The sequence below is a fragment of the Drosophila navojoa genome, chromosome X (genome assembly GCF_054131105.1).
Source record: "Drosophila navojoa isolate 15081-1374.11 chromosome X, UAZ_NAV_1.0, whole genome shotgun sequence".
Taxonomy (NCBI): Eukaryota; Metazoa; Arthropoda; class Insecta; order Diptera; family Drosophilidae; genus Drosophila; species Drosophila navojoa.
The window spans coordinates 28,364,464-28,472,314 of NC_142895.1; the positions used below are offsets into that span (position 1 = coordinate 28,364,464).

General features: G+C 40.7%; 14 protein-coding genes across 30 annotated transcripts; 5 read left to right on the forward strand and 9 right to left on the reverse strand.

Annotated features, from left to right (window-relative positions):
* Window positions 1–2,788: 2,788 nt before the first annotated feature.
* On the forward strand, window positions 2,789–4,457 carry Yp1 (Yolk protein 1). The gene is made up of 3 exons (XM_018108699.3): window positions 2,789–3,095; window positions 3,166–3,548; window positions 3,628–4,457. Exons 1-3 carry the CDS (start codon window positions 2,873–2,875, stop codon window positions 4,318–4,320), a joined length of 1,299 nt encoding a protein of 432 aa, XP_017964188.1. The 5' UTR covers window positions 2,789–2,872; the 3' UTR covers window positions 4,321–4,457.
* Window positions 4,458–7,652: 3,195 nt separating this feature from the next.
* LOC108656560 (uncharacterized) lies at window positions 7,653–15,197 on the forward strand. Of its 2 annotated transcripts, XM_089264414.1 has the most exons (4): window positions 7,653–8,163; window positions 9,654–9,811; window positions 10,497–10,689; window positions 10,752–15,197. In XM_089264414.1, exons 1-4 carry the CDS (start codon window positions 8,092–8,094, stop codon window positions 12,213–12,215), a joined length of 1,887 nt encoding a protein of 628 aa, XP_089120540.1. In that variant the 5' UTR covers window positions 7,653–8,091; the 3' UTR covers window positions 12,216–15,197. The 2 variants fall into 2 exon arrangements, with proteins under 2 accessions (XP_089120540.1, XP_089120541.1); XM_089264415.1 differs by lacking the exons at window positions 7,653–8,163; window positions 9,654–9,811 and adding an exon at window positions 9,837–10,423.
* On the reverse strand, window positions 14,658–20,492 carry GstT4 (Glutathione S transferase T4). The gene is made up of 4 exons (XM_018108710.3): window positions 20,076–20,492; window positions 16,532–16,818; window positions 15,559–15,694; window positions 14,658–15,493 (listed from the first exon to the last, which is right to left on the reverse strand). The coding sequence occupies exons 1-4, from the start codon at window positions 20,188–20,190 to the stop codon at window positions 15,318–15,320; spliced, it is 714 nt and encodes a 237-aa protein (XP_017964199.1). The 5' UTR covers window positions 20,191–20,492; the 3' UTR covers window positions 14,658–15,317.
* Window positions 20,493–26,110: 5,618 nt separating this feature from the next.
* On the reverse strand, window positions 26,111–32,131 carry nod (no distributive disjunction). Its single transcript, XM_018107754.2, has 8 exons — window positions 31,407–32,131; window positions 31,122–31,310; window positions 30,501–31,050; window positions 29,280–29,432; window positions 27,851–27,873; window positions 27,238–27,446; window positions 26,441–27,166; window positions 26,111–26,366 (listed from the first exon to the last, which is right to left on the reverse strand). Exons 1-8 carry the CDS (start codon window positions 31,527–31,529, stop codon window positions 26,255–26,257), a joined length of 2,085 nt encoding a protein of 694 aa, XP_017963243.2. The 5' UTR covers window positions 31,530–32,131; the 3' UTR covers window positions 26,111–26,254.
* Window positions 27,921–29,262, forward strand: pkm (Pinkman). The gene is made up of 2 exons (XM_018108701.3): window positions 27,921–28,904; window positions 28,974–29,262. The coding sequence occupies exons 1-2, from the start codon at window positions 27,952–27,954 to the stop codon at window positions 29,251–29,253; spliced, it is 1,233 nt and encodes a 410-aa protein (XP_017964190.1). The 5' UTR covers window positions 27,921–27,951; the 3' UTR covers window positions 29,254–29,262.
* Window positions 32,132–32,275: 144 nt separating the features above from the next.
* On the reverse strand, window positions 32,276–43,625 carry LOC108656568 (uncharacterized). 7 transcript variants are annotated; one of them, XM_089264844.1, is made up of 4 exons: window positions 43,480–43,625; window positions 41,338–41,746; window positions 34,152–34,456; window positions 32,276–34,090 (listed from the first exon to the last, which is right to left on the reverse strand). In XM_089264844.1, the coding sequence occupies exons 2-4, from the start codon at window positions 41,415–41,417 to the stop codon at window positions 33,321–33,323; spliced, it is 1,155 nt and encodes a 384-aa protein (XP_089120970.1). In that variant the 5' UTR covers window positions 41,418–41,746; window positions 43,480–43,625; the 3' UTR covers window positions 32,276–33,320. The 7 variants fall into 7 exon arrangements, with proteins under 7 accessions (XP_089120970.1, XP_030242644.2, XP_089120975.1 ...); XM_030386784.2 differs by having other exon boundaries at window positions 41,338–41,524; window positions 43,480–43,624; XM_089264849.1 differs by having other exon boundaries at window positions 41,338–41,722; window positions 43,480–43,624.
* A 135-nt stretch (window positions 43,626–43,760) lies between these two features.
* Window positions 43,761–47,579, forward strand: Cp110 (Centriolar coiled coil protein 110kDa). Of its 3 annotated transcripts, XM_018108713.3 has the most exons (5): window positions 43,761–44,169; window positions 44,243–44,417; window positions 44,478–46,382; window positions 46,837–47,076; window positions 47,148–47,579. In XM_018108713.3, exons 1-5 carry the CDS (start codon window positions 44,150–44,152, stop codon window positions 47,280–47,282), a joined length of 2,475 nt encoding a protein of 824 aa, XP_017964202.1. In that variant the 5' UTR covers window positions 43,761–44,149; the 3' UTR covers window positions 47,283–47,579. The 3 variants fall into 3 exon arrangements, with proteins under 3 accessions (XP_017964202.1, XP_089120963.1, XP_089120964.1); XM_089264837.1 differs by lacking the exons at window positions 46,837–47,076; window positions 47,148–47,579 and adding an exon at window positions 46,501–46,704; XM_089264838.1 differs by lacking the exons at window positions 46,837–47,076; window positions 47,148–47,579 and adding an exon at window positions 46,504–46,704.
* A 561-nt stretch (window positions 47,580–48,140) lies between these two features.
* Window positions 48,141–49,853, reverse strand: Ykt6 (YKT6 v-SNARE homolog). Its single transcript, XM_018108711.3, has 2 exons — window positions 49,482–49,853; window positions 48,141–49,367 (listed from the first exon to the last, which is right to left on the reverse strand). The coding sequence occupies exons 1-2, from the start codon at window positions 49,604–49,606 to the stop codon at window positions 48,893–48,895; spliced, it is 600 nt and encodes a 199-aa protein (XP_017964200.1). The 5' UTR covers window positions 49,607–49,853; the 3' UTR covers window positions 48,141–48,892.
* A 198-nt stretch (window positions 49,854–50,051) lies between these two features.
* Window positions 50,052–51,240, reverse strand: LOC108656569 (NFU1 iron-sulfur cluster scaffold homolog, mitochondrial). The gene is made up of 3 exons (XM_018108708.3): window positions 51,079–51,240; window positions 50,740–51,020; window positions 50,052–50,684 (listed from the first exon to the last, which is right to left on the reverse strand). The coding sequence occupies exons 1-3, from the start codon at window positions 51,144–51,146 to the stop codon at window positions 50,149–50,151; spliced, it is 885 nt and encodes a 294-aa protein (XP_017964197.1). The 5' UTR covers window positions 51,147–51,240; the 3' UTR covers window positions 50,052–50,148.
* Window positions 51,241–51,354: 114 nt separating this feature from the next.
* On the reverse strand, window positions 51,355–55,197 carry DIP1 (DISCO Interacting Protein 1). 5 transcript variants are annotated; one of them, XM_089264840.1, is made up of 5 exons: window positions 55,034–55,166; window positions 53,703–54,377; window positions 52,802–53,054; window positions 52,124–52,737; window positions 51,355–52,054 (listed from the first exon to the last, which is right to left on the reverse strand). In XM_089264840.1, exons 2-5 carry the CDS (start codon window positions 53,775–53,777, stop codon window positions 51,860–51,862), a joined length of 1,137 nt encoding a protein of 378 aa, XP_089120966.1. In that variant the 5' UTR covers window positions 53,778–54,377; window positions 55,034–55,166; the 3' UTR covers window positions 51,355–51,859. The 5 variants fall into 5 exon arrangements, with proteins under 5 accessions (XP_089120966.1, XP_017964194.1, XP_089120968.1 ...); XM_018108705.3 differs by having other exon boundaries at window positions 53,679–54,377; XM_089264842.1 differs by having other exon boundaries at window positions 53,564–54,377.
* A 205-nt stretch (window positions 55,198–55,402) lies between these two features.
* On the reverse strand, window positions 55,403–56,391 carry LOC108655933 (fatty acid hydroxylase domain-containing protein 2). Its single transcript, XM_018107755.3, has 2 exons — window positions 55,658–56,391; window positions 55,403–55,598 (listed from the first exon to the last, which is right to left on the reverse strand). The coding sequence occupies exons 1-2, from the start codon at window positions 56,389–56,391 to the stop codon at window positions 55,472–55,474; spliced, it is 861 nt and encodes a 286-aa protein (XP_017963244.1). The 3' UTR covers window positions 55,403–55,471.
* An 834-nt stretch (window positions 56,392–57,225) lies between these two features.
* LOC108656566 (fatty acid hydroxylase domain-containing protein 2) lies at window positions 57,226–62,500 on the reverse strand. Its single transcript, XM_018108702.3, has 5 exons — window positions 61,857–62,500; window positions 60,690–60,763; window positions 58,901–59,076; window positions 58,340–58,794; window positions 57,226–57,789 (listed from the first exon to the last, which is right to left on the reverse strand). The coding sequence occupies exons 1-5, from the start codon at window positions 62,159–62,161 to the stop codon at window positions 57,639–57,641; spliced, it is 1,161 nt and encodes a 386-aa protein (XP_017964191.1). The 5' UTR covers window positions 62,162–62,500; the 3' UTR covers window positions 57,226–57,638.
* A 128-nt stretch (window positions 62,501–62,628) lies between these two features.
* On the forward strand, window positions 62,629–107,070 carry Nrg (Neuroglian). 4 transcript variants are annotated; one of them, XR_003980400.2, is made up of 9 exons: window positions 62,678–62,799; window positions 81,631–82,086; window positions 83,248–83,377; window positions 97,628–100,435; window positions 100,501–100,665; window positions 100,783–101,160; window positions 101,232–101,335; window positions 101,543–101,869; window positions 103,292–105,078. XR_003980400.2 is itself a non-coding variant. In XM_030386787.2 (8 exons), exons 2-8 carry the CDS (start codon window positions 82,017–82,019, stop codon window positions 105,559–105,561), a joined length of 3,888 nt encoding a protein of 1,295 aa, XP_030242647.1. In that variant the 5' UTR covers window positions 62,629–62,743; window positions 81,631–82,016; the 3' UTR covers window positions 105,562–107,070. The 4 variants fall into 4 exon arrangements, 3 of the variants coding, with proteins under 3 accessions (XP_030242647.1, XP_017964183.1, XP_030242646.1); XM_030386787.2 differs by lacking the exons at window positions 101,543–101,869; window positions 103,292–105,078 and adding an exon at window positions 105,329–107,070 and having other exon boundaries at window positions 62,629–62,743; XM_018108694.3 differs by lacking the exon at window positions 101,543–101,869 and having other exon boundaries at window positions 62,673–62,799.
* Window positions 74,957–79,716, reverse strand: PIP82 (photoreceptor-related protein PIP82). The gene is made up of 3 exons (XM_018108695.3): window positions 79,374–79,716; window positions 75,399–78,452; window positions 74,957–75,299 (listed from the first exon to the last, which is right to left on the reverse strand). The coding sequence occupies exons 1-3, from the start codon at window positions 79,495–79,497 to the stop codon at window positions 75,241–75,243; spliced, it is 3,237 nt and encodes a 1,078-aa protein (XP_017964184.1). The 5' UTR covers window positions 79,498–79,716; the 3' UTR covers window positions 74,957–75,240.
* Window positions 107,071–107,851: the final 781 nt, after the last annotated feature.

Consider the following 107,851-nt stretch of genomic DNA (forward strand, 5'->3'; position numbering starts at 1 on the left):
AGACTAATATTAGTAAAATGCTCAAGGCTTACTTTAAAATATATATCAATTGGTAAAAACAGAATATTGAATGTCGAATTTTCAAAATATATTGCTATCATATTCAGGTTACCTTAATATTATATATTTTTATTTATCTTATTAGCGCTAGACGTAAAGCGCTTGTTTCCTTAAAATATATGTAATCGCAAAAGTAAATGAAGAACTCCCATCATAACTCAACTAACGCACATGCTTATGTATTTAATTTAATTTGATTTATATTATTATGTATTACATTATTATAATGCATCGTGAATTGTAACGAACACACGAATTACATACATATCTCATGTGGTAATTCTAAAGATAATTTGTGATATTGGGGAACGATAATATAAGGTAACATAGCACTGAGAACTACAATTCTAAAGGAGGTGGCTTTTGCTTGCTTTGTAGTTAGTTTATAGGACATTTGGCTATATCTGATTACATTGGTGAACCATAAAACGCTGCGGCTTGAAAAATAGATCTAAACAAAAACATATTTGTATACATATGTATATGTATATGAACCTATATGTACATATATAACATTTATCATTTTAGCATGTGGTTATTGTCGAGTTTAACATTTAAAGGGCTTTGGGAATGAAATAATTTATACTCATTTGAATGAAATTATATATCGTTTCTTTTTTTTGCAATTTCTCACAATCTGTCAGAATATTCGTCCGTCTATATGAACAGCGTTTTCGTATTGCAACGTCCAGTTTGAAATATAAAATATACAATTGTGGGTAATATGAGCATTTGTGGGGCGTGCCAAATCCGGGGTCCAACTTGTAGAGCTCAAATTTTAAAAATAATTTGTTTTGATCTGTTTCTCTCTAATACATGTATATAAGTATTTTTATAATTCATATTGAATATATGTAAGTATTTTTCGTATAGAATATATTCTGTTTTAGACATTGAATAATAATTGAGATTTAAAAAATATATTAAACATGTATATAGCAGAAGAGCAGCATAAGCAAATATAAGTACAGAATATATATATGTATATATATATATACATATATATACATATATATAAGAGCGGTGTCAATTTTGTATTGCATGCTCGTTACCTGTAACTCCGTCGGAAATGAGTAGCCTGTCCGCTCGATTGATTACTTGGCCAAAAAAACATATGAATAAACAAAACAAAAAAAAAAAAAAAACAGCGGTCGACTACGAAAGTTCTAGGCTCTTACATAACTTTCTCGTAAATCGAATATTTCAAACAAGAACGAGCATAGCCGACTGCACAAGACTCGTTCAGAATTATGGCGCAGTTATAAAGTCTAAAGTCAATATATGTATGTAATTCGAGTTTCCACACCTTCGTCTACTTATGCATATTAATATACATTTATGTATATAAAGTTAACTTTCTACAGCCGTAAGAGATTTTTATTTATGCATGTTGACAATTCTAAAGAGCTGGATATTAACACATACGTATGTACATCTAGCAAAAATACATATAACATAAACAACTGAGAAAGCTCTAGTGGAGACTGCTCGAGTCTCGAGTCCGATTTGCCACGCCCCTAAAAGGCGTAGACCTATAATTTTTTCATCATAACAATCTTTATAGTATCATAACATTAAATTTCAAAATTTCAACGTTCTAGCTTTAAAATTCTATGAGATACAGTTTTATCTGATTTGCCACGCCCCAATGGACGTAGATATATCCGCCATAGCTCGTGATCTTGGATGGTCGATGCGGATCTACATTCCGAATTTCAGTTTTCTAGTTCTTCAACTAATATGATTTCAGGCATAGCGGAAAAAGCATTTTCGGATTTGTCACGCTCTAGTGGGCGGATCCGGAGAATTTCAACACTTTATGAATCGGAGATATATGTATACGAGTATGTGTTCCAAATTTAAAGTCTTTAGCTTCAATTACGCCGCAATGAGCTGCGATCATACGGACAGACGGACTGTCGGGCAGACGGTCAGACGGACGGACAGCAAGACGGACAGCACAAACTCAATATACTCATTTCCCTTTCGTGAATGAGTACAAAAATTCAATAAACATATATATTCATATATATATTTAGCTAAAAAGTAATTTCACATTTCCTCACTTTCATATAGGTTCGATGAATTAGGTTCTCGCATTGAGTGTCTGCCTAAAGTCTCCATCCTTCCTAGCTAGTCTTAACTTGTTTGTATCAAGAATTTCCATCTTCTAATCTCCCTTTTTCATAGAATAAAACCGAAACTAAATATGTTATTGTATTCAATTAAAACAAAACACAAACTACAGACATAAGAGATAATTTCGTCATATGAGCTTTGTAAGGGAATGAAGTTTGACGCAGGTTAGCATCATCATTGTTAGCCTAGATTCGAAATTCCTATGGGACTCATCTAACGGTAGTTGAGAGCAGCTTAAGTACATTCATTGCATCTATATTAGTTATTTTATAGTCTATATATGCATAGCCTTATCGTATAGTCTTACAATGTATTTGCGTAGCTTGTGCGGCTATTACAAAATTTTGCCCATTCAAGCAGTTTGCTATCATCAGGCAGCTTAGTTTGTTGCAGGCCCTTAGGAGACGAGGCGGGCTGAGGGGGATCCGTGAGGTATCAAGCAAACGTAGGCACCTATCAGCTGTCAAACTCTACATATGTATATGTATTTGTACATATTTAGAAACTGCAACGCTGCATTTGTGGCTTGAGCTCTCTCTGACAGTGCAAAATGCGAATGGGCTTGGGTGCTATAAAATGTGTAGCTCGCCGCTGTGGAAGACAGTTCAACTCATAGCAACATTGAGAGCTCAGTGAAGTTCCTGCAGTAGTTGAAGCCCTGGTCTAGAACACGATGAATCCGATGCGAGTGCTTAGCCTCTTGGCTTGCCTGGTCGTTGCGGCCATGGCCGGCCCAGCCCCCCGTATGGGCGGCAATAGCGTCAACCAGGCGCTGAAGCCATCCCAGTGGCTGTCCGTGCAGGAGTTGGAGTCGATTCCCGCCGTGGATGAGCTGACGCTGGAGCGTCTGGAGAGCATGCCCCTCGAGAAGGGCGCCGAGCTGCTGCAGCAAGTGTGTAAGTATTTGGACAGAAATTGCCCAGTAGTTGGCCCTTGGCTAATGGTCGTCCTTGCTCCTCGATCCAGATCACTTGTCGCAGATCAATCACGATGTGGAGCCCAGCTTTGTGCCCAGCAACGTTCAAGTCTATGTGCCCAGGCCCAACGGCGATAAGATTGTGGCGCCCATCAACGAGATGATCCACCGCCTGAAGCAGAAGCAGAACTTCGGACAGGACGAGGTCACCATCATTGTCACCGGCTTGCCCCAGACCAGCGAGACTGTGAAGAAGGCCAACCGCAAGCTCATCCAGGCCTACATGCAGCGCTACAACCTGCAGCAGCAGCAGCAGCAGGCCCAGAAGTACAGCAGCAACGTCGACGAGGACAACAAGCAGCCGCGCACATCCAGCGAGGAGGACTACAGCGAGCAGGCCAAGACTGCCAACACCAACACTGGCGACATTATCGTGAGTAGCAGCGCGAGGGCAGGGAGCGCGTCAAGTGAGAGCTCCACTTATGCATCCATTTGTAATACCCTCGCCACAGGTGATCGACTTGGGCTCCACCCTGACCACCTACAAGCGCTACGCCATGCTGGACATCGAGAAGACCGGCACCAAGCTCGGCAAGTGGATCGCCCAGCTGACCAGCGAGCTGCAGTTGCCCTATGAGACCATCCACGTGATTGGCGAAAATGTTGGCGCTCACGTTGCCGGCGCTGCTGCCAACGAGTTCACCCGCCTCACTGGCCACAAGCTGCGCCGCGTCACCGGCCTGGACCCCAGCCACATTGTCGCCAAGAACCGCAACACCCTGACCGGACTGGCTCGCGGCGATGCCGAGTTCGTTGATGTCATCCACACGTCCGTCTACGGCATGGGCACACCCGCCCGCAACGGCGACGTCGACTTCTATCCCAACGGCCCGTCCACCGGTGTTCCCGGCGCTGAGAACGTCATTGAGGCCACCATGCGCGCCACCCGCTTCTTCGCCGAGTCCGTGCGCCCAGGCTACGAGCGCAGCTTCCCCGCCGTGCCCGCCAACTCCCTTAAGCAGTACAAGCAGAACGACGGCTACGGCAAGCGCGCCTACATGGGCATCGATGCCGCCTACGACATCAAGGGCGACTACATCCTCCAGGTGAACCCCAGCAGCCCCTTCGGCCGCAACGCCCCTGCCCAGAGGCAGAACAGCTACCACGGCGTGCACACCGCCTGGGAGAGCAACAAGGAGTTCTAGACGCCCAATCGACGAACAAGGCAAACAGCAAACAAAGCAATCGAGTCTTATGTTGCGCTTAGAGTTAAGGACCCAACAATTGGCTATTTCTCCCACTAAATACTTTACAAGCAAAATTGATGGCAAATAAACCAGCAGACTCTATTCCAGAGAGTACAACTGTGTAAAAAAAAATACTTTTCAAAATTTGTTCTTTATTTCGATGACTATGAATACCTCTAATATTTCAGATAACTCAAGCCAGTCGTGAATATATATATCTTTTTTTCAAAGCTATTCGAATTTGAGCCATACACAATATATACGAACTTTATTCTAAAACAAGCCCTAGAATTGAATCAAAAGAGGTAATTCAAGGTTTGATAGTCTGACCCGAAAAGTGTGATACAGGATAACTCCATTACAGGCTCAAAAAATATATACATATATATACTAGCTGACCCGGCAACCGTTGCTTTGCCATATCCATTATTTCTACGAAATATTTTGTACTTAAATACAAAATAAGTACTAATTTACTATAAGTATGTGGGGATGCAGTTATTGTCAAAGGCGTTGTAAGCAACCGAAGTATGCTTTATCCCGAATGGCTTATTATACTCTGAACCCATTGAAAATGGGAAACCAGGGTATAATGGTTTTGTGAAAAGTATGTAACAGGCAGAAGGAATCATCGCAGACCCCATAAAAATATATGTATTCTTGATCAGCACGACGATCTGAGTAGATATAGCCCTGTCCGTCCGTCTGCTTGATTGCGTCGATCTCAGCGGATTGGAATGCATACTCATGTATACCATACGCAGTACGAGTTTATCTTATTTTGTACATAAATCATCCGATAATTTTTTAACGAGAATAATCGAAATACGATTTTGTTTTTTCAGCCTCATTTGAGCACTATTAGACCTGGAAACTTCAGATTTACTGTGTATATTCATATGATGAATACAAACATTTTGTAATCAACAGATTTTCGATACCACGCCCCCTTTGCCCCCAATTTTTAAACCACGCATTTCAAATACTAGAAACTTGTGCTTTGGGATGTACATACATTTGAACATTACGTTCTGAAAGTTTCAATAAGATTGTACATCTAGAAATAAAATTATTCAACAAATAAATTATCATAAACCTGCCCACACCGCAGCGCCGTCCAAGCGCAGTCGCTGCTTACTGCGCTGTTCGCAGAGCGCGTTTTTATACATGCGTGCGGATGCATGTGAATGTATGTATAAAGAAGTATAAAGAAGTACAGAATCATTAGAATGGACTGGAGCCTTCTTACTTGTTATACCCTGATCCCATTGAAAATGGGAAATCATGGTGCCAGATCGCCACAAGGAAAAATGTAATAGTAGACATAAGTCAGTTTAGGGCAATATATAATAAAATAGTTTAGGCTATGCCCGTCTACAGGGCAAGGCCTCAAGGCAAAAGCAAAACAAAAACTTACACATTCTTCTCAGACTGCGCACACGCATATTCAACTCCATTGCAGTTATCGGTTCTGAAAGCTTACGATTCTCAAAATTTGGAGAAAACATAAACTGTCTTCTCTCTTGGCCTCTGGTGGGTAATTGACTCATTGAATCGATTGCTTCGACTTTCGTCTTCCCACTTGGTGCCCTCAGCGATGAAGAGTGCATTGCCTACAGCCAAGATTGACCAAATAACACTTGGCTTAATCTAAGTTGCTTATTATCTTCGACAATCATGGCCAAAAGATCAATCCAGCTAATTCAAGTCAGCAAATTCTGAATGAACCACGTCCTCTGGCCAATACTAATGAGAATTTCGCCCCGAGATATTCGCTACTATTCCAACCAAACGCAAAAAAGCCAAAGCAATCCACTGCTTTGCTGCCAATTCAACAAGGCTTGTACCCACGCTGTCTGTTTCTACCTACGACTCTGAAACAGACGAGACACTCAATTTGCTAATTGATCAGTGTAATGATAAATCAATATAATTAAAACCTAGTTAAACAGAAAACTTAAACAAACTTCCAAATTTAAAAAACTTAAGGCCACTCAGTCAACAAATAAAAACATATAGAAATAACTTTGCACGAAATAACATAGACAAGTACCTAATATGAATTTACACGCTAGATATGTACGCTCCCAACATTTCGAAATGTTTTATTTTACCCGTATTATTCTACATCTTAACCAGCTTTTAAGACAAAGGTATTCCCAATTTCTAGTATCTAACATCGCACAAAAGCGCTATACACTACGTGCTTGATTTTGTAATTTGGACATGATGAACGTATAAAAAGTTTCCTTTAAAGAAATCGGAACATTTTACTTTAATTCAATTCAAGCAAATCGTAAACCCTGCCTCTGGTATTGATTTGCGTGAGACGGCGAAAGCTTCAGAGCCCAACACTCAAAACTGAGTTTATTTTTAACGCCCAAAAATATACACATGTATGTATATACATCCATATGTATTGTGTAAGTTGATTCATACAAATGCAAATGCATATACATATACATACACAGCTTTGTTTATTGCTTAGCTTTGCAAGCTCGCCCAAAGCTCTGCAGTCAGCTGTAAGGGTTGGCAGCGTCTGGCAAAGCGAAGAGAGCTTTTCTAGCACAGCAGCAGGCGCGGCCCCAGTTGCCTTGGCAAGCCTGTCGCTTGCTGCTTCTAATATTTGTTAGAGACCTTTCCAGTTGTTATTGTACGCTCGTGGCACGCTTGGCTTTGTGCTCTTTGTACGGCACGCGCTATCTGCAGTTTGAACTCTAGCTGAGCTTGAGCGACAGCCAGCCGTTGGCTCCTCGGTGGGCAGCAACAACATTTTCGTATTCTGTAATTGTTTACTGCCTGCCTGCCTGCCTGCCAACAACAACAACAGCAACAACAGCAACAGCAGCAACTGACAAATGTGGAGGAGCAGAGAGCACAACAACTGTTAAGGCACGCGAAGAAAGAGCATAAAGAAAACCGTTGGCAAAGTGCTGTTACACGAAAACAGTGTGTTTTTTTTTTTGTGTCTGTGTGAGTGCTTGGAGTACCTAGAGGAACACAATCGACCGAGAAAAAATATTACAATAAATATTTGACGCTAAAAGAGTATAGAAACTAAATAAATAACACGTTTGGCTTTAGCTGTATAAGCGCGCGTGCGTGTGTGTGTGCGTGTGTTAGTGTCGTTATGCTGTCATCTATTTGCATAGCTACATACATGCACAGACATGCGTAAATTGTTTGCGTTTTCAAAGTTTATCGACTAACGCTGCAGTAAACACTGAAAAGGCACTTAGTTGCTGCATCTCAGAAACAACAACACAACAACAACAACAACAAACACAAGAGAGGCAACTGAGGCAGCTCGTTTGGCAACCAGCACAAAAGTATGCAGCGAAAAATTGCATTGTCTGTCAAGGACAAAACAAAACACCCTGCCATGTAGCGACTGGCGTCTAGTCTGCCTGTGTGCGTGCGTGCGTGCGTTCGTGCGTGTATATTTGTGTGCGTGTGTAAGTGTGCGTGTGTGTGTGTGTGCCTATTGTAAGCGAAAGGGTATCAAAAATCATCGAGACACGAAACTAGCTCAAACATTCAAGAGCACCAAAAACGGAAAAACAGAATCACACGAATAACAACAACAACAACAACAGCAACACAGCCTGCAGCTAAACAACAGAAACAACAGCAGCAGCAGCAGCAGCAGCAGCAAGAACATCCCCAGACAGGGCAAGTCGATCCACCCCAATCGACATTTGGCGCCAGTTGGACAACATCGTGGCCACCATGTGGTTTCATGCTTCAACAATGCTCCGTCTATTTCCAATACTTTTCGCTCTGCTGCGGCTGCCCGTTCAAGTAAGTTTCCTTAGCCCCCAGCACGCAGCGCCCAGTCCCTGCCCCACATAAATGTTGCAAGCTCAAATTACATTTGCCAAAATTACATAGAGGCAGCACAACATTTAGGCAGATACCCTGGATTAACTGGGGTGTTTTCCTTAGATTACATACATATATGCAAATAATTAAGAAATTCTTGTGCAATTCTGTTCTTGTTTATTCAAATTGAAACTGAAGACATTCTTAATATTCATAGTTTGGATGCATTATGCGAGAATAATATAATGTGAATCTTTGAATAAAGCCATAGCAACCCTCTTATAGACATAATAACAGCTCTAGCATTTTCTTACTTTAAAGCTTTAAATAGTTTGCTCTTCAATTCGGTTTCGGGCTTACGCTCGATAACTTTACTGATATACTCATGTGCTTTTATATTGTGATCCTTTATTACTGTAACATTATTGAACATCAATATTGTTATACTGTTATATTGTTATCTTGCTATTCTTAAATGCTGTAATATTGGGATACTACAATTAAACAGTTAACTGATACCTACAGTTAAATTGCTTTACTTTTATATATTGTTATACTGGTGTGCTGTTAAACGGTACATTCTTATACTGTTATTCCGTTAAATACTGATTTTCTATTAATCTGTTATAATTTGATACTGGTATAATGTTATACGGTTATATTGTATTGATATTATATTATTATTCTGGTATACTGATGTACTGTTATACTGGTATAATGTTATACGGTTATATTGTATTGATGTACTATCATTATTCTGATATACTGATGTACTGTTATACTGGTATAATGTTATACGGTTATATTGTATTGATGTACTATTATTATTCTGGTATACTGATGTACTGTTATACTGGCATAATGTTATACGGCTATATTGTATTGATGTTATATTATTATTCTGGTATACTGATGTACTGTTATACTGGTATTATGTTATACTGTTATACCCGATACTATTATTCTGTTATACTTACTGTTCAACTGAAATATTCATATACTATCATACTTTAAGATTGGTGTATTGTTATACGAGTATACTCTAATGATATTATAGTGTTATACTGTTAAGCAGTTATACCGTTACTCTGTTTAACTGAAATACTGTTATATTCGTTTACCCTTATACTGTTATACTACTATACTTTTATGCACATCATTTTCCTAATTATAGTCATAACATTCATATCTACTGCAGCTAGTTGTAGTCGTTGTTCCGATTTTGGTATAGAACTGCTCCTCATTGTTTTGTTGACTTTGTTAGCTGATTGTTTTACTTTGTTTCGTTTCACCTGCCTGTTTGCCTGTCTGTCTGTCCATCTGTCTGGCTGTGTAACATTTATTCAAATTGTTTGCTCTAGCAATTAATTTGCTGGAGCATACTCCTCTCGCTTATTAATATGCTTAATTGTTCGTAGCGATGTCTTGACTGCAGCTGATGTCTCTTTGCGTTCCATTTCGATTCGCAGGTCAAGGCACGATTCTGCGAGGGCGGGCACATCTGTTCACTGCCCCGGGAATGCTGCACCCAAGGCTGCTGTCCGCCGTATCAGAGCGGGCCTAGGCAGCTGCCACCACCGTCGGAGCACGTACTGAACCTGTTCTTTATCAGTCACTGGTTCTTTTGGTAAGTAGCGGACCATTTAGAAAATGATATATATCTAGTGTGCATGCATTGTGGCTGCAGTCGTCGTCCCCCGGGACGGGGGGCGCTGCACAGCGTTCAAGGTCGGGGCTGGGCCGGGGCTGATTGGCATTGTGTGGGGCCTAGCAGATACAGTCAGGCAGTATTAGTGCGAGTATGAGTATTATTATTGGCAGCAAGTTGGCCCCTGACTGAGTTGCGTCAAGTCAAGACAAGGCCTTATGCAAGTCGGGCCGGGCCGGCCCCGGATCCCCAGACGAGACAGAAAGCGCCAAATGGCATTGCCAACTAATGAGACACTGGCTCTTTTCACTGTCACTGTCCCAACCGCAGTGCCACCCATAGTGGTGCGGGGCATGGGGGCATGGGGGTAGAGGGGTAGAGGGGTCTTACCCTCTTACCCCCTTCGGTTCGCTCACATAATCAAATCTCACGTCGCCAAAAAGCCAAGCGAATAGGCAGCCCATTTAGTTGGCATTCGATTACGAACGCAGCCAGCCGCAGTCTCTACTCGACTCGAGTCTGCCTGCGGTGCGTCCACTGGGCTTCTTCCATGGGCTTCTTCATACAGACGCGCCAACTGCAAACGGAGCAGTAAGAGATCCTCGCACAGACTCCGAGCGCAATCCTTACTGATTCGCTGTCTTACTTTTGTCTCCCCCCGCAGGTGCGTCGTGGTGGCCGTCATTTTGGCCATCCTCTGTGCCTACTCGCTTTGGAAGAAGCGTCGCACACTGTGCGGCTGGGGCTTCACGGAGCATCACACCCAATCCGAGGGCGACTCCGCCGGCTCGTGCTATGCACCGCCGCAGTACAGTCGCTGCAACTCGTTCCATCATCCGCCGCCGCCCTACACGGAGGTGAGTTGATCTGCTAATTTAAGTGACTGAGCTCAGGCTAAGGATTTATCTGATTTCGACAGGTCACCTCGAAGCCGGATCTCTATCCGCTCGTCTTCACGTGCAACAACGAAAACAGCAAAGGCAACGCCGGCTCCAGCTATCTGATGGTGCAATACTTTCGCAACTATATTGTGCGTCCGGCGGGCTCGCTGAGCGCCGCCAGCACCGTGGACTCGCTCAGCTCCAGCTTCATTTGCAACATCAACGAGGCCAACACGCTGGTGCCGCCGCCCTACTCCCGTGCAGCCAGCCCCGAGCTCGGCCTGCACTACGGGGCCAACCGAGAGCCGCCGCCCAACGGCCAGCTGGCGGCACCGCAGTACGGCCTGCCTCGCTCCGCATCGCAGCTGGTGGAGCCGGAGTACCAGCCGCGCGCGCACTACGCCACCGTCGCCCTGGACAGGAATGTGGGCCTGGGCTCGGGCACGGCCCACTACAGCACGCGACTGCACAACTCGCACAGCGGCCACTTCTCGCCCGACGAGTCGGCCATGGACTCCGCCGGGCTGGTGCATGTGGGCGGCGTGAGCGGCGGGTTCCTGCAGTCGCAGAGCGACCAGCACTTCCGCTACATGGCGAACAGTCGCAGCAGCCTCAGTGATATCTTCGTGAACAACAGCTGCGTGGCGGGCTTCGGTGCGCCGGCAGCGGGGACGGCAGCGGCGGCCAACGAGGCCGGCGGCATGGCCAGCGGCGTCGCCACGCAAGCGACGTCCCTCTGCAGCCTGGCGCTGGCGGCCGGCGGCACGCCTGTGATGTACAACAACGGCTGCATCCAGTCGAATCCGCTGCACAGCCTCGAGAACTGCTGCCAGCTGGTGTCGGCTGTGGAGGCGGCAGCGGCGGCGGCGGCCGCGGCGCCGACCACAGGCAGCACAGTGTCGGGCGTGAGCAGCCTCTCGAACATAGGCACACCCGGCTCGCCGCCACAGGCGACCAGTCCGACGGGCGAGGTGCGCGAGATTCTCGACCAGATTAGCAAGCTGCAGGCCGACGTCAGCTACGAGCAGCTGCTGCTAGCCAAGCCGCAGTTGCCGCAGTTGCCGCAGTTGCCGCAGTTCCCGCAAGCTGCGCTGGCCAAGCCGTTGGCGCGCCCGGCCTCCTTGCAGCACCAGCAGTCCACATCGAGCCCGACCGCGACCACGCCCACAGCGGCAACGCCCAGCAGAGCCAAGAAGTTCTACGCCTCGAAGCCGCCCAACAAGGCGCTCTACATACCAATGGCCGTGGTGACGCCGCCGGCGGCCCAGCGCTGCGTGCTCAAGAGTCCCATCAGCAGCGTGGTCAGCGGCGCCAACTTCTTCGTGAATCGCGGGCGGGTCGCCCGCAAAGGCTGGATCTCGCGCTCGGCACCCACGACGCCGGGCAGCGGGCTGCCGCCCAATCGGCTGGGCGACGACAGTCCCCTGCTCAACGAGCACGACGAGCAGGACGAGGACGCCATCGAGGACGAAGACCAAAGCCAAGACGATCAGCTCGAATAGACAGCAGCAGCTCAAGCGTCACCTAGATGTAAGCTTTTAATCAAAACGCAACTTAGTAGGCGGTCAAAGGACATCAGAGTGCCAAAAAATACCAAAAAAAATTAATGAAATCAACTTTTACTACTGCTAGAAAAAGTTTTAAGTGTAAAGCCAACGAGTGTTTCAAATAAAATCAAATTTGCTTTTAGCCACAGCTCTTAAAGCCGCAAACCATCCGTTTTGGATGCCTAACTATACCAATGTATAGAGCAGTATTAGGGATATTCCCTTAGCAGTAATTCGAGTTGTTTTCGTTTTAGCTTTATTTTCTCATTTTCTTTTGCTTTTTGGTATTTTTCGGCACACTGAGAACAATGCACAATTGAGAATGGTTAATGAATCCACTCGGTTCATGTATGTATATTTAGATAGACAATTCAACAGCAACAAAATATTGGCTAATAACTGTAATTAATCAGGCTTCGATCTGGTCTTGGTCGCCCGACGCTTCCAATGGCCGAGCGTGTTCCTATTGCACAAAGACAACAACAACAACAACAACAACAACAACAAATACATATAAACATTTATAACATGTTTGCTGTTTCTCTTAAGTAATCAGTGTATGTATGTATGTATGGACATATGTATATTTGTGTATGTCAGACTTGAGAAAATTAATTTTTTCAATGTGCTTCAAAATGTATTGTAAATGTTTCAAGTTTTGATGTGTAAAGCTTTAGCTGTAAAGGACTTGCAAAGAGGAAATACAAATGCAAATACAAATAGTTATTGTATATACATATATGTATGTGTATATTTTACATACATGTACATATATATATTTCTTTTTTAGGACTATGTATGTGTAATGAGAACAACGTAGATAATACTGTATGGGCGCTAAAACAAAATCACATTAATGCACAAATACATAAGGAAATGCAGAAATCAATAATTAAAAATAAAAAAAAAATTTAAAAATAAATAAAAAGAAAAGACATACTTTTTTAAGTACGTGTAAAGAGAGAGGGCGAATCGCAAAGCCCAGAGAACAATGCGCTAGAATGCAGCAGTGCCTTTTGACTAAACAAAAACAAAATGAAAGAATGACAAAAACAAAAACTAAATCAAAGAAAACTAACATTACCGCGCACAAGCCACATGTATGTATGTACATATACATGCATATTGTATATGGATATGTACTCAAACAGAATAGCAATTAGACAGACTAGCTCGTTAGAAACAATGCAAACTAATAACAGAACAACACTCCGTGTGTATCGAAACAAAAACTAAATATCGATAAGTTGCGAATCCCAGCCGCAAACACGACCAGTAGGCGGCTCGGTTTATATGCACAAACGAAGACCACATGGCTTTGCTAGTTAAGTTTAAGATCGAAAGCTTCCAATTTTTAGTTCAACTTCAAAAAGTGCCAAAGAAAAGTATTTCCCAAACTCATTTCCTGCCGTATTGGCTGAGATGAAATCGGTTTCAGATTCGTTCAGATTCACTTAAAATTACTTTTGTTCGTTAAATTCAAACATGCCGCAGAATTTACTCCGTCTCTGGTACTAAACTTATGCTCAGCTTTCGACGCTCTCCATGAGAGAACGACCGAAGCCTTCCATTATATGCGATAGCCAATAAGAACGAAACGCACTGTGACTTCCTTCACACTCACACTCACACACCAACACAAACATGTATCTTCCATTAGAGTTGAATGCAAAAGCAAATGTTAGAGCGAGATGGTGTAAGCTCTGTTCGGGCAACATGCATACGAAGCGAGAGCGGGATAGCCTACGGCTCTGCTCTAACAACTTCTTTTGAACATTTTTGCGTATTGCTTTATCTATAACTGTGGAACATATGTATGTGCACAAATACCTATTAAGTGAGAGCGAGATGGCACAAGCTTAAAGCTATAAAAACTGTGGAACGTGTGTATTGATGCATGTGTGCGTTCACAATTAAAATCCGATGTATGTAATTGTAATTGTCACTCTAGCTAGCTTACCATAAACGCATACATACATATATACATGTATTTATTATTTATAAATATGAAAAAACGAACTGTTAAAGCTTTCTCTGACAAGAGCAGATGTACATATAAGTAAGCATTGGAAGCATATACTATGTAGCGGTAATACGGACAGTCGGCCATACGAACGAGCCTTGCACAAAACAAAACCAAAAAAAAAAAAAAAAAAAACACAATACACTCGCTTTCACAGAGTAAAATCAATATGTTTGACTAGATCTACTACACTTAAGAAAACAACCAAAACAAAACCAGCAACCGGCTTAAAATGCAAATTTTCTTTCAAATTCAAATTCAAATTTTAGTAAATATATATACATATATATATTATTTTTAGATGCAGGTCATTAAATACAATAACTTTCAAGGTATTTTAGTATAAACATAAAACAAACAAGCAAGAACAAAAATAAAAACAAAACCAATTTATTAAAGTCGTACATTTCAACAAGTGAGAACTGCGCAGTCGGTTACACTCGACTGCCGAATACTCTCATCACAGTGGAATAGATGCGGGAACAGGTAGGCAAATATCTTTAAGGTACATATATGTAGATCGTTTCACATAAAAGTCTGTAGAAAACATCGATTTTTAACAATACATCAGAGCGGCTTTACAATGTAGATCGAACTAGCCTAAAACTCGGGGTTTTCTTTCGGTACAATATTTTAACATAGCTCTCTTAAAATATACACACAGTTTAATACGTAATAGCTACATACATACGGTTCACAAAAAAAAAAAAAAAAGTACTAAATAAACAGTTATCTTCGGTTACCGAATATATCGTATTTTTAACCCTGTAGACATTGGGTAGACTGAAGTGATGCGATTTAAGACTAATGAAAAATTAAAGTTCGAATTTCCGATATGAAAAAGTTAATTCTAAAGGCTATGATAGATATTTGAACTAGATCGATCCTGAAACGACCTTAAAATGATAAACAAACTGAGAAACAGACAAAAATAGGTGAGCATCCAACGACACCCTTCCTCCAATGTGTACAGGGTATATATACATACATATATAGACATTTATATAAACAAAAGCTGTTGCGACCCGAACTGATCATTGCTTGACTGCCTGCGCCTGCTTCTCGCCCTGCGCAGCATCATTGGTCAGCTTCAGCTTGGCCTCGAACTCCTTCTGGACGTCGGTGTAGTAGGGGCCCAGCTCCTCGCGCACAGCTTCGTACCAGCGGGCCAGCTTATTTCGGTTCTTGAAGGTATTGTAGCCAATGCTCTCTGCAAATATTATCGATATAGTTAATATTATTATCGAAATGGAATTTGCCCAAATATTTTCTTACTCGGCTGGTCTATTTCGCAGATGGCACTGAGGTCCGCATACGAAATGTTCTCCCCCAGCATAAATTTACGGGAATTCAGGAACAGCTCCTCGAAGTCATTAAGTGTGTGCTCCAGCTGCTTGCTAGCTGAATTCACCTGTATCAATTATTTTCGAATTTTGTACTTTAATATAAATTAAAAATTACAATGGCTATGTGAGAATGGAAATTCGGCAGTAAAAAGGGACGTGGAAGACCCCATAAAGTATATACTATTCGTGCACCCTTCGGCATCTATCAGTCCGTCTTTCCCTCCTTGCATTCTAATACTCTTCTTTCCGTACTGTTGCAACAAACTAAAAAATTACATATGCTCGAGACTTATACTTTTAGTATAGGTATCTTTTCGATAACTCAATTTAATCGATAACTCTATTACATTTTTAAGGTACCAAAACTATATATTTTAGACTGACTGTGCAGGCTCTTCAAATAATGAATTAGATACACATACATATGTATGTGTATTTGATAAATATGGGACTTTGGAAATCAGAATAGCAAGACTGCGCTGACTGCAATCGGTTAGTTTTGATGAAAGCTAAATAATTCTCATTTTCTCAATTGGAACACTAAAGTGCTTTAGTTTACTGAAAGTTCGAAGAGTATATACTTAATGCCAAAGTTAAGTTCATTTCTTAAGCAGCTGCAGTACTGCTTTGGAATCCAGGTAACTATAAAAAACTAGTTTTAGAACTGCAATAAAATCAATGATTTGTGTTTACTTTCAACATATAAGATGAAGTCCGGAATGATTACGATCAGTCTAGATCGGATCGGTGGGTTCTAGTGTAAGGAACCAAATATCCTACGCATATCCATTTATAATATATACATAGTAGTAATATAGTCTTTACATTTATGGTTTGTAGTCTATATAATCTACATAAATATTGTCTATATTCTTAGGTCGGTGAAATATTTTCGCACTTACCGCATTATCGGAGGGTCGCGTCTTCTGGAGGTAGGGCACCAGCCACTTTTGCTGGAAGTAGTCGGTGCACGCCACATCCATGTTGGTCTGCTGCCAGGCGAGATACTCGTCGACACGACTGCGGCCCAGGTGACGGTGCGGATACCAGTGCTCCGGCACTAGCTTCTCGCGTGCCAGATGGCGGAATATGGCCACGCTCTCGGACAGCGGATAGCCGTGATCGGTGATCGCGGGCAGCTTGCGGAAACGATTGACTTTGTCCCGAAACTCTCCCGTCAAATGCTCACCTATGGAAGGGAATGAGTCAATAGATCTTACAGTCTATTATTAAAAACTGTCTAACGCTGAGTCATAGGTCATGAGATCTTACACAACGATTATCTAAACTGCAAGCGATGTCTACTGCTGACACCTAAGTTAGTTCAAACTAGCATTGTTTGTTCACTTGAAGAATATATGTATGTATATTATATAAATTTATATACATATATGTTTTTTTTTTTTTTTTTTTTTTTTTTGTAACAGCTCTGTTTGTAGAGTTTCGGGCCTCGATTAGTTTAACGACCATTAATCTGTTCAAGGCAGTCCGCTCTATGGACAAACGTGAGTTGGCCAGATCTCGACTGCAGCTTGGCCGGGCTCAATGCACTGGCTCGGGGCCAGTGGCCAGTCGGCCGAATGCGAGATGTCGCTCGCACGCTTACACTATTGAGCAAAAGTCGTTTGCATTTCGATTTCGTACGCTCCAAAGTCCACTCAGGTTCAAGTTTTACTGCACTTGCCGCTGCGCCAACTGGCGGAAGCCGGTGAGTTAATCCGCAATTTGCATACAGCTGATGCGGATACGTGTACATACATATGTATATGCATGCATCTATAGATCGGGAAGTTCGAAATAGCTGACTACAACAATAACTCTATTATATAAATGCATCTATGCACATATGTATACACCCAGGTATATGATATGTACGTAGATGTGTGTGTGTCTCAGCTCTAATATTTCACTTAACAAGTCGACAGCATTCAACCTTGACCAAGTCAATAGCTTCAACTGCGGCTTCTGCTGTGTTTGGCTTGTTTTTCGCAAAGACGAAAACACACACTGCGCAACACAGTTACAGTTATGGCAAAGAGTTATGATATGCATATTACAATTTCCTGATAACCATGCATATTTCGATTAACAGATTCGTTGGACGAGTTTTAGCTCATGTTTTCAGATAGATTCCACGTGCTTCTCTTTCTTTCAGTGCAAACACGACTGTACTTTCTGCTCCTTTGCTAGCCATCAATTCCAATGATCGATTATTATTTGTTTGCTGATAACGATACCCAATTGGCGTACAAACTAATCGAAATCGATTTGCTAATCAATATTCAAACTGTGCATTTTTGGTATTTATATAACCAAATGTGGGCGTGGGATGTCATTAGACGAGAACTTATTTGGTAGTCAACCATCTGATAACACACAGATTGATATTGGCCGTATCAGTCATACTCTAGAACATGCCCTACGTACTGAACTACTGCAATGATCTGGCCCATAAAAAGAATTAAGTCTAAAACATGTCGAAAACAAGCTCAGTTTTATTGCTATCAATTTGCTTAAAAGAGATTGCAAACAAACAACAAGCGAGACAAATATTGAATATCCATTGGAAGAGCTATAACCCTCTCTTCATCAGGCAATTTTGCTAAACAGTGTAAACAGCACGCGCCCGCTAATAAACAAATACATTTGATTCTCTTCTGCCCTCTGCCCTCTATACCCTGTACCCTAGCTGCACAATGTAAATATGGGCTTTGGAGTCAGAATGTTACGATAATATCCAACCATCAGATCTAAACTAGAGAGAAAGAGATCTAAATGAAAGGAATGAAATGTTTATTATGAAAAGATGCCATGCATATCAGCTTAATGCCAACTACAGGGTATATTCTAGTCGGGGGCGGCTTTGCTTTGAGCGGCCCAAACTTGTTTTCTTGTTTATCATTTAAATATTTTTTCAAATATTGCTGATTCTATTTTCATGCCTCGGCCACAAAAGCAAACCTTGCAGCTGCGTGCGAAAAGTTCGTTGTAGATCTACGATTTGACCATATTAACACCGATATTGCCGATATCTATACATACATACATACATACATATATACATACATACATACTTGCATATAGACTGCGCAAAAAAGGTAATTACTGCAAAATTAAACTAAAACAATTAGCGCATATCTATTTATATAAGCATTGGGCCATCTATACGAGCCATGCATGTATTTGAAGTAATTTCCTTCTTCTAGTTTGCCGATTCGACCATATAGATAGTGAATATACATACATACATACACATATTGCAGTATATGATGATACGAACGAACTGTAAGACATCTTCGACCCCATTAAGCTCATACTAGCTACATACATACATATGTATATGTATGTATACCTATATCTGTGTATACATAAGTTAGTCGGCATTTGATTCTTTATCAGTATCAAGCGACGAGTCATTATAGACTTGTCATTCCTGCCTGTTCTTAGCAACGCTTATCACCATCGGATAACTATGCCATAGGAACAATCTATGGAGACTAAATATAGAAAGAAATTCATTTGTTTTCCTTGACTTATCAAAATAAAAATATCTCATTAGTTTCTGAGTCCTACATATACTTATATCATGTTTATTAAATTGAATTGATGATTAACAATCTAATTTAATGACTAAGGCAAATCGAAATTCTCATGTTTTTATATTTATTTTGTTTTTACTTTGTTATTCATAATGGTTTTCTGTAACTGCACTTTAATAAATATGTAACTACTTGCAAAATAATTGAAATGTCACGTTTTAGCGTTTGTGAAAGACAGAAATTATATCAAATATTTTGAGGGATTTCAAATCTGATTTCTAATTATATGTATATAAACATAGTTCAAGTTTGAAGTATTCCAAATCTGATTTCTAATTGTATTAAAAATATACATGTTTATTATTGATATATAATTTATTTGATATATTAATTTATTATTATACATACATATATAGTTGTACATAAGTCCGAATTTATATTCAATATTTTGGAGTATTTCAAATCCAATTTCGAACTATTCAATGAACTATTTCCAAGAACTAAAATAATCTGTCTGATTTACAAAATTATTTTTATTACTTTTATTTATTTTTATTATGATCTCATTAATATTATTATTATAATATGTGGTACATATTGTTTTTATAGAAGCCTATCTATCAGATATTACCATACATATGCATTTATTTACACACGTATTGCACTTTCCCCTTCGATAACTTGATTAGCTGAATTTTAAACAAGTGGAAAATTTTTGGAAACGCTCAAAAAAAAAAATTTTATATTTGAAAGAGATAGAAATAGACTTGAGTGCATAGACACATGCAATACATGCATGCATCTGCATATGTGTGTAGTTGTTTGGGCTGTATGTGTGTATGTGTGTGTGAATGTGGAAACAACCTTTGGGCTTCTGCGCGAGCTTTTGAGCACGTACTCAACTTACCTTTGACCATTGATATGGGTATCGCCTCGAATGGAATCTTGGATGCCTCCAGTAGTATGTAAAGTGATCGGCTAGCCTGATTAAGGAAATCGAAATAGAACTTTACCGGCGTCATTGTGTTGTTGGTCTTGTTGCTGTTCGTTCTATGATTTCTTTTTGTCTATGACTCGACTTTTGCTTTGATCGGTTTCACTAAAGCGCGTCCACCAAGAAGGTCAATTTCAATTTCGAATACGAATAATCAAAACAACTTGAATCGGAGCGGAGCACAAGAACGAACAAGCGCCTAGTGACTGACTAAATGTTTGTTTGACTGACTGACTGACTGACTGACTGTCTATTTGACTAGTGTGTGTGCGCAGCAGGGCAGCAGCTGACTGGTCAATCGCTCTAACTGCCGTTTTTAGACTGAGCTCAAAGCGTCGGCGAATGCGACATTTTAAACGCGTCGCAGCGCATTGGCCGTAGTAGCAAAGAAGCCAGCGCCAACGGCAACGCCAACGTCGCTGCAATCACATAGCCGCTGTCCCCGCCTTTGCGGCGGGCGGGCTGCGCCTGCGCTGCCAACGGCCGCATTCGCATGTGTGTGAGTGTCGCTGCGCATGTATTGAGAGAGGCAGCGGTGAAGCTATTGAATGAACACATGCGTGGCGCAGCTGCTGAGGCGCAGTCGTGTCTCTCTCTCTATGAATATGTGTGTGTGTGTATAGCTGTAAAGCACGAAAGAAGAGAAGCCGGTCGTCGCTTGCTTGCTTTGCCTGCTTTATGTGCCCTGCACGCCAAAAGAGCGCCAAGCGGGTATGCTTGACTATGTTTGCCCATAGCTGAGTTGTGTATTATAGAAAATGATCACGAACTATGTCCAGAGCGTTTACATTGCACTGTAACGTATAAAAGAAAAACTCTATTTTATCTATTACTTTTATAGCTGCTGCAGCCCACTACATGTGTGTGTGTATGTGTGCTTGCTCGCCACACAGGGTATCTAGCCGGTCATATTCGATAGCTCAGACCACTTTTACTTGTTTGTTTTCGTTTGGCATTTTGTTGTGTTCGCTGCTGTTGTTTTCTGTTTCTGTTTTATTATTAATTGTTGTTGTTGGCGGTGGTGTAGCGGTTGAAGCTTTTTTTACAATTTATGTACTTGTCTTGATTTTGCGGCGCAGTTAATATACGGCGCTGTGCACCCTACGCCGATTGACGGCCAGCATGATTGACAGTCATTCATAGACTGCAGAAAAAGGTGTGGTGCGTACAAATGTCGTCATATGCACACATACACACATACACATGTATGCACATATATATATATGTATATGGGCTTAGGAAAATAAGTGCTATGACACAATCCCAAAAAAAAAAAATTGATTGCAACAATATTTCATTTTATGTTATACAAATATTAAAATTGAAATTACAAACAAATATTTATATAATTTTATAATAACACCCATTTTCTCACCACACTTGGACTTGCATTTTCACTCGCTATTATTTGTCAATTTCTTAATTAGTTAAATTTAAATACCTCTCAATTAGTTTGGTTCGCACACAAAACACACGATCGAGCGTCGATTAGAATTGGTGACATCACAACTAATTATTATATTTTTTATTGTTTCATTATCAGATAGAGCACTTAAATTTCACAGCACTGGACAGCATTTTGTAGCGTGATTTGATTTTTAATACCTAAGCGGAGGATTGCATGTACATACATACAAAATGCGATTAAAAGAATATTTGTTTTGAATCTGAATACTAGATAAATATAATATTGCATGTCTGTATACATACATTTATTCATATGTACATATGTATATAAGGGTTTCTCTCCCCATGAGCTCCCTTACAGATCGAAACAAAACTGTTCTCAGCCATACAAACCTACTAGAGGTCAGAATTTGAAAGTCATTCTAAAATATTTTTGCCTAACTAAATCGAATAGCTTAATTGACATTGTGTATGTGTACGTATGGGTGCATGTGTATACTCTGGAGGGAGCAAAATGCGACAAACAACGCTGTTATATATGTACATACTTATACCCTGTATATTTTGAAGTGAACAAACTTGCATATAGAATTGAACATGATTTAACAGCTAATGGAGGCGATGTTAACAAACATTGTTAACATTACGTAATATGTGTTGCAAAACGTAGCATTATTGATCTCTTAAGTTTCTCTGAATTTGTTTATACTTGAGTGCAATTTATATGAGATATGTACATATGTATATGCATAATAATACGAAAATATATGTATGTATTAGACAGCTACATTTAAGCTTTTCCTATACCTACCTATCATTCTAGACAGCTTGATACTAATAGCTGTTCAATAATAATTATGTTTTTTAAGACATGCGTGAAAATAACGAAGAGGTCTGTTAAGATTAACTTATACTTTGCTGGATATCTTTCACGTTAAGCAAGTACAGAGTATTTGTTAGTCGAACCTTTTCTGCTTTGGTTTCCATCCTTGTTTTCTTTTTGGCCCGATCTTTGACTATCTACGATAAGACTTTGCACTTGGCACAAACTGCCATTGGCAGTGCGATTTCGTCTGCTTTAGCCAGTTCTTCAATTAATGCGTTATCATTTTTAAGCGATTTGCACTTGCAAATGCCTCAATATACGTGTATATATGTACATATACATACGTAGATATGTATATGTATGTATGTATGCAATATTTGTTATTATTTTAAAACGTTTGTGTATTCATTTGCTGCCCGTTATCTTGTTTACCAATAACCAAACACAATTTAAACAAAAACCTTAACAGCAGACAAAGGTAAGCTGAAGTTTCTTCGGCTGATAACGGGACAAGAGACTAGAGAAATGCATGCACGCACACACAGACACGTGCGCACTGGAATGAACTCATGCATATACATACATACATATGTATGTATGTATGCATATATGTATGGATCTCAAAGCTTGCGAAAATTGAACATAAAGTGAACCAAACATAGCAGCAATAGAAAACCGAGTTGCACAAATATGCAGACATACATATATACATACATACATGTATATCTGTATGTATGTACAAGTATGCACAGACTATGTAACTATGAAACCGTAATCCGTTACATTAGAATTTACATAACAGTAGATAAATAGCAAAAGTCAGTCCCCTTCAAGCAATGAGTAGCTAACATATGTACATATGTATGTATGTATATAACATATACATACATATATGTATACATATTTACACCAATTGAAATACTATATGTATATATTAATTTGATTTGGTATCAATACAACAAATATCATTGGGAAATATTTAGAGGTAAGATTTGCATTTTTCTTTACAGAGGAAAAGAATTACAAACAAGTAAGAAAGCTCTAGTCGAGACTGCTCGACTAGGAGATCCCCTGAACCCTTCGAGCAACTGATATTTCAATAATAATTCGCACATACACACGCACACACACATACGCAAACAAACAAACACAAGCACACACACACACGCGCACATATACAGGCGATTGCGCTTGGGTTGCGCTGCAGTGTTGGCAATATAATCAGAACTTATTTGTTGAATAATTTAACTTCTAGACGTACGATCGTAATGAAACTTTCAGAACATAATCATAATGTGTAAATGTATGAGTATACCAAAGCACAAGTCTCTAGTATTTGATATACGAGTTTTAAAAAGATGAGGGTGAGGGGATGGATATAAGGGTGGGGGGTAAATTTTAATAAAAACCGAAATTGTATAAAATGCGTCTTAATATATATTTAAAATTTCGACACTCTGGCTTTAAAGATGTGGGAGATATAATTTTTTAACTGATCTTCGATAAGGTTTTTTATCGATAAAAAAATATCGGAATAAGTTATCGTTTTTTAGTGATAAACTCGATATGCGCGCGATATATACGGACATTTTAAAAAAAAGTTTAAGTCTCTAGCTCTTATATCTTCTGAGATCGACGCGTTCATACATACGGACAGACGGACGGACGGACGGACGGACGGACGGACAGACAGACGGACAGGGCCAAATCGACTCAACTCGTCGCCCTGATCAAGAATATATATACTTTGTGGGGTCTGCCACGCCTCCTTCTGCCTGTTACATACATTTTAACAAAACCATTATACCCTGATTTCCCATTTTCAATGGGTTCAGGGTATAAAAAAAAAAGCTCTAGTCGAGACTGCTCGACTACGAGATCCCCTGAACCCTTTAAGCAACACACACACACACACACAAGCGACCGCGCTTGAGTTGCGCTGCAATGTTGGCAATATTATGAGAATTTATTTTGATGAATAATTTCATTTCTAGACTTACAATCTTAATGAAAGTTGCAGAACGTAAACATAATCTTTAAATGTATGTACATTCCAAAGCACAAGTCTCTAGTACTTGAAATACGCGCTTTACAAATATGAAGGCGAGGGGGAAATTTTAACAAAAATCGAAATAGTATAAAATGCATCTTAATATACAATATTAATTTGGAGACTCTCGCTTTAAAGATGTGGGAGATATAATTATACCCTGAACCCATTGAAAATGGGAAATCAGGATAATGTTTTTGTGTAAAAGTATGTAACAGGCAGAAGGAATCATCGCAGACCCCACAAAGTATATATATTCTTGATCAGCACGATGAGCTGAGTCGATATAGCCCTGTCCGTCTGTCCGTCCGTCCGTCCGTCCGTCTGTCCGTATGAACGCCGAGATCTCAGAAGATATAAGAGCTAGAGAGCTGAAATTTTGTGTGCATACTCGTGTATACCATACGCAGTACGAGTTTGCTTTATTTTTTCGATAACTCATCCGATAACTTTTTTATCGAGAATAATCGAAAAATTGATTTTGTTTTTTGAGCCTCATTGGAATACTATTAGACATAGAGACTTCAGATTTACTATGTATATATAAATGATGAATACAAACATTTTGTAATCAACAGATTTTGGATACCACGCCCCCGTCGCCCCCGTATTTCAAGTACTAGAGACTTGTGCTTTGGAATGTACACACATTTTGACCATATAATTACGCCCTGAAAATTTCATTAAGATCGTATGTTTACAAAAGAAGTTATTCACCAAGTAAATTCTCATACCATTGCCCACACTGCAGCGCAGCCCAAGCGCAGTCGCTGCTTACTGCGCAGTTAGCAGAGCGCGGGCGCGTGAGGGTGGATGCATGTGTATGTATGTGTGCGTGCATAAAAGAAGTGCAGAATGATAAGAATATCAGCTTGGAGGGTTCAGGGTATCTCCTAGTCGAGCAGTCTCGACTAGAGTCTTCTTACTTGTTTTCAATGGGTTCAGGGTATAAAAAACATTCCGTTACTTTCGGTTAGATTTAATATGTTCACGATATATGACAAAACAAACATCTCAAATTGTATGTATATTTTCTAATAAATATTTATTTGAAATTGTCTTAAAAGTATAAATTTCATTGTCGAGCACTTACTGCTCGGTAGCACCATTATTTACATGAACATGCGTACATACATATATGCTATGTAATATGATATAGAATATATGTCCATCCATCAATTGAGCTAAGCTAATCACAGATTTCTTCTTAAATTCGGATTAGTTCAAGAAATTTATCTACATATATGTATATGAACCATGGCATATCCAGCCGATGGTGTTGTTAAAGGCATAATCTAAAGATCAGTCATTCCAGGCCCCTTAAAGAGATTCAAGTCCAAGACTTTATCACGACCTTGCTGTTTACTCATAAGGCAGCATTCTTAAGTTCATATAATATAAGTAATACGTGTAACATACATATGTTCAATAAATGTTAACTGCAAATATTTTGGAAGTTCTTAGTGTATGTCAAATTATGTTTTGTTATTTAAATTTTAGTACTTAAACTACGTTTATATAAGGAACTTGTGAGATCGTAATTATATGACTGTTAATCAATACTAAATATGCCAGCACAAAGTACAAAGCACAAATAAATAAAAAACAGTATAAGCAGAAACAAAGTAAAAATAAAACCCCAACTAAGTGGTAAGCTAAACACAATTTTCTGTTATCTAAATATAAAGATTATATTAGATTTAATTATTTTGAAAAGTCATGCAATCCAAGTTGGTGCTCCTCTATGTGAGATGTTTAGATTCATATTGCCTGGAAAGCTAAATACAAATTTGGAAAGAAAGAAATGGATTATTGCTCAATCTCAATGCAAACTGCCTTGGCGAAACGAGACCAGCTGACGTCCTTCCAAATGGGCAGCTTCTCCACTTGCTTCCAGTCCTCGAACTCACCCAACACCGAGCTGCGAATAGAGAAAATGTAAGCATATGTGCTTAAATTCAAATCTAAGGCAAGCGAAGCGGGCTTCGTAGTTACCGGTGCATGACCAATGCCATTGCAGTTTTCGGGCCAATTAGAGGCAAAGTCTGCAAATCCTTAACGCTAGCCGTATTCAGCAAGGATAATAGCTCGGCGCGATGCTTGAGCAAGCGCTCATTTTGGGATCCCACGGTACTATCAGCGGCAGCCGCTGACGTGGCACGTGTTTGGGATGTCCCTTCAGTGCTAGCAGCTCCTTCGTTAGATTCAGTTGGCGGCCCTCCCGATTGACCGGCAATACGGGAGCTGCGGCGCAGAGGCCTTTGATCCTGGCCATTACTGGTATCCTGAATAACGTGAACACGACGATTCGAACGGATTATAAGATGTGCAGCTATTGGGCCCAATGTGGAGCCAACTGCCTCTGGGGCCGATGTTGCAGTGGCTGAAGATTGGCCGCTCATTGGAGTCGAATTGGCATTCTGATTGCTGTGAATATTAGGGCTGCTGGTAAAAATACGGAAAGTTGGCCGAGGGGTTGCATTGTCCTCCTCGGCGATGGAAGATAGATCCGAGGTAAACTCAGATGGACGCTCAGCGGCAAACGGCGGCTGCTCTGCCTGGGCTTCTACCTTGACCCTCTGCTCTAGTATCCCGCGCTGCAGTTCCTCGAACTCCTTCTTGAGCTTCAGAAAGTCAGATACAGTTGGCATAGTCACGTTTGCCCTATTGGTATCGTTCTCGTCCGACAAGGGCAATACGGCATTTTGGCCCTGGCAAGCACTGTCAGTAAGCAGAAATCATGGTCAATATTCATCTTCCTTTTTTCTTAACAAATGACATATTCTATTTACCATCTAATGGACCTTGCTGCCAAGCATACATTGGTATGAGAATGTGGCAATGATTGCACTGTCTGTGCCCTCCTGAAGGAGTTGCTGGTGCTGCTGCGTGAAACTGGATTGGCGTTGAGCGGTGGTCGGCGCCTGATATTGACGGAGCTTGGCAGCAGACGTCCCAGGTATTGCCTAGTCTCTTGAGAGGCCATCGGCTCGGCGGCGCGCTGCAATCAGTAAAATTTATATTTGATATGACATGTGAGAGCGACCGACTAGTAGATCCCCTCAAGGAAATGAATAAGTACAATAAATGCAAGGGAAAGATGGGCAGTTAACGGAGTTACCGGAGCGACTGTGCTTGGACTGGACTACATACTGGACTGGACTGTATATCTCCACACTTTGAATTTTTCAATTTAGCTATATGCTTAATCCGGAGAGTCTAGCTCTAAAGATGTATGAGATATAATTCTATAGCAAATTGTTTACACAAATAAAGAATATTTCTTCAATTTTTTAAAATAACTCGATAAGCGAGTGATATGGGAGAGGAATAGACAGACAGACCGGCGGACACGTCTTGATGGATTCGTAACGAAACCAGTATACCTCGACTTGTCATTTTTACTGAGTTTGAGTGCAGCTCGAGTTCTGCGGTTGCGCTTGCGGTTTATATATGCGTGCTATAAAAGCAATCAAAGGCTTCGCACCGGCCTCAGTAGACGGGCAATGGAGCAACAGGAGGATCTGCCCAATGCCAGCGTGCGGCAGACTCTTGAGAAAGTGCTTGGGCGCAGCGACTACACGCTCGAGCTGGCCTGCGCTAAGGGCAACAACTACCTGGGCATTGTGTGGCGCATTCGAGTCCCGCCGGAGCAGAGTCTAGTCCTGAAGCTGCCGCCCCAGAATGCCGTCAGACGCAAGCAATTCTTTGCCCGGCCGTGCTTCAAGCGCGAGGCACTGGCCTACGAGCAGTTCCTGCCGCTCGCCAACAGATTTCAGACAGAGCGTAAGCTCGAGGAGGCGCAACAGTTTCGCCACTACGCGCACCACTTGGCCACGCGCCAGGACGAGCCCAACGAGTGCATTGTGCTGGAGGACTTGTGCCGCGCTGGCTACCAGATGCACGATCGGTTCGCCGAGCTGACGCCCGCGCACGTCTCTCTGGTCATGAGCGCCTATGCCAAGCTGCATGCGGTTTCTCTGGCCATGAAGCAGCGACAGCCGCAGCAGCTGCTGCCGTTCCAGCAGATGCTGGACATATTTGAGCAGCGGCGCTCCGACGAAGGCCTGGCTGCCTACTTCGAGCAGCTGAAGCAGAGCGCACTGGACGCCCTCTGTCCGCAGACCGACTGCAGTTACATAGAGCGCCTGCGAGAGTATTTCGGGCGGGGCAGTTACTTTTCGATGCTCACATCGCTGCTCAGCGGCTCCAACTGCGAGCCATTTGCAGTGGTCTGCCACGGCGTCAGCTGGAACAACAATTTCCTGTACAGATGCCAGCCGGGCAGCGAGGAGCCAGCGGAGGTCTGCCTCATAGACTGGCAGCTAATGCGCTACGCCTCGCCCGTCACCGACGTGGCCTACTTCCTGTTCAGCTGCACCACGCGCGACTTTCGACGGCAGCACTACGAGTCAATGCTCGAGCTGTACTACGAAGCGCTGCGACAGCAATTGATCAGGTAAGCTGAGCTCCTCTCTGAGCAACTTCTCCTGCTCTACACTTTTTCTGCAATCTTCAATCCTGAAAGATTGGGCGAACGGCCAGATGTCGTATTCCCACTGTCGGCGTTCAAGCAGCAGCTGCATGAGAAGGGCGCCGTGGGCCTGCTGCTGGCCATGATGGTGTTGCCCATTGTGACCATTCGCAGCGAGGATGCGCCCGACCTGCAGGCCATCAGCGACCTGGTCGAAGGCGGCGCCGCAACCAATTTACGAAAAGTCGGCTTCTTGGGCGACGGCAACGAGCTGCTCTACAAGCAACGCATGCGTGGCGTCATTTTGGACTGTATAGATTATAATTACATATAATTGTTGTATACGTGCATTACTTACACTATTCTCAAGCAACTGCAGCGAAAGTTGTGGATTAATCTTCATCTGCTTGGCACTCTGGGCAAAGCGAATCGTAGACAGAGTCTCGTTGAGGTCACAGGCATGTGGACTGAGGCAGACCAACAGTGCTAGACTGCACCTTGGATTCAAAGAATCTAAAAAAAAAAAAAAAAAAAAAACATTGTTAATTTACTCAACTAGGCAAGTAGTCGAGTAGTCCATGAGTTACTCCGAGTCCTGAATTATCTAGGTTCTGAAAGCGAACATAAAACAATTCAAAATTATTTTAGTTCTCAAGCTTGTAGCTTCAGAATCAAATACCATGTGTAATAAAAACAACAAAATGAAACAAGTAAGAACGTTGCAGTCGGGCGTTACCGACTGCGTAATACTCATGCATACCCCATCAGCAATTTAGTAGATAAGTTTGGATCCTATACTGTAAAAAAATCATTTCTCATTTCATTTTTCTCGATTTGTCACGCCCCTACGGCAACCTAACTGCAAAATTCGGATGCTTACTTTCCAAAAATTAGAAAATTACAGGGTATTTTTCGATATGCCATGCCCCTAGAAAGGTAGAGGCGGCTACTAGTAACCCAACTATCTAAATTTGAAGCTTCTAGCTTTTATACTTTAGGAGATGTAAGCTTTTGCGATTTGCCACGCCCCCTATTCGCGGACAAATATCCGCCAGAGCTTTTTCGTCTTAAGAGGTCAGTCCGATTATATACACCAAATTTCAGGTTTCTAGCATCAATAGTGTCCAAAATTTACCAGAATTTAAAATATCATCACTACATCTTTGGGTCTGATTTGCCACGCCCGAAAGGGTGTAGACATACATATATAATTTGTTCATTATTCTTTATAGATATAGACATTAGCTCACGTGCAAAATGTTGACGCTCTAAATTCTAAATCTCAGTTTACTAGCTCTTTAACTATATATTTTAGCACTTTATAAATTTGTAGGTCTAGGCATGCACAGAAATTTTGACCTTGCTGCCAATGCGTTTTCTAATTGGCCAAATATTCCGTTAAATGCCTTCTGTGTGACTCAACGGTCTTTCATGAAATTTTCAACATATGATCTGCCCTATCAAATATTTGTCAGGTAATTTGTAGCCCCCATCCAAAATATTACAAGGCAAGGCACATAGACACATACATATACACATTATAGTACAAATACGCTTAAAAATAAATGACAATTTACATACCCTGCAGAACAGTTGTTAGAATGGACTCACGATAGGGTACCAGTGAGTTGCCAACGGATATGGATTCCATCACTCTACTGATGCTCATGAGTCCCATATTGATGTAAACACCTTCGGTGCGAGCCATGCCCTCGTTGCCAGTGCGACGCACACTCTCGGAACCGGCCAAATCGACGATGTTGAGGCGCGAACGTTGAAGCCCCTTATGAATATGTATACTCACAATGGCATGAGAGCGAGAGCTGCTGCCGTTCATGTTGGTGGCACGCACGTGACGGTTCCTGGTGCCCTTCAACAAAATGTGCATCATATCCTTCTGACTCTTCACGGCCAACAAGGTGCAGCCAGCAAAACGCTGGCCGCGCGAGGAAATCGGCTTATTTGCGTCGAGCGCAAGCAGATCGTAGGCCTTCTCATTATATACTTCTATAAATGAAGCAAAAACCTCTCCGATTGCAGCGTGGTTCTCATTTTGGTCATTAATAGACAAATTGGTCAAGAAATCTTTCAGGCAACGAGGCACAATGCCGGCACGCTCCTCTGACATTTTCTACAGAGTTAATCAGATGCTCAATCAGCTCGAGCTGCTCAAGAATACATATGTATGTGTGGAGCACTCACCTCAGCAGTTATGCCCATGGAATAGCTTTTGCCAGTTCCTGTCTGGCCATAGGCCAATGCAGTGCAGTTATAGCCGTTCAATACCTTCATCACCATGGGGTGCATTAAAGCTGAGTAGATTTCAGCCTGCGAGGCTTTCGAGTCGAAGCTATAATCAAAACTGAACACGGAGCCATTGACAACCACTGCCTATATGAAGAAGCCATATTTAATTTCAATTGACAGGTTAAATTACCATTGAACATGAGCATGACAGATGCAATTTTTATTGCACGTCATATTTACCTTGGGATATTCCCTGGCGATACTTATAACGCTTTTTTCACCGATGTTAACGCCATTAATGAGCAATTGACGGGGGGGAGCTTCTCGCACCGCAACAATCACGGAATCGGTGTGAACTTCCATCTTTCTTACCTTTACTTTTTAGTTATATGTGTTTAATTAATGATGTTGCGCGATAAATCGTTTGAAAAATTATCTTCAAATACTGCAGAACTGGTAGTTCTTAACTTTGAAATGTCTGAAGAATTTATTCTTTTCACTAAATCTTACAGAATTTTTTTATGTCGGAAATTGACAATTTAAAGTTAACGATAACACTCTCGCGGCACGATTGCAAAGACCGGCAGCATCGATGTCAGTCTCTACGATGACTTTCTGTTCGATGTGCAGGAATGCCAACTTATTCCATAATGAAATAACAGCCGTGCACCACTGTTAAAAAAGCGCAAACGCAAAAATCAGCACCGATACTTCTAGTGTTAATTAACTGTTCTGTTAGTGAAGCTATATGTAAACCATGTGCTCTGTTAATCTATTTGAAGTTCGGCGCGGCCCAATTCAGGAAGAAGACCAAACACGCATGAAATATTGGTGAATCTTAGAGAAGTCAGTGCCATCACGATATTACAATTACTATTACCAATCGATACATTCAAAATAAAAGTCATATTTCTGCATTGGACTTGTAAAAACAGAAAGTCTAGTACTTTCTTTTCAAGTGTCAAACTAAAGTCGATAATGAAAGTAAAACATACATATATTTTGTAGTGTTATAATGTATTTTATTTAGAAACTAATGAATTTTCTTTGATACAATGAAGACAGACTTCTAACGGTCACAATAGAGTTGATACTAAGAAAGCACCGACTATTGAAATAAACTGATTTTATTTCGAATCATCAGTGAGTAGCATTATTTATACACAGTTTAATCAAATTGTTTTCAAGCAATTTTGTTTGTTTATTTTTATATTTATATTTATTTTTCTTTAAATATGGTTTATAGCACCGCATCAGGTTTATATAGAGTTAATATGTATGTATGTGTGTTTGCCCAATTCTTCGTTTGGTTTTACGTTTTCGTATTATTTTTTAGGGTTTTAGATTAAGTAGCTCAACATTTGCATGAGTATCCGTATGTGTGTATGTATGTATGAATATTAATATATTTACATTTTTTGCATACAGCTAATAGAAATCGTAAACGAAACTCAAGTCAAAATTTCAATTTGCGTCTTTAGTAACTTAACCGCTGCTCCAAAGCACAATGATAATAAAACAAACATCCAATTACAATTAAAAATAAAAAAAAAATAGAAAATTACAATAAAAATTATAATTAGTAATATACAGAGCACAAGCAGCAGAGAGAATGAAAGAGAAAGAGAACTCAAATATGGATGCGAGAAATCTACATTTACACATAAATACGCCAAACATACATATGTATGTATGTATATTGGAGCTATAATTTATCAACATATACAATACACATGCCTATATCAAATTAAAGACTGTTTGCTCATATGGCATGCAAAATTCTACCAAATCCGAGCTCCCTCGCTTTCGCTCTCTTTCCCTCTCCCTCTCTCTCTCTATCTCTCTCGCTCTCTCTCTATCTCTCTCTGTGCATCTGTGATTTCTACAGGCGTACGTATGCAATATGTGTATAAATATATATCTTTCATATATATATATATATATATATAGATATATATATATATATATATATATATAGATATATATATATATATATATATATATATATATATATATATATATATATATATATATATATATATATATATATATATATATATATATATATATATATATGTATATATGTATGTATAGAGAGAGAGAGATGGATAGATATTAGTTGGTAATACTATACGCCGCGCTGCGTACAGCAGTTTACTTAAAATCGTCCGTTTCGAGTATCTCAAAGTCGCTCTCATCGGACGAGTCCAGGGCCGTCACCTGGCGCCGCTTGGCGGTGCTATCCAGCTCGCTGGCACCCCACTGCACCAGGTTGGAGACGAGGCTAGGCAGCAGCGCCTGCGCCTGCGTTTTGACAGCCAACGTCAATAGCGTGCTACTGCTCGCAGCATCAGCGCCAGTGGGCGGGGCGGTCAGCTGGCGCAGCGAGGGGCCGCCAGCATCGACGCTGGTGTGATCGGGAAACTGCAGGCCCTTGGACAGGCTCTCCTCCGACGACGACGAGGTGGTGGACAGCGAGGAGTCACGCTTGAAGTGACCCCGGCGGAAATCCATTGTCTTGTCCGCTGTGGAGCCACTGTCGTTTGCCTGTCGGCTCTGTTCGTATTGCTGCTGTTGTTGTTGCTGCTGCTGCTGCTGCTGCTGCTGCTGCTGCTGCTGCTGCTGCTGTGCTTCCGCAGCTTGCTTGGACTGTGAGAGGGGCACCAGCTCATCGTCCTCGTCCGTTGAATGCTCATCGATCTCTGGTATGCAATCGGGTATCAGCAGCTCGGAGGGCACGTCGTCGCTGCGATCGTCATCGTCGCCATCGCCAAGGCCGTCCGCGTCGGTGGGTGAGCTAATGGTGGCCACATCGCTGGCCCGTTCCAGCACAAACAGATTCGATTCGTTGACGTCGGGCAGGAACTCATCCTCCAGCTCGGACACGGCATTATTGTAGTTGATGCGCTCCGACCACTGGAAATCTGCAAGCGCAATTGATTAAAATGTGGCAAATAACGAAAATAGGCTCGGGACTGCACTCACCTCTGCGTTCGATATGTACAAGCTTAAAGTTGTATTTGGTGGAGACGACGGCGGAGACGACCAGCAGGGTCATCACCAGCACGGAGCCGGACAACAGGTGGCCCAAAACGGCGATTGTGGCCAGGCAGCCGGCGCTGACCAGGCAGAACATGCTGGGCGAGTTGTGGCGCCAGTCGACGGCGCGATGCAGCCAGGACTCGAGCTTTTCGCGCAGCTGCGGCGTGAGCACCACTCTATAGCTGCACCGTGTCCAATAGAGCCAATAGCTGAACAGGCCCAGGAACAGGACACCCAAAGGACGCACGCTGCAAGACAGACGGAGATGGGGAGATGGGGATGAGCAATCCGACCAGGAAGAGCGATCACAGACCACAGTGCAATCAACTCAGACTCAAAGTCACAATGAACCGCAGCTGGCGACGCGTCTAGCCTTAATGTGGCCTTAGCCAACTAATTGCCTAACCACTCACTCACTGGCCAAAATCGAAAAAACAGCAATAACAAAATCGAATATGTATTAGAAACCAAATAAAAGCCGAGCCAACGTCCAATCTGGCTCGAAAACATGTTCTAGCAGGAAGCGCTTGGTTCGCTTCTACGCCATGTGAAAGCTGGTTTTCGCCGCAGACTCCTCTCAGCTGATCTCTGTTTTGTTTGCCTTGTCTCCCCTTCCTCGTGCCCCCCTCTTGCTATGGCGATTTGGCTGAGTTTAGCTTTTGGCTAAAAATATGACTTGACTGATTTACAGGTTATGCAAAAGTTCCCTCTCTCTCTCTCTCTCTCTCTGTCTTTTGCTCACACTCACTGTCTCACTCTCTCGCTCTCGCTTTTAATAGCGACAATCAATCGGAAACTTGCTTAAATTATAAATTCTAGCTGTCTTTTTGGTTAATTAATGAATAACTTCAACATCTTAGATATTTTTTTTTTAGCGAATTTCTTAATTGTTGTTGGTGGCATTTTTTTTTGTACCCTGCGATCAGGAAACATAACAGAAAATAAAAGACACAACATATTTATACAATCTTTTATTCATTATGATCAATATTATTTCATGTCTAAATCCGAAACGTGTAGCAATTATTTCATTTTCATTTACCGAAGCTGTCTTAGAGTATTACAAAGTCTGACTAAAGTCATAGATCTCAAAATGAATGTAAACTGAATCAAACTACATCGGATTTGAACATTCATTCAAATTTTATATACAAATTCAAAATAAATATGTATGTATTACATATTGTGGTAAATGTTGCACAATAAAATTGAGCGATAAACATAATATTCAAAACGAATATCATTTATTAATACATTTATAATTAGACATACATATACATACATATTGTATTCATATATTTCATCTTTCATTCATATATTTCCGTAATCTTTCATTTTCTTAACATATATCCCACGTGCAGTGGTACAGGGTATCTCCTAGTCATACACTTCATTTGCATTTAGTGCGATTTCCAGAAACAAAGATTTCACATACTCAATGAGCCGAGAATTTTGATAAATTCTTATCGAATCGGCTATTATTTATTGCACAGTGAGTAAAGAATCTAATAACTGAGCCACTCACTCATTGGGCAGCTTATCCCCATATTAATATTGATATGATGGGGCTGACATCATATATAGAATGCGCAAGATTAGATAGCTTTATGTAGGCCAAATAGCGCACGTTATCATTTGCCTATATAGTCGGTTCTAATCTGGGAGATATCATTAAACGAAATCTGAATGAAACAACAAATTTGCTATATTTATCGCAAAATCTATACTTTAGAGTGTATTCTTATTTTTTTCGGGATGATACAGAACATAACGAAATATCGTATTACTAATTTTTGCATATAGTTCTTACGATAGCAATATCTTTCATAGGATATCCTGGATTCCTATATGTTAGTTGATGATCATATTAGTCCGCGTCGACCATAAAAAAAAAACCCTGTAATTTTTTTAATTTTTTGAGCGTAAGCAAAAAAATTTTACATTTAAGTTACCGTTGACTTTTTCTATGAGCTGGCCAAAAATGAAGTGTCTACGCCCAGTAGGGGCGTGGAAAATCGAGAAAATCAAAGTTTTTTACAGTATTAGACCTAAACTTAGCTACTAAATTGTTGATGGGGCGTGAATGAGTATTCCGCTATCGGTAACGCCCGACTGCAACGTTTTTACTGTTTATTTTCTATTTGTATTTTGTATTTATTTATTTTTCTCTTTTTTCGCATTTAGAACTGTCTATCATTATCGTATTATCGCGTTGTTTACCTCCCATAGCGCTTACTTTTTATTTAACTTTCGGATTGCTGTTGCTTAAAAATTGTTACAGCAAATAAGCAAATACCAGAGAGCGATCAAGCTGACAGTCGAATCGGTTAAAGAATACTACTAAGTGGACAATTCCAGAAGAGACAAGAAAACAGTCAACTAAATTATTGATACCGTTATATAATGTAAAGCATTTAGATATTCCTATCACAGCTGCCAGTGTTTAGACATATTTTAGCTTCATGTTATACAATTTGAATATTATTGTAAATATACGCACTTCTATTTACATGAATGACAAAAGATTTGGTAATTTTTCTTTCTCAATCTCGGAAACTCACATGATTCTAGGTTTGTAACAAGCAAACAGCTAAATTTATAGAAGAAAATATAAAAAGAATATTTTGTGTATCACTAAATGCGGTTGCCCAAAATATAGTGCTCAGTCGCAATACTATTTTTATGAACAGAGTTGAATGTATGCATATCAAGTCATGCATACCCGTTTTGAATACCTCCAGGGTGTATATCAGAACAAAAACAAATCAATATATGGCGTAAGTCGCTTTGAACAAGTTCAGAGTCAAATGGAAATTAATATGGGATATATAATGAATACATTTATTTATGTATATGTATATATAAACCATAGACAATGTATTTACTGGATATACATATGTATATGTATGTAAATAGTTTGTAAACCTGAAGTATTATCTACAGAATAAATATACTTATATACATACATATATCAATGTGCTATATTACTTTATATATTTGAATCTATGTATATGTACATAAAACATATACATACACATACATACATACTGATGTAATTCGCTTTATTTATTTGCTCATTCACAACTTGATTAGTCTAGTCGTATATCTATGTATGTATGTATGTATATGTACATATGTGTGCAGTGCTTCACAGCTTATTTCAACCAGCTGATTTTAGTTTTTAATGGTCATGAGATGTTTTAAAAATATTTCCAAAATAAATGAGCTCACTTTTTATTGCAAATTAAAACATGAACTGCTTAAATTTAGATTTAATAGATGCCCAGACTTTTAGGTGCAGATCGGAATAAGCTGTAAATCGCATATACATACTTCTCTTTGTTTAGTGAACGAGTAAACAAAACAAAAACAAACAAAACAACAAACGTAGTAGGCTTTCATTGAAAACGTGGCCGTCTGGCGATTATTTATTGGCCGCAAAAACCTATCGAGATTGCTGTGATGGCTTTGGCAGATACCAAGTAATAGTTGTTTTCGACTTTGTTGTTATTTGCATTTGCTGGCGTCCGTTGGCTGACAAACAACCGCTAGCTACATAACAATTGCAATTGTTGTTATTTAGCGAGTCTATTTATTTACTTTACTTTTTTTTTGCACTGATAGTCGAACGATAAACAAAGTAATACAACACACAAATGACAAGTGCATTCGCTCTACTCTTTGAACAGAATCACACACACATGCACATAATTATACATAGAAATGTGCGCACATACACATACATGCTATCTACGTACATATGTACATATGCATGTACATATGTATTATCTGACAAAGTGTGCCTGAGGCTGCGTCTGAATCATTTGTGCTGCATTTCGCTTTGGTTAATTGCGCACACAAACACCAGCACAGGTCAGTATATATGCACGCACACATGCATGCAAGAGTCTATATATATATATGTATGTATGTATGTGCAGGTACGTAAGTACATAAAAAAGGCCAGCAAGAAAAACAACGCATTTGACCGCTAGCCGAATTCTTATATATGTACATACAGACATGCATATACATATGTACATATGCCTGTATGTACATACATGTGTCCCCACATGCACGCGCCAGCAGCACAGAAAGAAAGGCACGGCTAACGGTAGGGAGTGGGGGCTTGTCGGGCCAGCAGATAGCCAAAATGAAGGTGTAAGCACGTACATACATACATACATACATATGCATATATTAATACATATGCAGGCGCGCTCCTACATGCATACATACATGTGCATGCATGTATAGACTATGCCCAAAATAAAATATTGCAACTTTTAACTATAAGGAAGTTGTTTACGAGAAGTCGACAAAAAAAATACCCTTTCAGGCATTTAATAAAATAGCATACTAGGTCATAATTATGTATGTATGTATGTATGTACATATAATAAATTTCCGCAGGAAACTTTTTCCATTCAAGTACTGTATACTTTTGTAGGTGGCAATTCACTTTTTAAAATAACATATAAAAAGTAAAAAGATACATATATACAAAATATTTTTATATCGATATACATATGCGCGTATTTAAGTATACAAATACAGCGTATCGTGTCAATTGAGTAGTTCTGTTGTTCATCTCTAGTTCTAATATCTTCGGTAAGGGTATAGGCGCTGGCCACGCGACGCTTAATCAGCCGTTATGCCGCTCTCGCTTTCCTTGTGCTCGTGCGCTCTTTTTCATTATACCCTGAACCCATTGAAAATGGGAAATCAGGGTATAATGGTTTTGTTAAAATGTATGTAACAGGCAGAAGGAGGCGTGGCAGACCCCAAAAAGTATATATATTCTTGATCAGGGCGACGAGCTGAGTCGATTTAGCCCTGTCCGTCTGTCTGTCCGTCCGTCCGTCCGTCCGTCCGTCCGTATGTTTGAACGCGTCGATTTCAGAAGATATAAGAGCTAGAGACTTCAACTTTTTTTTAAAATGTCCGTAAAAACAGCGCGCATATCGAGTTTTTCACTAAAAAACGATAACTCATTCCGATAGTTTTTTATCGATAAAAAACCTTATCGAAGATCACTTAAATAATTATATCTCCTACATCTTTCAAGCTAGAGTCTCCAAATTTAAAATGTATATTAAGATGTATTTTATACAATTTCGGTTTTTGTTAAAATTTACCCCCCCACCCCTAAATCCACCCCCTCGCCCTCATCTTTGTAAAAGTCGTATATCAAATACTAGAGACTTGTGCTTCGGTATGCACATACATTTAAACATCATGATTACGTTCTGTAAGTTTCATTACGATCGTACGTCTAGAAATTAAATTATTCAACAAATAAGTTCTCATAATATTGCCAACACTGCAGCGCAACCCAAGCGCAATAGGTTATAAATTTATAACTCCTACATTTTTAGAGCTATAGTCTCCAAATTTTAAAAGTATATTCCAATGCATTTTATACAATTTCGGTTTTTGTTATATTTTGGATACCGGCTCCAAATTCACCAGAATCCCCAGTGAAGGTCAGATTCTAGTATAGCTAATTGTGAATGATTTGATTTGATGTTTTCTTTTAAATGCCAATTATTCAATAGAATATGTAGATCATATGCTGAAAGTTTCATTAAATTCGGTTTAGTCAATCGACGTTAAAAAATAACAAAATGTTTGGCCAATTAACAAACGCACGTGCTGCAGCAACAGCAGTTTTCCAATACGTGTGCACACATACATTCAAACATCTTCTAGCACATTCTTTGAATCACATCAGCAGTTAGTTTCGTTTAGTTCTGCTAGATGGCGTTGCATCAGTGAATCTATTTCAGTTTTGACATTGCAAATGAGAACAGAGGAGTGGCGTCATGGTAGAGGGCGCGGCGCTCGATCGCGAGGTCCCCGGTTCAAATCCTGCTGGGCGTATGTAGATTTCTTTTAATTGCTTCAAAACTTTTATATATTTGTGATTAAATTTCTCTTATATTTTTTCAAAAATCGAAATTGAAATTTTAACATTTTTATTAGTTTGGTTGTTCTTGCACATTCTTAAAGTCACATCAGCAGTTAGTTTGACTTAGATTTGGTAGATGGCGCTGTAGCAGTGAATCTATTTCAGTTTTGACATTGAGTGTTAAAACAGAAGGGTGGCGTCAAGGTAGAAAGCGCGGTGGCTTGATCACAAGGTCTCGGGCTCAAACCCGGAGCGTGTCGGAATTATCTTTTTTAATTGTTTCAAAATTTTTATTTATTTAATTAAATGAGTTTTCTATTTAATTTATATTTTTAAATACATCGAAATTGAAATTTGAACCATACTAAATGTGCTTTTCTATTATTTTGGTTCAGGGTAGTATCTAGTCGAGCACTCTCGACTAGAGTTTTCTTACTTGTTTTCAATCAATTTTGGTTCATTTCGCTCTTTCTTCATGTCGCTCTTCCTGTCAAGCTTTCATTTGAAAATGCAGCGTCGTGGATGTCGTTTATTTTTGTTTTGCTTACTTTGGATTGGGGTTTGAAATGGGACCGGGCATGGGAAAAGGAATGGCGGTATGGGGAATAGGGAATGAGAATTGGAATGGGAATGGGAATGCGCGAGACATGCGAATTCGAATGGGAATGCAAATGCAAATGCAAATCGAAATGCATTTGGTTTGTGACCCAAATCGAGAGGCGTGACTACACCTAAAAGTTTAAATAATTAACGGAATGCGTGCGATGGCGTGCTTTATTTACGAGCACGCTAGCAGGTGTTCACAGCCATTACCCAGGCTCATTGAATTTACTCATGTCCACATACATATGTACATATGTATATGAATGAATTTGTGAATGTACATACATACATACATATGTATATGTAAATATGCATATGCATATTAATCAAAAACCTCTCAACTAAAATACCGATATAATTAAAATACTATTTTTATTGCAATAAATTTATTAGCTCTTTATTGCAACAAATATGTGAAATAGTATGTTTTAGTTAATTTCTGTTTATATTAAGTTTCTTTATAGTTACATATTGTAAATAAATAAAATGAATGAATGAAATTTGATTTTCTACCCCATGTTAACTGCTGTCTAAAAATATACCTTTGGAATTAGTCACATACATATACATATACATACATACATATGTACATTCATATGTATTCTCTGTACTTACCAGGATATTAACATCACCATGCCAAGCGCAATGACTGCGCCGAGCAGTGTTGCCCGCGTTGGTCGTGGAATTTGAAACATATTTTTTGTTGCGTTTGGTTTTGTTTTTGTTTTTTTTTTATCGTTACACGTTTTATTTTTATTCGTAGTTTTTTATCTATGCAGAGGATAGTGTTTTTGTTTTGAAGCTGTATTGTCGTTAAGTTAGGTTAGTTTCAGTCGATTCTTAATCGATCAGCTGTGCGCGCATGAGCGCCGTTACAAACTGCGCATCTGCACTTTACCACTGAATGCGCAACCACACAATATGTCAATTCGCAACGGGGCACTGAGCCAACTTGCTTTTCCTTCTGCTGCTTCTGCTGCTGCCGCTTCTGCCGCCGTTGCTGCTGCGTAGAAATGAAATATTGCTGCATGAAAACAAAAATATGGCATTTTACCAAAAATAAATGCAAACGAAAAGTCCAAAAATGAAAAAACAATCTTGCTGTTCATATTATTATTATTATTATTATTATACCCTTTCAGAGCATATTATAAATCTGTCACGGAATTCAGAGCATTTGTCAAGAGAATTTTCAGTACTTTGGCGCAGCGAAAACATTTTTGTTTTTGTTATTATTATTGTTATTATCGTTGTACATTCCGACAAAAACAACCATGTTTATAATATAGGGCATTGGCAGATGGTATTTGCGTTCACTAAAGTCGCAAACATGGAAATAATCGCAATAGTTCTTGTTTATCGACTACACAATACCCTGTATTTTAGTTTCGCTTTCCAACTTGAACTCAAGAAGAAAAAAAAGTTACATATGATTGTCAATTTAAGATTTTATATTTATTTAAATTTTAGCTTTATTATGACACAAAAATGGTCCACACTTTTTTTCTTTTAGCGACCAGTGTAGCGAAAGAGAACAAAGAAAGTAAAATTGCGTTGTTGTTTACAGCCTATGCATATGCAATGGTGTTCATATGTGTGTGTGGGTGTGTGTGTATGTATGTGCATGCGGCTATTGCGACTTTCTTAAAATCCTTTTACATCGTTGACTTTATGTGAAGCTCGCTTTGAGCTCCGCTTTTTTAGCAGCTCTGTGAGTAGCTGCGTTGGCGTTTTGGCATTCGCCTCGTCGCCGGCAGCGTTTAAGCGGAAGAGCAAGTGAGCGCGCGCTAACGTAGGCTGGCTACAAAGTGTGAGAACTATGAGAAGTGTGACTGAAGTTGCGATAATAACAAAAAAAATAAACAGCTACAGAAAAGCGAAAAACGAAGACGAAAACAAAAACGGCAAAGTTGTTTGGCCTTCGATGTCTTTTCAATTGCGTCGCAGAATATACATATGTACATATCCATGTACATACATACATATGTGTATACATACATATGTGTATTTTTATGCGTATACCGTCTCTGTGTGTGCCTCTGTATGCGTAATTGAGTGGTGTTGTCATTCTTGTACTCTAAATTGTTCTACTTCTTACAAAGTAATTAAATACAAATTACACATTTATACACATACATAAAATCTTTATATGTATATGTTTTGAGTAAGCAATGCAAAAATAACGCAAACGGTCGGTCAAGTAGCAAGACACTAGTGTTCGCCCCTCTTTTCGTAAGAGCCCTTAAACAAAAGGCCAAGATTGCAAGAACGAAAAGAAAGCAAAACAAAAATGAAGAGAAAGAAAATGACACAGGTTGAAACGCGCCCCCCTTTGTTACAGTTAAACTAAACTAAAACGCAGTTATTTGCAGTAACAACCCAAGACTCCCAAGCCCACACACAAAGGGCAGCAGCGCTGGATAACAAACACCCACACACACACACATACATGCATGCAGCACAAGGCTACATAATTTACGCGCACATGTAATTTCTGTGTTTCAATAATACATATGATTTCAAAACGCAGAAATTCGTTTCTATGTTTTTATATTTATTTGGCTGTAGTTCTTAAATTAATTAATTTTGTAATTCGCACACAAAACGCAACGAATTTCCTGAATCCGCCAGCGCGCAACAGCACAAACAAAAACAGCAAATAATGTTAGGGCGGTTGAGATTGATTCTTAAAGGGGAGGCACATACGACGTACGTTCTTCTGTTAGACGCTTAATTTTTAGCAATCACGAGACAAACTTTTAGATTTATTATAGCGGTTTGAGAGTCGTCACTGATGTCTGCCTGTTTGCTTCGTTTTTTAACGGCACAATAAACAAAAACAAAAAGTGATAATAACAACGAATCAGCGACGAAACGCGCTGCACGATATCAAATGCTATGTTTGCGCTAATGTTAATATCATGGTCCCCCGATGATGCACCGAGCTATCGATAGTTTCTCTTAATTCAACATGAATATCGATAGCATTCACGATGGCTGAACACCGTATGCTAATGTTAACATGCAGCAATCGAGCGCGCAGCCTACTGGCACTGTCAACTTGTTGCAATGAAAATTAAATTTGAAAACGAAAGCAATCTGGCAGGCTCGCAAGGAAAAGTCGTACGACTCAAAAGCAATTTGTTAACTCTGTAGTGCTAACTTCATATTTTTTGTTTGTTTTTTTTTTTTTTTTAATATATTTTGTTTTGATGTTAGCATAGATGGAACAGCAACAACGTGTGCAGTTGCCCTTGAAATCGTCATAGCAACGGACGCACAACAAATGAATTGTTAGCTTTTGGCTATTTTGCTTTTGGCTTGCGTTTCTCGCGCAACAGCAGACGGCACGCTAGCCGAACGCTTGGCATTCTTTAACAGAACATTCCAAATTCAAAGTGCACACAGACATAACAATACACCAACTATGGCTATGGATAATGCAAGGTAGGTCAAATCGAAATTGGGTGAATTTCTTGTTCGCCCTCTATTAAATTGTTTGTTTGTGTAAATGGTTTAGCTTGGCAATGGAATTGCTGCGAGCCGCCACAGAACAAAATGAGGCCACCACACCCAGTGCCGAACCCATTTCCAACAGCAATTCGAATACCCATTCGGATGCCAACATCTCCAACAAATTGCCAGAATACGTGTCCAGGTTCCGCATCGATGGGCAGCCCATCTTGCCGCCATTGGTGAGTAGTTAGAGCAATAGTTATAGTGGGCGTGCCATCACTGAAGCATATCCAACCTAGATGACAGCAGAAAAGCGACAACTGATGCGAGAGCTGCGCGAACGCGCTATGCAGCTGGAGGCCAAGTACAAGCAGGCGCAGGCCGTCAGATTGGCTCCAGACGTTGCTAACAACACCAAAGGCGCCAGCAACTTGAAGAGCAAAAGTTACGACAAAAGCAGCAGTAGCAGTAGCAGTAGCAGCAGCAACAGCAGCAGCAACTTGAGCAACAGCACCATGGAGAACCCACATAGAATGCCGCAGCTGCAACAAACGGAAACTTTTATCTATGACAGCACACGACGTTTTCAACCGCAATCGCAGCCCGTAATGGATCGTCCCCAGACGCTGGACATTGAGCCAAAGAGAGCATCGGCAGTGAATGTAATTCCAACCATTTGCGTGAATCCACCGACACCGCTCTGCGAACAGCCCCAACCGCAGCCACAGTCACAGCCACAGCCAAAGCCAAAGCCTCAACCACAGCCGAAGCCCACAGCTGCGGCATCTCCCGAGTCCAAGGGCAGCCTATGCTCGCTCAGCACCCATCATCGCAAGCTGAACAACATAACCACGCGCATATTGCAGTTTGAGCGCACGGGATTGGGCAAGATGACGCCGCTGAAGCCGCAGCCAGCCCAACTGCTCTGGCAGAATGAGACGATCCTGATATCGGACAAGCGTATGCTGCGCTCCAGCACCAGTCCCTCACTAAGCGCTGCCCAAGGGAACGATGGGCAGTTGCATCGCTCTCGCTCCTTTACGCTCGAGGAGCCGTCGCAGGCGCTCGTGGAGCACATGAAACGCGAGGGCAAGGGGCCGCTGATACCGCCACCACCACCGCTGCAGAGGACATCCGCGTCACCAGCCACGACTGCCAGTGCTCCCACAGTCGCCCCGCTCACGCCTCCGCGCTGCCGCTTAGCGGGTAACGTCTCGTGCTGCTCGTCGGCGCACAGCTTGGCGCACCTGCGACGCGACACCATCGAGTCGAAGGCCAAGCAGGTGCAGCGCAGCGTGAGCAGCAGCCTCGTCGATACGCTGAAGTCCCAATCGGCTCCAGCTGCTGCAGGCAGGCGCCGTGGCGGGGTCTCCGCGCGCCAGCAGCAGCAGCAGGCGCAGCTAGAGGAGCTGTTGCAGCGGGCACTGCACGAGACCCACGCCGCTGCAGCGGAGAAGCAGCACCTGGCGCTGGCCAAGAAGCAAATGTTCAAGGACATCAAGAGCGCGCATCGCGATCGCTTCCAGCAGTTGGTGCAGTACCAGCACGAGGAGCAGCGCCGCATGCAGGAGGAGTTCGATCGCCAGCAAAAGTTCCTCATCGAGCAGATCTGCACGGAGATCAACGTCTCCGCCTACGCCCACGAGTCGCTGTCGGGCGGGCGCAGTCCGAGCGGCGTCTCCGAGTACACTAGCACCGATGACCTGCCGACGCCGTCCCAAGTCTCGCCCAGTGACACGATCACGCCCATGAATCTCACCATGGACATATCAGAGCTGGACGCGCTATTAAGCGATGACAAGGACAAGAATTCGGCAGCGACTACGGCACGCAAGCGACTCTTTGACATGGGCAGCGAGTCCGAGGGGCCCATGGAGCTGCTACAGAGCGCCGTCAGCTCACCCAAAGCCATGCCGTTGCGCAGCCGGAATGCCAATACGAGCCCCAAAGCGAAGGTCAACAAGAAGACCGTGCAGCGCAGCCATTCCAAGCCGCCGGCCTCGAAGAGCAGTTTCAGTCCAGTGCTGTTGGTCAGATCGCCGCCGGCTCGCAGAGTGGCCAACAAGACGTCGACGCCAGCATCGCCGGCAGCCAAAGGCAATCCCCGGAACCAACAGCAGCAGCCGCAGCCGCAGCAGCAGCAGCAGCAGCAGCAGCTAACAGTAACCAAGAGCCGACGCAGCAGCTCGCCGAGCCGTTCGACTGTAAGTAGTAGCTTGGCAGTGCGCCCAGAGTTGGGCAATAATGCTAACAAGAATATTTCTTCCTCTCTTCTGTCCTAATCCCGAATTTGCTTACCATGTTGCACTGTGGCCATGCCAGCAGCGTTTTGTGGCCAAGAAGTAATATGAGTGATTGAACATATCGAAGCCAAGCAAGTGCCTTAGCCCAAACGTTGGGCAATCTTTTGGAAACAATATACACAAATATATATATTTATATATATACCTATATTAGCTAAGCCTTTGACACGTTTCCATATCGATTGTTCAATAAAAAAGCAACGAGAGCTAACTAACCAATAAACCTTTCTCAATACGATCCACACAATTTCCGAAACGCAGCAAGAGCCAGCTGATCGACTAACTAACTAATCATTGCCTTTCTCAATACGATCCACACAATATTGTTATTAACTCGCCCTCTGATCCCCACCAGCGACTGGCAGCGTGCCATCTGGAGGTGGACAGACGCCATCAGGCTGCCACAATTCTGAATGCTGCGACGCGCGGCTTCCTGGTGCGCCGCCTCTTCCGCACGGAGCAGGTGCAACGCATCGTGCAGACCATACGGGACACGCTCATCTTTGTGCTCAACCTGCACATGGAGACGTGCGGCAAGAGTCTGGATCAGGAGGAGCCGGCCAACATACGTCTGAAGGCGCGCCTCCTCCAGCAGGTAAGTTGCCCTGAATTCCACATTCCAATTTGCTCATTTCTAATCATGATTATTTACATATGCCTCGACAGCTCTGCTCGGCCAGCCGTACCCTGCACCTGATCTTCTTCCAGACGAGCATCAAGGAGCGCATGGAGATTATTGCACGCGATCGAAAACGCATTAAGACAAAGCTTTCGACCTCGCAAGCCAAGCATCGAAACTAACCAACATTACTCAGGGAAGGAGGGGGCGTTCCCTACTCCCAATGACCACATCCACATTTGGGTGTTGTCAGCTCCTTCAATCACTCTCTCTGTCTCTCTCTCACACACACACAACTTTTTCACTTGCATACCACACGAAGACTACGTTGCCTTAAAGACTAATTTTAATTCTACTCTATATAGAATCGCAGATTCGAAATCTGCATTGACCAATCTAACATGAAGTTAGGATTTTATTTATAACGAATGCACTTGCAGATGAACTGCTCTAAGTTAAACTATGTTTGCTTTAAGATTCTTTGGGCAGCAAAGAGTTTGGAGCTAAAAAAAAAATGTATATATATATATATAAATAACGAAAAGTATATAAATAAACCAAAATAAAATAATAAATACTAAAAAAAATAAAAAAATTAATAAATCAAATAATAACTTATACAAGTCAAATAAAAATATGAAATATTAACGAATAATAACAAATAAATACAGGCAAATAAAAATGAATAGAAAGAAAATATAATGGAAATAAAATGTAATAATGAATATAAAAAAAGAAATAATAAACAATAATTATATGTTAATATAAAACAGAATGTAAAGTGTTAATATACAAGGAAAGTAATAAATATAAATAATTTTCTATTTGAACACAAAGTTTGGAAATGTTTTAATTGCTTTAAATTAACAAAAGAAAATTGTAATTAAGTATTTAGCATTTGCATGACACTAATCAGCTGGAATATTATTGCCCAATGTTTACTATGCGATAAGGCCGCAAAGCTGATAAGAAGCAGATGGCGTTTGCAACAAAGAGGTACGACAGGGACGAGAGCAAAAGGGAATCTAAAACATTTCAGGTTTGGCTTAACAATTTGTTTATTCTTTTTGTTTGTTTTGTTTGGGTATCTGTTGAGTATTCGGCAGTTAGGGGTCGCTTAGGCCGTCTAAAACTTAGTGCAACCTTAAATATATACAGGCCCAGCGAGCCTAATTAAATCGGCGACGGGGACTGACTGGGGCGGCAGACACGACAGAAGCTGTTAAAATAAAAAGCGACGAGAGCACATAATCGAAGGAGATAGACACATAATCCTATATTGCATACAAGATACTCATATACACACTCCTGTATACATATTTTCTGCATGTATGCATATATATGGGTGTATATGTGCACATAGGCATGCGTATATGTATGTATATCATAATTGTATTGGTATAATTGCATATGTATATATATATATATATAACATTTTCTGTAGCATTATACCTAGACATGCAGACACAACAAGAGGACAAGTTGAACATTAAACACACGCACGCACACACACAAACACACACACACACACACACACACTGTGGCCGTACAGACACACACACGAGTGTGTGTTTGCGCATTTGCACATTGAACATACGTATAAATACTTAATGTGTGTATAGTACATATAGTATAGTATAATAAAAAATTAACTAATTATTTTATATAAAAAGCATACAAATTCTAAGCCCGTTTGCAATATGCCCATCCTCTTCTGGTTGGTGTTTGTTTGTGGTGTTTCGGTTTCAGTTTCTTTTTCTGCTTCTGATTCGTTCTCTGAGCCTGCTGTGGCTTAGGTGAAGCTGCAGCAGGAATTGGTCTTTTTCGCAGTTTTGTAGAAGGCCTTGCTCTGCATGGATAGTTGCTCGGATTTGGTGACCATGTCCTCTAATTTCTCGCCGCGCTCCAGCACCGATTCAATTGTGCTCTTTAAAATGATTTTCGTTTCGTCCAGGTCGGTTTGCATTTTCGTCAGCGGATCCGCTTCTTTGGGATCCTGGTATTTGACTAGAAACGCAGGCAGCGAATCGAAAGCAATGCTCGATTCGGTCCCGGTCTGCCATTGGTCGGCCGACACCGTAGCCGAGAAATCATCTAATATCTTTGTGATTAACGTGTGAGCTACACGATGCGGATACTCGTGATCGGCGATAAGAACGCCAGCCAAGTTGTCCGCCCGCACATAGACATGGCACATGTAGGCGTCCTGTTTGACGGACTGTCGCAGTGCCGGCTGGGTGCGTTCCACAATAGTCTTCGACGCGAAGCTGCGAGGTGCACAAGCATATGTGATAAATGGGCCAAATTATAGGTCAGCGACGGGGCTAATTGCGCCGTCGCCGTAAAAAGCCGAGCCAAAACTCGAATTCTTGAATACTCACGTCATGAACTCATTGACTGTGCCACGTTGAAAAAACGAGAAGGACTGCAAGTCCGAGGTTGTCTTTAATAGGCGCGCTTCGCTGGCACCCTTATAAAATACACTCAGTGTGAAAAGCCTAACCATATTTTACGATTTGTATGCGAGCTGAAAAATTCTCGTCCAATTGGTTACACTTGACTCGAAGTACAGCGCTGTTAATGTCTGCGAATGTTTGGTTGATTTCAATTCGATTGCGAAGGTGGGCTTCAGTTCAGTTCTATATGTTTTGTTACTGATAAAATTTTCGAATTCTATTAATTTGTTTAATGCGCGTCTTCGTTTACTGTGTGAGTACGCACAGCTAGTTTAACATATACATATGTCTATACATATATCGATAGCAATGTTTATCAAAAAAGTAAACGACGACGTGTAATCAAAGCGATACTTTGATATCGATATAAGTTGGCACTGTTGCGCTCGTTAAACTACTATGATTTGTGGGTTAAACTGCCCAATATAATTCGCAAATAAAGACAGAAAAATGGGTTACCTTTTACAATACGCAATCACAACAGGACAATCAATGTATTCAGGAAGCTGTACATTTTTTAAACTTTATAAGCAAATATTTATGTAAACATATTTGGTTCTAAGCCTACTAAAGATAGTAACAATCAAGACTATTAATTTGGTGTACCACCAATGCTGACGGGTGCATTAGTTGACTCTTTTTGCTTTAAACTCTTTTCAAAGCGCTCGAATTCCTTGTTTGCCATTTTGTCAGCTTCGTCAAACACCTGCTCAACGGACTCGACTTCGGGTATATAGAATTGAAGCATGTTTTGAACGCCATTCTTGAGAGTTACGATCGAGCTCGGGCAGGATGAGCACGATCCCTGCATTTTCAGCTTTACAACGCCGTTCTCGTAGCCCATAAAGACAATATCGCCGCCATCCTCCTGCACTGTTGGTCGGATGCGCGTGTCGAGCAGCTCTTTAATCATCATAACCGTCTCATCGTCGTCCTCCAGAATCTCGGTATCTGCATTGGCCCGTGCCTCGTGCAGTATGGGCAAGCCGCTGGCAAAGAAATCCATGATGATTGCAAAAACTTCAGGCTTTATAAGGCCCCATTCTCCAGATTCTTCCTTGGATATGGTAATAAAGTCGCCGCCAAAAAATACAGCACGGACACCTTCCACACGGAACAGTAGCTTAGCTGCAAGCAGCTGGTTTTAACGATGTTGAGCAATAATATATTAACCAAAGCTCACCCAACGGACTACAATGAGCTGCCGCGGCACTGGGAAAATCGTACGTATTTCCTTTTCCCAGCACTTCCACACCGGGCAAGAACTTCAAGCTGTCCGGATTCGGTGTATCCTGGGTCTGAATAAACATGCTGCGCTTTACCATGTGGCCCAGCACCGGAACTGCAACTCCAGCTGGCCGGAGCACCGGCTGATTGGTTGGCCCGACGGCCAGAGTCGAATATGAGTTACGTGCGGCTGTCGATGCGCCCATCTGAACGAGATCCCGGGCTACATGCTGACAACTAAATACGATATTGTGAGCTTCTTTTGTGAATTCGATAAAACAATATTCGTACGTACATTGGGTTAGCAACAAGGCGCGTATTACGCATAGTGTGCTTGGTAGCGTATGAAATTAATTTCGACATTGCGTACTAATTTATTTGTTATAATTTCTATAGATGAGCCTGCTCTCTTATGTACTAACAATGATCAGCTGTTGGGCTCAATGTTGCCAGATAGCTGAATATGTAACTCGATAGTTGAACCATTGTTAACTACTATCGATTACATTAATTCTTGGACTAACGTATTCAATCCGATTAGTAATAATTCAAGTAACGTAGACAAATTGAGTTTTTCTTTTTTTTTATTTATTTAGTGTTAAGAAAAAAATAATGATAAAACTACATACATCTGTATTAATGCTATATTTATAAACTCCCCACGCGGTGCGTCCAATGTGAGCACATTTTTTTACGATAATGTCGAATTGTTGAAGTATAATTTAAACAATTAACAATTAAGAGCGTTACGATCGGATCCAACCGAGCTCGAAAACATACTGATAGACATACTGATTTTGTTTCTCTTGATATTCTAAAACTTCCCTAACTCTGGCTCTAGAAATCTCTAAATTTGGTTGGTTCTACAAAACTGTTGTATTTTGCCGAGTCTGCTGTCCTCAACATTCATCGAACTATGATTATCCCGGATGGACAGACAGCAAGAAATACAGATTACAGGAAAACAATATAACTTTAAAAATATAAATATGTAGTAGCGACATATTAAATAATTACACTTCTAAGACTCGGCTAAGATACATATGCATATAAATACCTATATATGCATACACTGTCTAGTACTCCTCATATATGAAATTTGTGTTGAACAAAGAGTTGCATACATTGACAGCCACATTCCGCCGTGCAATCTTCTTGGATCGCCCGGTAGCTGTGAACTCCTGATTGTCCACGATGACTCCCAGCCGCTGCAGCACATTTGGCTTCTCACCGATAGAGCCGTAGTCCAAATACGATAGTCCCGGACGCATCTGTGGATGATAATTACAAGGTATGTGAAAAACCAGCTTTTGAAATCGCATGCGGATTAGGCCACTTACCACGCATAACAATGTGGCTGGATGCATGCTCTCCCAGTTGAGGGGCAATTCGGTACGAACGGGAGGCTTCTTGGGCTCCTTTGGGGTGACGACCACTGCCGCAGCATTCTGCGAGCTGGCATCGGCTTGCGGTGCCGATGAGTTTGTGGATGACGGATGCATCTCGGGCACAATGTAGCCTTCGCGCTCCCACTCGGCGAACAGCTTGTAGATGGCAAAGGAGGCCAGGTTTAACATCGGCACTTCATCCTCTGGCGGATTGTCATTGCTCTCCGTGTCCATGGGCTCATTTTCGCCCTCGCTCTTCACGTCCTGCTCCGCACCCGTCTTTGTCGCTGGTTTCTTCGGCTTTGGCGTCATTTTGGCAATGATGTAATCGCGCAAGGCCTTCTCACACGCCAAGTTCTTGGCGGCCATCTTCGAGGGGCCCTTACCCTCGTACTGCCTGGTGTTCACCGTGACAATGGCCGTGAAGCCGCCATCCGGATTGCTGTTGATGGTAAAGTCACTAATATTAATGCCCTTCACCTCATTGAGGGCCATCAGCGCGTTCTTGGGCAACATGGACTTGCGCAGCTGCCGATTTTGCCGCAATTTCTTATCGCGAGTGCGTTCTACAAATAAATCAATTAAATTCAATTCACTTAGGCTGGTTTGATGTGCGATTTCAACTCCTACCCGATGACTTCTTGCGCTTTTGGAATATTTTCTTAAATGGTATTTTGCCACCATTGTCGGATTCCATGGCGCTGTTTTCGTTGGTGGAGCTCATCTCGATGGCGTCGTTGCCATCGTTGACATTAGCCATGGGCTCCTCCTTGATTGGCATTGGCACGCTCATCGCCTCTGGAATCTCTGGCGGCTGCGGCTGGGGCTTGGCTGGCATAGCAGCCATCATGGGCGTCTGTTGAGCGGCGGAAACATTTGGATTCTAAACGAAAAGGTCTATTATTATTGAGCGAACAGCAGTGCAGGATACATTTTTTCTTTCTTTTTTTTTCTTCTTTATCCATTTAATATAACATATTTGCAATTTTCCCTAAGCTAGCATATACTTATTTTAATTACTCTTAGAAAAAAAAAAAAAAAAAAATTGTAATTTCTTTTTAGTCTTTTAATTTGTGCGTTAATTCATAGAATTTATATATATATTGCTTTGATAATTTATATCGCGTAAATGCATATTTGTGTTCTTTGAATTAATGAAAGACTAAATATTTTAATGCCAAATTGTTTGCTTGATTTTTAGACGAATTTACAATAACTATAGCATTTTATTTTTAGATACTTTTAGATATTTACTGATTTTTTTTTTTTTTTTTTTTTTTTTTTGCAATTTCGAAATAATTTGTTGTATTTATATATATAAAAATATGAATAGAAGAAATTTAAATGAAAAAAATAAGGAAAAGAAATAAAAATTAGAATTATAGAGATTACGGTTATGGAGTGCCACGCCTATGGCTCAAGCTTAAAAGCAAAGGCCCGACAACTGTGTCGCTCCTTTGCGAACTATTTATGTATGTATGTATACCAATGTCTTGAAATGTCTTACATGCCATTCAAGGGATCTACAAACTGCGTGGGCGCTGGCTTGAATCGCAGCAGGTGTACCGGCGGATTCTACTAAAAACCATAGTTCAGGAATAGCCATGACCACTCCTACAACCCAAAGTGCCCAAACGAATCATGCAGACGCGCTGCACCAACGAAACCATGAGCCAACCCAATCGATGGTTTGCGTCAATCACATAATCACATCTAATCAAACCCCTGGCGCCTGGCAGCAGCTGACCCAGCTGACCGCCGTCAGCCTGGCAAACTAGCCAGGCCAGGCCAGGCTTTGATCATCTCGAATAGGCGTTCTTGTGCTTCGTTTGGGTACTCAAGTGAAGTAAATGAGCATCGCTATCTAACGCAAAACTAATAATTTTAGTTACAATTTTGGATGAATTGATTTTCAGCAGCAACAAAAGTAACAAAAATAGCAAGTCCAGCTGTTTTCTCTCTCTCTCTTCCTCGCTTTCCCTCACTCTGTCCTTTTCTTTTCCATACATAATCCAACACTCAGTCTCTCTATGAGTGTGTGTGTCTGTCCCGGTATGTGTTGTATTTAGTTTTAACAATAAAAAATAAAATAAATAAACTTTCAGGGCTGGACAAAAACTCTTGGCACTTGCTATTAAAGAAACTTTTATTGGCTACTGCAAATGAATTCACAATTGGATTGAGACACACATTTTCAATTTGTGCGCTGTAAATTATATAAATAAAAATAGAATTACTATTATTGCAGAAATCGTATTTTGAATATGAAAACAGAAGTGAAAAGAACTAAACATAAACGCAAATGAATGCGAATGCATACACACACATGTACTTGGGGACATGCATGCATATATGTATATACGCGCGAATACATCATATACACATGCACACACACTACGCATTCACAAAACACCAGTGTGCGTGTGTATGCATATCTATGAGATGAGCAATTTTGTAACTGTGCAAATGAATGTATGTATGTATGTATACCAGTATCGATTAGAACTACCTTTGCATGAATGTATGCGCCCTGTAGAAGCACACATGCATACAAATGTAGGTATGTATGTATGGATGGAATAAGGTAAAATGGGAAAATAAAACCTTGGTGTGCCGCAATATTTTTTTTTTATAAATGCATAGGTATAACGTACATATCGCACATATTGATCTTAGAGATGTACTGATGCTCTGTTATATATGCAAAAGTACGCAAATACGCAAACATTTTTCATTTGAGACAGCATGAAATTAAATAGACGCTGGTGAGTAAATAATCGATCATGAAATACATTTCAATACATATTAATGTGTGTTTGAATGTATATACACAATTATAGAAACGTTACTATTTCAACTTACATAAACGCCACCCGAAACAAATTGTTTATTTACCACGTTCCTGCGACTGCGATTCATTTTAACTGTTTGACTTTTAATTTAACACTCCGGCAGACTACTACGACTTAAGGGAAACTCTTCCTTTTTGGTAAACCTAGAAGAGATACTTATATCGATTGTGGACAGCTGATATCTGGTCATCGGCATAAGTTGCCGATGGGTCACATCTCTCATAAATTTATCGTTCAGCATGTGCGTAATCGGAGATTTCAAATTCCTCCATAATTATCGATAGCAATCCCTGATTGGTTGCGATGTAAACAAGTTGAAAACAAAAATACCTTAATAATAATTGTATTTATTTGGCAATTTAATCTTTCATTCTGAAACTGAGAACAAATTACTACTGTACAGTACTCTGGTACACAAATGCAAGAACTTGTGTGAAATGTATATAGTTTATTTTGTTTTGCGCTTGCTCTTACTGGCCTTCGACTTTGCTTGCGGCTTGTTTTGTTCATGGGTGGCTCTATAAGTTCCATGTAATTTATCCAGCCAGCCCGTAACGCCATAATTGTAATTGAATCTATGAGAGAGTACAATGAAGATGATTACAATGAACTTATGCAGTAAAATTGACCTTACTTGGCATGATGATAGTCGTGGAAACGAACAGATCCGCCTGACCAGGGAAAACTGTAGCCGGTATGATCGCTCATCGAGTTTATGACTGCCAGGGATATAATGCCCCAGGCAACGACGACGTGAGTGCCCAGCAGAGAGACGGATATGCCCACTGGGAGCAGATTAGCTACCACGTGCTCAATGGGGTGTGCATAGAGGGTCATAGCAGCCACGGGCGCCGTCCATTCGTGATGCTTCTTGTGCACGTATTTGTAGACGGATCTGTGATGCATCAGGCGATGCACGTAGTAAAACATCGTCTCTTCCATGATCACAAAGATGACAAAGTCGCGTATGATGCGTCCAAAACTTGGCAACTGTCGGATATCGGTGATGTTGTTGTGCCTGAGCGACACTTCGTAGAGCAGCCAGGTGGTAAAGAAGTTCACCACAGTTAGGTTAAATGCGACCACCTTGACGGCCTTCCATAGACGGCCAAGATCGACCGGCTCATTCTGGCCCGGCTGTATCTTGTACTTGCGCAGGAATTTCGGTCGATTTGTGATGTCCATGATCGTAAATAGGGCAGCATAGATCCAATAGACGAAAAATATAATAATTGTGGTGCCGTACACCCACAGGCGCATCGGATCATCGCCAGTGACATCGAGTAGCGCTATCCAGCGCGCCTGCAGCGCTTCGCCGGCATAGCGCCAGCGCAGAGCAAGGCTGGAGAGGATTGTGGCTGCGACCATGGCTAAATCTCAACTGCTATGGGCACAGCGCGTCAGATATATGGGTTTTGCACAGGATACTCTACAATCGAATGGGCATATCAGCTTTTTAAGCCACCTTGTGAAGTCGCGGAAAAACTTCGGCAACCACTGATGAAGGCGGCTCTGGCAGCTATTCGTAATATGAATCTCATTTGACCTGCTGAATTTGAAAGCCCAATGGCTTTTAGTACAGTCAAAGATACATATAATATTATATTTAGACCATGTAATATCTGCACATGTGTTTTTGTTTAATGGACAAAATTACAGATAAGATGATATCCAATCAATCTCCATGATCTCATGACAAAATATCTATTATCTACTGAAAATATACGAGATAAAATGCATACATTTCTTTTAGAGGCCTTGGAGGTGGGAAAAAGAAAAAGAAAGATGAATTTCTAGTTGAAGTCTTGGATTGAGTTAATTTGCCTATAATCATGATATCATGGTTGGCTAACTTGAAAACTATTTTGGTGCCTGTTTTAAATTGTTTGGATTCAGTAAACTTTCGAACTAAGCTGATTTAAATTTGTTATTTTTGGAACCAATTTACTTAGCTGAGTTTCTCCACTAACCATATGGTTAGTGGTTTCTCAAATTGTAGGTAGTTTAGAGTGCTTTGTGATTCGAATTGGAATTGCTTTTTTACATTTTCACTGATTAGGTAAAATTGTTATCGTTCTGTCGTAGTTCATTTATAAGAGATTAACTATTGCTAGGTATTATTAAAGTCATAGATTAGTTCTATTTTTAATCAGCGAGGGTACACGAATTATTGTGCCCAAAGTTCAAGAAATCTCTTTCGAGTGTGGTTCTTTCTTATTTATTTCTTATATTTCTTCATTCTTTTATTTTGTATTAATTTTATTCGTTCGTGCTGAGTGCGAAGTGTACATACATCAATGCTTACTACTAGATCAATTTGTTTTAAAGCTTTTATAACATACACATTTACAGCACGTTCTCATTTTTGTTGTTGTTGATAATTGATAAATATCAATGTTTTGATGTCTATAAAAGTAATACCCGATCTGATTTTCCAGCTTGGCTATTATCACAATATCGTGTGCACATATAGAAATTGCAAAGGAACAGAAGAAAGCTAAAAACAATGCAGCTCCTTATGCTGTATGAGTGTGTGTGTGTGGGTGTAGGAGCAGCTAGGGTACAGAGACGAGCAGTGGGAGGGGCCTGCGCCAGCTCCCGCAGATGAGCTCACTTCACTTCATGGTCGAGTCGGGAAAGGCGTCACGGGGCGGCACAAAGCTCAGCATCATAATGTGGCGCGCATAGGATTTGGTTGCACGGAACAGCGAATCGGTGCCATGCAAGCGATCCAGGACACCCAGAACACCGAAGCAATTGTTGAATCTGAAAGAAATCAGATTGTATGAATAACTATGGATGTATATAAATAAAAAAGTATATATACATATACAGTATATGCATAATAATTTAAATAAAAGATGAGAATCTTTCAACAATATACTATACATTTTTATAGAACCATCAATAATTTGTTTAGGCTATAGAAAGAATATATGCGAAGAATATTTGAGGAATTGCTTTGAGAGGATATTTTTCTGTGACAGATGATATAGTGCTTCAAGCAATATGTTAGCTTTGAGCCTCAGAGACTATAATGTGAAACAGCTAAATTTACACATCAAGAGAGAATTGTGATTAGCAACAAGATTAACGGATACACAGACAGAAGGGTCTTTATGGCTATGGCTGTATATGTATGTAAGCGAATCAGTATTTGATAATGCCATAAAGTTTAGATAAGCCTAAGCAGGTTCATATACAAGTTCATGAAGGAGTGCTTTATAATAAAAGCCAAACAGATAGAGTAGAGATAATAAACGGCTATTGCTATGGACTGGCGGGAACTTAATTGCGAACTGAACTCCAAACTCACTTCAGATGATGAAAGTCGTGCGCCTCGGGGCTAGGAAAGAAGGGCAAGTGATAGCCGGAGTGGGCGTTCAGCGTTGAGAGTATGGCCAGAGCGAACCACAGCCAGGCGGTGGCCACGTGACTGCCCATCAGGAATACGCCCAGGAACGGCGGCAATAGGTTGCTGAAGATGTGCTCAATGGGATGGCAATAGATGGCCGTGACCGATATGGGAGCGGTCCACTCGTGATGCTGCTTGTGTATGAACTTGTAGATGTACTTGTGGTGGAGCAGGCGGTGCGAGTAGTAGAAGCCCAGCTCCTCCATTAGTATGCACACGGTCAGCTCGAAGCAGACCCAGTGGAAGGTTGGCAGCTCGCGAATATCGCTCAGGCCGCGCACCGTCATCAGTTTGTAGCTGAGGAACGCCAGCGGTATGCCAACAAATATTTGATTACAAATCACACGCCAAATGACCTGCAACACAAAGGGAGACATTTTAATAATACTCATCGTCATTCACAGATTTCAGTCTTCAACTCTGCATGATCAACTGAATGAAAACTCATTGCGCATTCGTCACCTTCATTAGGCGTCCGGCCTCGACGGGCTCATTGGTGCCCGGCTGGATTTTATATTTGCGCAGACAGGCCGGACGATTGGTCAAGTCCATGAATGTATAAATGCCGCCCACGCTCCAATACACGATCATTGTGAATATGGTAGTGCCAAAGACCCAGAGCACCATGGGATCATCGCCTGTGAGCAGGGAACAAATATAATTTAATATGAATAAACATTTTTAAAAATGGTTTTCCTACATCAAATAATTATTCAATTCCATGAAATACCATTATTTTATTTATCACACTTATTAAATTAATTGGCAACATCTTATCTAACTTAACCGAAACAAACTATCATTATCAATATTATTATCAGACTAAAGTTTCCTTATCACTACACATATTATGGCCAATCTCATTCGGATTAGAGTTATCATAGTCAATGTCATTGTCCTTTTCATTATCAGTAATATTACAGTTATAATAACCATTAGTGATTTCACGATCAATTTACCTATCCTTAACATTATCCCTGCCCTTTGTATCTTCATTTGTATTTTCATTACTCTTATCACTCTTATCACTCTTGTCATTATCAAATGAAAATTCATGAGCAAATTTATTAGTTTATCACTCTCAGTGCCATTTTATCGTCATTCTCAGTGTCAGTATTTCGAAATACCTATCAAACGATCTATGACACCCATCCCATCCCATCACGTATTGCCAGAAGCAATAAATATTAATAGATCCAAGTGTTAGCAGTTAAATGCCCTTTGGCTTGCGAATGCCGGCATATACATACATACATACATATGTACGTATCTGCGTATCTGTCTATAGTTGAGCATATTATTTATTTATTAAAAGATATTCACATATGTAGAGTCAACTTAATGGTCAACTATGAAAGGTATGCTTAACGTCTGAGAGAGCAATATTAATAATATATATTATATATTATACTTCAATTTGGACTCTAACGGCTCTTTTGTATCTGTGTATAAAAGTTTAGAGTGAACCTATGCTTAGCTATGCTCAATTTCTTCAACGTTAAACCACATCAATTTTCTTTGAATGAACACGGGCCCAGGCCTAGATAAAGCTTTAGAGCATTCATTTTCCTTACTTCCTACCCCGCTGTGCTCATATTTAATTTTCTTTTTATCTTAAATACATTTGAATGGGCATGAAAAAACGCTCACTTAAATAAATAAACACTTCCAATCGCACACTTACAATATATTTAACACTATGCAGTAAATATGGGATCCTCTACCTTTTTAAAAAGAGCTATATACTGAATAGTATAAATCATAAAAATAAATATCTGTTATCTACTTGAAAGCGCCTTTGCCTTTCTCATATATGTATGCAGCTGCATAAAGATTTAATTGAGCAATGGAACTGTGTTGCACAGTGTAATCAGCGCTCCCCGTTTAGCCTTTGACTGTATGTTGACATGTGTGTGTGTATATGTATATACATATATCTGTGTGCATGTGCGAATTAGTAAACAAACCAGATGCTATTTATTGTTGAATCTGTTTGCTTTTGCGGTTGTCTCTGGATGTGAGGCAAAAGTGCAATTTGTGATATCTGACACTACAAAGCCAAGCGAAATTAAAGAAAGAAACACACACACACACACGCGTGGACATACATACATAGTTAAAAGTCTTGAGTGCATGCGCACTAAGTGGATGAGATTCTTTTAATGTTCTTTCACTTCTTTACTTTGCTTCTACTTTTTGCTCATTCTCTTTTGTGCACGCTCAATCGTTGTGTTTATGTTGGCCAACTTACCAAACATGTCGATGAACTTATCCCACTGCGATTGCCAAAAGTCTCCGGAGGCGCCCCAGAAGCTCTGCAAATGCCTAGTGGGCAGGTAAGAAAACTCATTGAATTTATCCATGCGACGCACAGGTATATCGAAAAAAAAGAAACACAACAAATAAATATAAACAAAAATAAAATAAATAGAATGCGCAGCGACTGTTCTCTAGGTGTCGCTCAGTCGGCGGCCGTCAAGCAACTGATTTTTGGGTCGGAATGGGGAATGAGAAAGCGCAGCTCAGCGCGTACAAAGCCATACAAAATGAGAGGAAGATAGAAAGAGTGCAAGAAAGAAGCAGGGAGGGAGAGAGGCGTAGAAAGGCTTTTCTTTACTGCACTCATATATTTGCATGAGTCTACACACGCGTGTCGTCCGTTACATAAAGCTTTCGAAGCTCAGTGAGCTTTGCATCCAGCTTGAAAATATGCAGTGATCTACATACGTATGATCTCGGAACTATTGTGAGTTTTAGCTTAATATACATACTATGCAGATATTTTAGGTATTTATATTGATCTGTTTTTTTTTATATATGTTTATGCATATATGTATATTTAAGTATAGTCGTTCTGCTGTGGTATTCAAATGCAATTCGGAAGAAATTTTAGTTCATTAGTTGATAAATACTCGTACATGAAGTCAGTACAAGTATATTCATTTATAATACTGATCACGTCAGTATACATTCCCATCTGATAGTATGTAGTAGAGTCTAATCATTTTTTTCCGGTGAAAATATTTAAATTTGAATATACATTGTATGTAAAGTCGTGTACTCGTGCTAGTGTTAAACCTGATAACGGCGCTTTATATTAGACAAACTATTCAGCATTTAAATAAATCGCTGCTTTGAGCTACAATACTCAATCTCAGATTGGTTTTTAATCAATTAATTTACTGTTAGCCCTAACATCGTAGGCAAATTTCAAACGGCTTTGATTTGAAGTGGTCATATTTAAAGTTGAACTAGTAAAGGCAAGCAACATTAGCTTCACACTTTCAATTAGTTGATCCGTAAACCACCAAGGCATAGGAAGAAACGCCTAAAGCTTTAAAGCTCACCGTGTGATCGATGCATGATGTATGCATGAAAGTGTCAAGCTTTACGAACACAAAGTGCTACATATGCTTACCATGTCAGGACATTGCGAAACAATATGAAAGCGGCCAAGGCGCACGTGATAATAAATATAACACTATGTAGCGAAGATAACCACAGCGGGCTATCCACTTCGTCTGTCCAGTTCTGTCCAGCCGCCTGTGGCGTAGCTGCCGGCCCACCAACATCCAGGGACGTGTGGGCGACAGCAGTGCCTGCCGCCAATTTCGATTCGCCGTTTGCGTTGTTGGCGCTAATGATGCCACTGCTGTTGCAGCTGTTGTTGTTTGCATTTGGTGGCTTTTGAGCGGACGCTACATATGCTGGATTATTGGACATAGCTGTGATTGATTAGGTTTTGATTTTACATTCCACCTGGATGAAGTAAGTCTCGTTAATCGGCTTCACTGGGGTATTGCGCGCTTTATTGGTGTTCCTGTTATTTTCGTTCGTGTTTGTTTTGCTACGCTTTTTGATGTCCTTGACATTCAAAGCCCTTCGATTTTTCCGTTGAATTTTGTGGAGCTCCCCAGCATTTAAATGCGGTTTGCTTTAAATATTTTTAGAAAACCAAAGGGCTAGCATTTGCTGTTAACTGTATGTCAGCTCCTTTGACAATAAAATCGATGTGCCGCTAAAACGGTAACTTGATTATTTTGAACTTGTTTCTGTTTAGGCCCTTTGCCGAAAGCTTAAATTTACACAGGCGCACGTATTTGCGTGCAATAGTATCGTCAGCGTCAAAGCAACATTGAGCGTCTATCGATGTACGATAACACAATGTGGCAGTGTTTTGTTTCTGTAATCAGTGTGACCGTTCGTCTCATTTATTTTAACCACAATTCGTGTGCCCCTTTGCTGCCACACTGGCCTCGAGCAGTCGTCATTTTGTTTTCGTTGCGCGCGGTTGTACTTCGCATTGTACGTATAGCAGCAGCAGCGCCGGTCTGACCGAGAGAGACTGACGCCCGTGTGCAGTTAGTTGCTGGCATAGAAAATTTTCTTATTTACTTGTTTAAATTTTTTTCTTGTGCTATATGTGTGTGTGTGAGAGAATTGTTGTTTAAATTAACTGCTACATACAAATACATAAGCAAGCAATACATACAGCAATTGGCCAAAACAATCTTAGAGCGAAATCAATAAACGAATTAACGGCATACATTTTTTTTTTAAAAATATTTTTGTATTATTTATTCGCTTAAAACAAGCTGTTGTATGTGATTGAGTGTGTGTGTATGGCTGTGTGGATGAGTGCGTAAAAGCACCGCGCCCAAAATTAATTTAAACAACATAGCCAATTTACTATGAAACAAAATGAGCGCAAATTCAAGCGAGCAACAATAACGGCAACGGCGACGCGTAGGACGCCAAGCAGCATAAATTGCAAGAACAACAACAGCAACCGCAGCAGCAGCAGCAACAACAAGAATCAAAGCCACACAGCAGCAGCGAAAGCCATATCCACAACAAAAAATATTTTAATTAATAAGCTCAACATTTTTTCGTTTATTTACTCAGTTGGCGGAAAACAAAATCTTATATGCCCATAGTTTTACTCTCTCCAAGTCCGATTCGGAGTTGGAGTTGAAATTGAATTCGAGGTGAATGCAGTCGGAGTCGGTGTCAGAGTTAAAAGCCAATGCAGCAGCTTTGCGCAGTTTGTGTTGAAATGATTATTCTCTTTTCACGCTTGCATCAATGTGAATGCAAATGTAAATGTTAATGTGCGTGTGTGTGTGTTTGTTTGTAACACACATACATGCATAGAAAGGTGTGCACGCTCGACAGTCAAAGCCACCGTTTCTACTCCGACTCGAGTTGACTTGAATTGACTCGATTCGAGTGGGCTGCGCTCTCTCTTGTACGTCCGCTCTCTTTTTAGCTCTCTCATTCACGCTCTGGCTTACCTGGTTCGTGGCGCGCTGTTAAAGTTGTGTGCGTGTTTCTTTTTTTTTTTGGCTTTTTTTATTTATACTCTTTTGAGCGGCACTTGCTGTTTGGTTTGTTGTTGTTATTATATTGCTGCTCATCATACCCAGAACTTGGCTCTCAGGTAAGTTGACAATATTTTGCAACACTGTTTAATACAATTTTTAATTAGAAAACCATAGACATTCCGCAACAGTAGCACTCTGTCTCCCTCTATCTCACTGATGCAGCACAAACAACAAGCTTGGGTAGACATTTTCTTGTTGTTGTTGTTGCTGGCTCAAAACTGGTTTTGCTAGAAAAAAGTAGCAGCCGCTGTCAAACACGAAAATAATACAAGCCAACATCAACACACGCACACACACAGACACGCACACACAGACATCTACAGTTGTAGTTCACATGCATACAATCTTAATTCGCGCTTATTGTTCCCTGCGTGAGTGTGTGTGTGTGTGTGTGTGTTTCTGTCTGCGTGTCTATGTAAGCGTCCACTAAGGTGGGGCTGTAGCAGTGCTGACTGACGACATCAGCTTGGCAGCACTCTAAAGATCAGCGCTGTCAGCGTCGCTGCCGACGCTCAATTGGTTTTGTTTGCCTCAAGTTATTGCTGTTTCTTTTGCTGCTCTTATTGTTGCTGTTGTTGTTGCTCTTCTTCTTCATCATACTCTGCGTAAAGCACATTACATTTCTTGCCTACTCTTGATGCGGTCAGCAAAGCTGACGACGTCATCGTTTCTGCGCCACCGTTACGCCCCAGCGGTGCCAGCAGATGACGCTGACTGCGACGCCGATGCTGACGCTGACATCGCGGCGGCCCAAAATTAGCATAGCATTTGTTTTTATTGAGGGTCACAATAATAACTTGGTCTAAAAAAGCTCATCCATTGTGAATGTACTTACACATGCATATACATACACATACATACATGCAAACATTCATTCATTCATTCAATATACATTTATATGTATATACATATGTATGTAGACTAAAAAGATTGAAGTGATCAAGTTTTGGGGTTATGTCAGCTGCGTAAATTAAGCCTAACAACCGATTTAAATAGAAACAACAAAAATGTACAAAATACATATGTATATGTATATATGTACGTCCATATATACATACGTAGGCATGTGTTTATGTATTTCCACATAAACGACAAGATCTTCAGCAAAAGCAACATATAAATATTCAATTTTGGTATGCCCTGTGTTTGATCTATCAATGTGATGGATATACATGATATTATAAACGATCTTATTCGGTGGAATTATTATTTAGTTTATGTACATATGTATATATAAGTATGCGTACAGCAACTTAAAAAGTTATATCTGCTCAGCAGAAGTTATATCTGTTTTGACGAATACCTATTACAATTTTAATGAATACTTTTAAATGGCTCAGTAGATAAAAAAATATGTTAAAACTCTGCGAATAAGTCAAACAACAATACTAAACTTTTCTGAATAGTTCATATTTAGGCTGCTCTCGTTAATTCTTATCGCTGCATATATAAATATATAAATAAGAGCCCAGCTTTAGCTTAGATTCTTGCAAAACCAGTTTTAATACTTTTATTAATTTGAATTATATACGATATGGATATTGCTGTCTAAGCTTTTACCAAACGTTTGCTAGGGCATCTTCTAGTCGAGTCTAGTCTGCTCAGCATTCTTTTTTCATATGCTCAATTTCGATGACATCATCATTGGATATGTGTCGACCTCAGAAGCGCGGGTAGACTTCGCTAAAAAGCAGAAAAGTACTGGATTCATTTAACCTTGTAAAATTAGATTTAGATCTTTGAATTTCGTATCGGGAGCATATAGGAACCTAATATGTGTATGTTAGGCTATATACATAGTACATACGTGCTATTGTGATATGGAGGTACATGCGTATGTATGTTAATTGTGTTTCTTTCACTAATTCCAATTTGTCGGTGCCCCCATTGGGCTTCATTATAAGTTCTTAACGTTCTTTAATTGAAAGCGATAGCAGTACACAAATTACATATTGAGCAAATAGAAAGAATGAACAACAACAACAAGAAAAAGAGCAAGAGCAACAGTCAAGATTCTTCAATTAATGCATATTTTGATATTTTTATTTTTATATATGTATATATAGGGTCTACATACATAATTAAAGCTTGATTATGTAGTTATAAAATGTATCGAGGCATTCCAGACTTTTATAAATTAAGACAGCGAAAGCGAGGGAGAGGCAGGGAGAGCGACCGAGAGAGACGGCAAGAGTCACGCATGTGGAATATTCATGGCTGTTGGTCATGCTTCGTTTATTTATTATTTGAATTTGTTTTTGCCATTTGACAGTAGACATAATGCTCTCTTGTTGTCTATCCCGCACTCTCTCTCTCTCTCTCTCTCTCTTGCTCTCTCAGGCCGTCGCAGTTTCTCTCCCTATTCTTTCATATTATTAATTAAGCATTACTACTCTAGCAATGCTTTCACTTGAATTTTTGAAATATTCTAAAAACATTTCAAATATTTATTTCATTCCATTGAAAGCTGAGCCTCTTATTGGCTTTGGCATCTGATAGGTTGACATGATGTGGCACTTACAAGCCAAGTCAAATATTGGCTTTTGAGCTAACGTTGTATTTGGCCCCATGAAGGACTTCACGGTAACCTTATACCCTATTCAAATGCTTTCAATTTCTTGTGCAGTTACATTCATCTCCTCTACACACACTTAAGCCTCTTGTTTTGTGCATTTACTTCTGCTACTCTATCATAGAAATTTGATATCTCAAGTATAATTGCCATGCACAAATTTTGTTGTGCTCGGGAACTTATATAAAAGTGGGCATTATTGTGGCTCGACTCGGTTAAGAGGTCTTTATAAATGTATTCCATTGATCGATGTTTTAGATTTCAAAATCTTCTAAAAATAAGATAAAACTAAAAAAAAATTTGTTTTAACAAAATAATAAAATTAAGAGATTTTTGTTAAATAAATTTCTTCAATTTGCTCACTTTGTGTATATTTATTAGTTTTTGTTTTTTGTTTTTTTTTTTCGATCGTTGCCTTCATGTCTCCCCCTCCATTAATATTCTTATTGTTGTTGTTGTTGTTGTTCATCTTTTTTTCTCAGCTCTGTTCGGTTATATGGATTTTTTGTTTCGCTTCTGATGCTGTTAGGTTTATGATATCATCGATGCCGATATGCGTTTAGCTCAGACTTTTAGCGCTCACACGCCTTTTTTTTATATTTTATTTTCGATTTATGTTCATGCTTTTATTTTGAAGAATTAAAAATAAACGCCCAAAAATTGTGTTTGCATTAATTGTTGACATAAGCATGTTCCTCCGTATTTTTTTGCGGTCAGTTTGATATGTTTGCTTGCTGTAGATACTTTTGTATCTGTGCGATACATTTGAATTTGCAGCTTTCAGCATGAAAGCATATTTAATATATATTGATTACATACATGTATAAACGTCTCACTATAGGATAGATATAGTTGTAAATTTGTACATCTGCGATGCATCTTTGAGTCAAGATACACAAAAATCTATGGGCTATATTTACATCAGTGATGATGTGATACGTATTCATATATTTATGCCTGCGAGATAGTTTTGCAACTCCCAGCTGTCATTCTATGCTTGTAGCGGCGCATTTTCCGCTACCGCTCTTAGGGCCGCCTAATTGGCTAAAACAGCTGGCCACGCAGCCGTAAATTGCGTCATTTGGTGGCCTCTGGCCAGCAACCAGGGACAGCCACCCAACACGGACACGAACACGGGCAGCCTTACCAACTGTACAAACGGCCAAATATTAGCCAGAACAATTTGGAGTGCCTCAGAGAAAATGTTGCTAATTATCGTTGAGATACGTTTGTGAGTCCATTATACCCCACATTTGCACTGAGTGCAGGGTAGAGACTGTACAAAGCGCAGGACTCACAATGAGTCCTGCCTCGCTTATGATGTCATTTTCATTGTGCTCTGCTGTGTAGTTGCTGGCACGACACGCCCAGCGCTCTTCTGCTGAAAGCTCAGACCCCACTCGTCCACACATATACCAAATCCTTTGGCCGGCCCGGCCTACAAAATAAATCAATAAAAGCGCCAACAGTTTCGCCCTGGAGCAGGAAATAAGCAAGCACAAACACAAATAAGCAGCCAAATAAACAAACGGACCTCATAAACAAATGTCAGGCCGGCGAATGACATCACCGACAGCAGCAACATCAACAACTTGCACAAGAGCAACAGCAACAGCAACAACGACAACGACAACGACAACGACAACAACTTGAACAGCAACAACTACAACGTTGTCGTCGTCATCGCTCGTTGCTTGGCTTTCGCGCCTTCCTGCGTTTCTTATTTAATTTTTGGTATTTATGTTTTATTCGCATTTCTTATTGCTTCACTGGAATCGAGCAAAAAACCAGAACTAAGATAAAAACAATTTTAAACATTACAAATTGTTCTAAATAATACTCTTTTCTTTGAGCACTCCGATATTCGTATCAATTTGAACTTTTTCCTTCCTAAAATGATAATTATGTTATTAAAAAAAAAAAAAAAAAAAAAATATATATATATATATATATATATATATTAGCATTGTTGAGTATTTAAATATTAAATTTGTTATTTAATACTATTTTTTTAAACATATAATTTTAATTAAACAAATTTTAATTCATTATTGGGCTCTATTAGTTGAGCTCTATTAATTTATATGCATATTATAACTGAATTAGGCGCTTAGTTGGTCTATTCATTGAGCAGAGCAAAGTTTTAGACTAAGGCATGCAAATCGTTGCCCACCTGGGAGGCGTTGACTTCGCTGCGGGGATTCGAAGTGTAGCTACCCTGTATATATAAATGTATTTTGCATAACTTTAATGTTGGACTTCTCTGTGCGATATGACTATGAATATGAGATTTTTAGACCATTTTGTTTAAAGCAAAGTAACTTCAAGTAAAGACTTTCTTTCATTGATAGTACTCGAGAAAGATTAAAGTATACTGGGTATATTTATGCTATTTTAAGCTACGACAATCTTCTATGATTCTAAGATCTTATCGATCTTACAGCTAAAGTTTAAGCTAAGTTTTGGCTTCATGAGTTATAATTAGAAGAGGGGGATGTCTGAAGCTGTTCACAGCCTCTAGTTGAATGTTGCTCGAGCTTGCAGTGCAATCATCACGCCCTTCGCCTGCACTGCATGCTGGGTATACCAGCTAGCCAGAGCTAAGTCGCTGTGCGTTGCCTTCGCATTTGGCGAAGCTGCGGTTTTTAGTTTAGAGGCGGCTGCCCGCTTTGTTGCCGCTTAATGTTTGTGGGTCTGTTTGTTTTTGCGCATGTTTTATTATCATTTGCGGCCATTTATTACCGTTGCGCTGCCGGCGTCGAGTGCATTGCACTTTCAAGTGGTCGGGCCGGGCCCCGCCTGGCCCCGCCTGGCCCCACACTGGGGGCTAGTGGCCGGGTCGGAACTCAAATCCCACTAACCGTTCATGTGGCACAGTTGCACACATCACATGGCTAAAAAGAAAATTTGCATTCGCCGCATTCCGCCAGCTAAGTGCCTGTTGTTGTTGCTGCTGCTGCTGCTGTTCTGCTTGTTGGCAGCGGTGTTTATTTGCTTTTCTTTGTGGGCTCGTTTCTTTCTTTCTGCTGCTCAGCGACTGCCACTTGGCTACTTGTCATTTGGGTTAAAGTGTGGCCACCTCAATGCTCAATGCAAACCCAAAAGTAGACTCTCGGCGGAGCTCACCTAGAGTGCTGGCAAGAGCTAACCGCCTTATACTCTGCACTCATTAGACAAAAAGAGGCGAATCTGTGCAGTAGAAGGCGTGGTCGAATCCATATATGGAGGATACACATCCATTTTTGGTCAGTGCGAAGAGACGAATCGATTTAGCTATGCCGAGGTCATCCAGGGGCTAGAATTCTACATTACAAATATATTTCTAAAAACCTTCGAGCTTGCGTTGAAGATCCTTGCATGATGATCTCATGCGATTTGCCACCAATTCAAAATTGAATCATCATTAATCTTCCTTTAAAATACACTCCATTGACTTATCGAGAGATAATGATCGATAATATTTTTATTACCAGTTTGATCAACTTTAACAAATATCATCAAGATAATCCATCAGCTAGCAGTTTACACAACTTCTGATTACATTGCCTATATTGACGATTGTTATCAGAGCCTTTCGGTGGAATCGTACTGTAAATAGCAGCACTCCAATCGGGAGTACTCGGCCAGTGGTTACCCTGCCTGTCACGTTGCCTCCTCAAGTTTGGCGCATTTGGTATACAAATCGTCCACTTATCTCTTAAAACTTGTGAAATATTCCCATATAACGAAGGACTAATATAATGTTACTTTATTTACCAGATCGTTAATATGCAAATGACAAAGGGTCGCCGCCGACTCTTATCAAATATTAACATATAAACTTTATGGTGTCATGCTCGGAATTGACATTTATCACGGGTTCTACTTGGCTGCCGATCGTGGTCAAATACATATATCTTTTATGGGGTCGGCCGTCGTACTCAGAATTGGCATTTGGCATGGGTTCAAGGTAAAGCCAGGCAATGCCTTCAGCTTTAGTCAGCCAATGGGTGTGTCCCATATGCATATCGCAGATAGCGATACCGTCATACAGATCATAAAAATATCATCTGCCGAGGGCTTTGACTCATCCGCCCACACATTCGTTTGTTGAGCCGAATTGAAGCCACCATAAAATTGACATTACGAGATCAATATGTGAAGCTCTTAAGGCAGCTCAAGAGATTGAAGTTTGGGATATGTTTACGAGGCAATTCAAGTACAGAAAAACACAAACATATATGTATATGGGATAATATCAGATCAATTCTTGATCAATAAATGAACTATGGCACCCGAATCAGTGATAAAGTCAGCTTAATAAAAGTAATAAATATGAAATTATCTATTATTATTATTAATATTGGAAATAGTTATTTTCAAGCGACCCCAAAAGGTATTAATGCAAATGCTCGTCTTTCAAGACTCCTCTCTATGTGCCCCTCAGTTGATATTTGAATAAACTAAGTTCCGATTGCAATAAACCGTTACATCAACGACCTTGTTGATAATCGTGGCCGTCAAAATTAATTGAATGAGTATAAGCTTCATACACATACATATATGTATGTATGTGGATGACTTGACTTTGATCTAGAATTCTGGTCTTGAAGAAATTGTCGATAGACGACGCTATACCCATTGAAAACATAACTACAAAGAGGTATATCAGTTGCATACTCTCTTCTCTTTCTTATTACGACTCGACGGGAACCTAAATGAATACGTTAGTTCTGAAAGTATATCTCATAGATCGGTAACAGATAAATATATTCTTATTATCAAATGTGAGCTTCGCTTTCTACAGGCTAACTTATGTTCGGGCACGATGCTCTTGTGACTTGATATAGTTATTTTTATATATTTTGTTGCTGTTGTTGTTGTTGTTGTTGTATTGCCTCGTAGTTAGCTGTAACCTCAAGCTTCCGTTTTGTGGGCTTTTTGCTTCATTGGCTGTTAAATGCGATACGTAGCTCAGCTGCCGCTGTCGATGGCAATCTGAGCATTATCATTAGCAACCGAAACAGGCAATGCTAGCAGCATCATCATGATCACTATCATCATTATCATCATCATCATCATCAACAGCAGCAGCAGCAGCTTTGCTGTGTCTGCACTTTCCACGGGCATTTGTCGTCGTTTCATAAATTGCATTATCGTTGCCCGCTGCCAGTTGCCAGTTGCCAGTTGGCAGTGCATTGAACCCTTGCTGCGGTCCGGAAGCCCAACCAGCCCCCCACAGACAAGCCACCCAACACAGGCCACCCAACAGCAGCCAGCCCATGGGCTAGGTGTTTGCCAGCATTTGGCACATTTAGTTCAGACAAATGTATATATCTTGCTATATACATATAATGTATATATTGTTTTCATTTGAATATGCATACACACATAGTATACATATATCATAATCTGTGTCTGCTGCTGAGTCACAATAGTCATTGACGCCCATTCGTGTGGAATGCCATGCCGTTTAATTGTATTGGCGATTGGCATTTTCCTTCGATTTTGCTCATGACGAAAGCATTTCATCGTATTGTTATGATAACGAATTGCAATTGGCATTAGAATTTGTTCGCTTTGCCAACTTGGGAAGATGTCTTTTGATACCTAATTGGTATTGTCTATTGTCAAGAACAGTGAAAGGGAATTCTACCTTCTACATATTAATAGGATTTTGGTTCCATAGGCATATCTAAAAAGTTGGGTAATTAAAATGTATTTATATGCTATATTATCTCAAATATTGTGTCTTGCATCATATATTGTAAATTTAAAATTAGAAAAAAAAAAATTATAAAAATATTACATGTTTACGCATATTAAAGTTTTCTTCTGGATTATTACTCATGTACATACATATACGGTAATTTTCTCAATTTTCGTGTTGTTTTTACATCAAAAACCTAAATGTTTTCGTTTAGAATTTCTCACTTTTTGTTTTAATAGTATATTTTTAAACAATTTCAAATATCAAATCTTTCCTCGATTTATAAAACACAACATTCCTATATATTGTATACACATACATATATGTATGTATGTATGTATTTCATATAATATAATCTCGCTCTCAATAACACATGATTATGTTTTTGACTGATGGATTGCGCTCGGTAGCCTGATCTAGTTGGGTGGCATGAATGTGGGGGGCGTTAGGTCACATGCCCGCTCGCTCGCTCGCTCGCCGGGCATTCATAACAAAATTGCCATCGAACAGTGATTCATTTAATTATTTCATTTTGTTGATGACCGCACACAAAAGAAGAAGAGCGAAAAAGAAGCGAATTGAAAACCCAAAAAGCCACCGACCATAAACGAGACCCGAGAACGTTGGCGGTGGCTGTGCGCCGTCTGGTGGTGCTGGTGGTGGTTAAATATTTGTGCATTGCAGTTTGATTAGATGGCCAGACTTGTGGCCAGGCCCAAGGGAGGAGGCCGGAGACGCGAGAGGAGAGAGGAGAGAGAAGAGAGGCGACACGAGCCACAGAGGGAATATAGGCAGCGACGGACGGAGGGTAGGTGTAACTCCGATAACTGAACCATTGCCCGCTGCCCGCTGCCCGCTGCCAGTTTCCGGGTGCCCAATTCCCAGTGCCTCGTATGCCGTGCCCAGTCGCGTGTCAAATAACTGTGCAGCTGAGGGTTGAACACCCAGCACAGGATATACAGGAATACAGTTACACATGTATACATTCACATGTGTATACATATGTGTGTGTGTGTATGTTAGGGTGCACATTCGTATGGACTGATTCATGGCAGTTTTCGTGACATTTTCGTTATTGTGGTGCGTCCTGTGCCGGGCTGACGTTTCCCATATTTGTTTTTGGCCAGCAAATAGACGTGAATGCGTCTGTCTGCGAATCTGGCTGCAATCGAGAGCACTGAGAGAGGTGTCCCAGCAGCATCTGTTCGGGCTTAGGGCCACCCTACTGCCTACTGCAGCTCGACTACTGTTCCGGTTGCCGTTGCTGTTTGATAAACAGCTTTTCTAATTAATTGCTCCGATGTCAATGATGCTGCCTGATGATGCGGCATGATGTGCCTGCCAAGCTGCTGGTCAAAGATTCACTCTGTATGTGTGTGTGTGTGTGTGTGTGTGTGCCCTCCTATTCGACCCATTTGACGCGCTCATTGTGCTGACTTAATTTATAAAATTTATTGGCCTTTAATGCGCTCGAATGCGGGCCGAGTTGAGCATATCTTTTCGTTTAGTTTTAATTAGGCACGTTCATGAGATTCGTTCCCAGTTGCTCAGCTCTGAATTAGTCATACGCGGCGTATGCGCAATGCCGATGCAGTTGCCACAAGAGGCAGCCTGATGAAGCCACTCAGCAGGTCAACTGCACTAGGCTGTCTAATGAATCATACACAGAGAGAGAGAGGGAAAGAGAGAGTGTTTGAGAGAGAGAAAGGTCAAATTGAATATTTCACTAAGCTGTTTCAGGGCAGGATATATTATTGGTAACGAGTCAAGGCCGCACAAAGAGATGCAAAAACTACAATTAGAGGCCATTGGGAATGCGGCAAAAGCCACACACACACACACACACATTTGTAGTATACACTATAATACAAATTTGAGTAAAATATATTATAGATTGCAGATGAATTGCGCATGGGAATCGAATGGTAGACTACGCTATAAACTTACTTCAGATTGGCTTTTCTTGCTGTTTTTAGTATACCCTGAACCCATTGATTATATATATTATTATATTACATTTTATTTCACATTTGCTTCGAGTTTTCTACTAGCTTTTATTTCATATATTGAATATTACAGTTAACTTTTCAACTCCTACGCAAGTTTGGCAATTTTTAGCCCGTTTACTGAATATCAATAACAGTTGGCAGCCGATCCTACCCTCTGATCTAATCAGATTGCCAGCCATGACGGCGGCAGCGAATGGCTTTAATGGAATAATTAGCATAACTTTTTAATTAAAACTCATCGAAGCGCTCAGAGTCAGCCAGACAGACGCGGGCTGGTTCGGGCCTTAAGGGTGCCGGCACTGGTAGGGCTGCGCACAGGGTTGAGCCGCCACCCCGACCCGTGCGATCGAGTCCGCCTGCAACCCCCGATCTCGGGCGAGAGTGTCAGCTGGCGTGTGCGCCCCTCGAACTACCCTCATTAAGGTGTCCCATTAATCAAATGGCGTGCGATCCGACAATGCCTTCTTGTTTGCCTTCTCGAAATGGCCTTCCGTAAGCAGTTCCCGTAGTACACCTCCGTTTCACTGCTGTTGAAAAACAAAACAATAAAATTGAAATTTATGAACACTAAACTGAATCCAACATAATCCAAATTTTATAGGAACGACATTAAGAGTGAATTTTTATAGATTGTTGCAATTTTAGTCTTAAATTCAATTAATAATTTTTAAATATTCTAAAACAAAGATGCGAAAAAATAAAATAATTTTCATAATTGAGGAATTTATACTTTTTAAATTTTTATAAAATGAATGTTATACATTTAAAAATTAAACAACATACAGAATATATAGGAATGAATGAATAATAAAAACAACAGGTTTTTATTACTTTTCTTTATCAAGAACATATGCTTTCCAGCTCTTTAGTTTTTATTGAAATTTTTATAGCTTACATTTTGTAAAGACTTTTTAAACAAAAAAGTTTTTCGACAGACATCAATTTTGTATGAAACTCTATATGTTTAGGCACGTTTCTTAAATTCTAAATTCTAAAAAAAAAAAAAAAAAAAAAACAAGAATTTTATGGCCTATTGAATAGCGTAAGTTTCGTTGTCTATTTATTTGCTTTTCTCGGTATTTCTTTGGTATTTTTACTAAACTTATTTATGGTATATTCTTTAAGAATTTGCAAATGATTTGCAAAATTTAAATTTCCACCACATAGCGACTGCTGCTGGACGGACTTATCGAGTAGTAGCTGTTCTCTGCAAGAAATTTATGTGAATTAGACGAGACTTTGGGCAGAGTGGGCGGGCGGACTGAGATTCGGACTCGGATCCGGAAGAATTTTGCATTTTACGCACCTTCGTCGCTGTCGAAGCTGTAAAAGTTCTCATCGTCGCGTGTCATCGAGCGTCGGCTGCGGCGCGCCTGCGCCTGCGCACGCTGCGACTGCGACTGCGGCGCCAGCGCCAAAGCTGAGCCGTTGGCGTTCAGCGTGCTGGCCACGGTGGGCGTCGAGCTGCGCCGCCGGCTGTTGCTCAATGGATAGGCCAAAGGCGAACCATATTCGCTGCGACTGCAGTTCGAGTTCTGCCGGTCCAGGCTGAGCTGCTGCTCTGTCTTAGTCTTTGCCGAGTCGTTGTTGTTGTTGTTGTTGTTGTTGCTTGGTTGAGTTGTCACAATATTGGGTATAGCACTTGGCTTGGCATTTGTTGGCGTTTGCTGCTGCTGCAGCTGCTGCTGCTTGTCCGCCTTCGGCTGCAATGGCGATTTCAGCTGCGGCTCCGGCTCTGGTTCGGGATCTGGTTCTGGCTCGTCATCCGCATCGCTGCATGTGGTCAGCTCCTCGCTGTGCATCCGCCTGGCGCATAGGCGCGGCCTGCCCCCAAAGCGCGAGATGAGCTTGTTCACCTTACCCACGTCGGCTGGATGCATCTGCTCGTTGTAGGTGAGCCGCAGGGAGCTTGTCTTGACCAGCGGCTTGGATGGGCGCGTCGTGGAGGCGCTGCGCTGCGGCAGATTGCCAATGGTCGAAGGCGCTACGACTGGCGGTGCAGGGGCCAGTGGTGCCGCTTGCATTGGTGGTGGCGGTGGCTTGCTTATGGGCAGTGGCGGTGGCACTGCATCATATATGGGCGCCACGGTGCTGGGTGGTGGCGGTCGACGCTGCGGCAAGGGCGGCGGTGGCGGCGACTCGGATGGCGGACGTTCCACCAGGCGTGCAAGATCCTCATCCTGGTCAGCATGCGCATTCGCATTCACATTCACATTCGCATTCGCATCCACATTTGTATCTGCATCTGCATCTGCATCCACATCCATAGCTTCAGTTTTATTTGGCACTTCGTCATCATCTTCCAGCGGCTGCTGTTCCATCAGACTCTCGCAGCTGTTGCCAATCTGCGGCGTCTGCAGGCGTATCCTGGTCACGCGCGAGCTGCTGTCGTCCGCATCCTCGCCGCTGTCGCAGCTGCTGCCGGCGCTGATGCGCAGCATTGGGGCGTTGCGCAGCGCCTCGTCGAAGTCCGCAAAGGCGGCGGCGGCGCCGCCATCGCCCTCAAAGATGTCTATGCTCTTGGGCTTGTACAACGCGGGCGCCGGCCAGGCGCTGGGGCTGCTCATCTGCTGCGCCCTGAAGTCGGCTATGATCTGCTGGTTGGACACCCATTGATGCTTCTCCAGGGCCGCGGGCGACGGCACTGGCGGGGGCGTGGCGGCCACCGCCAGAATCAACGTGGACTCGTAGGCATCCGTGTGCTGCTGGTGGATGAGCACGCGCGGATAGTCGGAGGCAGCGGCGGCCAGCTGCTGTTCCACAGTCGCGTCTTCCTCGAGTGATTCGCTGCTCCAGGCAGTCGATGCGCTCGCCTGCAGCGAGGTCAGCGTCTGGCGCTTGACCAGGGCGGTCGGAGATGCGTCTGGCTGTGGCTCCACTTCCATCTGGCCGTACGCGTCATCCGCGCACACATCCTGGCCGCTGTCCTCGCTGTCGCTGCTATCGGTGTGGTGATAGGTGGCCTCCAGCTCCTCGTCGTCAATCTCGACGGGCTCGCGGCCAACGGTATTCGGCTTGTTGCCCGCCTCAGCTCGGTCAGCGCCGGAGCGCTGAAAGAACTTGAGCTGCTGCATCTTCTCGTTCAGCTTGGTCATCGTGCGCTCCAGATGGGCGCCCATGCCGACGAAGCCAAAGGCGGCGCCACTTGGCTGCTGTGCCGCCGGCTCCTGGCTGTCGCTGTTGCTCTTGAAGCTGCGGCGCCAGCGCTGCTGCAGCTGCTCGCTGGAGGCAAAGCGGCGCAGGCGCGCTCGCAATGTGTCGCCAGTGCTTGAGCGTGTCTTGGACTTGCGCTGCTGCTGCTGCTGCTGCTGCTGCTGCTGCTGCTCTTCGTCGGAGTCGGAGTCATCAGCGGTTGGTCTGGCGGCCGGCCGCTGCACGCGCTTGATGGACTTGCGCAGTCGCTTCAAATTCTGGCGAACTGCCTGGCGAACGGCCTGCGGCTGCTTTGGCTTCTGTGGCTGCTGCTCCTCCGCCTGATCCTCCAAGGGCATCGGCAGCGGCGGCTGGCGCACTCGAGCGAACCGGGTGGCGGCTATGCCCGTCTTCTTGCGCGGCACCGGCGGCACTTGCTGCTGCTGCGGTATAGCCTCCTCCATGCCGCTCTCGTCGCCGCTGTGCTCGGCGACGCTGCGTCGATGCTGTGGCAGCGCCTGCTGCTGCTGCTGCTGCTGCGCCTTTAGCGTGTTCTCCCGGGTGATGGGCAGCGTGCTGATGTGTATGTCGTAGTTGTCGGCTATCTGGCGGTCGCGGCGGGCCTGCGCCATCTGCTCGACGCGCCGCTCCGCCTCGTATTGCTCCACGTAGCGATCGACCTCGATGCCGTCGCGCCGGACGACTGTCTGCTTGGCGAACAGGTGCTTCAGCCGCAGCTCGCTAAGGCTCTTGTAGCCGCGCTGCAGGCGCTGCGTTAGGGTGTTGCTGCCGCTGTTACGCAGCGTCGGCGTCGGCATTGCCGCGTCGCCCGGGGCCGGCACTTTAACGGGACTAATCGGGCGTGACACGCGTGCTGCTGCGCCATATGGTGCATAGTAGTCGTCGTCCAGGCTGCCGGCGCTGCGGTAGGTGCCGCCCGCACTCGGCTGCAGATGCTGCGGCGCCACCTGGTCGTGCTCGTGCTCGTGCTCGTGCATCAGCGAACTAATTGTCGATATGCGCTGCGGCGTCCGATTGATGAACTGTGCCTGCGCCATGCCCATGCCCATGCCCATGCCCGACGCCTCCGATTGCAGCTCAGCAGCTGTCGCAGCTGGCGCCTCCTTGCCGCTGCTATTGGCGCGCGAGCCGCGGAAGAGGTGACGTGCAGCGCGCAGCTTGGGCAGAGACTTTGGCAGCTTCAGCTGCGGCAGCGATGTCAATTTGGCTGTGGAGCACAAAAAATAAATAAAGTATAGATAGATTGAGAAATATAGGTTGAATTCGCCTTGATCGTCATTTATGGTTTGATCTAGTTCAAATAGTTCAAGTACGGAACAAGTTCACACTATCGACAATTGATATCAATTTATTTACCACATCTGATGAGATCGATCAAAAGATACAAAAATAAAATAAAAAAACATTCAGTTCCGCTTCGTTTTTGAGCATCTCAAACTAGAAAATGAAGTGTTTTGCATATTTTTATATTTTTGCTTTCCATATCCGACTAGAAGCACCAAATTTTATTTTATTTTTTATATTTTGAGTTTATATTCGACTAGAAAATACTTTCACTGCACTACAACTTTAATGTCTTTGTGACAAATTAGATTTAGATCTTGGATTCGTATTTAGAATTTACGAGAATTTTATGTTTGAATTATTGTGCTTTAACCACTTGGATACTCATAGAAGATCGAACTAGAAGTTTCGTTTATCTACTATCCAAGCTCAACTTTTTCACGCATATAGACAAATGGACAGCTATGAGTGGATGATGCTTTTAATATCTGTTCCAATTCAGATACTTTGTGTAATGGTAAACCTCATGTGAACTAGTTTATTTAAGAAGTTGTATACAGTTGTCAACTTCCCAAACTGTCTAACACTTGCAATGCTCACGGTCTATAGCATGTGAACTAGTTCATTTAGGCAGCGAACTCAAGTATTCCACGGATATGCGCTCCCTCAAACTTGCTACGACTGCAGTAATCATCATGTGAACTAGTTCGCTGTTGCAGTCAGTGAAAGTGCAAATACTCCAAAGTCAAATACTGCTTAACACTTGCAATTAGCATGGGCTAATGCACGAACACCGTGTTTAAGTCTAAGTGGAAATACTCATTAGATGCAATGCAATGCTAACCTTTCAGATTCTCGACATCCAGACGCTGGCACAGATTGCGTAAATCCATAATGCCCTGATGACTGTGACCGCTCCGCTCCGGTGGCTGTTGCTGAGGCTCCTGCTGGTGCTGTAGATGGCTCATCGATGCAGGTGTGATGTACTGGCTATTGCGATATTAGCAATCAACGTCCGTTGCAGTGCAGCATTTTTACCAGTTTGATGTGCAGCACGTTGTTGGCGTTCACAGACAGCTCGGTACTGGAGAAGATCCGTCCGTCTAATGCTAATTCAATTAGCGTTCGCTTCTAACCCTTGCTTTCTGGCATTCCAATGCTAACTTGCCCTCGTCTCGTATTGGCCCTGTCTGTCTCTGGGTCTCGCTTTCTATCTCTCTCCTCCTCTCTCTCTGTCTTTCGGGTTGTCTTGCGTTGCATGTTGCCGTTGCCGTTGCCGTTGTCGTTGTCGTTGTTGCGTTCTCGCCTGACACATTTTCCATTGAATGGCATTTGGGAATTAGGTCTATGACGACGACGACGCACAGCACCAACAATTCAAGCAGCCCCCATATCATCAGACCCAAACTATTTTTAGTGTATTTGTGCGCATTTTGCAGTTGATTCATTGACACTTTCAACATACCCTGACCAATAGTTGAAGGTGGGTATAAAGGACTTTTATGTCAATAAAAACATTTTATCAAACACTTTATATACTCTTTTAAACTTACTTTTTCGTCAAGTATCGTTGATTAAAACCCATTAGTGTTGAATTTTCTTTTATACATTACGACTTCATATTGTATCTATAGCTATCGAGTGTTTTTGTACTTGTATCGATTTTTCCTAATAAAGAAAGTAAAAGTAGTCTAAACCAGCTTTATATATCCATTTAATTTATAAATTATAATATTTTAGCTACAAAACCTTTTAAAAGCGACTGTGAACGAGTCTTAAAATCGGTTTATGTTAGTTTTTATCACAGAAGCATTTAAATTTTTCTTTTGTCGATAGATAGATATGTATTTTTACTACAAACTACATAAATGTCGATTTTGATTTTTTTTCTTTCTTTCTTGCTTACTCTTTTATAATATCGATAATTATCGATTTATGCACAGAAACAATCAAAAGCATTCAAAGTCTAAGAGAAGTTTACTTTAACCAGGATATTTCTAGGGATAGAGAAAGGGTAGCAGCTAGTCATGGACCACCCACCGCCTCAAGCACTTTTACTTATTTTGAAAATCGTTTTTTCGGTTTTCTTCTCTCTGCCTCTGGCGCTGGGGCTCGTCAGTTGTTGACCACTTCCGATGACAGCAAACGTAGCTGTCAATTTGTCGGTTTCTCGGTGACTGCTTTTTTTTTTCTTTTTTTTTTTTTTTTTTTTTTTTGTAGCACCCACAAAAGTAATAATTGCAATTATCGATTTTTAAGCTCGGCCTCTGACGGTCGTCGCTTGTCATTCACATTTATCGGTTTGTCTTTGGCTAGGTGATTCTGAAACATTTCGCCTCGCGTTGGGTCTGTGTGACCGCAAGTCTAATCAAGCGATTACACGGATCACCTAGATATAGACCGTTAAGCGCACATTCAAGGGAATCAGATTTGGAATTGAATTGAAAGCAAAATTGATTAAAACAAGACAAATTTTTCAACTAAACGAGCTTCTATTACTTGAAAAAAGGTAAATAATGCAAGATGATTTCAGTTCGTAGGAATCTTATCTTTTCGATCTATATGTGATCTATATTAAATGAAAATAAATCAAGAGCTTGCGCGATGTCAATGAAGCTGTTTGTATTTCTATTAAAGCTTGAAGCTTGTAATTATATGATCAATTCTTAAGATTTTGAGAATAAAAATGAAGCGTACCTTCGAGACTGGTATGAACATTAGCCTATACAGATGCAAAGATAATTTCTGTGAATCATGTGCATATATTCGCCAAACGTTACATATATATTTCAATATACCAAATATAGATTTCGTAAATAAAAAGCAATCTGTTAAATAGTAAACAATATTGATATAATTTTTAAAATTAAAACTAAAAATATCTGACATTATAATAATAACATATCTTCTCTACTCTTCTATTTGCAGAAAACACACACAACAATAGCAATAAGAAAAGAAAACAATATCAAATAAACTTTTACGACCGTCAGCTATTTACAGTATCACTATTATAATAGTTATTAGGCAAACGAGGAACGTTTGCCGTTTAAGTGTGAAAAAGTGGCTCAATGTGTCCTCTTCTTCTTCTTATTCTTCAGCAATCGTGCATGGAAAGGAAAAACGCTCACTTGGATGCAATTTTCATTAGTGAGAAAATTGTGAGAGCCTAAGCAAGAAAGAGCGAAGCGAAGGAAAAAGAAAAACAACAAAACAAAAGCGAAAAATATAAATAAATAGAAAATAAAAGAAAACATTCCAGACACAGTACAATTGCAGCACGACGAAATTGACAATACAATTGCGCTGATAGTTGTAGATCCCAGGTTTCGCAGAACGGGGCACCGACAGTGTGTGGGTGTGTGCCAGTACATGTGTTAGTGTGTGTGTATGTGTGAATCCACAACAACAGCAGCAGCAGCAGCAGCAGCAGCAGCGACAACAGCAACAACAACAACAATTGCAGCACAGTTGAACAACAACTAAAATGCGGCGGCAGTCAACGATGCTGGCCGCGATATTACTGGCTGCCATTTTGGGCAGCTCAACGGCAATGAGTAAGTCGAAAGTCCAATTCCAATTCCGATTCCAATTTGCATTTCAATTCCAATGCCGAACCCAAATCCCAATCAGTAACCCATGTCCACCAACTGAGTAATCTGCATCTAATCTCTAATGAAAGCAATTGAGTTCATAGCAGATCTCAGGTTCAGCTTTCGTTGCAGCAGTTCTGCTCTTTAAGATCTTTGATCGATCGATTGCTTCGAAATAGATCATTTTTAAATGTTCAAGTTCTGTTCATATCTGAATATTTAATATCATCCTTAGATTGTTTATTAGATAATGCCCTCTTAATGATCAATCAGCTATGCTACATTTTATACCCATGTGATTTGACCCGCTGAAATCTTATTAATTCATTCTTTAGTTTAGGTTTTTCAACTACTATAGAATATACTTGTGTGTCTTAAAGCTCTTGAGAGCCTTTAAATTTATTTGGTAATTGCAGCATAGGCTTTCATTGTTTTTCATATTAAGCATATAACAAGCCTTTAGAGTCGAACAAGTAATGTACATTAAAGCTTATAGACGCTTTTCAACTTCATGGGTAATTGCTCAAAAATATTTTAGTACAGTATTTTCTGACAGCTCTTATAATATTCTCCTATATTAAATAAGTCCAAGCTTTATCTTCCGGAAAGTTTATTAATCCCTTTATAGAGAGTCAGCAGTCTTACAAATGTATCTTTCTTTTGTAACTTCAATTTTTCTATTCGATTTGCGCAATCAATTTATATAATTGATCCGTACCTTTTAATATTTAACTTCAAGCATTTGCTTGTGCTTGAGATCTCTTATATTGAACTATTCTTAATAGAAGTGGTAGATGTTAAAACTCTATTTATATACTCTTTTTGAGAGTAGACGAGTTTGACAAACAATTTTGTAAAGGCCCACCTGAGGCACTCTCCCAATCGAGCACTATTGAGCCATAAAAATAGCCACCGACTGCGACAGATTTCGTTATAAATAAATGTGGAAAGCTGCTTTATAAGTGGACTAAAGAGACTAGAAATAGAGCGTGCCAGAGAGTGAGATTTACGTCCTAATTTATGTGCCAAATTAGTGAAGTCTGTCCCTCCCCCTAGTTGCGCGAGCGACGCTATGCGCAATAGCTAAACTGACGCTGCTGCTTCTCCTTCTTTTGTTCTCTTCAGACAATTCCCCGCCGCGGATCATCAAACAGCCTCCCACAGATGAGCTGCTTTTCAAGGTGGCGCAACAGAACAAAGAGAGCGACAAGCCATTCATTATTGAGTGCGAGGCCGATGGACAACCGGAACCGGAGTAAGTACACATTGCATATGATATTTTATAATAACATACATATATGTATATACGTATAATACACATGATTGTCCAATGCAAACACATTCCGTTTTCTAAAATTAGCATAGATCAAGTATTTGGCAATTTACATAAATCAATTTAAAGCAGGCCCATGCCAAACAGCATTTCTTATAGAAACTGATTTAGTTTTTCCCCCTCTATCGCAGTCTTCTTAAACTATATTTATGTAGTCTGCATGTTTATCCTCTCTTGTTTTCTACATTTCGAATGTCTTCGGCGTTCGTTTGCTTTTAGATTCGGTTTCTAAATTTAATAAAAAATAAAAGCAATTCACATACATATTTATGAATAAGTCTCTTCAGAACTATGTATTACAGTAATATTCCATTTGGATTTCATTTGATATATTTATTCCAATTGGAATCCTCTTAAGATATTTTTACAAACATGAAACGTAGAGTGATCTAGAATATGGTTTCATTATTTAGTCTAAATACCCTTTTTTTTATTGGAGGAATAATATTATACATAATTTGTATTCTTAACTATGAAAATCTATCAATTCAAAAAAATAATTTTTCGAATAGAGTATCACTAAAGTCAATATAATATTAATATAAAAAATATGTATATACAAGGAAATTAAATATATATATTTAATATATTAAAAAATCAGTCAAAATTGTAGTATTTACAACATTTTCGAGAATAAGCTAACTGCATCGTACGCCAGGTGGCGCCTGGTCGGTGCAATTGATGACTTCATTTGCTGACTTCATTTCATTTCCCAATTAGAATTTTCACTGTAGTTTCGTGCCTTGACCCATAAAGAGGAAGAAACGAAAGAATATAATTGATGCAATTTATTTTCGTAGCACTAAGTAAATGGTTTTACTTAGACTACATACATATATGCCAGATGTTAAAGAAAAGTTGATGATTAAGTCGAATGATGATGGGGGCATTCCATGAATTTCAATGACTCACATGTGTCTGCACATGTCAAAAAATTAAAAGTCAAGTTGAGCTTTTTTCCTCCTCCTCTTCTTTCGCTTATTTAGAACCTGTTTGCAATAGAAACACGTTTCTATATGTGTATGTGTGTATATATTTATGTTACATTTATTATGTACTTGTCCCATTCCATTGCATTTATTCATTTCGAAAATGCGGAATTTCATTTTATTTTGACGCGCTTGGACGATGACCTCATTTGTGATCTGAGCAACAAAAAAATAAAAACACGTAGGCTTAAATAGAAGAAGTGCGTGACGTGTTGTATGAAAATATGAAAAATAGCTAAAACGAAAATAGTTTTTCCGACAGAGCAGCAGCAGCAGCAGCAGCAGCAGATGTCAGCCCAGCGTTCGCTCTCCCTCGATCGCGCTCTCTCCCTCTCCCTCTCTCTCTGTGCCGTTTAACCTCTGCGAGAGAGTTGGCAATGTGTAAAAACACAATTTCCACACGCATTTTCCTTTTCTTTTTATCATTTATTTTTACAACTGCTCGTCAAATGGGTTAATAGTGGAAAAACTCTGTGTGTGTATGTGTCTCTGTGTGTGTGTATGTGCTCGGTTTTTGGGCCATGCCGATGATGTTCTTGCTGCTGATGATCATCGTCTGCCAAGCTCTTCATGATGTTGGCAAATGAGCGTGCTGAGCAGGTACGAATGATAACCAGTTTGACCGGATGGTCCGGCACGCTTAGAATATACGATTACACACATATCACATATATATGTATATATATGTATATAAATCTTGTTAAATACTAGTATATAGAAAGCGCTATGGGCATTACGTAATGCCAGCAAAATGAGCTGCTCGCTACAGTTGGCTTTAATTGCTTCGCATGAAGATCAACACGAATGACCGGCAATTGCAGCGCCATCTGGCGGCACTTGTTATGTTCTCACACTTCCCAATGAATGTGTCAACGCCTGCTAGCGTCTTTATGGAAATGTCTCATTCCAATTTCCCTCTTGCCAACCAATTGCCGATTGCTATTGGCAATTTATTGAAGTTGGCTGATTTTGCATTTCAATTTGCAATTTCATTTGATTAATTTCTTCTTCGCTTGCGAAATGTTCATTGACACAAACGGCTGAAAGTAAAAGTTGAGCCGATTCACTTAAGCTTAACAATTGTTTAATTGCACTTGAATGACTTAATTGTGGGCTATCACAATTACTTAAAAGCTGATTCAACTTAAATGCGCTTAGATTACAAAACGTGAGTGAATGCATGATAATTAAATGAAAGAGAATGATTTATAATCATCAATGTGTAAATATGTGCGTGACAATAGTAAATATGAGTACGAATCTTTAAGTTATCAGCATTGAGCGGAGTAAATTTGAAAATATCAATGGCAATTGATGCCTTTAAGAATACTGAAAACTAAGCTTATTTTGGTTGAGGAAATTAATTTATGTAAGCAAGTATTAACGGACAGCTGGATAGGAGGACGTCTATAACAACATATTTTCTTATTCATAGTGATAACGGTTGTTTGATCTGCTACAAAATTGTATTCACTTTATATTCATTTAAACTAATACCGTTTTATTAAAAAGTGACAACGCCTACTTAGGCAAATTCGTATATCAATATATATAAATGATGCATTTCAGAGATCAGCATGCATATGCATATATTTGACTCAGCATTTTCTGACCAGCTCAACTTTTTGAAACGCAATTTAGAGAATTAATTCCAAACTTTCTATGCCAATGATATCAAATCGATTTTGTAGGTTACTGCAACTCATTCATAATATAGGTCGCTGTATTTTTTACACACAGAAATTACTAACAAAGAGAGAGAGAGAGAGAGAGATTATGGAAAGTAAGTAATTAGAACGGGGCGTATGCGTAATAAAGTCGCCCATAGTTCAGCTCACAATGGACTCACGTCGGCCTCTCACGTATCGCTCGACTCGAACTCTACGCCTCTGTGATTCAGCGTGACATACTTAGGTTATTGTTGTTGTTGTTTTTGTCATTGGCTGCTGCTGTTTTTCACTAATGTGCATCACACACTACACACACACACTCGCACACACACATAGGTATATATAATATATGTACTCTATTACTGCTGCTGCATAGCGGCGCAATGCGTGCACAGCTATTTATAGAACGCCCAAGTGTTGATATATTTTTCAATCGTTTGCCATGCGTTGCTAAAGTGGGCAATATAATATTTTACGTCTAGAAAAGATTTTGATCTCAAAAAATAGATAAATAGATATAATTTAGTTTATGTAGCCAACTATATATAGACTTATACGAATATAACCAAAAATATAGAGATGCTTAAGTTTAATCAAAAGTTAAATAAATAGTTGAATGATTTAATCATATAATTTATTATGTTTAACAAATATTTCAAATAGAGGTAAATTCTCTCTTATTGTAATATAATAGCCAGTATATGATTTTTACTGAAAGCGTTGTGTGTATCTTCATAAAGTTTTCCTTAACTCTGCTGCTGCAATCAGATGTCTATACTCAACCTTAGATAAGGCTTTTCCAAAAAGCTTTTCAAGTCAGGGCATTTCATAGTCGACTGCATCAAGAGACATGGACAGCTATTCCGCTTGCTTGTTTACTTTTGGCTTTTAGCACTTCGTTGCTAATAAAATTATAATAATAATAAAACTGCTATTCAATATGCACCGCACAAATGTGGATAGTGCGTGGGCGTGGCAACCTTTATTTACCTTGTATTGCAGCAAGTTGAAAAGTTGTATGTGCGTATATACTTTATAGGCGTATACGTATATACTGTAACTATGTATGTTTATAAAATACTTATATATGTATATTTGGCCCATTTGCATTCGAAAAGTATTGCTGTGGCCCAGACCAACGAACGTGACAATCGAGAAATTCTGGCAACCCGATTTGATATGCTTCAAATGCCCAATAATCAAATACTTATAATACTTATGGCAAGCAGTGTAGGGCGTTGAGCGGAAACAGTGCAAATGATTAATGCTGCTCGAATAGTGATTCTCGATATTTCAGTTGCACTTCAAGTACGACACTTGAGACTATCGATGATTGGCCTTGAAGAGCAATGATGTGCACTGAAAATAGCACAAATGCATTGAATGGGCTCCAAAATTGAAAGCTTTACGCAAATAGTTATTAATAATGTAATAATTCTTACTTTTGTTCTAAAATAAATATAAATATAATAATAAAAGTTCTATGAATTTATTGCTGAATCTAAAATAAATTTGTATGTGAGCTGTTCACTGTTGCTGGCAATCCTTTGTCAGCATAGAATAATACTGATCACAACTGATAGTCACACATAATGAATAATAAATATATTTATTGACATACAATATATATACACATTTACATAATCGTCTGCATTGTTTCGAGTCAAGTGCAAAATAAATATATGAAAACCAGACATTTCAGGTCCATTCAGCCGGGCAGCTTCAACTATTGTATCGCGTATCTCGTCTATGCCATGTGCGTGCGTGCGTGTGTGCTGTCTCTTTGTCTTAAAAGTTCCCCAAACTTGTCTGCCGTAACTTTTTAAAACTAGTTCTTTTCGTGTGGGCGTGCGCGAAACAAAGAGGAAAAGAAAAAAAGAAAAAAAAGAAGTTAAAATCAACAACTTCTGTTGAAAGTTGCAAACATATGTTGGCATCGTCAACTGCTGCTCCTCCATTGATTTTTGTGGGCAGCACTTCAGAGGCGAAACAACTCCGCGGTGCTGCTCCGTTCTGCCTGCCTCAGGCAGTGTAGCACAAATTACGTATACGTCGCGTTGATGTCAGCAACAGACGTTTCCATAGCAAAGCACGGCTATCCAATGCCCTGTATTCATTTCGGAGATTTTGGTAAATAGATAATCAATGTCCTTTGCCTTTAAAACATGATTTAATACATCAAATCAAATCAGTGTGACTTGGACTATTATGAAGTACATAGGCTCCAAGTTTAGTGTATTTTTGTACAGGGTATATTTCCAGTTCTCTCGAGCGTGTGTGATAGTGTGGCTGTGCTGGCTCCTGTAGGAGGCAGCCGCAGCTTCATTGATTTTTCACGCTCGACTGCGGCTGCTGATGTCCTTGGCTGTTATTTTTGCTCCTTTGGCGCCGTTACTTTGTTGTTATTGTTTGTTTTTATAGCCGCTTCATGTATATTAATGAGCCTGGTCTCGACCAACTGGCGCCCTCTAGCCAAAACAAAAAAAAACAACAGCAACTGTATTTGAAACTTCACAAAAGTGCAGCACAAATGCTGCGCGCTTTGAGCACCCACAAACAACTACCCCAAATAAAAGATTCAGCTTTGAGCAGCCCCTGCTTGAGCGTGGAGCACACAGACACTCACACTCACACGCACACATTGCCCTGCTACACCACCCATGAAATGTGCCTAGTCCATTGTCGTTGTCGTCGTCGTCGTCCATCGTGATTAAAATCAACTTCATCAGCGCATTTTACCATTTTTGGAACGCCTCAAGCGCAACAGCAGCACAAAAAAAAAAAAAAGCGAAGCAAAACTGAAACAACTTGAGGGGAAATTGGTAGACAATCGCTGCTAGACTTTGAGATGCTCTAATCTAGGCGATCAGGAGGAGTAGTAATGATTTAGATCCTCAATACTTCCCAATTTTTGACCAAATTTGAGCTCTTCTAGCTGACACTCTGAGGACGTAATTATGATCATGGTTAAGCTTAGCTTCCCAAAATGTTTAACAATATTTACCCATTGCAGTGCAGGGTATAAATGGCATGGGCCGAGCCGCCCCCACAACGTCGCTCTGGCTGGGGGAGCTACTTCCACTACTTCCGCACATGATTCATGCGTATCAATCAAACTTTAGCACAAACGGCGCTGTCATTTGTCATTTTGTTGGCTTCGACTTTTGGTAATTGGGGCGGTTAAGCTACCACACAGACAGACAGGCGTATATATGTATATACATATAAATATATATGTATGCATATTCTGTGTGTGTATACATTGAGTGTATTGAATTTCCGTGCAACATTTGCTCGCAAATTGAAGAAAATCGATGAACTGCGACGCAGAAATGACACAGGCGATTGCTTAAGCAATAAAGTTGAGTTTATCTAGCGCAAGGAGGTTGCAAAAACTTTTCTTGCCTTGGACTGGGCCTGAAAAAATAAAGGGAAACACATTAAAGAATTACGACATCAATCTGTAAGAAGACTTGAAATTTAAGTTGCTTCCATGCTAAATATACTTTTAAAGACACCATGCATCACACATGAAAAAGCACTGTATAATGGATATGTAACATCTATTGCACAAAACTCGCAGCTCCAACGAAGCCTTTAAATTCCCGATGCATTACGAAGATAGAAAGTTTTCTGCTGCCTAGAATTTGGGAATCGTGAGCAGTAAAGATCCAGCTGCGATTGTATATCGTGATATCTTGAATTTCGGTGAGCAGAAGCTCGCTTTTAACTGTTTACCGTCTTTTGTGTAACAATTCCCACGTTGTGCAATGCCGCAGTTGTAGCCCTCTTGCTGGCTCTTCTCCTTCCTCTAGGCTCTTCCTCATTGTTCTTTCGGCATTTCTTCTGCCTTGTGTACTTTGCCGCCTTGCTGCTTTCTTCGCCCTGACTCTTAACTCATTATAATTACCTCCATGTTCTGCGGGCACTGTTGCCGGGAAAGTTATGGGTCAAGTCTATCGTGTATGCCCATTGCATCATTCTGGGCTCTTTTATGACCGTTGAGCATTGTGAGAATTCTAATGTCGTGCCCTTAAACCGCAAAGCAGCCAGCAATAAAAAACTGTTGTCGTCTACCATACATATCCAAAATTGTGTGAGCCGGTTTCCGGTGCAGGTGCTTCATCCGTGCGTTGGTCTATGTAAAATGAGCGAAAATTGTCTTGAAAGTAGCGATAATCAATAATCTATAAGCAATATAGAAGCTTAGTTCCACCATAAAGCGGTAATTGCGCAATAAGTTATGAAAGGTAATATTCGATCTATTCGATTAAAATAGCTAATCGATAACCTAGAGCTTTATTCATTCCTAAAAGTTAACTTTATATTGCGTGTGAATCAATTTAGTCAGTAATTGATTTAAGTTCTATATATTACTAAAACGTCAGCGGTAGCCAAAGCTTTTTAGTAAGACAATGTATATTATATAAAATGTTATACATATAAATTTCCTATTAATAAATAAAAAAGTTTATTTTGAATCCGTTTTTAATCTCATAAATGATATCTGTAATCGGTAAGAGAAAACTTTAGAGAGGATATATAATTGTATGTTTCCTTATCACCTATCTCACTCCGTCGAGTTAACGTCGTTAATTATTTGTCGATTAAAGTGTGGTCTGTCTATCGATAACTGTCTCCGCTTCCGGGCCACCAGACAAAAGCGTTTTCCACTTGCACTTAGCAAAGGAATGTTTTGATTGTTTTGGGATTTGCTGAAATCAGAAGCATTTTTTCGCATTTGTTTTACTCTGCTCTTCTTCTTCTTCTTTTTTTGTAATGTTTACACAACGTACAGACAATATTTGCATTTCGTTACGTGGCTGCAGCATTTGAAGACCCAGCTACCTATGCACCGCGCCTGCCTAAGCGTCTGTCTGGCCTCCTGCCACAGGTGCAACAAGAACACTCATTCTGTCAGCCTTTCATTCATTTGATTCCATTCATGCTGCACAGCCTCAAGTGCTCCTGATGTGGATGTGGGTGAATGGGGTACTGAGTGTGTGTGTGTGTATGTGTGTGAGTGTGTATTTGTGTGGAGGAATGCCTGGGCAGAGGCTAAAGCCTTTAGAGCATTCCGGTCTATGAAAATTTATCCGTCAAACGGAATTCCAGTTGCTGCAGCTTTGTGACGTTTGCCCGAGCCTACGACCGGTTTGCTCCTTCCAGGACCACAGCTTGTCTCTCTCTGCACTTTTGAGCCACAAGTTAAGTACGAGTGTATGTATGTATGTATGTGTGTGTGAATGTATGTACATCAACTGTCGTGTCTGGCGTTCATTCATTTCAGATTCAGTCAGTCAGCAAGTCAGTCAGTCAGTCAGGCAGGCAGGCAGGCAGGCAGCCTGACAGTAGCGCTATGCGCTCCACGATGACTCATCGGACTCGGAGTTGGAGTTGGAGTTGGAGTCGGAGTCAAAGTTGTGGTCCTCTGCTGCTACTTCAGCTTCCCCTGCCAGTGTGCGCCACGTGTCGGTTGGGGATATTGTGTTGTTTGTTTTGTCTAAAAGCGTTTCTTGATAATGCTGAATACCCTGCGAAAGGGTTCATAACAGCCATCCAAAATCGATAACGGAACATGGTATCAAATGGACACACTGCGTGTCACCAGGATATGTGACTATTTTCTATATTATTCCAGTTAGAGTGTTTAATTTTCATTTCTACTGGCCTATTGGACTCTCATTTATTATTCTAAATTTAAAAATCCATCAGTATTAATATAACCCAAACTGAGTTTAAAGCTCGATAAGAAATTCATTTAAAAAAAATATATAAATACATTTCAAAACTCAATAAACGATCAATTTCGAACAAAGTTTACGAAATACCAATTGTATGAATACTTATAGTACTATCAATGCTTTAAGAATAAAAGATTGAAATTTACTTTGAGTCTCGACTATAAGGATCCAAAACCGCCATAGAATCTGACATGAGAGAAATGCATCATTTTTCTTGAAAATTATTATTAATTAGAATTACGATAGATATGCAATTCACACCATGAAATGCCTTGTACGTCATTCCCGTATTGCAGACGGTCTTTTATATAATTTTTTTTCTATGCCTAGAATTAGAAAGTAAATATTAAAAGTGCGAAAATATATATATGTACATAAATATGTATGTAGATATACTATTTTTATTTAACTATACTTACTAGGTTTTGCTCACGCAATCGTATTTTTGGATATATGTATTTCCATTTTTTTCTTTCTCCCGCCGCTGCCCTTTCGCTGTTTGCATTCCTCTCTCTTTCTAGACTTGATTCCGTTCTTGCTTAATGAGTTTCGCTTAAATGACTTGGCAGTGACTCACTAGACTAATGAGTAATGGCAAAACTACTACAACTAGTGCCACACACTCGCACACACACACAGACAAACTTATACACAGGCATGTGCGGGCGTTCCTCGTCTCTCAACTGATTGAAGCAAAGCTGTAAATGTTGTAATGTTAATTGCAATTGAAATCATATTTTCAACACTGACTGTGACATTTGACACCGTCCGTTATTCCATGCGCCCATCTGTCCCTTCGTGCACCCGTCCGTCCATTAATGTGTGAGTAGTCAGGCCATAATTGAAGCACCCACCACACCCTGGATAGCCTATGCCAACCCTTGCTCACTCTTCATTTAACACAATTCGAAGCCCGAACTAATGTTCGCATTGCACAAGAAATTCGTTCCCCATCAAATTTGATGCTTTATCTGTGAGACGAGCGAGGCGCCGGAGAGGCCGCTGTGAAGAGAGTCGAGTGTTTGTACAAATCGTTTATCAGCCGACTCCAAATTGATTGTTCAAATTAAACAAAAAGCGAAGAGGAGAAAAGCACAAATTGACAGCAAAAATGTTGATATGTTGAACCAAGTACTTAGCAAATAAATTAGCAGCTTTTGTCAGCAATTTGAACAATTGAAACTATTTACATTGTTAATCATAGATTGGCTCTCGGTAGTCAGTGGGAAAGCAAATCAGAATGGCTTTCGTCTAACTGTGTTCGTTTTAAATGTGGCTCGATAGTTTTTCGATTTTGTTAGAGTGAAGATTAGACATTTTCCCGTTAATTTTTTTCTTATTGAGGAATTCAGATCATTTATTCTGTTATATAAATAGGAATCACTAATCCGAGTTCTATCTATAAATATCGATTATTACCTTTCGGTTTGGAGTGCCCCCAAAGTAAATCTTAGTTGTTTTTCACTGTTGCCAAGTTCCTAGATTTCTATACACTCCCCCTCTTTCTCTCTTTTCCTCATAGTCGCAATGAGTATATTAGGCCGCTCGGAAGTACTAAAAAAACCTGTTTGCATGTTAGCGACCCATTAATACATCAAACCCAGCGAATGTCAACTAAAACTTTTGGCCCATTTTTATGACCAACGCCCTTCTCCACTTCTTCTTGTTGGCGTGGCTGATACCTTAGAGAGGGCTTTACGCTGAGGTCCTTGTCGGCGTTTTCGGTGTCATTGCACGTTTGACATGCACAAAGTGTCAACGCGCGACCCCGGGCACGCCCAGTTCCTCGTGACAGTTACAGCTCCCTTATAAGCGGCTGCACCTCCTGCATAACTTTTATTTTAATTTTGTTTTTGACAATTCTATTGTGCTCCAGTTTGAGTATTACGTATATATGTATATGTATATGTATATACATATATATATGTATATGTATATATGTGTGTGCACAGCACTGTAGCATAAAAGCTTTTCGCTGTAAACAATGCGCGCATTGCCAACCCCTGAGCCAAGCAAATCCAACCCAGCGACTTATTCAGTGGAGTCCACTCAACTTCTCTTTGCCTTTTCTCTCTCTTTCTCACTGCCCCTTCTCTCTCTCTCTCTCTCTCTCTCTATCTTTCTCCTTTCCGCTCTGTCTTAACTACCTATCGTTTGCTTGGTGCGCGGCGCCAGCCATATGTTGCTTGCCCTTTTCTGATCCTTACTGCTCAAGTTTCCCATTCCCCGGGCGAGTCTAGCCAGAGTAGCGGTTGGACGAACCATTTTCAAATTTGGCGTTTCCTGTCGACAACAACCGCACAAATTAGTTGCAACTTACCAACTGAGTGGCTACTAGCATAGGCCCTTTTCCAACCAAGAAAACTCAGCAATGCCCTAAGAAAAAATAGAGTTTATTCACTTTGTCATTCGATTGTAAATTTAATAAGATTATCTTAATTATTGCATTTGAATAATCGATTTGATTTATTTTATATTTAAATAATATGAATACATTTAAATAAATATGTTTTAGAATAATGACCCAAATGAAATATTAATATAAATAGAAGAATATCTTCTTTATCAAACAAACAGAATCAAATCAAAACATTAAAATGAAAACCTAAAGCAAACGCAAACCCAAACCAGAAATAGCTAAAAAGTACTTTGTTCCATTTAGGGAGGATATTAAATAGTCGCTTATAAAAAATATCGCCTTATTAATATGCAAGTAGCCCAACCCCAGTTGGCGCTCAAAGTACCTACGCTCTATAGATGTTGCGCTTTTCTTTGTTTTTCTTTTTTTCGGCTTTTATTCTTTTAGTATAATTTTCTTGTTTTCCTCTTCTTTGCTTTTTGTGTGGTTTTGCTTTCTTTGTGCTTGGGCTTTTCACTTCAAAGCGGCAGTCAGTCAACTGGCAGTTTGTGCGTTCGTAGAACTGGGTTAGAGCGTCACATTCGCATGCCACATGCCACATGCCGCATGCCGCATGCCGCATGCCATATGCAGATGAAAGCAGCCGCTGCCGTGCCTGTGCCCCAACACAGCCGTCAAGTAATTCGCAAAAAAGTATGCTACGGCATTTTGTTGAATGTATATTTTCTCTCTTTCTATTTTGCTGCTGGCTTTTGCAACCCCCTATGCAAAATACAACGACCCAGCGTGTGTGTGTGTGTGTGTGTGTGTGTGTGTGTGTGTGTGTGTGTGTGTGGGTATGCATGTGATGAGTCATACAGCTAAGCTGCCTGCCTCATCGCATTTTGTATAGAGATTTTAATCGCATTTACTTAGCCGAGGCAGATATCTGGCAAGGAGCAGCTAGCATAAAAAAACAAAAACAACAAAAACTATCGCTGGGGTTAAGTGGCAGGCAACAGACCTACACAACACACACACAGAGAGAGAGGCAGCCAAGTAGACAAGGAAGTGCATACATTACGCAGGGGTCTCCAGACGAGGCTAGCAGCTGGCTCGCTGCACATTTTGCTGCTTCGGTTGGGCTGCTCAACTTTTTCGGTACCACCTTACCAAGCTGCCGCCTTGCCACCTGCTGCCAGATGGCGTTGCCTGATGGCGACAGCGTTGCCGACTTGGTTGAGTGAACCGTGAGCCGTGTCCGTAGGGTATATGCGGGCACGGGGTTGGGCCACTGAGTCAGCGCCTCTGGCAGTCGCATTTATTGACTACCGCTGGCTGGCCTGGCGCTGGCATGGGGTTAACCGAGGGTTAGCTAACGCTTAACCCAGGGGGGCTTGTCCGCCAACTTAATGTGTCATTGGCTGAACGTCATCGTCATTTTGCCGTTGCCTGGCAACAGTCGTTTCGACAAACAGGAACGCTGCCAAGGCGCACGGCAACAGTCGATTATGCTACTACTCCATGGCATTAGAATATGGATTTATGTGGGAACGAGCAGACAAATTGAATTTGTGCGAGTCCGTTTCCATGCATGTAAGAGAAAGCAAGCATCGTAAACTATTCTCGAGTTGAGCTTTTGTTGTGTATTAACACGTTGAATTCTGTAATATTCCTTTGGATTTTCACCTAATGTCAAAGAGTGTTTTAGACTTTCTTCAAGTTATCTTAGATAAGCTTTCTTAAGCTTTGAACATTGTTCCCTATGTATAGCTTTCCTATACAGTCTTGGATAAGTTCTGGGTGTGAAATGAAATCATGTCGTAGAGTCCAAAGCCTATCTTACCTAAATTCCAAACAGTAACCTCGTTTGCGCATATAGAGCATTATGATATTAAAACATTCTGCAGATAACACGATTATAGATGTATTCTTTATGGTATTCTTATTCAGCAAACATACATGAATTGAGAGAATGCCAGGTTTGTAAATAATCCGGGTATCTACTAGTTGGTCACTTCCGAAATTAAAATATATTTACAATCTAGAATCTAAACCGGTCGAAAAGAACAATATGGAATTGGAAAATGCGTCAGAGGAGTTGACAGGCAACATTTTGATTTACATTCAGATTTGCTTCTCACAATCAGAGCTATCGATTATTTTTTTGTAAGTTTTGCCAGATAACTTTACCGCGCTTCAACAATCATGTTTTGTGATTCGCAAAATCTGGAACTCAAACTATGTGGGTGGAAGAGTGCTCGAAGCCTTTTGCAGCAAGTTCAACAAACTCGCAGGCATAGTTTTCAAGCAGAGCCCCCGCCATCTGCTGGCTGTTTCGCCGGGCCAGCTGCAAGCAACTTACAACACTTAAAAACAATTCAAATGATTGACCTATTCCATGACCTGCAGCTGTAGGCTGGCCAAGCGGGGCTAGAGGTGAGCAGCGCACTTCCATGTCTCGGCTGACGCTTAAGTCAAATAAATGTAAAAAAGTTGAGCGCTTAACAAGCTCAAGCATCGCGCACAGTTCACATAATTGACTTGTGTTTTTGAGTGCCCCACATATATAGAACGAGAAAGGGAGAGAGAGAACGAATGAGAGCGAGCGCAAGACTTGAAGTGTCCGAAAAAAATGATCTAAAAAGAAAGAGAGATCAACTTGCGCATTAAGACGAGTTGCTGCTCTCGTTTCCTTCCTCTGCGCTTAATTGCAATTACGTCAAGCTGAGAGGCGTTGAGCCCCCTTCGGGCTGTTGGACTCCACTGAACCATTTTCGCAATTGGAAATTAAACAAGTTGTCATAATTATAATATATATATATCTGAAAACTGTCTCATCGCCAGAGTAAAGCCAACAAAAACCATATAAGTTGGTTTATTAAGTCAAATTAAACGAGCAGGGATTGGGGGGTAACTTGTTAGAGCGCCGCCGTCGCCGCCTTAATGACTGGCAATTCCTCAACCAGGAAATATGAGATGAAAACTCAAGTTTTTTTTTTTCAGTCATTTCAGCTAATTAGCAACTTACTTAATCTAATCATATAATCGCATTTAAATAGTGAGAGAGATATGCCCACATACAGTTGTGTTGAGTCATGAACAACCTTAAATAGGACTTTTACTGTGCTTCAATTGAATGTGGAAATAGGCTGTGAAATATTTAGCTAAAAGTAAAATGAAATTAAGTAATATAAATATCTGAGAGCAGGAGAGACAAGTAAAAGCCAAATCATCAGTAAATTCAGTGAAAAAATATATTTTATAAACTTTTTCTTTATTAAATATTAAAGAATCGTTAGAGTCTTTCGAGAAATGTGTATTACACTTTTATATATTATACCTTTAAAACTCTTAAAGTCAAATCTCATCTACCACTCGTCGATTTAAGCATAACTAATCCCAATTCAATTTCTCTCAACTATTTGCAGATACCGCTGGATCAAGAACGGCAAAAAGTTCGATTGGCAGGCATACGATAATCGCATGCTGCGCCAACCGGGCCGTGGCACACTGGTAATCACATCGCCCAAGGATGAGGATTTGGGACAGTATCAATGCTTTGCCTCCAACGAATTTGGTGTCGCCACCTCGAACTCGGTGTTCGTGCGCAAGGCGGAGCTGAATGCATTCAAGGACGAGGCAGCGCGCAGCGTTGAGGCCGTGGAGGGCGAGCCCTTCTCGCTGCAGTGCGAGGCGCCCGACGGCTGGCCAAAGCCCACCGTCAACTGGCTGATCCAGCAAACGGTCGATGCGGGCATCAAGTCGATCAATAACTCACGCATGACCCTGGATCCGGAGGGCACGCTCTGGTTCTCGAATGTGACACGCGAGGATGCGAGCGGCGACTTCTGGTACGCCTGCTCGGCGACCTCAGTCTTCCGCAACGAGTACAAGATCGGCAACAAGATACTGTTGGACGTTAAGCAGATGGGCGTGAGTGCCTCGCAGAACCGTTACCCACCAAAGCGTCAGTATGTGACCCGCAAGAACGAGGTGGCGCTGCGCGGCAAGCGGGTGGAATTGTATTGCATCTACGGCGGCACTCCATTGCCACAGACGGTCTGGCTGAAGAATGGCAAACGGGTGGAATGGAATGATCGCATTACCCAAGGCAACTACGGCAAGTCACTGGTCATTCGACAGGCGAATTTCGACGACGAGGGCACCTACAGCTGCGACGTGTCGAACGGTGTGGGCCAGGCACAGTCCTACTCGATCAATTTGAAAATACATGCCATACCCTATTTCACCGAGGAGCCGGAGATCCAAAATGCCGCTGAGGATGAGGAGGTCGTATTTAATTGCAAGGCTGCTGGCCATCCAGAGCCGACCATCCAATGGATACACAACGGCAAACCGATTGAACAGAGCGAGCCCAATCCGAGGCGCACGGTCACTAACAACTACATCAAGATTGTGAATCTGGTTAAGAACGACACGGGCAACTATGGCTGCAACGCCACCAACTCGCTCGGCTATGTCTACAAGGATGTGTATCTAAATGTGCTTGCCCTGCCGCCAGAGATCCAGGAGCCGCCACGTGCCGAAGCCACCGTCAACGGACGCAACATCACAATGCGCTGTCGCGTGTTTGGCGCACCTAAGCCTCAAGTGAAGTGGCGCCACAACCACAACTGGCTGACCGGTGGACGTTACACAGTGCTGCCATCGGGCGATCTGCAGATCCAGGAGGTAACATTCGCTGATAATGGCAACTACACGTGCTTAGCGGTGAACAAGTTCGGCAACGAAACGGCGCAGGGCTCGCTGGTGGTGAAGGAACGCACCAGGATAACACAGGAGCCCCAGAACTATGAGGTTGCTGCCGGTCAATCGGCCACTTTCCGCTGCAATGAGGCGCACGACGACACTCTGGACCTAGAGATCGAGTGGCTGAAGGATGGTCAGCCCATTGACTTCGCGGCGGAGGCGCGCTTCGTGAAGACCAACGACAATTCGCTGACAATCGCCAAGACACAGGAGCTTGATTCCGGTGAATACACGTGCGTGGCGCGCACACAGCTGGACGAGGCGACAGCCAAGGCGAATCTGATAGTGCAGGATGTGCCGAATCAGCCCCGGTTGATTGGTATCACATGTCAAGCGGACAAGGCCGAGATCTCCTGGGAGCCCCAGGGCGACAATCGCTCGCCGATTTTACACTACACAATCCAGTTCAACACCTCGTTCACGCCGGCCTCTTGGGATACGGCATACGAGAAGGTGCCCAGCACAGACTTTTCGTTTGTGGTGCAAATGTCGCCGTGGGCCAACTACACGTTCCGTGTGATTGCATACAACAAGATCGGCCCCTCAGAGCCGTCTGGACACAGCGATGTGTGCACCACACAGCCGGATGTGCCATACAAGAACCCGGACAACGTCGTCGGCCAGGGTACTGAGCCGAACAATTTGGTCATCTCGTGGACACCGATGCCTGAGATCGAGCACAATGCGCCCAACTTCCAATATCGTGTCAGCTGGAAGCGTGACATACCCGCCGCCGCCTGGGAGAACAAGGACATCTACAATTGGCGGCAGGACAATCTTCTGATTCCCGACCAGCCGACATTCGTCAAGTATCACATCAAGGTGGTGGCCATCAATGCCAAAGGCGAATCGAATGTGGCCGCCGAGGAGGTGATTGGCTACTCCGGCGAAGATCGACCCCTCGAGGCGCCCACCAACTTTAGCATGCAGCAGGTGACGAGCGCGACGACCGCCTATGTGGGCTGGAATAAGGTCAGCGAAGAGTCCGTGCGCGGCCACTTCAAGGGCTACAAAATTCAGACATGGACAGACAAGGAGGGCGAGGAGGGCATGCGCGAAATCCATACAATTGACAATGGGGCGTTGGTCACACAATTCAAGCCAGACTCTAAGAACTATGCTCGCGTGCTGGCCTACAACGGACGCTTCAATGGACCGCCCAGCGCTGTGATCGACTTCGATACGCCCGAGGGTGTACCATCGGCGGTGGAGTCTTTGGAGGCCTACCCTCTGGGCTCGTCAGCCTTCTGGCTCACCTGGAAAAAGCCGCTCAGCCCCAATGGCAAGCTAACGGGCTACAAAATTTACTACGAGGTGGTCAAAGGCAGCTATGTGGGCGAGCGACGCGAGTACGAGCCCCACATCACCGATCCCCGTGTCACACGCATGAAAATGGCCGGCCTGAAGCCGAACACTAAGTATCGCATCTCAATCACAGCCACTACCAAGATGGGCGAGGGCACCGAGTAAGACATATCCCTTCACTGTAACCTGAAACATTTTTCTAACAGAAGTGATTTACCCATGACAGGCTCTACATTGAGAAGACCACACTGGGTGAAGATGTCGCACCACCATCCCCACCCTCTCTAGCATGGGAGCAATTACAGTCGCCCAATGGTCAACCCACTTACCGCATCAGCTGGTTGCCCAGCACTGATGGTCGTTCGGGCTCACACTTCTTTACCAAGTACAGGTGAGTTGACTTCGCGTTCCCTCAGTTATATTCGAATGGGTTCCGTGAATGAATGCAATCAAGTATTATGAGTCTAGTACCAATATGATCCCTATTAATACTTGAATTCTTGCACAGAATCAAGGGTGAAACGGAATGGACCACCAAGGAGCCCGAGAAATCGGTTGATTATCAAGATATTGGCAGTCTGGAGCCGGATACGGTATATGAGTTCCGCGTTGTGTCCGTCGATGGACACTACCACACGGAGAGCGCAACCAGGGAGATTGATACGAGCAGCGCCGAGGGACCCATTATGGTGCGCAGCGACAATCTGGCGAATGCCGGTTGGTTCATTGGCATGATGCTGGCTCTGGCCATCATCATCATCCTGTTCATCATCATTTGCATTATTCGTCGCAATCGCGGTGGCAAATACGATGTGCACGATCGCGAGCTGGCGAATGGCCGACGCGATTATCCGGATGAGGGCGGCTTCCACGAGTACTCGCAACCGTAAGATTGATAACGATAACGACGATAACTCAATAATAATAATATTCTAATGAATTCGTTTTCGCTTGCAGTTTGGACAACAAGAGCGCTGGTCGCCAATCCGTTAGTTCAGCGAATAAGCCCGGCGTGGAGAGCGACACCGATTCAATGGCCGAATACGGTGACGGCGACACAGGTAAGCGTCGCATTTAGCTCCAGTTGCATACCAGGTGTTCCGAGAGTCGCAGTCCATGTCCTTGCTCGTCTTCATTTTGCAATTACAAAATTTTCATTTATTTATGTACTTTTAAATATTTACATTTTTTGTAAACCTTTTTTTTTTATTGTATTGATGATGCTGATGATGATGGTAATGATAATTATGATGATGATGACGTTGCAGCTGTGACCACAGCCGCCGGTCATGCCGCCACAGCTGCGCGCAAGGTGGGCATCAAGCAGCCATCTGTGCAAACAGTGCCCCAGCCGCAGTCGCAGTCCCAGTCGCAGTCTCAGTCGCAGTCTCAGTCATCACCGCCACCCTACGACAACGCCATGCGCCAACAATTGCAATCAGACTAGTTTTCTCACTCATATTGCGATTAAGATTGTTGTTGCTCACACACACACACATACACACACACACACATACAGACACCACATTTACATGTAATTAAAGGCGGCGACGGTGGCGGCATTGGCTTCATCTTTCTTCAGCCATTTCGTCCAGGTAGCTCCCACTTTGCTCGGGCTTTTGTTTATGCATTTGTGCATTACATTTTGGCGGTTGCATTGCCAGCAACCAGCAACATTTTTTGCTGGCTTTTGCATCGCGCTTCGCTGCAAAGTTTTGTTACGCCCCTTCTTTTTTATGCACGCGCATTTCTTTTTCTTCCTCTCTTTATATAAATATGTATAGATTTATATATATGCATATGCGTAACCAGCATGTGAGGCTAGAATCATCCATTAACAGAGTGTCCAGCCAAGCCCACTGAGAAAGTATCGGAAGGAGAAAGGGCTTAAATACTCTCTTTAGGGCATATAATTTTCAATACTTTGTAGTATTTTACAATGGTTACTATAACCGTGAATAATGTTCGGAAAGAATGAATATATGTATCTAAACAAACATGAACTGAATATAGAGGGAATCTATATAGAGAAAAGTATCTAAACAAGCCGAAGGAAACATAGCAAAATATTAAGATATATAGAGGAGATATAAAATATTCTATGAAATATAAAACAGAAGAGAATTAGAATCAATAACTGTGGGAATTTCAATTCGTACTAAGCCGAAAATTATTCTAAAAAATAAGTTAAAATTTGACTAATTTACCTATATAAAATAAGAAGGAATATCTCGATTTATGTCATTCTCAAATATAAATGACCATCCTCTGTCGGAAAAATGTAGACTAATTAATTATTTATAATGAATATTACATAAGGTACACCCCAGATGCAATGTACAGATTCTTTATGTCAAGCAAGGTATTATATACATAGATGACATGATATGATAGAAATTACGAATATTTAGATACAATTTGGAAGCAAAAAAGTGAAGCGTTTGCTTGCTATGGCCATATTGTCAGTTGTAAACAATTCTCTTTAACAAATATGTCACTGAGTAAAGCTGCACGGATTATTGCTTTGCCCATTTTGTGCGACATTGTTAGCTGTAAATTCTTGCCTATTGCCTCTTAACATCAAAAGCCACAGTTATATAATTATATTTATCAAAATAGGGACTACAAGACTCTTGGCATGTGACACTGAGCGGATGATCCTAGGTTAATACATTTCCTGTATATGTATGTGCTTTCTTTTGTATATGTCTCCAGGCCCCTGTTCTTGATTAATCGCTGAATGTTGTTTTTGCGTTTTGTTATTTGTTTGTGTTTCATTTCGTTTTCATTACGTTATTTTTATATATATAATTATTACTATTCGTTATGCACAACATTTAATTTACTTATACGTATCATTTTGTTTTCTTTTCTTCAACGATTTTTCTGTTTATTCAATAAAATAAAACCCAACAACCACACATGACACCACCGAAAACTCAACAAAAACCAAAATATGATAAAAACAAATGAACAAAATACTGAAAAAATAAAAAAAAAAAAACAACGCAATGCAGGCATGAACGAAGATGGGTCCTTTATTGGCCAATATGGACGCAAAGGACTTTGAATTTAATTTGTAAGCAGCGCCGCTGTCAGCAGCAGCAACTACAACAAATATATACAGAACCGATTCGAACCGAGCCTCCAATCCTCTACAACAAGCAGAACAACAACAACTACAACAACAGCGCCCAAAATTCTAAATGAAAATCAAAGTTTTTTAAGTTAATATTTAGTGCGACGAGTTAATTTTCTATATGAATGCGAATATTTTTTTATATAAAATAACTAAAAATTAATATATAATATAAAAAAAAAAAAAAAATACTGCCAAGCAAAAACGAGAAAAAGAACAAAAACGATGCAGCGAAAAGGCTATTAAACAACAAACAATACGGAAAGAAAAATCCAAATAAAATAAGATTCAACAGAGAGGAAAAATAAAAAAAAAAAAAACGTTTAATTTCGCATCCCTTCAATCGCGACCCACTCCATCCAATATCAATAATGCAGAAGCATCAATTGTGCTCTATCTCTCACACACTGACACCTTTCTTCTCCTCTTTTTTGCACACACACTTCACCCATACATATACACGGCTGCTCTCTAACTGAACCCCCCTCTCTTCTAAGCTTAAACTCTGCCCCCTGTTTAATATGTAATGCATATATAAATATATATATAAACATAAGCCTTAATTTAAAAAAAAAAATATGAAGAAAAAACAAATATACAAAATGTAATGTAAATTTTCCGTTTGTAGCTCCCTCCTTGAAAAAAAAAAACAACAATTAATAATAATTTGCTTACGTGTGTATTTTATTTTAAAAACAAAAAAGAACATACTTTTCGAGTCTCTTTAGTTTTGTTTCATTATTTTTAATATTGTGTACTATGTATTTTAATGAAATATGTTTTATCTTATTATTTCCTAAATGTATAATTTTTTTTTTTAATTCGCTTGAACATTTTAATGTAAAGAAAAATGTTGTAAACGGTTAGTTTTCTGCATAGAACAAGATAAACTAAAAACAATATGACAAAAATATATGATTTTGTTTTTTTATTGTGTGTAGTAGAGCTAATTAATATTAAAAAATAAAAAATAAATAAAAACTATATAGATATATTGCATTTTTATATAGCGACAACAGACGAAATAAAGATAAATTTAACATTTGAATCGAATAAGCGAAGAACTTTGCTAAATTATTTTCGTTATTATTTTTAGTAGATGAAAATCGAAAAAGATATAGGTACTGCAAGTGGATTTGGAATTCGAAATTAATTGAAATTAGATAGCTTTCGACAAAATTAGAATTTGTAAATTACTTTTAAAAACTTTATATATAAATTTATTTGCTTAAAAAACCAGAACTTGATCACTATTTTATCTATGTAGTTTTTACCACTGTATTATTTCTATGATCTGTGAAATAATGCCTGTAACTTAAAATTTCTTTCTTTAATAGTTTTGAACAGTGTATTATCACAGTTAGTATTTCCGGTATTTAGCCATGACAAAAAGTAATTGAATTTTGAATTTTCTGACTGAGTTTATCTATTTCTCAAGTGATAGTTTTAGAAAGCATATTTCATTTATAAGACATCATATCATATTATTATCATTTATTTACATTTTAACAAAATTTTGAGTTTCATTTGTGAGCTGTGAAAGTGACAGATTCAACTTTAGTTCGATCCAAGGTAATGTCTTTTGAAGCATGCAGCTTGCAGCTTATATATTGTAGTTCATAGATACCCTGTAGCCATGTATCCCGTATATACCCCTATATAAAACCCAATCCCGAAAAACGAAACAAACTCGTCTAACCAAATTTTAAACTGGGCTCATGGGAATAACTAAGCGATAGCATAAAGGCCATCTAATATGAAACAATATGCATATATGAATAACTACAGTGGTTCTAACTCTCAAACACACATTTATCGGTGCTGGTTATGGCTAACACACACTCATATACACACATTTCGAGCATATTCAGCTTTGGTGAAACTAATGCTGTCTCTCTCTCATTTTACCACATAGGTCAGTTCACTGAGGATGGCTCGTTCATTGGGCAGTACGTGCCCGGCAAGCTACAGCCGCCGGTCAGTCCCCAGCCGCTGAACAACGCTGCTGCGGCGCATCAGCATCAGCAGCAGCCAGGCATCGCAGCTGAAGGCAGCAATGCAGCCGGAGCTGGCAGCAGCGGCAGCAGTAGTACTGGAGGTGGTGGAGCAGCCTCGACGAACACAGCTGCAGTTGCCACCTACGTCTAAGAGGCGTGGCAGGCAGGCGCCGCCCTAATTTGATTTCAATTTGTGCATTCAAGAAGGAAAAAAACGAAAACAACAAAAAAACTACGCCCAAATTTATTAACTAATTCTCTCAGTGTGTCTGTGTGACCGTGTGTATGTGTATGTATGTGTGTGCGCGTGTATGTACAAGAAGAACAATTAAACTGCTTTAAGTGTCTGCAAATAAAAAGGAAAATGGATCACCGATATAAAGGAAAAAAAAAACCGCATGGAATTCGCATTTATTTCATACGTAGCTTCTTTTTTTCCTAATAAATAAGTTTGAAGAAAAAATTAACACAAAATGTAAGCAACAAGGCTTGAGTGTGTTAAAAAAGAAATTTGAAAACTCGCCAGAACAGGAAAATATATGAAAACGAATTAACTCTGTATTAAAATTGTTGCACTTTTAAGAATGTATAACTGAGTTCGTGTGTATGTTTATTTTTTAATATTCATAGTTGATTTTGCGAATCGAAACACTAAATGTAATAATGTATTAGACCAGCTTTTATATTAATGTATGTCGTCGTATAGCTATTGAGAATGTGCACAATTTGTCTATTTAATGCGGCACAACAATGCCGATCTTGCAGCTACATGTGCTTGAGATGTCAGGATCTTTGAGCACTGGATTAAGTACGCAGTGCTTCAAATGCAACTCAAAACGAATCTCTGATTTAAATTAGTTTCTTTGCCGAAAAAAAAATCATAATTCAATATAAAATAAAACAAAGCAGAAAACGCGCTTACAGTCCAAAAGAACCAAGCTCAAACCCAATGGATCGATCACATTGCTTTTAGCTCGAACTGTAGCGGAAATAGATTCCTTATAAACTATATCAAATTGTTCATTTGAGATGATATAGACCAACAGAAAATTTCAAGCAATGCAATAGCAGTAAAACAAGCCTGCTCGCTCACTTTCGTGGACGAGCAATCAATTCAAAAAAAAAAAAAAAAAAAACGAATTATAAATTAAAAGCAGAATGAAAAGGATTTTTTAATAAATTTGTAAATTAAAAGCGAAATCTAAATTAATTTTTGTTACTTTTATGCTTTTATTCATTGTGCAAACATATATCGACCGCAGATATTTTAAAATGAACTTGAAAGCTTAAATATCTAGATAAGTCTTTGAAGAGAGCTAACAAAAAATGTATGGCTCCGCTTTAGCTTGCTGCATTTAAAAGATATAAATATAAATATATAAATAGAAAAAATATAAGACATGCATGCAACCACATGCTAATTTAGCTCTGTGTATGTGTATTAGTCCGGTCAAATGATTTGTTCGTTTCCTGTGTTTTGGGCAGAGTATATCTGCGCCTCTTGGCCGTGTAATCGCGTAACAAACTATTTATGCAACTTTTTGTAACAAATTAACAAATAATCGAGCAAACAAAGAGAAATATGTGTTCAAAACCAGCAAATCGATACCGAATTAAAATTCGAAATCGGATAATTTTTTCAATTCTAGCTAAAAAGAAATGCGCCTGTACAAAGCAAACATCTGCGAGCTGACCGAAGGGGCAAAACCTTTTGAACATCCATTAACTTTATAATAGATGGATAAAAACAATAAGTAAATAATGAAAAATAAAAATGAAATATTATGCCACAGTGGAGAATAAAAGTCAAAATAATTGTGAATTACTGCTTTTTTCAGAACATTAATTATTAATTATTATAATATACCTAAGTTAATTGATTTTGTAAAACGTCCATAGCATAATTAAATTGTGTAATATCTGTACCAACAGTTAAATAACTAACCTTCCTTGCCCTTCTTTATTACCTATGTATAATTAATGCAATTAGTTGAATTCACGTTCCGGGAAATATTCACAATCGAGGCACCCATACTAACTGCCATTCAGATATACATACATATGTATATGTGTAGACTTTTACAGCTGCCCATTTACTACTAGAGACTAACTCCGAATAATGAGAAATTCGCATTCGTATGAAAAAAACCTTTGATCTATTTAAACCAATCTGAGTTACGTTCTAATTCTGTGAAGTTAATTCGATTTCTCATCTGTCTTGATTTACAAAAAAGAACGATTTTTTTTTTTAGTTTAATATAATTAGTTTAAAAATTGCGATTGAATATATGTACTAATTTCCATAAATAAAATATATAAAAAAAAAAAAATAAAAGAAAAAAACCTAAAAATTTTTCAAGTGACTTTTCAAATATATTTAAAAATAATAAAAATATATATAATGTAATATATATTTTTGAAATGTACAAACTAAAATGTGC

What these genes read in the sequence shown, in the direction of transcription:
- Yp1 (XM_018108699.3), top strand. Translation starts at nt 2,873, where the DNA reads ATGAATCCGATGCGAGTGCTTAGCCTCTTGGCTTGCCTGGTCGTTGCG. An exon ending in CGAGCTGCTGCAGCAAGTGT is followed by an intron (nt 3,096 to 3,165) that starts GTAAGTATTTGG and finishes TCCTCGATCCAG; the next exon opens with ATCACTTGTCGCAGATCAAT. An exon ending in CCAACACTGGCGACATTATC is followed by an intron (nt 3,549 to 3,627) that starts GTGAGTAGCAGC and finishes CCCTCGCCACAG; the next exon opens with GTGATCGACTTGGGCTCCAC.
- LOC108656560 (XM_089264414.1), top strand. Translation starts at nt 8,092, where the DNA reads ATGTGGTTTCATGCTTCAACAATGCTCCGTCTATTTCCAATACTTTTC. An exon ending in ATCAGTCACTGGTTCTTTTG is followed by an intron (nt 9,812 to 10,496) that starts GTAAGTAGCGGA and finishes CTCCCCCCGCAG; the next exon opens with GTGCGTCGTGGTGGCCGTCA. An exon ending in CGCCGCCGCCCTACACGGAG is followed by an intron (nt 10,690 to 10,751) that starts GTGAGTTGATCT and finishes TGATTTCGACAG; the next exon opens with GTCACCTCGAAGCCGGATCT.
- GstT4 (XM_018108710.3), bottom strand. Translation starts at nt 20,190, where the DNA reads ATGACGCCGGTAAAGTTCTATTTCGATTTCCTTAATCAGGCTAGCCGA. An exon ending in CGCGACCCTCCGATAATGCG is followed by an intron (nt 15,695 to 16,531) that starts GTAAGTGCGAAA and finishes TAATTGATACAG; the next exon opens with GTGAATTCAGCTAGCAAGCA. An exon ending in CTGCGAAATAGACCAGCCGA is followed by an intron (nt 15,494 to 15,558) that starts GTAAGAAAATAT and finishes TAATATTTGCAG; the next exon opens with AGAGCATTGGCTACAATACC.
- pkm (XM_018108701.3), top strand. Translation starts at nt 27,952, where the DNA reads ATGGAGCAACAGGAGGATCTGCCCAATGCCAGCGTGCGGCAGACTCTT. An exon ending in CTGCGACAGCAATTGATCAG is followed by an intron (nt 28,905 to 28,973) that starts GTAAGCTGAGCT and finishes CAATCCTGAAAG; the next exon opens with ATTGGGCGAACGGCCAGATG.
- nod (XM_018107754.2), bottom strand. Translation starts at nt 31,529, where the DNA reads ATGGAAGTTCACACCGATTCCGTGATTGTTGCGGTGCGAGAAGCTCCC. An exon ending in TCGCCAGGGAATATCCCAAG is followed by an intron (nt 31,311 to 31,406) that starts GTAAATATGACG and finishes TTCTTCATATAG; the next exon opens with GCAGTGGTTGTCAATGGCTC. An exon ending in GCAGCAAGGTCCATTAGATG is followed by an intron (nt 27,167 to 27,237) that starts GTAAATAGAATA and finishes GCTTACTGACAG; the next exon opens with TGCTTGCCAGGGCCAAAATG.
- LOC108656568 (XM_089264844.1), bottom strand. Translation starts at nt 41,417, where the DNA reads ATGTTTCAAATTCCACGACCAACGCGGGCAACACTGCTCGGCGCAGTC. An exon ending in ATGGTGATGTTAATATCCTG is followed by an intron (nt 34,457 to 41,337) that starts GTAAGTACAGAG and finishes TCTGTCTTGCAG; the next exon opens with CGTGCGTCCTTTGGGTGTCC. An exon ending in TGTACATATCGAACGCAGAG is followed by an intron (nt 34,091 to 34,151) that starts GTGAGTGCAGTC and finishes TTGCGCTTGCAG; the next exon opens with ATTTCCAGTGGTCGGAGCGC.
- Cp110 (XM_018108713.3), top strand. Translation starts at nt 44,150, where the DNA reads ATGGCTATGGATAATGCAAG. An exon ending in ATGGCTATGGATAATGCAAG is followed by an intron (nt 44,170 to 44,242) that starts GTAGGTCAAATC and finishes TAAATGGTTTAG; the next exon opens with CTTGGCAATGGAATTGCTGC. An exon ending in GCTCGCCGAGCCGTTCGACT is followed by an intron (nt 46,383 to 46,836) that starts GTAAGTAGTAGC and finishes GATCCCCACCAG; the next exon opens with CGACTGGCAGCGTGCCATCT.
- Ykt6 (XM_018108711.3), bottom strand. Translation starts at nt 49,606, where the DNA reads ATGGTTAGGCTTTTCACACTGAGTGTATTTTATAAGGGTGCCAGCGAA. An exon ending in ACAGTCAATGAGTTCATGAC is followed by an intron (nt 49,368 to 49,481) that starts GTGAGTATTCAA and finishes TGCACCTCGCAG; the next exon opens with CTTCGCGTCGAAGACTATTG.
- LOC108656569 (XM_018108708.3), bottom strand. Translation starts at nt 51,146, where the DNA reads ATGTCGAAATTAATTTCATACGCTACCAAGCACACTATGCGTAATACG. An exon ending in CGCCTTGTTGCTAACCCAAT is followed by an intron (nt 51,021 to 51,078) that starts GTACGTACGAAT and finishes TATCGTATTTAG; the next exon opens with TTGTCAGCATGTAGCCCGGG. An exon ending in AGCTCATTGTAGTCCGTTGG is followed by an intron (nt 50,685 to 50,739) that starts GTGAGCTTTGGT and finishes AGCTGCTTGCAG; the next exon opens with CTAAGCTACTGTTCCGTGTG.
- DIP1 (XM_018108705.3), bottom strand. Translation starts at nt 53,777, where the DNA reads ATGGCTATTCCTGAACTATGGTTTTTAGTAGAATCCGCCGGTACACCT. An exon ending in AAAGCGCAAGAAGTCATCGG is followed by an intron (nt 52,738 to 52,801) that starts GTAGGAGTTGAA and finishes ATTTATTTGTAG; the next exon opens with AACGCACTCGCGATAAGAAA. An exon ending in CAGCCACATTGTTATGCGTG is followed by an intron (nt 52,055 to 52,123) that starts GTAAGTGGCCTA and finishes TATCATCCACAG; the next exon opens with ATGCGTCCGGGACTATCGTA.
- LOC108655933 (XM_018107755.3), bottom strand. Translation starts at nt 56,391, where the DNA reads ATGGTCGCAGCCACAATCCTCTCCAGCCTTGCTCTGCGCTGGCGCTAT. An exon ending in CACGACTATCATCATGCCAA is followed by an intron (nt 55,599 to 55,657) that starts GTAAGGTCAATT and finishes ACTCTCTCATAG; the next exon opens with ATTCAATTACAATTATGGCG.
- LOC108656566 (XM_018108702.3), bottom strand. Translation starts at nt 62,161, where the DNA reads ATGTCCAATAATCCAGCATATGTAGCGTCCGCTCAAAAGCCACCAAAT. An exon ending in TTTCGCAATGTCCTGACATG is followed by an intron (nt 60,764 to 61,856) that starts GTAAGCATATGT and finishes CCTGCCCACTAG; the next exon opens with GCATTTGCAGAGCTTCTGGG. An exon ending in TAAGTTCATCGACATGTTTG is followed by an intron (nt 59,077 to 60,689) that starts GTAAGTTGGCCA and finishes CCCTGCTCACAG; the next exon opens with GCGATGATCCCATGGTGCTC.
- PIP82 (XM_018108695.3), bottom strand. Translation starts at nt 79,497, where the DNA reads ATGAGCCATCTACAGCACCAGCAGGAGCCTCAGCAACAGCCACCGGAG. An exon ending in GGATGTCGAGAATCTGAAAG is followed by an intron (nt 78,453 to 79,373) that starts GTTAGCATTGCA and finishes TGTGCTCCACAG; the next exon opens with CCAAATTGACATCGCTGCCG. An exon ending in CAGCTTCGACAGCGACGAAG is followed by an intron (nt 75,300 to 75,398) that starts GTGCGTAAAATG and finishes AATTTCTTGCAG; the next exon opens with AGAACAGCTACTACTCGATA.
- Nrg (XM_030386787.2), top strand. Translation starts at nt 82,017, where the DNA reads ATGCGGCGGCAGTCAACGATGCTGGCCGCGATATTACTGGCTGCCATT. An exon ending in CACTTCTTTACCAAGTACAG is followed by an intron (nt 100,666 to 100,782) that starts GTGAGTTGACTT and finishes ATTCTTGCACAG; the next exon opens with AATCAAGGGTGAAACGGAAT. An exon ending in TTCCACGAGTACTCGCAACC is followed by an intron (nt 101,161 to 101,231) that starts GTAAGATTGATA and finishes TTTCGCTTGCAG; the next exon opens with TTTGGACAACAAGAGCGCTG.